The sequence below is a fragment of the Pinus tabuliformis genome, chromosome 4_2 (genome assembly GCF_031772625.1).
Source record: "Pinus tabuliformis cultivar Carrire ecotype Pingquan chromosome 4_2, CPIR1, whole genome shotgun sequence".
NCBI classification, from domain to species: Eukaryota; Viridiplantae; Streptophyta; class Pinopsida; order Pinales; family Pinaceae; genus Pinus; species Pinus tabuliformis.
The window spans coordinates 72,307,724-72,451,902 of NC_142304.1; positions in this window are offsets into that span (position 1 = coordinate 72,307,724).

Here is a 144,179-nt window from a genome sequence, read left to right on the forward strand (position 1 = left end):
TTCCTAGTGAAAAAAGAAGAATTATTCAGGAGAGTTCGAATTATTCATGGATTTCTAATGAATTGTTTAAAACAGGGCTAGATTGTGTGATCAGAAGATGTGTTCGAGAAGATGAAATTCCTGACATCCTCAAGGAATGTCATGATGAACCATGCGGTGGACACTTTGCTGACAAAAGGACGGCCTATAAAATCCTTTCTTTAGGATATTATTGGCCTTGCCTTTTCAAAGATGCAAAGAAGGTGTGACAGCTGCCAAAGAGTTGGGAGACCGACTCTTTCAAATGAAATGCCATTACAACCACAGGTACTCATCGAACCCTTTGAAAAATGGGCTTTAGATTTCATGGGACCCATTAATCCACCATCTAAACAGAAGAAGTATATATTGGTATGCACTGATTATGTCACTAAATGGGTAGAAGCCAAAGCATTGCCTTCTGCCACTGAAAATTTAGTTGTTCAATTTCTTTATGAGGATATTTATACTCGTTTTTGTGTCCCAAGAGAAATTGTGACAGATCAGGGAAGTCAATTTACATCTAATTTGATGGAGAAACTGATGGAAGAATACAAAATCAAGCATAGAAAATCTACTCCTTACCATCCACAAGCAAATGGCCAAGTGGAGTCTACAAACAAATTCCTTGAGAGCATCATCAGCAAAACTGTTCATCTACAGAGAAGAGATTGGGCAGAAAGGCTTCCTGAAGCCTTGTGGGCCTACAAAACTACATGGAGGAATACAACAGGACGTTCTCCCTATGAACTTATTTATGGGAAAGAAGTCCTGCTCCCCATTGAGTTTCAAGTCAAGAATTTCAAGATGGCAGTCCAGTTGGGGATGAATCTATCAGAAGCCCAAAATCACAGAATGGAGCAACTGAATGAGCTAGATGAGATCAAACAAGAAGCAATTTTAAGGACTGATCTAGTTCAACATTAAAGAGCTACGTGGCATGACAGATACATCAAAGAGAAAAAGTTTCAAGAGGGAGATTGGGTGCTACTGTTTGATTCCAAGTTTAAAGACTTCAAAGGTAAATTTCAGATCCATTGGCTTGGGCCATATGAAATTGACAAAGTCTTTAACAATGGAGCGGTAAGAATCAAGACCATTGATGAATTTCAGACTCCTCTTATTGTGAATGGCCACCGATTGAAAATTTATCATAAGCCACTCTCAAAAGAGGAATTTGTCAAGATGTTCCAAGAGAATTTTGCAATAAGGCTGGTGGAGAAGAATCCTTCTTCCCTACCAGCCTAGCCTTTGTTTCTTTCAGTTAATTTTTTTTTTTTTTTTTGTATAAGCCTGAAAACCAATCATAGATTGGCAGTCTTATACAGAAAATATAGAGTGAAAATCAGGGACACTTGACACTCTATATTTTCCAAAAAAAAAAAAATCTCTCCTCTCCTTCTTTTTCCATCTTCACTCCACCTCATTTTCCATTTCACTCCATCTCCATCTCATTCACATTTTCACTTCACTTCACTCTGCTTCACATTCACTCCATTCCACTCATTTCATTTTCATTTCATCAATAAAAGTTCCTTTCAGGACTATTTTTCACTCAATTAGTTCTTTTCTAACTATCTTTGTTCAACTTAGTGGGTGTGGTCCCAGTTTCCGCAGCTGGAAGCAGTTTCTGCAGCCAGAAACAGTTTCCGCAGCCAGAAACGATTTCTGCAGCTACCACCACTCTGTTTTTCAAATTCACAGTCAAAATGTTAGTGCAATAATCATGAAAATGCAGGTGTAATTGAGCAAATGCCATGAAGACATGGAGCATCTCCAAGACATCAAGGAAGAACAGTTGGTTAAAAGCTATGAGCAAGAAATGATAAAGTTTCCAAAGGTATGAGAATTTTTTTTTATCAAATAACAATTAAAGTCATGATTATGCATAGTTATCAAACCATAAAAAGTTCTACTATGTGCAATGATTCGATACGATAGCTCCATTACCCACTCCTATTCCACGATATTACTCCACACACCATGCATTCATTTCTTAACGGTCTCATGATTGATTTTCGGGTTTAAACTCAAGTTGACTGCGCTTTCATTTGCCACTTGCACTCATGAGATGTGACCAATCCCATTACAGCTCCTCTCCACCGCATTTCCCGCAGCCATCCATCAAAACATGTGATATTTCGTACGCAGCCGTTAATTCAAAAAAGATCTCGACTCCACTCCGTTCACTTACCATTTCATTAAAGATCATCCTTTTCATATACACGCATTTCAATTTGTGAACTTATTTGCGGCTGCTCATCCTCTGTTCCGCCTGTAATCTGAAGCATTCCCGTTACCTGCTACCAATTGCAGCCACTGCATTTTACCATAAACCCTGCAACCGAGCTACCTTCCCTCTACTAAATCCTCACACGTAATTGAATCCTCAGTTGAAATTCAAAACAGAGGAAGGAATGGAAAACTACTAAGGGCAGAGCCAGAAGGACCAAAATATTTAGAAGGTTACCCTCAAGTAAAATATTTGTTGAAGAAATCCAAATGGTCATGCTTCATCCAAAATTTTAAAGGCTATAATAAAGAGGTAACCAAGGCTTTTGCACGGTCTTTCGATGGTCAAATGGTGGAGATTGGAGATTTGAAGCTCACGGTGACCGAAACAACAGTAGCAGCTGCCACAGGCTTACCCCAGGAAGGTGAGCGATGGTTCAAAAACAAAAGTGTGGATGAATAGGCATGGAGAATTATGCTAAGAAATCCAGGTATGGACACCACTGTGTTTACTAAAGGAATTCCTGTTCATGCATTGAAGGAAGAATGGGCCAGTCTGCTGTTAGTTATCCAAAAATTTGTCACTTGTGAAGGATGCTTTGGTTCAATGTACATGTACCATGCTAGACTGTTGATGAATTTCTTAGAGAATCAGACTCTTAATTTGCCTTATTTCTTACTGTTGAGTTTGAAGAAGATGAGTATTATAGTCCAAAAACACATAGGCAATATAGAACCTCATCTATATCATCATGGACTTGTAAAAATTCTCATTGAGGACCAACTGAAGAAAAACAAGGATACCTGGGAAAAATTCTTGATAAGAAATTACTTCCAAGAGCCATCTGAGGCAACCATGAACTGTATAATACCTCCTGGTGAACCAAGAAGTACGAGTAGGTAATCTCCCCGAATGCTGGGTTCGGTGTATCACGTTCGCAAGGCGACCGACTCGGCTTCCTAAGGATAAAAGGTTTGCAGCGTAGTGGGGTCTCTTGTTATATACTCGACGGTATGGGGAGCACAAATACGGGCTAGCACTGTCTAATGCCGAAGCTAACGACAAATGCTAGGTTTACAAACGCCGGAACACGTCTCTAGCCTAGACCTTCTGGATATGATCGTTAATGTCAAATGTGCCTTAGGTTTATTGAATTCATTTTAGAGTTGATCTTGAGTTGAGTTTCAATTTTCAGGTCTTAGAGATGCTAGTCAAAAAACATAAAATGAAACTAAATGGGACAAGACCCTTTCAATTCAATGAAATGCCTACACTAGGGAGGGTAGAAACTACTCAATCAAATGCAAACAATCAAGCAACTGAAAACGAAATGATCTTTCACTACACTTTTAAAAAAAAATAAACTAATGAAAAATGCATTCCAATTCCTAATTTCCTGATAAGCACTTATCTATTAGTCCTTTCAAAATGAAAAAATTTCTCTTCCTTTTTCAAATGCTGATGCAATTCTAGTTTTTAAGAGATGCAAATCATAATGATGCAACAAGCTAGAATTTCATACTTTCTCATGAAACAACGAAACAAAATTTTCCCATACAATATTTCAATGAAAAAGTTTTCGAGACTATGAGCTCTTCAAGCAGTTGAAAACATGAAAAGATAAGTTCCTTTAGATCAATGAGACACCGACTTTACCAAACACAAGATCGAAAATGTAATCTATGCTGGAAAAATATGTTCAAACCAGTAAACGACACTTTTTCAAACTTGTGCAAAAATAGGTCAAAGTCATAAAAATGACCAAAAACAAATGCAAGGAGAAAACACACCCACAACTGGACTTGACGGGTCCACAAGCTGCTGAATGGACGATTAGCTAGATGCCCTAGTGTCATTGGCCACTCAATGACTCAATCAATCAAACAGCAAGATGACAAGCCAACAAGCAAGTAAGAACCAAATGAAAAGTAGCCTCCTAATTAGGGAGAAAATACTCAAAAAGGTTCATGGGATCAAAAACAGAAGAGCAGAACACACTGGCCAAGATTGGGGTCTATCCCTAATCTTCACTTGCACGTATCGGCGCGACTGCCTAACTAACAACAAGCACTAGAGGCTGGTTGGTACAACTGTTCCTCTGCAATTCGTGCTGGTTGGTGTGACTATCAGTGGATTAAACGCGTTGTCCGAGGGAACTAAGGAAAAAAAAATCAAAACATGGACCAGATTGGCTACTATGAATTTTAGACTTAGGCCAGTAAGTAGGAGAAAAGAAACAGAACCAAAGGGAAAACGTGAAACTAGCAAATTTCTCACAAAATCATGAAATCCAAAGCAAACAAAATATGGGATCTTCCCAGCGGAGTCGCCAATTTGTGGTGAAGTAAAATTATAAGTGTGAACACGAATGAATTCCTGTAGCCTGATAATGGGCCTAGCCACAACAGATACATTTTATGGAAGATTTCCTTTGGTTAGAATCAATCAAGAGGGCCTACCTCTTGGTCCCTTATCTTGCTTGATGATGTCCTCACTTGCTCACTCCAACAATCTCTCGCTTCCTTCTTCAAGCTCCTGAAACAAGTGTTGAGTCCAAAACCTGCACTTCCCTATATACCCTTTCAACCTTCTTTTTCCATTTACTTCATCCACCAAGCTGTCAAATCATTGCATATTAGTCTAAAAAGAGCTTATGAAATGGTTTCCTAACTATGTTTATGACTGTTGTTTGATTTATATTTTTGATCAAGCAACTGCGGAAACTTGTCACTTTGCGCAGCCAGCTCAAGTTTCCGCAACCATTTTTTTAAAGGCTATGTTACAGGTGTCCAATGGAGAAACCGGCCACATGGGCAAGCTGCAAGTGACATGTACATGGAGCGTGTCCCCTCATTTCATCCAAATCACTCATAAACGGTCATGGTCAACGACGGTCAAAGGAAGGGCCAAACAAGGAGTTTTGCGGTGGCACGACTCTGTTTTGCCCACGTGAAGGTTTGCGTGGCACGATCCTCAATTTCCGAAGGTATTGGCACACCTGTAGATCAACCCGTGAACTGAATCGAGCAACCACCACTCTATGGATTCAACTGTCATGATGACCATAACGCTAGATCTCAGGCCGTGGAGATTTACGTGTCTCTTGGCAGCATAAAATCTAGGAATTAGTTGCAGCATTTTCACTTATAAATAATGCGTTGCTATACACTGGATAGTTAGCTTTCCAGATGTAATTTTGACTGTTGTTATAAGCCCACTGTACTGTGCTTTACTTTGTCTTATTACTGCACTTTAATATATGAGAAGACATCATTCCTGAATTCGATTTGTGACTAAGTATTGACTGGCTGAGGTTGCAGAGGGCCCCTGTACACCAAAGATCTGTATAGTTTCTTACTTGCTTTCATTTACTGTTTTTATAGTCATTGCTTGTATATATATTGCACTGTTCTAATGTTCATTGTTGTCCATATTTCCTTTATGTTTTTTTTCATAACTGTTAGCTGATCAGTGCTTCTCTTACAGGTTTTTTGTAGGCAGTCCGGGAAAATTTACATATTTTCGATAACTACTGACATTAGATCATATTGTCCTTTCTGCTGATTTTCATTTATTGAGTTTAATTCCAGCATTGTCATTTCTTTCAGTTTTGCTTTGCTTATTTACTTTTCTGCCACTTAGACATCATATTACTCATCCATTTATGATTTCCTTTCTATAGCCCAGCGACTCAATTAGTGAGGAATCAGAATATTATTTGTTGTAGTATGATTTAGTTTGCTTTCCTAACTTTATGATGGCTTCAAATAACAATAGTTTAAAGGATCTTCCCTTTAGGCTTCACTCCAAACCAAACACACTTCTCCCTCACACAACTAGGTGGCTACAACCAGTAATAGCTTTCTTGTCTAATCAAAATAGTATACTCACACTCAGCCAAAATTCTAACTAGCTTGTGCTTGGGAAGAAGGGAGGTTTATATAGGAAATATGGATAGGAGATGGAATCTCTTCTCATGGGATAAGGACTTAGCCCTTGAGGTAGTTCCATCATTATAGGGGAAAGGAGCGCAAACTATCATCCTCGACCCCATCTGGACAAACCATTTACCAAACTTTCGTTACGGAGCTTCTAGAGTTGAAAGCTTCTACTCTAATTTAAAAAAATTTCCATAATAGGACCAGTGCGACTGGAACACAGATCAGTCACATCGATCAGTGCAAGGAATAGTGCTAATATCTGCACATCAGTGTGAGGGAGACAAAGGTCATTAGCACCGGCCTTGTAAACTGGGAAAAATAGAAGTTTAAGGGGAAATAGTGCGAAAGGGAAATGATATGTTCATGAAGAGGGACATAATGGGAGTTTCTCCATGAAGGCAAAGCATGTGGGGTTCACTGTAGATTTCCTCCAGGATCAAGGAACCAGGAGTACATGGACAGTGAAAAAATGTTGTGTAACACCACAATTGTTGCCTACATTGACATAACTCTTCCTTACTTCTTATTGAGTTAAATTGCTCAAAAGACAATCCTAACTAGGAGGGTGTTATCTTCCAGTAATCACTTGGACAAAGACATGCCATTTCTTTAAGAACCCATTCAAAATAGTTATCATGAGCTCTTCATCTTCCACTTTTTCTCTGACAACTTCTAACTCGTCTCTGACTTGTCTAACCTTAGTAAGGTAGCTCATAACGCTTTCTCCCTTGGTCTCTCTAGTGCTTCATAGCTTCTCTCTGAGGATCAATTTCCTGTTCACATTTGCATATTGGAAAATATTCAATATGGCATCCCACATATTCTTACATGTATCCATCTCTACAGTATGGGGAATGATATAATATTTGACTCCATCTTAGATAATATGCCTAGCTTTGGCATCCTCCTTGTGATAGTTCATAAATTTTGTTCACTCTATTCATATGATAACATTAGATGTTGCATAGTCCTTCAATCCATGCTCCTCCAGCAACAAAAGTATCTGGATTTATAGATACCAAAATTTGATGCACCATCAAGTCTATCTTGATCCCTCAGAACTATTGAAGCCATTTCTGAAACCATCAAACAATAAACCTCAATAGATCTTAAGAAAATTGACTGTGTGATGAAACCTTTGATTTCTCTTTCAAATCACTAGTGCTCAGATAAAGAAATTCCCAGTGTTATAGTGATATTTGTTACCATGTGAAATTTCCACTACCCAAAAGGTGTTATTAACCCAGTAAATTATTTGAATTACTTATGCACATCAAAATTAATTTTTCATCTAAAAGTAATGACTAAAAAACATGAACAAACCATTCACCAAATTAAAATGCAACAGAATACATGAGAAAGCAATCACATAAATATTTTTGGAGAAATGTCCCTAGAAAAACCCCAATATGCGGAAAACCAATTTTCAAAATGAGGGTTTTATTATTAAATCTTCAACAAATTTTCTAATGAGGAATTACATTTACTGCTTGCCTAACACTAGAAAATCTCCAAAAAAGAATGATCTTCACCTCTACTAATCAAAACAAGTTGATAAACCTCACGCTCTCCCTTTGTAGATCTACTTGGCCGCATACGACCGACACATGTGGCCTCCTAGAACAGACACAACTTGGACATAAATTGGCTTCTCAATCTCCCTTTGCACTAACATGATCTCTTGGATAAGTCTCGGGCTCCACACGTGAGACTTCCTAATCAACTCTACCTTCTCCTAAATCTCACAACCTCCTCTAGAAAAAATCAACCTCTTGCAAAAATTAACTCAGCTAGCAAAACCTTCCTAAGATGGAAGTCTTTCAATGAATAATTTATTGTTGTTGAAACCCTCCTAGTGTATCTTTGAAAACTCACCCAATAACTCAACTCATTGTGCCAATTTATTTCCCTTTATAATCTCTCATTCACAAATGAACGACCAAGATTATAAGTTATCTTGTCCCAATCAATGGGTAAAATCATCTTAAACACTTTCAACAAGCTTCTAGAGTAAAATCGACCTTATCTCAACTAAGGCTAATTAAATAAACACTTTTTCTAAGTTTTAACTTAGGAAATATTTAAAAATCATAAATTAACTTAATTAAGACATTTTCCCTAGGTGAAACTTAGGAAAATTTACATGGGCTTGGAGATAATAAATTTCTCTCTGTTCCTAGCCTTAGTGAAACCTCTCAAGGATAGAAAACATGTCCGAGCTACATTTTTTAAACAAAGAGAGGAACAATATAAATAGAAAAGGAAACAAAATCAAGGTCTAAATGAATGTTGGACTAGTTGTTGCATGAAACATTCCATATACAAGAAGTGTACCATGGGTTTTGATCGTGAATAATAAATTCAAAACCTTGCACTGTAATTTCCCATATAACTGTTCTATTTCATATACCATTCCTTATGGATGCATTACAACCCATGGGAGTTGTACAATTGATATCAATAGATTGTGAAGAGTTGAGGAATCCTTGACCCAATGGACCTATAAATCAACAATTAAATGTATTTATGATCTCAAGGACTTGAAATGAAGTGTCCTAAGAAACCATGGGCTACATAAGGGGCCTAAAGTCTCTAATAGAACCCAAGTAGTAGGAAAAAACACTTGGGTAAGTGCTCCAAAAGGGTCTAGTAGAGTTAAACAAATGGTAAGGGACAAGAAAAGTAAGGGGTTGATACTGGAGCCCCACTTAAGTATTAGACATCAAAAAGTGGTCATGCATCTAAGCTAGGTCAATGTGATTCAAGGGAGAGTGATATAAGATAGAAGTATCTTAAAAAATAATGGTGTGATGTAACCAAGTCATCATTAGTTGGTTCACACATGGGCACAACCCTCCTATAGGAAACTTCGTGACATCTCATAGTGAGTAGGTGGATGTGAGTATTAAAGTGAAAAATATATGCTACATATTTCCTCCCTTGTAGGTGTTTATATCCATGAGATGAAATAGTTGCGAGTTACAAGGAAGGCAAATGGTAAAGCAATGATGTATGGTGGGAAAGTGTTTGTTGAACCAACTTTGTTTTGGACCAACATGATATTTGCAATGTGTACCTTTTAAAATACAATGAGAGAGATGTAATAATCAATGTTTTAAAGATGAATTTTGAATTAGAAGATAGTATGACTGGTTGTTGTCATTGTTTTTCTCATCAAATAATATCAACTAGAAGGAACAATTAGTTGTGTCAAGTGTACAATGGGGTATTAGAGACTAGATCATTATCATTCATCATCATTAATATATCTCAACATGATAGACATTGTAGGTGGTGTTTTGATTTCCCATTGGCTAGGTGGTATGCACCTATCTTAGGCTTGTATTGCTAGTTGAGTTTAAGTGTGACAATTTTTTATTGTGCAACCACTCTACAAGCATGCTCATAACATCCATTAATGTTAGAGTGCCCAATAATATCTTGTTGGCATGTAGTTAGACTTAATATAACTTCTTTTAGCTCATTTTAGATGCCACAGATTTTACCTTTTGGGAAGGTCATCTCCGAGCCAAAACCCTTTCATATAAACAAAGAGTATGTTCAGGTAGATTAGGTCATATTTTGTTTGAAGTAGAAGCAATTTGCAAGATTTTCAACATTGATCCCTTTCACTGGTTAATAGGAACATTCCACTTGAGTCGGGTATTACATATAAAATAAATACATTTTGAGGTATTTAAAAAAAAAAACAATAGTTGTTCCTTGTATTTCTCAATACAATTTTTCCTAAAATTTGTGATATTCCCAATTTCAAATTCTAAAGCCTAGTATATGAGTACAAAATGTGCATCTCCTTGGATACAAATTTTATTTCTATAACTTCAAGGTTTAGATTGTGTTGAACCAAACCAAAAATGAAAATTAATCTAGTGATGGTGCAAGGAATCTTAATTACTTTCCAATAGTATGTAAAATGTTGAATATCAACCCCCAATCATTTAGAAAATCCTTTTGCAAAATCTTATTTAGTTTATGGATGATTGATTGGTGATAGGGGGTCAAAGTTTCAAAGTGTTTTTGTTTGGCACCAAAATAGAGAATTAAAATATCTAGGCTATATCTTAACTCAATAGATTTTTGGTGATATATCAATTACCTCATTTCATGTCCATATGACTTATTTAGAGCCTTTGCAAGTTTTGAAATTGGTTTCACAGATCGCATCCTAGAATTATGCATAATAAAACTTCCAGGTCTATGAATTAGGTCTTCACTATAGTAAATCAAAATTTTGGGTGTTAGCGGTGAAGTAATCAACAACACCTTTTCGAGAATACCACATTTTCTTCCTTTCACTTCTATATCACTAGGTGAAAACCTTAAAAGGCAAGGTGAACATGGGCCTTAGTGTAACCATAGTTTCAAGAGCATTATATGCCAATGGTTGAATGGATTTTGAGAAAATTAAAATTATTGTGTTTTCCAAAAAATATAAGGCTTGGTGGGGTGTTGATCCCTTGGCCTCTTTTCCTTGAACATGTTGGCCTTGATTGGCCAACAAGCCCATGGGATCAAAATTAAAAATGTAAGGAACACTTGGGTTAAGAAAGCCCAACATTCACTCTATGTCCACATGAAGGTAATGCCCCCTCCTTCATTGATTAAATATTGGCACATAAATTGAAGGGAGGAGAATTCATGAATACTTTTTATGCAATTTTTATTTTAGGAAAATATTACCCTCCTCCATACCTTTTTCCTCCCTTGCTTCCTTCACCAAGTGGAAGGAAGTCGAAAAACAAAGTTGAAGGTTTTAATGGAAAGGTTGTAGAGTTGGAACAAGTTCATTGAATGACTAGTGGATGATCTAAGAGGCGTTGGTTCCCATCCATTGCTTTCAATGGTTTATTCTTGGTTATTTACTTGTTCGTTCACTAGTTTCAATTATACTATGTGGATAAAATCATTGGTTAATGGTTGAAATGGGAATTGGTTTAAATATTTATTCAATAGGTTAAATAATTGATGATGGTGTTTCTATGTCATGTTATTGCTAGGATATTTTGATGGTGAAAAATTCTTATTAGGGTGTTGGTTCATATTTTTAGTGCTTGTATGAGTTCATTTTGAAATTTTGGCTAAATCAAATGGGAGGCATTTGAACCCTTAATGAGCCTCCTTCCCCTCCCCACCCACCCCTACCCCTCCACATGGCAGCCCCTAGTCACCTATTTTTCAAACATTCAAAATCCCTCACACTCTCCCTTGTGCCCTCACTTCTAGATCTTATCGTAGCTCTAACCATTTCCCTTAGGCCACCATTATGCTTCCTTCCCCTTCCCTTAGATTCTGATTTCCTCTCCCTCCCCTAACTCCTCCTCCATGTAGTCAATCTGCTACTGGTGTAGGTATTAACACCATATATAAATTACCTGCATACAAATTCTAAAAATAGAAAATAAACAATGGGGAGAGCATCAAACATAAAACATGTATACACAAAGATTTTCCCTTGGATCCCAAAACGGGGCTACCATATTGATTTTTCATTATATTCCTTTCAATGTAACTATATATATATATATATATATATATATATATATATATATATATATGTCGAAGCATCCATAAACCCCAATCAATTAACCCTATATTAGAACATAATCGTAGTTCCCTTGATCAAATTTACAAAATACCATGGGAAAAAAACCATCATGTCCAAAACCATGTGCGAAAACCATGCACAAAACCATAGTTAGGTTCACCCACCTAATATAGGGTCCAAAAAAAAAATCCCTGAGGTGTTGCCCTAGACCTCGTAGAGGGGGGCTAATGCCCCCGTCAAACCCCCCGATAGTGGGGGCTACCAACCCCACCCATTTTGTGCCCAGTACAATGAATAGGGGGGGAATATCGCCCCCCCTATGATCTATCCATGCATGGGGCTAATCATGGAAATAATATAACACACACCCAACATTCTCTCACTTCTTGTTTTCTTTCCACAAGGGGCCATAGGAGAGATTATTCACTGGACCAACCCTAGAACATCCATTGTTTCTCTACACCAAGAGAACTTCTCAGTGCTCATAGACTTTGTCAATGCATCTGCATTATTCTTCAATATGTCCACCTTTTCCAGCAACACCTTTTTGTCCTCAACCATATCCCTTACAAAGTGACACTGAACATCAATGTGCTTTGTCTTTGAATGATAAGAAAGGTTCTTCGCCAATAAAATTTCACTTTGGTTATCATAGTCTATCCTTATAGCTCGTTTTACTAACACCATGCTTGAACACAATCTCTGCAACCAAAATTATTCCTTGCTTCCATGAGTGGCTGCCATGTATTATGCGTCTGTAGTTGAAAGTGCCACTACATGTTGTCTCTTTCTCATCCAACTGACTACACCTGCAAACATGTTAAACACATCCCCACTTGTAGATCTTCTTTGATCCAGATCTCCAGCCCAGTCTGCATCAACAAAGCCACAGATGTCCAAAACTCTGTCCAATCCTGGTCTTCCTTTGTAGTACAAACCATAATCACTAGTGCCACGCAAATACCTGAAAAACCGCTTCATTGCTATCTAATTATCCTTTCTTGGTTTTAACATAAACATGCTTAATACTCCCACTGCATGTGCAATGTTTGGTCTAGTACATACCATTGCATACATTAGGCTATCGACTGCACTTGCATATGGAACATAAGACATGCCCTCTTCCTCCTATTTTTCCTTGGGACACTGTTCAGCAGATAAATTTACACCGACAAGAATAGGAACCTTCTCCAGTTTACTATCCTGCATATTAAACCTCTACAATATTGTCTCGACATACTTCTTCTAGTTTAACCAGAGCTTGTTTTTTGCTCGATCTTGTTTAATTTCCATGCCCAAAATGTAGTTTGCAGGACCAAGATATTTCATGTTGAATTTGGAAGACAATTGGGTCTTCAATTCCTGAATAATTGCTTTGTTATTTCCAATCACCAACATATCATCCACATACAAGACCAAATAAATAACACGATCACCAATTAATTTAAAATACACACAATGATCTTATTTTCCTCCTGTGAAGCCAAGTCCTCGTATATATGTATCAAATTTCTAATACCACATCCTTGGTGATTGTTTTAACCCATACAAAGACTTTTTTAACCTACATACCAGTTCTTTCTTGCCCTTCACCGCAAAGCCTTTAGGTTGCTTCATGTAGACCTCTTATTCCAGATCCCCGTGAAGAAGTTTTGTCTTCACATCCATATGTTCTACCTCAATATCAAAAGCAGTGGCAACAGATAAAAGTAATCTAATAGGATCTACCTTCACAACAGGAGAAAAATATCACCAAAATCAATTCCCAACACCTGGGAATAACCTTTTTCTACCAGTCGAGCTTTGTATTTGTCCACATTGCCTTTTGTATTCATGTTCTTCTTAAACACTTATTTTTTGCCAATGGGTTTCCTTCCAACCGACAACTCCACCAGATTCCAATCCTCATTTTTTTGCAAAGATGCCATTTCAACAACCATGGCCTCTTTCTAGAGTTTTCCATCCTTTGAATCTACTGTTTCCCTGAAAGTTCTAGGATCATCATCAATAATAGATAAAGAAAAATTTGAATAGAAAGCAGTTGGACTATACCTTTCTGGTTGCCTTCTTTCTCGAACTAATCTTCTCATAGCTAGAGTTTGTGGCTCTTCATCTTCTGATTCCTCTTCTGTTGTATAGTATGATTTCTCTTCTACTGTAGTGTCTGATTGCTCCTCCTTTAGCTCAAATTATATCTTCTTAGGTTCCTTTGGTAGGACTTCATGTTTAATAACATATTTCACCTCTCTAAACACCACATCGTGGTTGTAAACAACCTTCCTTGTTTATGGGTTCCAAATATTATAACCTTTTAACCTTTCCTTATACCCAATAAAGATGCACCTTTCAGATTTACTATCTAGCTTGGTTCTTTTCTCCTTTGGAACATGTACATATGCATCACATCTAAATACCCTCATATGTGAAAGAGAGGGTTTCTTACCAATCCATACCTCTTGTGGAGTCTTATCCTCCAACGCCGATGAAGGTGATCTGTTGACCAGGTAACATGCAATCTCCACCGCCTCTGCCCATAATTCTTGTCGTAACCCAACACCAATGAGCATGCTTCCTACCTTTTCCATCAACGTCTCGTTCATTCTTTCTACAACTCCATTTTACTGAGGTGTGTATGGAGTAGTATTTTTTCATGCTATTCCACACTTCTTATAGAACTCTTAAAATTCCTTCTTGTAAAACTCTCCATCGTTATCTGTCCTTAACACCTTTAGCTTCTTCTCTGTTTGGTTTTCCACCAGAGCCTTAAATTCTTTAAATATGTAAAAGGATTCAAATTTCCTCCTGAGGAAATATATCCATGTATTCTTTGAGAATTCATCTATGAATGATACATAGTACATAGACTTACCCAGTGATGGAACCAACACAAGTCCAAACATATCACTCTTCAGAAGCTCTAATATTTGTTTCGCCCTCTTACCACCAGAGGGGAAACTCACCCAATTTTGCTTCCCATATACACAATTTTCATAGAAATCAAAATCTAGAGAGAAATTAGCCTTACCTTATACCATACCATTACCATGAAGTATTCGAAGGTGCTTCTCTCCAATATGTCCAATCCTTTGATGCCATAGCATGGTCTTTTCTCCAGAGACCACTAGATTTTCTGCTCGACTTTCACGAACCATAGAACTTTTGTACCCATCAATAACAATGCTACCCTGAAGCTTGTATAGAGTTCCAATTGGAACTCCCCGCATAAATACCAGTGCTCCCTGAACCATCTTGCAGGTATCTTTCTCGAACACTATTTTTAAACATGCATTATCTAACTTGCTTACAAAAATAAGATTTTTGGCCAATGCAGGAATATGTATAACATCCAGAAGTATTCTAATCCTTCCACCTTACAACTTCAACTTGAGTTTTCCGCAACCGACGATTCTAGCCTTCCTGTCATCCCCTATGAATACATCACCACCATCATATTTATCATACTCGCAGAACCACTCCATGTGGGGAGTAAAGTGAAAGGATGCACCCGAGTCAATCAACCATGCATCATGATGTACATGTGTAATTGAAGAAGAAGCCAAGTACACATCCCCACTTTTATCTTAGGTGGTTTTCGCCTCTATAGAAGGAGTATCATCAGATCCCTTTCCTTTCTTAGGAGCTTTAGATCTACAGTCCTTTTTGAAGTTCCCTTCCTTTTCACTTTTCCAACACACCTTTACAGGTCTTCTTGGAGATTTAGATCTCCCTCTAGATTTAGATCTCCCACTGAAGGATTTATTTTTGTTTATGTTTTGGGACTGTCCTCATACAGACAATGCATCACCATTATGGCCCTCTATATTTTTCCGTCTCATCTCTTCTGACATCAAGGATGAGACTATTTCATCAAACTGTAAGGTAGTCACATTGCTACCTATTACAACAACTAGACTATCCCACAAATCTAGTAGAGAACACAACAAACTAATGCACTTATCTTAATTTAAAATTTTTATATCAACAAATAAAAACTGGATTACCATAATATTAAAGGCTTTCAGATGCTCTATCACCCAGTCTCCATCCTTCATCCTCAGGTTATACAACATTTTCGGTAGGAACAATTTATTCACTAGACACTTGGATTGGTACGAAGTTCCTAACTTGTCCCACAAAGCCTTCGTCAAAGCTTCCCCTGATACATTCAACAATACTGAATCTGAGATACATAACTGCGTTGTTTTCTTTTCCTTCTGATCCAACTTCTTCCAGTCTTCATTGGACATTGTCGTTGGATTAGTACCTGGATCTACCGCGATTCACTAATATTTATCCACCAACAAATCCTTCATCTTGAGTTTCCACAAATCAAAACTCTGACCATTAAATTTCTCGATCTTTATATTTCCACTACTCACCATCTTCTTTCACCACAAGAATTGATTTTACATATCTCCCACTGAATCCGGTCTACCACAGGCCCGAACAAAACCCCTCAGCAGTAAAGGCATCCCCTTGAAGTCAAAACATCTCTGATGCCAAATGTAGGTTTTAACCTCGTACATAAATTACTTGCATATGAATTCTAAAAATAGAAAATAATCAATGGTGAGAGCATAAAACATAAAACATATATACACAGAGATTTTCCTCTAGATCTCAAAACCAGGACTACCAGATTGATTTTTAATTATATTCATTTCAATGTTAAATACATATATATACATGCTGAAGCATCCATAAACCCCAATCCATTAACCCTGGATTAGAACATAACCATAGTTCCCTTGGTCGAATATACAAAATACCATGGGTAGAAAACCATCATGCCCAAAACCATATGCAAAAACATGCACAAAAGCATAGGTAGGTTCGCCCACCTAATATAGGGTCCAAAAAAAAAAGAACCTCGAGGTGCTACCCCGGACCTCGTAGAGGGGGCTACCGCCCCCCTGCTACGTCCGATCCAATGAATGGGGGAGCTATCATCTCCCTTGTGACCCCCCCACGCGTGGGGCTAGTCGTGGAAAGAATATAACACACACCCAACAACTAGTGTTGGCTCCTTACCCACTTCCACTTGTAAACCCCTCCTACCTCCCATTTAAAACAACGACACCTTCACCATGGGATGCAACCACCCCAAAGAGAAACTAAATCGACCATATTGGTAGTGGAATCTAGTAGCAACAACAACACAACCACAATTTACAAGGAAAGTAAAAGGAGCCATCAGAGGACCATCAAGGAAACAATATGGCTCTAAGGCTTAAAATTGATATATTAATTTATATATAGTTTTTGATATAATTTCTTTTTTTTTTTGTGTGTGTGATATAAAGCAGGTAATATGGTAAAATTGAACTTAAATTGGGCTTTTAGATGCAAAATAGATTCCAGAAAGAACCTAGATGTCACCAACAAAAAGGGGTATCCATATAAAACAATAGAAATCATTGAAAACACAATATTTTTTAGAGGTAGTGTGAAGAAGAGTTGTAAGGAAATTTTGGAAGGTGAATGTGGGCTAGCAAAGGGTGACGTAGAGCCCCATCTAGGGCCAAATTTTCATTAACAAAAAGAAACCCATTTCAACTGTAACATGGTGTAATCTTAGCAATAGAATATAAAGTAAGCCTAAAATCATGTTTTCACATTATGCCACCTTTAAGTCAAATTTGTGAATAAGTGTCAGCAGTGTATCATTTTAGGTTCAAATATTGCTTACTTAGAGCCTAATTTAAACCAAACAAAACACAACGAGATGACATGCATAAGGTCATGACTAAAACTATTTTAAGATTAGGTTTAGTTTTTACACATACTAATAAATAATCATTTGTAAATATAGCGACATCTCTTTTAGCGGAAGAAGAGGTCAAATTTTGACCATAACTTACTCAAATCAAGATCAATTGAGTGAAATAAAAGGAAATGTGAAACCTACTTAAAAAATAATCCTTAGAAAGTGTTAAAAGGGATAAATTATAGTCATATTTGAGTTATAAATGGTGAAGAATGATTTAGAATAAGGATAACTTCTCCCAATTTTGCACAAACTTTTGTGCCAATTCATGTAACCTTTGAAGAAATGAAGAAAACATTGAATGACAATATTAGTAACCAAGTTGCAACCCCTAATGCCTATTGATTTTACATAAAAGAGAATTAGTCAATGAGGGAAGGTTTATCTCTCTTGCATTATAAATATAATTAATTAACGAATGAAACAACCATTGATAATAAAACCTCACCTTTGGCACTTTTCATAAATGATAATTTTCTCAAAATTTCCCTCTAGAGTTCTAATTTTTCTATAATTGTTTTACCTTTGTTTGAAAATAATTGTTATCAGTAGCACACTAATTTTTTTAGGGGTTAAAGTGACTACGTTTTGCAATGATGACCTCAAAAACCTCATAATATTTTGAACAAAGGACTTAAAATCAACAAACGAACACAAAAATATAGGTTTTGTTAAGAGAAATTTGAGTAAAATGGGCTTCTTAAGGAAAATAATAAAATAATAGTGGGAATAATAAAATGATATTTATGAATTTTTAAGAGAAAAGAAATAAAACTACATTTTTTAATTGTATTTTTGAATTATTTTTATATAGGTTTACTCAAACTTCAGGTCTATGCACTCATCGGATATGGAAATAAATTCTGAGTGTTTTGTTGTAGCGACTACAACCACCCTCCAAAATTTTTCCTTAGCTTCGTTTTGGAGCCTCCCTACCAACCATCCTACCAGCATGTCTTGCACTGTCAAGTACATAGGCTTCATTGGTTTTTCAGTGACTTTCCAACCTGTGCATGTCGGTTTGATTCACTCCTTTCACAGGCTGCCATTCCAAACTTAAGCTAGTTATTGGCTGAGTAGCTCCCTCAGAAAATTGCGCAATTCAGGAGGGGAACCAACCTTCCCTCCAGAAATTACACAAATTTTTTGGGCAGCCTACTGGTCTCAGAAATTGTGTAATGTAGTCAGACATGCTTCCTTGAGAAAATTGCGGAATTTGGCCCAGCACTGTAGCTCAACTCAAAAATTGAGTAATTCTAGGCAGTAGTCACCTGTTGACCCCAAAAAATGCGCAATCCCTCTGGGACAGACAACCCAAATCCTCTTAGAAATTGCGCAAAACCCTCTCTCAATTGTGCAGGTTGTTGCATATGCCTTTTGGTTGACTGGTTCCCTTGGGACCCAACAAAATTGATTTTTATGGATGGGCTACTTTTCTCGAAATAGAAAAAAGAAACATGAAAAAAACATCCCTAGATTTTAGGGATCTATTTTTAGTAGTTGGAGGTTACATGCAAAGACTGTTTTAGAAACTTTCCTCCAAGTGTCGATTTTTCCTAGATTTGTGGCATATGCATCATAAGCCTCAAACTTATTTATTCAACACTTCAGAGCTCATTCTTCACATCGATCTTAGAGCTCTAACATTCCACAACACATCTAGGAGTCTTCGGCACATCCAACTCAACTATTTCCGAGTAAGTCCTCTTTACTTGTCTTTTGCGGTATTTCTGTGATTTTTGTGTTTTGGCTTGTGTGAGTGTTGTCTGCTTGATTTCTATGAACTCTTGTTGTTTTTTGCATGCATGTTATCTTGTACAAGAACCATTTCAGTTTTAGTTTGCATCTCACTGCTATCACATGCATGACAATGTTTTTCATGGACGGTCGCCGATTCGACAACTCATTTCACACACATGCATGTTTTCTCGTTTTATGAATATTTCATTCGTTTTTTGCATGCGTGATCATTTACTCTTGCCTACACTTAGTTTCTCCATGCATTCAGATCTTCATATGTTTTTAGTTTCCCGTCGGTGGGTCCAGGCAACCTTGGCCCAGACTCTGCCTTGCCCGAATAGCATTGTGCATTTCTGAGAGGGAAGGCTCTACCTTCCTCCCAGAAAATGTGAAAATCTGGCCAGACAGTGTCCTCTAGACTTGCTTTGCACAATTCTGATAGGTAGTGTCTACTAGCCCAAAAAATTGCGCAATGCAGTCCCTGGGCCTGCATGACCTGCTGACTGAAATTGTGCATTGCGCAATCTCAGCTCCCAACAGGTCAGTCTGGATTGTGCATTGCACAAATCCAACAGTCAACCAACCTCTCGATAGTCTGGATTTCCTTTTTTGTAGTTTCGGTAGTTAGTCCTGTTAGTGTCAGTCTTTCCAGCCTTCCTCCAGTGATCAAATATGCTCTTACAAAGTGGTCTCAGAGTGTCAAGGCCAAATTTTGTCATTTCAGTGAGTCTTCAAGCAAAATTTGGTCACTAGGCATTAGGTCTAGGGTTTGCTTTCACTCCTTCTAAAGTTGTCCAAATGGCAGTCCATGTCATCATTCAGCTGAGTCTATCATCATTCATAGGGTTTTCATTATCATCTCAGTGTCTAATGAGTCTTTTTACACCTTGTCCATGCTTCAGTTGCGCCTAGGTAAGGTCATTTTCCTCTCCTAGGGTTTTGAGGGAAATTTCTCTTGGACGGTCAAATCATCGGTAAAACTTGTATCCTGATGTTCATACACCTTTCCCTATCCTTAAAGTACCTTACCGAAATGCTTCCCATCACTGAGATCCCCCAAATTCCTCATTTTTGCACAAATCCTAGTTTCTAGCTACAACCTGGCAATTTTCTAGGTTGGGCCTGTGTTTTTCCCTTTTGGACCCCTTCCCCTCACTCAATCCCTGAGATTCCACTTTCCCCTGCTTCCTAACATCCCTCCCTACTTCCAAAAATTTCCCCAAGAATTTAGAAGCCCCCCCTTCATTTCGCTTCATTTCGACAAAATTCCTTGTTTCACACATCGGGGCAAGTTTCACTCAAATGATGTTTCAGAGCAATCAAGGACGAATTTTGCAAAACTGGGAGATGTTTTTGTCCACAACATGCCAAAGAAGAAAAACCTCCTTCACTTTTTGCACAGGTGTCATGGTTTTAGAGAAATGTCAAAATTACAATCGCCGGATCCAAGGAGGTTGGCCAAGGCACTAAAACGACGGAAAAGGCCCGATCCACTCCAAATTTTGGTCAAAGCCTCTTTGAATGAGCATGGTACTTGATTGGGGACACCCAGCCCAAATTTCAAGAAATTTGGAGAAAATTTTTTCATTTGTGAATTTTTTGTGCCATAAACAGGTTTTTCCGCTTGACGGGTCTCAGCCCCCGCGCGACCCTTTCATTTGGCAACTCTGTTCCGGGAAAGCTCAGCATTTCTAGATTTTTCATGAAAATTTACACATGCTCACCCATTTCCAAGAGATTTTATGAAGTTTTGGGCCTCCAGAAAGTAAAAAAAATAAGCAAAAAATGACTTTCTGCCACATTTTTGACACACAGAAAGTAGTCTTGGGAGATTGCAATTTTGGAGGGGCAAATGACAACCAAATTCCGAAATTCCAGTTGGGTTGGAAAGTATTCTCACAGACCTTTCCAACTAGCCTACTCTTGCCTCATTTTGACACCTGGAAGTTCCCAAAAAGTGCTCTCAAAGGTGCGCGACCCGTCAGGATTTGGCGCGCGACCCATCAGGTAATTTTCACAATTTTTCACTTACAGCTCATGGATTCCCCCAGCTTTTACTAGTTTTGACTTTTGATGGGATTTTTCACCCTCTTTGATGTAATTAATGTATTTTTATGTTGACATGACACTTATTTACCTATTCTAGAAAATTCATTCATGAAATAGCAAACATTTAATGAATGAATTGGTTTCCTAGCTTATAGAGGCAAGTTGTTTTGACTGCCTAGATTTTAGTGCTCAGTTTAGAATTGTTTGAAATAGCTCCTAGAAGGATGAGCTCGACCCCTAGAGGCAAGGAAAGATGTTAGATTGCCTATATTATGTACTTTCTTGGTCATTTTCATGGTTGGACTCTTGAGGGAGAAGCTCTTATTGTATTATTCACTGTATCTCTGCAATTTTTGGCAAAGGAAGATTAGGGTTTTGCAGTCCTTTTTGGGATTCTTGTGGTCACATGTATTGATGGTGTGTTTCTCTTTGTACTTGTAAGTGTGTTATGTGAATCATTTCCTTACTTTTCCTTCTGCACATTAGGCAAATGAAGTGTTAAAGTAGAATTCATGACTGTCATGCTCTGCTTTTAAGTTTGCTTAATATCAATGTTTTCAGCTGTTTAAGGGGAATTCAAGGTTATTAATTGCTCTCCTTAACTCCTCACCAGTCATTCCCATCCATCCATCTCTATCAAAGGCATCAATACTGTTTCCTACCTCGCCCCAAAGAAGCCCTGCGAAAACTGTGTCCAATCCCTGCACCCGAAATTGCCATTCCCCAATTTTCCATCAAAACTTTAAAAATCCCAAAATTAAACCTCTTGATTAGTTTACTAGCCGAAAATCAGTGTTTCCTTATTGGTCATCTCGCCCATTGAATATATTTACTGAGATAGACCAGAGAGAGCCCTCTCCTGCCCCGTAGGGCTAGCTACGAGGCTAAGTGGTTTGATGTTGCCTTAGAGTTTACCTTTTTTAGCCTGAGGTGAAATTCCAAGCGCTAACATATTGGCGACCATACTGGGGAGAACAAACTTGTTTGTGGGTTGATGTGTTTGTATTATAAGCTACAGACGGAGCCTGAAGTTATGCCAGGTAGCCTTCGAAACGCTTTTGCTTTACATAAGCGGAAGTAGATAAACGCTGCTTCAGTCAATCTCCGGTCTAGCTTGTAAACGTGACATCTAACTTGTTATTTACCCCAGTACCTGTATCAAGTTCAGATCTGATTGTTGATGGTGGACACCGATCAGACACTTGACAGGTTGAAATCATTCACCTGGCGACTCTAAATCATTTTCGAGATCAGATCCAAAGACTCCACTGGAGGATGATCCCGACCAGCAAAAACATGAAAGGACAACATGGGCAGATCGGGTATTCAAGCTGGAATTTCATCCAAGACATTTTGTTCTTTGTCATAAATTATTTCTTCTCTTTTCCCAAGAATGTCAAGAAGGCTTTGCAAAGTATATTGTATTTGAGAAGAGATCCTCGGCCTGCAGTTGATTCTTTCCCTTTGAAGATTGTGAATACCAAAGATTTGTATACCTTTGAGCTTGATCAAGACCTTTCTTCTAAATTTTGTGATGACCATCTTCAGATTGATGAGCCCCAAGCAACCAAGACCGATTATATACCTGCTGTACATACCCATACACCTTGTAAAATTCCAAATCGGTATAAACCTCTTGTTTTACCTTCTGTTCTTCATGCTTTCCCCAAAAATTATGATCTATACCTGCCGAGGTTTGATGGTGAATGTAAGAATGTCAACGTTGAACAACATGTGCAGAATTTTGAGAATTTTCTAGATCTTTTTGAAGTTGATGAAGAAGATGTTAGTATAAGGCTTTTTGCTCTTTCTTTGCAAGCCAAAGTCAAGAGTTGGTTCAAAACCCTGCCTGATGCGAGCATCTCAGATTTCCAGCAGTTTGTCAAAGTTTTTCTCGATAGGTGGATGATCAGACAGAACCTTTTCTTGATTGTAGAAGAGTATAACCAGCTGAAAAGATTGCTAGGGGAGATAGTACAACAGTTTTCAGCCAGATTTAACCAAGTTTATTATTCGATGCCAGTTGATATAAGACCTTCTCCTAGATCTTCTCTCTTGCACTATCCGGGTGCCTTTGATCCGGAGATGGAGTTTCAGCTGAGAGAAAGGGATATTGCAGCACTTCACGAGATGCAAAACAATGCAGTAAATGTAGAGGCGCATCTGCTGATCCGAAGGGCAAGGTTGAAAGAAGAAGAGATGAAAAACATAGATCTGGCCGAATCAACATCTCTAGAGGTGAAGCTTGACAATTTGGTAAGTGCAGTAGAAGAGATGATGCAAAGGATCACCCCAATGAATGATTATGATGTTCAATCCCATGGCTCGTTGATTGAAGAAGAACAAATGGCCACTCCAAAACATTTTGTTTCTTATCCCAGTTGTCATAGTGATTGTTTTATAGATCATTGTGAAGAAGAAAGAACTGTTGATATGAACTGCATGCTTGATGATGTCTTTTATACTGATGATTTGCCTCAGTTTGATCAGTATGATGATGATTATGTTCTCCAAACAGAAGCTAATCTTGCAGACAAATCAACAGCTAGTTTGTGGGAGGAAAAAGTTCATTTTCAGCAGCTTGAATACAATGTTCAGCCATCACATATCAGCTATGACATTGACGAGGGAAGTGCAACAAATCTTGAAATAAGTGGAGGATCTTTGCCTTTTTGTTTTGATTCGTTTCAGTTCATCAGAGATAACTACCATGCAATCAGAAATCAAATGTCAACAAGTTTTGATTTGAACCATCTTGAGAGCAATGAAAATTTTGTTCAAGACTTCTCATATTCAGATTTGCAACCCCCGAAAGCCATTGATTGTCAAGTTGCAGTTGAAGACTTGGAAATAGACACACATGATTTAATGATTCAAGGTGACTCCGTACCATTCTGTTTTGAATCATTTCAGTTTTTGAAGGGAAGATTGCATAGTAAATCTTCAAATGAACAACCTATCACAAATCAGCAATTTCTCAGTGTTAATGTTGAGGATGAGATAGATAACAAAATTCTTGAGCAGCCTGTAGCATCAAATTTGCAGCCACCAAATGAAATTGAAGGGCAGATTACAGATGAAGTTGTGGAAGACGAATTACATGATTTGATGATGCAGGAAGATTCTATACCCTTTTGTTTCGAAGCATTTCAATTTATAAGGCAGAATATTCATAAAATCTCTCAAGAAAAATATGAACAGCTAGAAGGATGTCATACATTTTCAATGGATACATTGCAACAGTCTTTTCAGGTTTTTCATGATCCAATAGCCGATGTTTTGGATGAGGTTTGCAGTCAAAGTCTTTCTCCATTAACTACATGTGAGCTTGAAACATGTGCTGATATGAATTTGATCCAACAGCCGGTTTTTTTATCATTTTCAGCAGAGGTCTCGTCACAAGGCTCAGATCAAAGTGTGCATTCATGGTATGAGGAGAAGATAAGTAATCCATTGGATGAGCTAAGTCCCAGTGTGCATGAACTTCAAGATCCTTATGCAGTGTTTTTGGAGGCGGATAGAGAATTCATATCATCCAACGGATCTGTTTCCAAGTTGTCATGGGAGTTGCCTTTCAGTAGTTCTCTCTTGTTGTTCATAAGTGAGCACTTGTGGAAAATTCGAACAGCAGATGGGATACTTACTTGGTTACATTAGTTGTTTCATTTCACTTGATCAGGTGATGAATGAAACTGTTAGAGTAGGTTGTGATGAATAAGATCCCCTTTGAGCATCATTTTCAGTTTGTCGGTTGTGTTTAAGTGTTGAGTCAGTTTTTAGTTGAGTGAGAGTCAATTTGTGTTGTCAAGTCATCAGTTTTCAGTCATGCATTTCAGCTTGAGTTTTTGACTCCATTGCCCAATGGTTGAAAACACTGGTCTGCTCTCCCAGAGGTCTACGGTTCTTGGCACCTCCAAGGAGCTACCATCCCCATTGGAGCCTATTAGTGTCAGTCTTTCCAGCCTTCCTCCAGTGATCAAATATGCTCTTACAAAGTGGTCTCAGAGTGTCAAGGCCAAATTTTGTCATTTCAGTGAGTCAAGCAAAATTTGGTCACTAGGCATTAGGTCTATGGTTTGCTTTCACTCCTTCTAAAGTTGTCCAAATGGCGGTCCATGTCATCATTTAGCTGAGTCTATCATCATTCATAGGGTTTTCATTATCATCTCAGTGTCTAATGAGTCTTTTTACACCTTGTCCATGCTTCAGTTGCGCCTAGGTAAGGTCATTTTCCTCTCCTAGGGTTTTGAGGGCAATTTCTCTTGGACGATCAAATCATCGGCAAAACTTCTATCCTGATGTTCATACACCTTTCCCTATCCTTAAAGTACCTTACGAAATGCTTCCCATCACTGAGATCCCCCAAATTCCTCATTTTTGCACAAACCCTAGTTTCTAGCTACAACCTGGCAATTTTCTAGGTTGGGCATGTGTTTTGCCCTTTTGGACCCCTTCCCCTCACTCAATCCCTGAGATTCCACTTTCCCCTGCTTCCTAACATCCCTCCCTACTTCCAAAAATTTCCCCAAGAATTTAGAAGCCCCTTATCCCCTTCATTTCGCTTCATTTCGACAAAATTCCTTGTTTCACACATCGGGGCAAGTTTCACTCAAATGATGTTTCAGAGAAATAAAAGATGAATTTTGCAAAACTGAGAGAGGTTTTTGTTCAAAACATGCCAAAGCAGAAAAACCTCCTTCACTTTTTGCACAGGTGTCATGGTTTTAGAGAAATGTCAAAATTACAATCGCTGGATCCAAGGAGGTTGGCCAAGGCACTAAAACGACGGAAAAGGCCCGATCCAATCCAAATTTTGGTCAAAGCCTATTTGAATGAGCATGGTACTTGATTAGGGACTCCTAGCCCAAATTTCAAGAAATTTGGAGAAAATTTTGTCATTTGTGAATTTTTTGTGCCATAAATAGGTTTTTCCGCTTGACGGGTCTCACCCCCCGCGCGACCCTTTCATTTGGCAACTCCGTTCCGGGAAAACTCAGCATTTCTGGATTTTTCATGAAAATTTACACATGCTCACCCATTTCCAAGAGATTTTATGAAGTTTTGGGCCTCCAGAAAGTCAAAAAAACAAGCAAAAAATGACTTTCTGCCACATTTTTGACACACAGAAAGCAGGCTTGGGAGATTGCAATTTTGGAGGGGAAAATGACAACCAAATTCAGAAATTCCTGTTGGGTTGGAAATTAGACTCACAGACCTTTCCAACAAGCCTACGCTTGCCTCATTTGGACACATGGAAGTGCCCCAAAAGTGCTCTCAAAGGCGCGCGACCCGTCAGGATTTGGCGCGCGACCCATCAGGCAATTTTCACAATTTTTCACTTACAGCTCATGGATTCGCCCAGCTTTTACTAGTTTTGAATTTTGATGGGATTTTTCACCCTCTTTGATGTAATTAATGTATTTTTATGTTGACATGACACTTATTTACCTATTCTAGAATATTCATTCATGAAATAGCAAACATTTAATGAATGAATTGGTTTCCTAGCTTATGGAGGCAAGTTGTTTTGACTACCTAGATTTTAGTGCTCAGTTTAGAATTGGTTGAAACAGCTCCTAGAAGGATGAGCTCGACCCCTAGAGGCAAGGAAAGATGTTAGATTGCCTATATTATGTACTTTCTTGGTCATTTTCATGGTTGGACTCTTGAGGGAGAAGCTCTTATTGTATTATTCACTGTATCTCTGCAATTTTTGGCAAAGGAAGACCAGGGTTTTCCAGTCCTTTTTGGGATTCTTGTGGTCACATGTATTGATGGTGTGTTTCTCTTTGTACTTGTAAGTGTGTTATGTGAATCATTTCCTTACTTTTCCTTCTGCACATTAGGCAAATGAAGTGTTAAAGTAGAATTCATGACTGTCATGCTCTGCTTTTAAGTTTGCTTAATATCAATGTTTTCAGCTGTTTAAGGGGAATTCAAGGTTATTGCTTGCTCTCCTTAACTCCTCACCAGTCATTCTCATCCATCCATCTCTATCAAAGGCATCAATACTGTTTCCTACCTCGCCCCAAAGAACCCCCTGCGAAAATTGTGTCCAATCCCCGCACCCGAAATTGCCATTCCCCAATTTTCCACCAAAACTTTAAAAATCCAAAAATTAAACCTCTTGATCAGTTTACTAGCCTAAAATCAGTGTTTCCTTATTGGTCATCTCGCCCATTGAAGATCTTTACTGAGATAGACCGGAGAGAGCCCTCTCCTGCCCCGTAGGGCTAGCTACGAGGCTAAGTGGTTTGATGTTGCCTTGGAGTTTACCTTTCTTCAGCCTGAGGTGAAATTCTAAGCGCTAACAAGTCCCCCGACCTCCCAGTGAAAATTGTGCAATCCTTGCCATCAGTCTCCCGACTATGTTGCATGTCAGTCCTAAAATTTTTCTTTGTTTCCAACCAATGGATTTCTGGCCATGCATGTCACCATGTATCTAGATATAGCAGGTGTCCGTCCATCTCTCAAAATTTCAGGATCAATGGCCTCCCAGAGAGTAGGGTCAAGGGACACCAACAGAAGTGCAACTGGAGAAGAAATTGAGTGAGTATCTATGCATTTACCGATTTACGAAGACACCAAGTTGATCGTAGAAAAATACATCAAGCTGAAATGGTAGGATACCAATGGTACATTCTCAGACACATTTGAGGAAGACCTTGAAGACCATAAAGTCTATGTGAATGTTCACAAGTTCGGCTTGTAGCAGATTTCATGCAGGTATCCCGTGTTTCCTTGTGCAGACATGATACATTGGATCATCTTGCACACTGATTCTGACACAATGGTGTTAAGCAATGTCAACGGAACAAATATTTATACCTTCAAGGTATAAGACTATCAGTAGATGTACCACTTGCCAAAGCCAGTGATCACAATGGAGACACCCTTCAGCATACCTAGCAGCAGTGCAAACTCTAGGGATATCTTGAAGAGCTAGGTGAAGGAGTCGGCCAAGTTCAGGATGAAACCCAAACATATTTACAAAACGAAGATATTACGGAAGGCATATCAGTACTTGGTCATTTATGCATGCCGCTTGTACGGACAAGAGAGCATTAAGATCTTTCCACAGAGTTGGGTGATTGCGTTGGACCAACTGGACAGTGAAGGAAAAGCATGCAACTGGTCTGACATGTTGGCTCACAAGTTGAAGGAACATGTTACAGGAGCTCTATAGCCACCCAAAGGTTAGCAAGCATAAATCTACATGTCCACATACATCTTGGATGCAATCTGTGCTCGTCAGAAGTTCCCGAGCTTGAAGTGGGCATGGACACCAGCAGAAACCTCTGTGAACACTTATTGCAAACTGTTTTGTGAATGCATCTTACACGGAGTCATCACATAGTTATCAGATCACTTTGTCACCTCGATGTACAAGATGATATTTGAACAGGATCCACCTTGCATGTTGAAGGTAGCAATGGAGGCACTAATCGACATAGCAGATTGGTATGCCTCACCTTTTGGCACCTTCATACAGGTGTACAACACGGAGAAAACTCTGCATGTTCTACTGAAGTTTTCCATGGACAATCTCGTCATGCAAGAAGTGTCGTACCACATCTCAACAGGACTGTCAGCTAGACTAGCCCACTCTTCCATTGCGGATCGGGTTGTACGAGATACAAAATATCAAGCATGTGGATGTTGAGACATAAGAGTTCAAAATATTTACTTTCAGCACTAGAAGCTTCAATCCGTATGACCCGCATTGCTTTGTGAAGGATCACTGCGTGAGAGTGCAATTTCCTTGGATCCACGGGGCATGTCATTGGGCTGAGGAAGACCCATGGAGATATTTTCATAGCTTCTCTAGGCCCAATGAATTGGTCGGCATCGCTGTGTAATGGTTAGCGAAGCAACATCTAGGAGAGCACCGCCAATAGCAGCAGCAGAGGGTAACATATCTACGCGTGAAAATGGTAAGAGAAATATTGTCGACAACGCAGAGGCAGAATAAAGATGCAAGTTCAGAGTAGATCCACTTGTGGAGAAAGAAACTTTGGAAATAGAGGCAAAGAGGCGACAACACGACAAGAGGAACGCACAAAGGCAGAGAGATAAACAGAGACTGGAGGAAACAATGAAGGAGTTGCAAGAGTTGAAGGAGCAACTGCGGAAAGAATAGGAGCTGCAGCTATAGGGGAAGGAAGTGTAGCAAGGACATACATAGCAGGGGGCACAACATGCATAGATTGATGAAATTTCACCCATACAGATAGTAGAATCATCTGAGTAGCTGAAACAAAGTAGATAGGGTGAGCAGTCGCAGGAGCAGGACTTTGCTCAAGAGATTGAACGAGTACGTGAGCATATGGATACGGAGATGGAGCAGCCAGAGTTAGAACAAGACATCGACCTCATGCCTTACCACCAAATGGTCGACCCACTAGCTTCACCAAATCCGGAAGCAAAGCAAGTCCTGAGTGATCAAGGAGTTACTAAGAGCCTTGGAGACAATTTGGAAGAAGAGATGTGCAACATATCATTCGACGAGTCAAAACATAGAGTTGTGAAATCACGTAGAGTGTCTACTCCGGATGTCCACACATCTCCTGCACAGTTTGAGGAATGAGTGATTGTATCTGATGTGCACAAGCATCCAGTAGCATTGGTCGATGCTACCATAGCATATGTCAAAGCCATTAGGTCAAGTGTTTGCTTCTTGATAGTAGAGAATGAGCAAATGGCTAAGGATTTACAGACAGCCAAGCAGGGAGGATAGATGGATACAACATCCACCAGAACAGAGTTGAAGAAGGAAATACTGGATGAAGTATAGTCCCTTGAGACAATCATGTGAATGTTGTATTCCAGATTTCGAACCATGCATAATGCAGTTGTCCATCGCAACGATTGGCAGCAACACTGTGCTAAGAGAGCACATATATTGTTAAACTTGCATAATGTTGTCGACCGCATGCAAACATGGACAATGAAATACAAGGGAGCCCCATTACACTTTCCCAAGATGATGAAGCCCATGGCGGTTAAGTTTAAGGCACACATCTGGAGTTAGATCCGGAACTATGAGAAACTCCTGCAGCTCATCACTTGTTTGCAGGCTTCCCATGCACGGATGTTTAGAAGCATGGATGTTGTTGTGTGTGCACATGCAATCCCATCTATTGGGACACTCACTGAGGCAATGACAAAGGGTCAAGTCTGAAGGGAGTTGGACTCGTACTTTGAAGAGTTAATGCACATAGCCACCAACTCAAACTTGGCGATTAGTGCAGACACTATACATCAGTATGCTGTTGGTCCGGTCGCACTCAATACAATGATGTGCATGTTATCAGATGAGATGGATAGAGGAGACAATTCAGTGTACCCAGATGCAACAGAGGCAAGAGTTCATTTCCATAAAGATGTCACCGTAGAGTACATGGACACCATCGCGGACTACCAAGATTGGAATCAGTTTGCCACTGTCGAACATCATGAGGATGTCAAAGAGTTGGTATTCCCATAGTTGTTCGAGTCATAGCGATCTCTTGCATGGCTTGTTCAAGCCTATTTTTTCTCACATGGGTACATGTGCAGATTGTATGTAACATCTTCTAAATTTGATCTGAAAATGGATACTAAATCAAGAAGAAAAGGTATTACAGACTTGTGTGCAGGAATGCCTATATTATTTAGTGCAATGGATCGAAAAGATTGCGAACAATATAGACAATGAACAATTATAAAACATAATGACACACATCAACACAGTCAAAATAATAAAGGAGTTCACCAGACCCCCTGCTACATCTCCTGGTCCAACTCTCAGTGTTGACCTCTATATTAATTCTTCAAGAACAGATTATTACAAGAGTGAGCTCAAAAATAGAGTCTCAACCAACAATGACATCAAAGAGGGATCTGCTCAAAAACTTAGAGCCTAAAAGAGTGCACAGACTCTCCCTCTGTCATGTTCCTCTATTCAATCTGCCTCGATCTGACTGACTGACTGTCTTTCTGTGGCTGTCTTCAATTGACTTCTCTCTTTCTGTTCTGTCATGGGATGGCCTTTTAAGCTTAACAACGCTTATCTGTTCAGTTCCCTTTTCAAGCTCTTTTGCTCCTGGCGCTGTCCCTTCATCTCTCTCTTGAGCGTTTAAACAATCATTGCAAAATTCTTAAGGCATTGAGGCCACCTGTTTACAAACGGAAGGATCTTTGGGCGTGGGTTAAAATCCTTGAGAACACATTTTTCTGTTTACACAGGGCATACACGTGAATACACTGAAACAATGGAAAATCTGATCGAAGCGCGAAAGTCAGAATTCAAATGATATAAAGTCCACCCTATAATCCTCTTGGGCCCGCAAGTCGCATTGGCTACGGGTCATAATCCCTTTGTATTCCACACCGTTGATCTACCTTCAATCCGACGGTTCGCATCCAACTCAAAACATCAAGTAGTCCGCTCAATCTCCACCATTGATCCACGATATCCAATCCAACGACTGACCGCCATTTCAGGTGGCCCACTTGCACAGAGATTACCCACCCAAAAAAGAAGTTTTCTCTCTCCTGTGGCATGCTACGTGTCGGTCAGTGTATGGAATTGGGCAGAGCCTCTCCAATACTGCTTACTGCCCGAAGCCCGCCTGAAATACCATTTACCACATAACTCAAATTATATAAAGCCACATCTATGAACCCTTTCGGGTCTGCTGAAAGCCTTCCACCTGTGTTAAGTCCTCCCCTTTGGCATTATTGTGATGCGATATAGAACTTGCAAGCTCCACCATTGATCTGTGCACTCGATCCACGGTCCATAAATCATTGCTGATCACAATTCGCTTGAGGCAGAGGTCGATACGCCGCTAGATTTCTCCGATGCCATTCAGTATTGCCTGTTGATCTCGTAGATCCAACGGATCTGGGGCATTAAGGCTGTGCTTCTTCGCTTCTCGTTGCATTTGGGTTTTCCACCATTTTATCATTATTTCTCTGCCATACTCTATTTGTGTTTTTTTTTAACATATTTGAAGACTTAGACTTAGAGGTTCTATTCAAGATCCATTTTGGATCAAAAGTGGAAGTTCAAATGTCGATAGTTGAATGTAACAATCATAGAGTAGTTGAAGAGTCATGTGGGTAGGTGAACAGTCATAAAGGGGAGTGTCAAGGATCACCCCACTCTTTGCTATTTATAGTACCTCATAACTCATTGTAGAGACTTTTGGTCAGCTAATCTTCCAATAGGAGTATCTTAGAGAAAGCTTGGAGAGTATTGTAATGGGCCTTGGATTCTCCACAGTGCAGAGATAGTAAATCTATTTGGAGGATTAGGTGGAAGTGACTGTAACATTCCATTATCGGGACTAATAGTTGGTCATGGTTGTAATGTATGATTGAAACTTTCAATTCTTAATATAAGAGAGCCAACACGTTTCATGCATATGTTGTTATTGTATTTCAATTAACTTGGTTACTCTAATGATATATGTATCTGTTTGCTTACACGTGTACCCATATACTCTTTCTGTATATGTATGTATAAATCCTCGTGAAATGTGTTGTTGGTTTAACCATCACTTTGGATTGTTGGTTCACCTTCCTTCCAGTTTGTGATGCATCTTTTCTCATGTGTTCCCTTCCAAGTTGCATGTTTACACAAGTTTCTAAGGGGTGCACTTATTCCACCTTCCATGTGTTAGAACCATTCATGCACCTTACTTGGATTGTTGTGAATGTCACACCCTTTCTACCAATAAGGACATCTTACTTACCTCTGTGCGCAATGGTGGTCAAGGCGGTACCGTACGACCCATTTTTGGGACTCCTACACCAAACGGTTTGAGGTCTAGTTGGGACTTGTCACCTGGGATATCCCCTGACATGTTGGAGGTTCCAGCACCATAAAAATTTCTGACACTAGAAGGAGGGCCATATGACAAGTTGTATCTTCTCATCCTATTTTGAATATTCACACATCTATCATGGATATTGTCACACTCATCCCTTCACGATGTTTTTCGCATGTCGAACTCTCGACATCTTGAGGGAGTTTTCTGATTGCTTTTCTGAATTCACGTATGATGGTGAAGGCGAAGTGGCTAGACCTGCGTTCTTACAGGACTTCTTTGCAATTATTGATAATGCAGATGAATGCTCCGATGAAGAGGCCATCTTGCTGCTTGCATACACACTTCGCGAATCCCCACAATGATGGTGCTAGAGTCTTCCACTCGACAGTGTGCACTCACTTGATCAGTTCTGTGATCAATTGAATCTACTTTCCATAATTTTGATCTAGAACATCTTGACCATAAATTGTTACAACAATAGAAGACCCTGCAAGAATTGCCTATGGAATTTTGGGACCGCTTCTGTGTGTTGCAGTTTCAAGCTCCGAAAAGTCAAATGAAATTCCAGCATCTCATGGACAGATTTGAATATTGTCTTACCAAATTTTTCAATCCGAAGAAGAAGTTTAAGCTCAAACCCCTCTTATCATACTTCGATGATGGAGTTGCGCAATCACAGATGAACACGGTTGCTGTCACAAGTGATTTTCGGCCGTCCCCTCATCAAACAGCTCCACTACTGCAGGGTGATGTGGGAGAACATGCTCACACATCCGTTCAACTGTAAAATTATCCCAACATCACTTATCTCAATTTTTGCGTTGATTTGGCTATGAATCCCATGCGTTGTCACTTGCACGCCTTACCTCAACCTCCATCTTTGTGTTCTGCTGATCCTCTGGATTGTACTGTCTTGTGTTCTTCCATTCTGGACTCTACACCTATTGTGAATGAGGATCAAGCTATTGACAGAGTTGATGTTGCACAACCAACCTGCGCTGTCATATGTGAAGAGTATGACCTGGATCTTGAGCATCAACCCACGATGAAGGATGATTCCCTTATGTCCGCGCCTCCTCCGTTTTTCATCTTTGGTGATTCTGCCATCCCTAATTTTGCATGTCTATCTCTGTCTACGGATGCACCCATTATTGATCATTCATAGAACACACTGGATTTCAGTCCATCATCTGACAATGGAGAGGAAAAATCATTCGTTGAAGATCCACTTGGCTTTTCATCTCCCTTTTCCGCAAACATAGAGGGTAAAATTTTCCTCTTCTCATCTACCCCTCTATTTGATTCATCAGATCATGAGGATGTTGATGAAATCATTAATTTTTTTTATCGTAGTTGTTGTGATCTATTTACCCTTGTATTCAATCACGATGATGTTTTATCGTTGTTGATTTTTCAAAGCCACGAAGTCGAAACCCCACATACTGTCGAGGCACTTCAGTCCGAGCTGATGGTTATGTCAGGACCTCACTATCCTAAGGTTGGTTTCACTTCCGATCAGGAAATTTTTGAAACACCCGAGGCTCCTCAACACTCATCTGTATGCATTGAATATCAATCTCACACACAGATCATGCATCCTCCACTCAAACTACAGGATCCCATCGCTCATGCATTGGAGGAATCTTACATAGCAAGTACACGTGCATGATGCAAGTTGTCTTTGTTTATTTCATTTTCTTACATGTCATAGTCAAGAGTATGTGTATGCTTAACAACTGCACACAATGTCACACAACATCATGGTAAGTCCACAGATTGCATTTCATGCACTTGCACTCACTTATGTTTTGTGGACGCATTTAAACTCGAAGTGTGTTTGTCTTTATTGTTATATCTTTCTGTTTTGCTGGTTCACACAGCTGTGTTGCTTGCGAACCATGCCTTCACCAGCATGGGTCGACCAATGTGCCAGTGGTTGCATTGGAAGTATCACTTCACATGATCAGACCCATGCACTGTTAGCTTAGGAGTAGGAGTAGTGTTTGCTTTTGGTTTGTTTGCTTGCATGCATGGTTGCTTCATACTTTGCATGTTTGTTTGTTTGCCTTCTTGTTTTCTTACTCACTTTTCTTATGCATTTTACTTCTGCTTTTGCTTTGGTTTGTTGTTTGTTTTATTGTTTACGTTCGTAGGTTAGTTTCGCATGAAACCACGCACGAATCTTGAAACAAGTTGGGTAAAGTACAAGAGGACTTGTGCAGTTATAAATACTTGGTTATCTGTCATCCTGCCTCTGTAGGAAGAACTTGTTGTCTTCAATCCATTATACATCAATGAAAAATACGTACTGTTCGAAGTGAACCTTGTTGAAAACACAACGCTTGCACAGTAACTAGTATCACCTACTCTAGTCGGTTGTTTTTGGGTTAATCATTGTCAGCTCAGTCAAGTAGAGTAAGGTGAGGGGGAAAACCTTAACAAGCACGTCAGAGGTAAATATAAACTACTTCTCTGAAGGAACAACCTCTTCTGCACTTAACAAGTTGGGATCCCTCTTTCGCCTTTGAAATGAATAAGTGTTATGCATAGTTATGAAAATGAAAAATGAAAAAAAGAAAATGAATTTTTTTTTGAAAAAATGCAAAAAGGATAAGGCAAAAGAAGAGAAAGGCTTCCTGCATAGAGAGGTGATTCAAGTAACTCTGTTGGGGTACTGACCAGGCTCATTGGCATCGAAGCGATGCTTGTATTCCTGTGTGACTCCGTCGAGGTACTGTCCAGGCCTGCTAGTAGCGGAGCAACACCAAAGATGAAACTAAAACTTTGAAGATCATATGGCTTGTGCTCCAATATACCCCTCATCTCAATCAAAACAACTATATTGGCTTGGCTTGGAATGTGTGCTGACCGACCAAGAGCTTGGAAGATGCTACATCTTACATTCAAGCAAGTGTGGAAACCAAGATGAACAGAGAACTAAACAATACTTCCAGAGGTGTTAGACTTTATTTTCACGAACAAGGTCCATTCAGAGAGTTGGAGTTCTACCAGTGTGTTTCCAAGTGTTGTAGCAGCTACAACCACCTTCCAAAAATTTGCCTTAGCTTCATTTTGGAGCCTCCCTACCAACCATCCTAGTAGCACGTATTTCACTGTCAAGTACATAGTCTTCATTGGTCTTTCAGTGACTTGCCAGCCTGTGCATGTCGGTTTTCTTCACTCCTTTCACAGATTTCCATTCCGGACTTAAGCTAGTTGTTGGCTGAGCATCTACCATAGAAAATTGTGCAATTCTAGAGGGGAACCAACATTCACTCCATAAATTGTGCAAATCCGTTGGGCAGCCTACTGGTCTCAGAAATTGCGCAATGTAGTCAGACAAACTTGAGAAAACCGTGTAATCTGGCCCAACACTATAGTTTAGCCCATAAATTGCGCAATTATGGGCAGAGTCACCTGCTGATCCCAGAAATTGTGTAATCCCTCTGGGACAACCAACCCATCTCCTCTCATAAATTGCGCAAAACCATCTCTCAGTCTTGCAGGCTGTTGCATGTGCCTTCTAGTTGACCAGTTCCCTTTGGGACCCAACAAACCTGATTTGCATGCATGGGCTTCTTTTCTCGAAATAGAAAAAAGAAACATGAAAAAAGCATCCCTAGATTTTAGGGATCTATTTTTAGCAGCTGGAGGTTACATGCAAAGATCGTTTTAGAAACTTTCCTCCAAGTGTCGCTTTTTCTTAGATTTGTGGCATGCGCATCATAAGCCTCAAACTTATTTATTCGACGCTTCAAAGCTCATTCTTCACATCGATCTTGGAGCTCTCACATCCCACATCACATCTTGGAGTCTTCGGCACATCCATGTCAACTATTTCTAGGTAAGTCCGCGTTACTTGTATTTTGCAATATTTTTGTCGCTTTTTGTGTTTTGGCTTGTTTGAGTCCTGTATGCTTGATTTCTGTGAATGATTGTTGTTTTTTGCATGCATGTTAGCCTGTACAAGCACCATTTTAGTTTTTGCTTTCATCTCACTGTTCTCGCATGCATGACACTGTTTTGCATAGACGGTCATCAATTCAGCGACTCGTTTCACACACATGCATGTCTTCCTATTTTCTGAATCTTGCATTCATTGTTTGCATGCATGATCATTCACTCTTTCCTACACTCGATTGTGCCATGCATTCAGATCTTCATATGTTTTCAGTCACCCGTCGGCGGGTTTGGGCAACCTTGGCCCGGACTCTGCCTTGCACAGACAACATTGCACATTTATGAGAGGGAAGGATCTACCTTCTTCCCAAAAAATGTGCAAATCTATCTTGACAGGTCCTCTAGACTTGCTTTGTGCAATTCTAAGAGGTAGTGTCTGCTGGCCCAAAAAATTGCGCAATGCAGCCGCTGGGCCTACATGATCTGTTGCATGAAATTGCACATTTCACAATCTTAGCACCTGTCAGGTCAGTCTAGATTGTGCATTATGAAATTCCAACAGTCAACCAGCCTCCCAACATTCTAGACTGCCTTTTGCGTAGTTCCGGTAGTCAATCCCTTGACCTCCTAGTAAAAATTGCACAATCCTTGCCATTAGTCTCCCAGGTATGTTGCATGTCAGTCCTAAAAGTTTTCTTTTTTTTCCAGCTGATAGATTTCTTGCCATGCATGTCACCATGTCTCTAGATATAGCAAGTGTTCGTTCGCCTCTCAGCAGTTCAGGATCAATGGCCTCCCAAAGAGCAGGGTCAAAGGAAACTGACAAAATCGCAACTGGAGAAGCAGTTGAGTGAGTGTCTATGAGTGTGTCGATTTACGAAGACACCAAGTTGATCATAGAGAAAGAAATCAAGCTGAAATGGCAGGATATAAATGATGCATTCTCAAGCACATTTGACGAAGATCTTGAAAACCACAGAGTTTATGTGAACGTTTACAAGTTTGGCTTGTACTGGATTTCATGTAGATATCCCACGTTTCCTTGCACAGACATGATATATTGGATTGTCTCGAACACTGATCCTGAGACGATGGTGTTAAGCAGTGTCATTGGGACAGAGATTTCTACCTTCAGGGCACAAGACCATCAACAGATGTACCACTTGCCGAAGCCAATGATCACAATGGAGACACCCTTCAGCATACCCAACAACAATGCAAACTCTACGGATATGTTGAAGAGCTGGGTGAAGGAGCTAGCCAAGTTTAGGATGACACCAAACTAGATTTACAAGAAGAAGATACTACGGAAGAAATATCAGTACTTGGTCATTTTTGCATGCCACTTGTATGGCCAAGAGAGCACGTAGACCTTCCCACAAATTTGGGTGATAGCATTGGACCAATTGGACAGTGAAGGCAAAGCATGCAACTGGTTTGATATGTTGTCTCATAGGCTGAAGGAACAGGTAGCAGGAGCTCAGCAGCTGCCCAAAGGTTAGCAAGAAGAAATCTACATGTCTGCATACATCTTGGATGCAATTTGTGCTCGTCAGAAGTTCTCAGGCTTGAAGTGTGCATGGACATCAGCAGAAACCTCTGTGAACACTTATTGCATATTGTTTTCCGAATACAACTTCTGTGGAGTCATCACACAGTTGTCAGACCATTTTGTTGCCCCGGTGTACAAGATGATATTTGAGCAGGATCCACCTTGTATGTCGAAGGAAAAAATGGAGGAACTGATTGACATAGTGGATTGGTATGCCTCACCTTTTGGCACCTTCATACAGATGTACAACGCGGAAAATCCTCCGCATGTTCTACCGAAGTTTTCCATAGACAAGCTTGCCATGCAAGAAGTGTCGTACCACATCTTGGCAGGACTGTGAGATAGATTGCATCGAAAGGAGAAGGCACCCTAGCCCACTCTTCCATTGTGAATCAGGTTGTATGAGATACTGAATCTCAAGCATACGGATGTCGAGACACAAGAGTTCAAAGATTTACTTTCGGCACCAGAAGCTTCAATCCGTACGATCTACATTGCTTTGTGAAGGATTGTTGCACGAGAGTGAAATTTCCTTGGATCCACGTGGCGTGTCATTGGGCTGAGGAAGACCCATGGAGATATTGTTACAACTTCTCCATGCCCAATGAATTGGTCGACATTGCTATGGAATGGTTAGCGAAGCAACACAAAGATGCATCTAGGAGAGCATCAGCAGCAACAGTAGCAGCACAGGGTAACATACCTATGCATAACAAAGGCAAGAGAAAGATTTTCGATAGCACAGAGGTAGAACAAAGCTTCAATTTCATAGCAAACCCACTTGTGGAGAAAGAAACTTTGGAAATAGAGGCAAATAGGTGACAAAACGAAAAGAGGAATGCGAAAAGGCAGAGAGATAAACAAAGACTAGAGGAAACAGTGAAGGAGTTGTAAGAGTTGAAGGAGAAACTCCAGAAAGAACAGGAGTTGTTCAGATAGGAGAAGGAAGCATAACAAGGAAAAACACAGCACGGGGTGCAACATGCAAATATTGATGAAACTACACCCATATAGGTAGTAGACTCATCCGAGCAGCTGGCACAAAGCAGGTAGGGTGAGCAGTCACAGGAGCAGGAATTCGCTAAAGAGATTGAACGAGTACTTGAGAAGATGGATACGAAGATGGAGTAGCTAGAGTTAGAAAAGGACATCGACCTCATGCCTTACCACCAAAAGGTCGACCCACCAGCTTCACCAGATCCAGAAGCAGAGCAAGTCCTGAGCAACTAAGGATATACTAAGATCCTTGAAGACAATCTAGAAGAAGGGATGTGCAACATATCATTCGACGAGTCACAACATAGAGTCATGCAATCACACAGAGTGTCTACTCTGGATTTCCACACAGCTCTTGCACAGTTTTGAGGAATGAGTGATCATATCTGATGTGCGCAAGCATCCAACAACATTGACAGATGCTACCAGATCATATGCCGAAGCCACTAGCTCAAGTGTTCACTTCTTGATAGCAGAGAATGAGCAAATGGCTAAGGAGTTACAGATGGCCAAGTAGGGAGGAGAAATGGTTACAACATCTGCCAGAATGCAGTTGAAGAAGGTGATAATGGATGAAGTATAGTCCCTTGAGACACTCATGCAGATGTTGTATTCCTGATTTGGTACCATGCATAAGGCAGTTGTCCATCTCAACGGTCAGCAGCAACGCTGTGCTAGGAGAGCACGTACCTTGTCAAACTTGCATAATGTTGTCGACCACATGCAAAAATGGACAAGGGAGACTCACTACACTCTCCCAAGATGATGAAGCCCATGGCAGTTGAGTTGAAGGCACACATCCAAAGTTAGATCCAGAACTATGAGGAACTCTCGCAACTCATCACTAATTTGCAGTCTTCCCATGCAGGAGTGTTCATAAGCATGGATTTTTTTGTGCACGCACATATGATCCAATCTATTAGGACACTCATTGAGGCAAATAAAAAGGGTAAAGTCTGACGGGAGTTGGACTCGTACTTTGATGAGTTGATGCACATAGTCGTCAGCGCAGACTTGGCGATCAATGCAGACACTATGCATTCAGTATGTCATTGGTCCACCCGCACTCAAGAAAATGATGTGCATGTTATCAGACGATTTGGACAGAGGAGCCAAATTAGAGTACCCAGATGCAACAGAGGCAAGAGTTCGTTTCCAGAAAGATGTCAACATAGAGTACACGGACACCATCGTGGACTACCAAGATTGGAATTAGTTCACCACCGTCGACCATCGTGAGGACATCAAAGAGTTGGTCTTCCCATAGTTGTCCAAGTCATAGTGTTGTCTTGCATGGCTTGCTCAAGCCTATTTAGTCTCACATGGGTACATGTGCAGATTGTATGTAACATCTTGTAAAGTGGAAGTTCAAGTGTCGATAGTTGAATGTAACAATCATAGAGTAGTTGAAGAATCATGAGGGTAGGTGAATAGTCACAAAGGGGAATGTCAAGGGTCACCCCACCCTTTTCTATTTAGAGTACCTCATAACTCATTGCAGAGGCTTTTTGTGAGCCAAGCTTCCAATAGGAGTATATTAGAGAAAGCTTGGAGAGTATTGTAACGAGCCTTGGCTTCTCCACAGTGCAGAGCTAGTACATCTTGTTACACTAAAATTTGTCACCATGACTATTTGCAGTTAGTATGGCTCCATGAACTGTCATGCTATCCTCCTTGGCAAGCCTCATACCTCTACTCTCCATGTCAAACTTCAAGAAAGAGAGAAAGTCATTAAAAATATATATATCTCTGGGTACGCAGTTTCTCTTAGCCTTACCTACGTGTACGCACTCCAAGTTCACAATAGTTGCGTACTTGTACGCTCTGTATGTAAAGCAATGGGTGCGTACTCCTGTAAAGGTCAAAAGGCGCAATTTTCACTCCAAAAAAGTTACTTGTGGTCATTTCTAGAGCCTTCTAGAAGCTTGTTTGACGTGTATGGAGCGCCTCCAGATGGTTCATGTATCCCTACCAAAGAGGAACTTATCCCATCAAGAGAGGGGCTTATCCCATTGATGGTGGACCTGAATAACTTCCTCTAGAGTACTATAAATACAGGCATTGGGCCAAAGGGAGGGAGGTTGAAAGCTGAACATTCCTAAGGGTAGATGCTGCTGGAATTAGGACTCGCTTGTAAAGCTTGAGAGGAGAGATTCCCATCCTTTCCTAGCCTTATTTGAGAGTGGATGAGCTGATCAAAGTAAAGGAAAACTCTTGCTGGACCCTAGGAGGGACTTGCACAACACCAAGGCTCAGGTTGTAATGGTTCATTTTGTTACCTTTTAATGCAAATGGACTTATTTTTCTCAACAGATTGTTATTCATGGTTTGTTTCATATACTCCTTGGTCTATATGATAGATATGTATTGTTTTATGAGTTTATCAAGTGCTATTTAATCTTTTGGCTTGTTAGTGAATGCAGGTTTCAAAGAGAAGGAGGAGCTCATCCGGATCGGCGAGGCTGGACTACTACAAAGCGTTGGATTAGAGGTATGTTAAAGATCCCCTGATTACTTGTAATTGCAATGCATGTTTAGAGAAAAGTAGCTTTATTTGTCTTGTTTGTCACTAGAAAGCTTTTGCTTCTAGGGAGGTCGGTTGTGTCTGCACTAACGACTCTTTCTGCATGACAAAATGGTGACTCCACTGGGGAATCCATTAATGAGAATGTTTTTTCCTTTGTATGAACTTTTGATCTGAGAAAAGTTATTTGTTTTCTGATTTTTGGCTGTCTGACTGTGTATTTGGGTGGGCTAGCTTAGGGTTAAATTAGATTTTAGTTTTTCTTTGTTTTACTCGAAGTACACAGCCTCTGAGTGTAGCACATTGCGTACCTGTACGCACTGTCGCTTTGTGCACAGAGCGTACCCGCACCTGTGCAAACAGGTCACCTGCGTACCCCTGTCAAAACTAAGAAAATTTCATTTTCCTTCTTTTTGCCTTTTACATTTTGTTTTTAATTTGTTTTTCTGCCCAGATCCATTAGTTTTTTGCCATAAATCTTCACTTCAGCTTGTTCCGTTAGTGTCGAGGGTTTTAGTAAAATTCATAGGGATTTTTCCTTAGGGTTTGATTTTTAACTGGTCCTGTAGTGACTTTGGCGTTAGAGGTTGTCAAACTTTGGATCTCCTTGGTTTTGTTCAATCCTCTTAGGAGTCGGGCCTGTCATAGCATTCACCCTTGTGAGAGACCTGTCTTTGTGTCTTCTCTTTGCAAATCTCAAAAAGTTTGTTATTTGAACTTTGAATTTTATTCTTGAGAAAAGAACAAAAAGATTTTGATTTTTGTTTTGACTAGTTTTTGGTTCTGCATTCACTAGTCCTTAGTTACATTTTGACTGAGTAAAACATACAGGAATCATCTTTAGTAAGCTTTTGACTCGTTAGATTTACTTTTATATTTATTTCTCTTAGATTTTCTTTTGAGTGAAATTGAGTTGATTTGATTGCCATAGCTTTTTTAACTTTGATTTTTGTTAAAGTAAGTTTTACATGCTTTATTAATTAGGAAAAAATACAAAAATATCTTTTGAAGGAAAGTTTGCTTTGGTAGCATTTGTGTCTTTGAAAGAAAAGGAATTTTCGTGAAGTGAATAGTGGTCATGGGTCGTATGTTTTGAAAAGAAAAAGAGTTTGTTTCTTTGTTTTCCATTGCCAAGAAAGTTGTTTTTATTTCGAATTTGCATTCTCCAACTCTCTTAGCTAGGAAATTCATTGAAAAAGGAAAAATTAGTGTAAATCATCCTAAGTGCATCTTTTTAGTGGATTTCGGTCGAGTCTACACACCACCAGTTTCATCTCCACTACCTTTTGTCTTAAAAAAGCCATAAAATTAACGCTTAAAGTAAAATCAACTTAGTAACTTTTATTTACTAGGGCTATGAAACACCAATATAGATCAGGCTAGTGTCTTGGAGTAGGAGAGTAATTAACTCTCCAAGACAGCAAAACCAAACAAGTAGCTCATCTTTTGGTAGGATAAATCCAATTGTTTCATTTGTACTCTAGGAAAGCTCCTCTTAAAGGAGAAGCACGAGCTCGTGTCCGAACCAGTGAGGGGATCAATCCTCCCTCGTTGGGAATGACGTCAGACACACACGTATTAGAAACGGTAAACCTCGGATTAACCATTGTCGAGGAGCCAGGGGTCACTTGTCGGTAAACCTTGGATTATTGTCAAGGAGCCGACAAGGGGATTGAGCTTGATACTCTACCCTTGCGTGCTGTTGGAGTGTAGACTGTTCCCCCAGGTGCATTTGTTGCTGTTGGTAACCTTAGTGACCATTATCTTTAGGATTCTATCGAGGTGACGGTGGAGGGAAGATCCCACTATACCTAGAGCAGACGTCGGCTAGACTCACTTGGATTTTCCGGGGGGTTCACTTCACTCGAGAAGGTTAAAGTGGAGGAACTTGTGCCGGTCTATTCATTAAGTAGGTTGCCGGGGTAACTATTCCACCCTCCACTTCTGTACTGAATTCGGCGATGTTGGGTTTCATCTCCAACTAGTGTTTTTGGTCCGGAAGGCTACTGTTTGTGCATGGTTTGACGCCCTAGATTCTTTAGGCGTGTGATTCAAATTTTGTTTGGTTCTTTAGAGACTTTAGGTGGTTTGCTTTGATATTTTACTTTGTTTGTGTGTGCAGTAGTTAAAAAGTTTTTAACTGTGGCGGAATTACAGAGACAATCCCGTCGACTTCGGGGCAAGTCTCCTGAGATTGTTTCCGTGGCCGAATTGTTGAGGAAGTCCCGTAGACTTCGGGGTGAACCTCCTCAAGACGTCCCAAGTCATTATGAAGGTTTAAAGGTCCTTGTAACTCCTAGTGGCAGTAAAGTAGGTTCACCTAAAGAAGGAGAATCGTCGTTGGTAGTCCATCCAGATTACCAAGGTCTAGAAACAGGTTATAATTCTGAAGCAGTTGCAGTTTCCGAGCTTGCTGGTATTTTTTCATCTACTAGTGATATAGGCGAAGAACCTAAAGTATCTGAACCTGTTACTCCAACTTCTAGTGCACCAGATTCACCTAGGGTAGAAAGAGTCATCACCGAAAATCTTCCTGTTGGTTTGATAGCTATTGAAGAGCTTGCTCCAGAGGAAGAATTAGGCATATCTATCCTTGAAGATCAACCTACTATTGATCTAAGGGAGCGTGAATCTATCTTTTACAGTCCTCCTAGAAGTACTACTTGGTACCTTTCGTTAACCAATTATTTAGACAACTCAGGGATAAGTTTTTCTCCACCTCGAACTCCTTTTCCACCCGGAGGTATTTATACTCCTGTAAATATGTCTGGTCAGTCATCCGTGTTCACTCAATCTCCTGAATCTTTCTTGTATGGCGGTCCTTCTGTTCCCTCCGGGTATCAGTCACTTTCTGGTACCTTTGCGGGGGCATCTCTTCAACCCATTGATCATGGGTTATTAGCTGGAAACAATGGTAATAAACCTTGGGTGTAGGGGACATTTACATGATATCAGGTTCTGTTCCCGTTTCTCAACCTCAAGGTGGCCAATTACCACCTGCGGGGCAGCCTCAATTAACGCTTGGGGGGCAACCTCAAGGTACACAACTTGTGTCTGGGGGGCAACCTCAAGGACAGTATGTACCCATACTACAATACATTCCTCAAGGTCAACCCCAACCTCAATATGTACCCCAGGGTCAACCTCAATATCAATATTTACCTCAAGGGTATCAACCTCAGGGTCAAGGTCCACCCCAGTATTAGTATTTACCTCAAAATTATCAACCTCAAGGTCAATACTCGAGTCAAGGTTATCAACCACCTCAAGGTCAGTCATATGTTCAAGGTACGGGAACTGTGCCTTTCAGTTATCAATCCTATCCTCAATCCGGTTATGGATCTCAATATCCTCAACCTGTCATGGGTCAATACCCCAGAATGAACATAGTGTGGGATCCATCGTAAGTTCAACAGGTATTGCAGCCAAGTATACAATTGTCATCTCAAGCTGGACAACCTTTAGTTGCTGGTCCATCCCAGCAACCAGTCCAGTCTAATGTTCAAACTTTTGTAACTTCGGTAGTTACTCAGCTGCCAATTGCGCCTAGTACTCCATCTCAAACAACGGCTGCTGCAACTACCGCAACATCTGCTCCTTCCACCACACTTGCTTCTGGAGTATCGACAGCTCTGGTTTCTACTGTCTCTGAAACTACTCCTTAGACGTCTTTACCATTGTCTGGATCTACGATTCAAACTACGGTTCAGATGCCTGTAGGACAATCTGGTTTAAGTACGGTTGTCACTAGTCAACCACAATTCGCTTATCAACCGTACCAGGGACAGTACCAATACGGGCCTGCTGTCCAACAGCCGGTTTACCAGTATCAACCGTATCCTGGGTACACTTATCAACAACCTCAGCAACCCCAGTACGGTCCGGTTAATCCTGGTTTTCCAAGAGGATATAATATCCCGAATGTGATTCCTGTTCCAAGTTATCCTGGATATCCTCCTCCTGGGACTGGTCTTGTGACCCAAAGTTTTAGGGATCCTAATCGGCAATTACCGTTTATCGCAACTTTTGATTTACCAGACTTGACGCGCCTAACGAACGATCCAATACAATATCTTCCGTTCTGGCCGCCAATGCCAAATAAGTTGCCCAGTGATATACCCAAGTTCGAAGGTAAGTCTGGAGAGGACCCGTCCAATCATGTGATGACTTACCACCTTTGGTGTGCTTCAAATTCCATCTCGGATGATTCGATCCGCTTACGTCTTTTCCAGTGTACGCTCATTGGTCTCGCGGCCAAGTGGTACATTGAGTTACCACAGGCCTCTTTTTACAATTTTAGTCAGTTAGCTACCTCGTTCTTGACTCATTTTCAGTTGCCGGTCAGATATGATAATGGCACGGAGCTATTAACTTCATTAAAACAGTCGACCTCCACTTATATTTCTGATCATATACATGAATGGAGACGTCGATGGCGATTAGTGAAAGTTTTTATTCCGGACCAAATCTTAGCTGAATGGTTTGTTAAATCATTATTACCGAAGATTACTGAAGATATAGCTAAGGCCGGAGTAGTTACTGAGGAGCAAGTCAATGCTCAAGCGCAGTACCTTGACTTAGTTTACACTCAGTCAGGTACGTTACATGAAAAGATCCCAGATCTTCCAAAGTTAAATCAAATCGCTGCTGCTCCTTTGGGATCTCATACTGCTGATGGCATGATTGATTCGGTAAATACTAAAAGCAAGAAGAAATCTTCAAAGAATTCTTCGCCCATTATAACCTTACTAGATTCCCCGACAAGAGAGTCTTCTCCTGAAATTTCCGCCGATATTCACGCTGTAGAGTCATCTATGGCTAAATCAAAAAACGGTGGGAAGAAAAAGGGTAAGAAGAAGGGTAAAGCAGACAAGACTCCAAAGGAGAAAACAGAAAAGTCGGAATCCAATGACGAAAAACACAAACCTCGATATCCTTGTCTTATTTGTGAAGAGGATCATTTTACAAGAGATTGCCCCCATCGGGCCGAGGTTGTGAAAATTGTCAAAGGTTCCTCAACTCCTGCTGTTTTGAAAGATCCATTTCCAAATCAGGAGAGTAAGATGATAGGTTCTTCCTTGAGTGCTACTGAAGAACCCATATTGATGATGTCTCATGTAAGGATTGCGACTCGATCTCACGATTATGGTAGTAAAAGTCCTGTTGATGGATCGAAAGAAGCAGAATCTTCTCGTTCAAATCCATCAACCTCAGCTCCCGGTTCCGATCCACTACAGATCGAGAAACCTAACCCTGACTTAGTAATAAAACCACCCGCCAAGGGTGTACTTCGAAGGTCTGCTTTCAATCCACATGCGAGAGCGGCCCAGAATTACAACATTGTTGAGGATTTAGCTGTTTCACCCTGAGCAATGTCAGCTTTAGAAGTGCTGCAATCATGCCCAGCACAGAGAAAATTAATTTTGTCGGCTATAGGAGCTGTTGATGTTCAGGACCCGAACCTGATAATCTTTGATCTAGAAAATAGTACACTGCGTCTCCCTCATCAGATGGCTTTCGAGATTCCATTGATAGTCAAAAATAGGCCTATTCATCGGACTGTAATTGATGAGGGAGCTTCCACGTGTATTATGTCGATTCAGTGTTGGAGATCGCTTGGTTCTCCTTCGCTGAACCAATCCCCGACTATTCTTAAGGCCTTTGATGGTCGTGGGTTTCATCCGTTTGGAATTTTACAGGATTTGCCTATAGGGGTTGAAGGAAAAACCGTTAGTCTAGATGTGGAGGTGGTTGATGCCCCTCTAGACTACAACCTTCTGTTGGGTCGAAGTTGGTCTTACGCTATGACAGCGGTCGTTTCATCGGTCTTCAGAGTCATAAAGTTTCCACATAATGGCAAGATCATGAAAATAGACCATCTGGCTTATTTTTCATCCGACCCAGCCTCTTCAGAGAGTATCCAGCATGTCGGTAAAACAACTATCCCTTATAAGGATGTTGGCGTAGGATTAGTTAAAGATTCCGGTTTACTGGGAAATTTTCCTTTTCCTCCGATCAACTCAGACCCTTCATTCGCAACCATTCATATTATTACTTCAGACACTATTATCTATGATTATCCTTGGATTGTCCCATCTGAATCTGAGATAGAATCATTCTGTAATGCAATGCCTTTGAGTCCATATGAAATTTCTTATGAGGCCGTGCAGTCTTTTTCCGACTCAAGTTCAACCCAAATTGACCAAATGAATGTGGTCCGTGAGGAATCCCTTTTCGTGTCATCCTCGGAGTTAATAACATTTCCCGAAGTTATGTCATCTGACGAGAGACTTTGTGAAGTCATGTGCGTAGACGATTTACCATGGGAAGATCTCCATCATAAGTCTTCGTTTTTACCTGAGGATGATCATTTTGAAAACGATTTCTCATCAATTTTTACAGCTGAATATGTCAAAGACGCTCAGAGTCCAATGAAACATCCTGATTCAGATCTGAATTTGGGAAATGTTTCTCGCACTATTCCCATTGACGTTTTAGTGAAGCCTGGAATTGTTGAACACATTCATATAGGTGCCTCGTGTTCAGATGACGAAATTCAAACATACAAGGCCCTATTTCAAGAATTCCGCGACGTGTTTTCCTGGTCCTATGAGGAAATTCTAGGAATTGATCCCTCCATTGTTGTTCATGAGATCAAGACTTACCCGAACGCTAAACCTGTTCGGCAACGTCTGCGTCAGATCCACCCTCGGAAAGCGGCTGCAATTAAAGCAGAAGTTGAGAAGCTGTTGAAAGCAGGTTTCATTTATCCGATCCCGTTAACGGATTGGGTATCGAATATTGTTCCAGTTAACAAGAAGCAGGGAACAATAAGAATATGTATCGACTATAGGATATCAATCATGCTTGTCCCAAGGACAACTATCCAACGCCCTATATCGATCAAATAATTGATGATTGTGCCGACAGTGAAATATTTTCCTTTATGGACGGTTTTTCCGGTTACAACCAAATCAATATTCTACCTGCCGATCAACCAAAAACGACTTTCATTTATCCATGGGGGACATTTGCTTATTGAAAACTACCTTTTGAGCTTAAGAATGCCGGAGCCACTTTTCAAAGGGCGATGTCTTATGCATTTCATGACATCAAGCACATTGTGCAACCGTATCTCGATGACTTGCCCGCTCACTCTTTACGTCGAGCTGATCACCTTGTCCATTTACGCGCAATTTTTATGAGGTGTAGGCATTATCGTATACGGTTGAACCCACACAAATGTTTATTCTGCATAGAAGTGGGACGATTGCTGGGATTTGTAGTTTCAAAAGCCGGCATTCGCGTCGATCCCTCGAAGGTCGAATCTATCATCAAATTGCCTCCTCCTTCGAGTTTGCGCCAACTCCAAAGTTTGCAAGGGAAAGCAAACTTTTTACGCCAATTCATTCCTAACTACGCCGAGATTACCAAGGGTTTTACCCAGTTGTTGAAACAAAATGCTCAATTCTCTTGGGATGAGATAGCTCAGAAATCTTTTGATGCGCTAAAGCATGTGTTGACCCATGCACCGTTGCTACATCCTCCCAACTACAACCAAGATTACTTTTTGTACCTCGCCACCGCTCATTCCACTATTGGAATGGTCTTAGTACAGGAAGATGAATTCAACACGGAACATGTGATATATTATCTTAGTAGGACGTTAAATCCCACTGAGCTAAAATATTCGCATGTGGAGAAATTCACCCTGACAGCTGTTCAGGCTGTCTAGCGTTTTTGTCATTACATTCTTCTCCGTAAAAATACAGTTATTTCGGATTGCAACCCTATGATTTAAATTTTGACTAAACAATTGCTAGGGGGAAAGTACTCTAAATGGATTGTTATCTTGCAAGAGTTCGACTTGGAGTTTGAAAAATCTAAGTTTAAGAAATCTTTAGTTTTTGCGGAATTGATGTGTGACTTCCCGCGTGCTGACACGGAAACTGTGGTAGAGGAACCCATTGCGGACGAATCTCTGTTTCTCATCAGCACTTTAGATCCATGGTATGGGGATATAATAGTCTATCTCCAAACCCAATCCTTTTGGCCTGAAGCTTCAAAGTCGGAACGCCGAAAAATTCGATTCCAGTCCCAACAGTACAAAATTATTGGAGATACTCTTTATCGTCGTGGGGCAGACTTGGTTTTTCGTCGTTGCTTAACTCATGAAGAGGCAGAAAGGGTTATGAATGACTATCATTCTGGAGCATGTGGCGGTCATATGTCTGGGTATGCCACAACCCAGAAGGTGTTGCGTGCTGGCTACTTCTGGCCGTCCATGTTTAAAGATTGTATCATTGCGGTCCGAAAATGCCACAACTGTCAAGTGTTTGATCGCAAGATGCACGCACCACCTGCTCCTCTCCACTCTATAATTACCATTGGTCCTTTTGCTAAATGGGGTATCGACTTTATTACATGTAACCCTCACTCGGCCGGGGGGCATGCGTATATCATTCTTGCGGTTGATTATTTTACTAAGTGGGCCGAGGCGATGCCTACATTCGAGGCTGACGGCAAGACAACTACGATTTTAGTATTCAATCATATTATTGCTAGGTTCGGTGTCCCACAAGCGACAATCACTGACCATGGGCGCCATTTTCGAAACATTATGATGACAGAACTTACAAGCCAGCTTGGTTTGCGTCATGATAGTTCTACTCCTTATTATCCCCAAGCAAACGGTTTGGTTGAGTCCATCAACAAAGTTCTTGTTATCATGATCCGACGAATCATTGGTATTCATCGGTCGAATTGGTACAACACGTTATTTTCAGCGCTTTGGGCGTACAGAACCTCAGTGAAAACATCAACAGGGTTCACTCCTTTCCAACTAGTTTATGGTTTGGAAGCAGTGTTGCCCATTGAATGCGAAATCCCATCACTTCAAATGGCTATCGAATTACTTCCAGCTACTTCCGAAGAGGAGAAGCGTCTATTATACTTAGCTAAATTAGATGAGACTCGACGTGACGCTGCATTGGCAATCGAGACTCACGCAAAAAGGATGAAAGCTCAGTATGATCGTAACGTGACCCCTCGTAATTTTTCGGAAGGAGACCTAGTGCTATTATATGATCAAGCTAACGATAAATTGGGTGCTGGTAAATTCGTTCCTATGTGGCATGGGTCCTACATTGTCAAGCGAAAGCTAGCAAAAGGGGCCTATGAGCTGGTAGATTTTGATGGGGACTCTTTGGGTAAGCCTAGAAATGGACTTTACCTAAAGAGGTATTATGCTTAAATGATGGGTATGGAGATTTAGTTAGGTTAGTTTTTTCTTTCTAGCTGGTGTGCTTGTTAGTATAGACAGTGTGCTTAGTTTAGAGAGTGTGTTTTTCGTCGTTATTCTGGCTTATCTTGGTTTTACTCTTGATATTGCATATGTCGACACCTCTCCAAACGTACATTGGATTTGCTGATGGTGCTTGTCGTAGTACACGGAATATCTCTTCCGCAGCTTGGGTTATCTATTCGCCCTCTGACAAGTTAGTCTCTATGCCTGGGGTGAGCCTCGGTCAAACAACAAACAACATTGCAGAATACAGTGCAGTGATTGAGTTATTATCTGAATCTATTTCGTTTGGGATTCGGAGTTTGATAGTGAGGTTAGATTCTGAACTCGTTGTATTACAACTTAATAGAGTATATGCCATTAGAAATCCAGTGTTATTAAGGTTATTTTTGAGAGTGCGCCTCTTGGAACGTGAATTTGATTACATTGAATATCAGCATATTCCAAGGTCACTAAATACATTAGCAGATGCAATTGCTTCTCGAATGTTAGACAGCCATTTGCAATAATCATAAATGTAAATTTAATAACATTTCATCATACATGTTTAACAAGATAAGCCGGTAATAATGATATATATATATATATATCTATATATATATATATATATATATATATATATATAGGAGTGTGTCAAAAATACACATCGTCTTCGATCATAGGTTGAAAAACACCTTATGATCGGCAAAAATGATAAGTACAAAAAACCAAAAATGTCATATGTGTCTACAAAAAGTGACTAGCCAATCACTGGTGGTGCTCTCTATACGAGACCACTGCTCGCGCTACCCTACATAGGAACCCCTTGAAAGGTCCTAGGACTGCGACCACATAGCGTTGAAGTCGGATAGGAATATCGTCTATAGTCGTCTCTGGTATGTCCGCCGTGAGACGCTCTAGGTCCTGTTCCAGCTCGGCTAAGGTCTCTGCGGCCGCATCCTGTTGGGCCGGTGCTGGTGCAACTGGTACTCTCCTCTCGAATGGCCGGAGATTGGCCAGACGGTGTGGACCTACATCTGCAATTTGAAAATTGTCACTGTCAGTTTTGAGACGATATAAAAACAAATAAAAAGTAAATAATTTAAAAACTTGTGAAAATGAAATACCTCTGTTGTCCCATTATTCTCCCTGTGGAAGAACCATGTCCAGATCACCACGAAAATCTACTTCGGCATAAGGAAAGTCCTGAATCGCAAAGACCTGGTCCTCCAACCAGTGAAAGTAACCCGCAGGAAATCGAACAACTCCCGCTCCCTCATCAGGATGACGGGCCATCACCGTAACCCATCGCATCAACTTTGGCTCCCGAGGAGGCCCAGCTGGAACAGTGAGATGATGTGGGATCAGCATCAGAACCCTCTCTAGGGCAAAGCTCACAAATAAAGGCCCATACCCAAAGGTATTTAATTGTCCATTCTTTGCCCTAGTCAGTTGGCCCTTCATATTGGCCAACACAGCGTCAAACCAATTGAAAATGGTGCCTCGGTAGCAATCTATCGCCAGCCGCATTTGGGACCCGGTGGAAATGTGAAAGGCGGCTGCGCTGTAGAGTCTGGTAACTGTAAAGGCAATTACCATAAGTTCGGGCAGGGATATGTATTTGATTTCTATCCCTTTCTCCTGGTTTTGATTGTTGCACCACTCTAGCTGGAGGCTAGCAAGGGATTGGCCACCTGGCCTAGTCCTGGACAGAGTCAGTTGCTCGCCCCTATTAGGCAAACCAGTGAGAAAATATATGTCAGAGGGCTCTATCTCGAGCTGGTGCCCTCCGATGTAGAAGCATTGATCCTGGACGTTCCACCTTTCAACCAGCCATTCTAAGAATCGCACCTGGGCCCTCATGCCAGGTGTGGCCCAGTATTTGTAGAGACCGCATGCCTTCAAAGCATCAATGGAGGGTTGATGATCTATTGCGGCCAAATCGACATCTTCGTGTTCTCTTTCGCGCCAATCAAGCATGGTGGGCAATCTACACACCAGAAAACATTCATTAGAATTCATTAAATCAAAATTTGATGGTTAGGTTTTGAGATTTGGGGTTTTGAAATTGATTTGCGCGGAGTACGCACCCCGCGTTAAGAAACAGAGCGTATGGACGCAGCTTTTCTGAAGGCAGGCTGCGTAGTCCCGCCATTTTCCCGTAAACGAAAATGTCGGGGTACGCAGGTCGCCCATGGGGCACCTGCGTACCCCGAAAGGCGGATCGTAAAACCCCAAAGCCCTCAAAAAATCAAAATAAGGCTTAAAATGAAATTCTAAACGGATGAAAACAAAGAGGAGGATGTTTTGAAATACCTGAAAGAGACGGCACTCGATTCCGACGGTCGGATTCTCCGCAAAGTCCACGGGAAGTTTCTTGCCAAGAGCTCTTTTCTCTCCTTCAACAGTAAAATGGTAAAAATGACATGCTAAAAGGTCTTGTTATAGGTTTTTTGGATAAATGAATGTAAAATTTTTTTATTTTTCACCATGGAAGGATATTTCTCAATGCATTTTTGCTTATCTTAAACAGGTATGAGTAATGTGTCATTTTTGTGCAGGACAATAGGACTTTCAAGGAAAATTATCATTTTTCACGAACCAAAACATCAGAGTCATCTTTTAAGCCCTTTTCTGACTCCTAAAACATGAAAAGATTACCGAGCGTTTCTTTTACACTCGTTAAAACGGAATTAAAAGATGGTCCCCTTATAGCTCTTTTCTGACCGTAAAAACAGGAAAAGATTGCCGGGCTTTTGTCGTTTCAAACTCGATACGGAAATAAAACAACGTGTCCTTGATCTCTTTTTACTTTTCAGGTCAGAGGCACTAATCATGAAAGTACTCCTTGGTCGCAAGACTAAGTGGTTCTCTCAAGTATTATTTTATACTTTTTCGGGCTTGGGAGACACAACTTTACGAAAAATTTCAACCTGGAGTCTTCTTTATTTTTTTTCAGACTCTCTAAAAATGAAAAACGCCGAGTTTCTCCTATATTGGACTCGTTAAAATTTCACAGTAAAGGACTTGTCCGATTACAAACAGGAACGGACCACTCCTTCTTAGTGTTCGAATCAAAACTAAGTTGGACTCATCCGAAGGATGAGATTATAATCAAGCATATGTTATCCTCCTCAAGCTTGTAAAAAATAAAGAGGTACTTGCCAAAAATGGTGGGGGAAAAGAGAGAAAAATGAGCCCATTTGTTATCCTTTATCTCAAAAGAAGCCTTATTACCACTCTTGAACACGACACTTTCATTCACCTGGGTTGGGAAATCCTTTGCCTCACAGTTGATCAAACCACATTGAAAGTCTTTAGCCGGGTATTAACTTTGGGTCAAATGTCACCAAGCCATCTGTCGTGTCGTTATGTGTTCAAGAGGTCTCTGCAATAAAAATTCATCTGCAAAATACTCGTCATCCATTTTGACCATCCCTGAGTCAGTCCTTACAGCTATATTTCTTCAACTTGATCTATGATTTCGTGTTGTGGGATTTCCTGCAACGGGTCACTTTCTATCGACATCAGCACATTATCTAGAAAGATGACCTAGGAATCGTCAGTACCTTGAAGTCTGCATGCATCAATGGCAGGTTTCTCGCCTTTGACGACAGTTTACATCATTGACTTTCGATCGAAGGATTCTGTGAAATGTTCGACTTCAACTCATTCATTCACATCTCATGGATTGTACTGGGTACTTTGAGAACCATTGACATCACTGGTGGTCTCTCTCACGCTTGTTAACAGTTTACATCATTGACTGGTAATCAAGTGGTTTCTACCATGTTCGATATCAACTCATTTATTCGCATGGATAGAATCGTACCTGTTCGGGAAGTAAAAATGAAGACCCTGGATCTAGTTTCCACCATCCAGGATGCGAGGAGTTTTGTATTCATTATATAGTAGACCAACTATAAACAGATGGCTGCATCCATACTGTGTCTACAAAAGTCTATGATTATGATGTACTACAGAATCATTCCTGTATCAGAGCAGTAGATAGTCAATTAGTTAAAGTTTTCAATCTGAGTATGGGAATGCCTACCTCAGCGATGATATGATCATATATATGTATTTTGTGTTGAATAATTGCAGGTTCCGACTGGGCTCTCCACAAGATAATCCTTGAAATGATAAAGTACTTCACCCTTCCTAGAAAATATGAAACCCTTATCTACTATAGGCTTCGCACTTTAGGGGGCAATCTGTTACACTAAAATTTGTCACCATGACTATTTGTAGTTAGTATGGCTCCATCAACTGTCATACTATCCTCCTTGGCAAGCCTCATACCTCTGCTCTCCATGTCAAACTTCAAGAAAGAGAGAAAGTCATTAAAAATATATATATCTCTGGGTACGTAGTTTCTCTTAGCCTTACTTGCGTGTACGCACTCCAAGTTCACAATACCTGCGTACTTGTACGCTCTGTATGTAAAGCAATGGGTGCGTACTCCTGTAAAGGTCAAAAGGCATAAATTTCACTCCAAAAAAGTTACTTGTGGTCATTTCTAGAGCCTTCTAGAAGCTTGTTTGACGTGTATGGAGCGCCTCCATATGGTTCATGTATCCCTACCAAACAGGAACTTATCCCATCAAGAGAGGGGCTTATCCCATTGATGGTGGACCTGAATAACTTCCTCTAGAGTACTATAAATACAGGCATTGGGCCAAAGGGAGGGAGGTTGAAAGCTGAACATTCCTAAGGGTAGATGCTGCTGGAATTAGGACTCCCTTGTAAAGCTTGAGAGGAGAGATTCCCATCCTTTCCTAGCCTTATTTGAGAGTGGGTGAGCTGATCAAAGTAAAGGAAAACTCTTGCTGGACCCTTGGAGGGACTTGCACAACACCAAGGCTCAGGTTGTAATGGTTCCTTTTGTTACCTTTTAATGCAAATGAACTTATTTTTCTCAACAGATTGTTATTCATGGTTTGTTTCATATACTCCTTGGTCTATATGATAGATATGTATTGTTTTATGAGTTTATCAGGTGCTATTTAATCTTTTGGATTGTTAGTGAATGCAGGTTTCGAAGAGAAGGAGGAGCTCATCCGGATCGGCGAGGCTGGACTACTACAAAGCGTTGGATTAGAGGTATGTTAAAGATCCCCTGATTACTTGTAATTGCAATGCATGTTTAGAGAAAAGTAGCTTTATTTGTCTTGTTTGTTACTAGAAAGCTTTTGCTTCTAGGGAGGTCGGTTGTGTCCGCACTAACGACTCTTTCCGCATGACACATCTCTTTGGAGGAGCAAGCGGCGGTGACTATAATGTTCTGTTATAAGGACTACTTATTGGTCATGGTTGTAATGTATGATTGGAACTTTCACTTCTTAATATTTCAATTAAATTGGTTACTCTAATGATATATGTAAATGTTTGCTTACGCATGTATGTAGTATATGTATGTATGAATCCTATTGAAATGTGTTGTTGGTTTAACCATCACTTTGGATTGTTGGTTCATCTTCCTTCTAGTTTGTGATGCATCTTTGCTTGTGTGTTCCCTTCCAAGCTGCATGTTTACACAAGTTTCCAAGGGGCGCACTCATTCCACCTTCCATGTGTTAGAACCATTCATGCACCTTCCTTGGCTTGTTGCCCATGTCACACCCTTGGTAGCAACAAGGACATCGTACTTACCTCTACGCGCAATTGTGGTCAAGGCGATATCATATGACCCAATGTTGGGACTCCTACACCAAATGGTCTGAGGTCTAGTTGGGAATTCTTACTGGGGAGATCCCTTGACATATTGCCGGGTCCAACACCGTCAACATATTTCTATCGATATCATTCTTTTTTCAAGGGTAAAAAATATATCTTTCTATAACCGTGGCTTTAAAAATTGGTCCATGATCTTTCCAACATAAAACTTAAAATGAACTCCTGAATTAAAAAGTGACACAATAATAACATCCATTTTTTTAGGGGTCAAAATATTTACTTAACAAAAATGTACTATTGCAATGGAAATCATATTAATACTAATAAAAATAATAATAATAAATCGTCTTGGATGGATGGTGGGATTCTAGGGTTTACTTATCAAATTTTGTTTCACTTCTTAGCTTGAAGGGTTGCTCTCAAGATCTTTGGGCCTTATCAGAACTATAACCTGCTCTTCCTTTTGTTTGGTTTTGTTCTGAGCATATTTGTTGTAAGTGCCTTCCTGCTTATTAGGGGACTTTTTCGATGGTTAGTAGGAATTTCATTGTTACATGTCTTTTTTATTGGGGGCCATGGTTGGTTGAGGCCTCTCGAGGGTTGAATGGATCTCCTAGATAATGTTATAGAGGTGTACTTTCTCAACTTCAAGACTCTCAAGAGGGTGTGGCGAAGATGCCTCCCTAGCATGACAGGGCTCATTAAGAAATGGGCGAAAGGAGAATTCAAGGTTAGCAACAACACCACGAACAAAGCCATGGAGAAACAATTGACCCTCATACACTGAAATATTGTGGTAGTGTGATTCATCAAATAGGTGACGCATTGGATCAGTTCAACCGGGACTGACAATATGATCACAATGATACCATGGATTTTATGAACCATATACAACACAACATGTGAGAGATTCATGATCAACTAGTTAGCCTTTGGAGAGGGAAATGAAGCATCCAAGATCAACTTGAACATATGGAAATTTGCTTGGCTTGCATGAAGCGGCATGTGCAGTATGGTTTTACACCTTCACCACCCCCTGGATATGGTCCAGATCATTTGGCTCGATAACCTCTAATGATGTATGACGTATGTTGGTTGTCTCTTTGTTTTTTGGGTGTTTTGGTATTTCTTGCCTATAAACCTATGTTTCCATTTTGGAAATTTGCAATGTATTTTGAGCAATAAATATAGTAAGAGTGAGGCCAATAGAATTTTGAGGAGCACCACAACACAATGTAATCTCTTGAACTAATAAAAAAACTTGATTCACAAAAAAAATAAAATAATAAATCATATTATTCACCCTAGAATTGAAATATGGCATGCCTAGTAGCACACCTCATTTTTTTCAAAGTTAAAATTGCAACTTCTTTGGGTCCACGACCTTCATAGCTAGTGACCCTATAACTAAAATCTTAAAATCAACCCTTAAATTAGAAAGAGGTGCTACCAATAGTAACCCTTGTTTTTTTGTATGCTTAAAATTGCAAAAATATTTAAATAGTGGTCTAAAACCCATATGTTGTTGCAAGCAAATTCATTAAAAAAAATCCCCCAAATAGGAAAAAAAATGATAAAAGTAGAAAAACTTAGAAAAAGACAAAATAAAAAAGGAAGACATTTTTTTAAATGAAGTATTCAATGTGTTTCTTAAAATACATTTTATTTTAAAACCATAATTAAATAAAATTATGCTCCTTAACCCTATTTTAACCTTTAAAAAATGCTCATTAAAAAATTGCTAAAAATAATTATTAATAATTAATTCAAATATATATATTTTTAATAAGAAACCCATTCAAAATGTCTCATTTAAAAAAAAGGAAGGGAAAAAAAACTAGATTAAAAAAATCTATTAAAAAGACCAAAATAATCAATCTAAGCAATGGGACTCCCAACCCTCACGTCCTCACACTTCCACCTTATTGATGATGCTAGACCCGCCAACATTCAGGGGATCTCCCCGATATGAAGTCCCAATTAGACCTTGCACCATTTGGTGTAGGAGTCTCATCTGGTATAATGGCCCAATTGAAAAATACTTAAAGATTTTCCTTGGCTCTAGCTGTCAGCACAAGAGAGTGATGAAATGATATCTTCGAAAAGCAAGCCGAGTGTGCCTAGTGAGTGTGCATCACAACTGTGTCTAGGTTCTCTTACTGCAAAAGGGGAGAAAATAAAACCTCTAAGTGAGAGGTAATAGTACCACCCAGGAAGAGACACACATGAACTAGAAGGACATGTCCAAAATCCATCAGAATAATCTACAACGAATGCGACAATTGTTACAACCAATGAAAAAGGGAAGATTTGTCTAACATCTAGCAGAATAGTCCAAAGAGGAGGTGACAATCATTATAACTGATAGGAAAAGAAAGGTTTGTCTAGTATCCCGCAGAATAGTCCACAAGGACGAGACAACATTAACAACATTACAACACATTCCCAACAAGATAAGCACTAAAATAACTAAAATAGTTCAACTATTATAGCACGTGTGAAAGAAAACATGAAATACAAACGTTCACAGAATAGTCTTACAAACATTCATAAGTCATGCATGAAGAACGTCCTGGCCTTAAAAGGCTTCTGTAATTAAGCAAAAGACACATATTTACATTGTACATCATTAGCCAAGTAGTGGGGAATTGGAGCCACTCCTTGCTCCTCAAAGAACTCGCTGATCTCTCTAATGCCTTGCGGGAGGAGCCAAGGTGAAAATTCCTTTGCTCATACTATGAGGGGGTACATATAACCAAGGGATGATGCTTACCCCTTGTGACTCTTTGACTACCCTCATGATTGTTCAACTTCCTATGACTTTTCAACTTACATGACTCTTCATATTCATGTGTGTCCATTGGAATTCCATTTTACAATACATTTGATTTACAATACACATGGCCCGCAATAGTGATGTGGCATATGAAAACTAATGACACGACTTCACATGACACTGCTGACATAGATTGGCTTGAGGATGTGGAAATGTTAAGTTGTTATTGCTGCTGAGTGGTAGATGTGTTCTTGGATATTCTTTCTCTTCTCCTTTGCATAGCTTGATGATGTGGTGTTTTCAATGATCTTCAATATTGGAAGGTGGTTGCACACTTGTTTCCCTTACTTTCTCTTGGTAGGTCGATTCATCCGTTTAGCTACAACTGAGTCTTTAGGAAGGCTTCCCTCCTTATTCTCCTTTTTCATCATCTCGCCATGACTTGTCAGTGAATGTGTTCCTGCAATTCACTCATGACGAGACGACATGAATCCAAAAACCCCCTATCCTAAGATGATGCATTATTATCCATGAACTGAACCTAGAACAAACGACAGGATAGTAGAGAGGGCCATGTAACTATGCATTGCATAGTTCTAGGTTACAGGGAGAGAGGTTCATCATTGAGACTACGCAGAGCACATCTCAGGCTTGTTTGAGGAACCTTTCAGCACAATCCCTGCTGGGGAAATAAATTTTGCAGTGGCCACTTGGAGTCACGATTGCACAGTTCAATCCAACAATGGGTGATGTGGGATGAGGCCCTCGGGTCAGTTCTGCACATTTTTCAGAGGCAAAGGGGACTAGGCAACAGAGAGATCTAGATGACAAATTTGCCTAGTTCTTGAGGTCAATGAGCTCTGTTTTAGGGAGGAAACTGGAGGATATCTCTGCACAGTTATGGAGACCAAGGGAGGTTGGGTTATCTATGCATTGTGGGGTTCCAGCAGGCGAGGGGAAAAGCTTGAGGACTGAAAGTGCGAAGTGCACAGTTCAAGTCAGAATAGGAGGAACTGCAGCACAATTCTTGGGGACAAGGAAGGTTGTTGGGCTTTGGAATTGCGCAGTACAACTTCCCTGGAGGATAGTGACTGCATATTGTGTAGTTCCATGCAACAAGGTCACATCACTGAGGACTGAGACTGCACAGAGCGCAGTTCAGTCGGGGCTCGGTGAAGTTGAGTTGCCCAATCAGGAATATTTTCGGAAAAAAAAATGGCTAAGTGCAAGAGGAAGATAGAATTGTGGTGAACTTTAACTATGATCACACACTTAGCATACTTCGACGACATGACAACATATACCACCAGACAACAAGACAAAGAATTACCCTATATGTGACTATCTCATGACAAGAAGTGACAAGTGCAACGCTCAAGATAGACTTTAGGACGATCGTGATGACACTTGTGCGGTAGTGATTAAAATTTTGTGTATGAGTGTGACAGGTGTTTACATGGATAGGCCAACTCGTATACACAAAACCAACCTTCGAAACCACTAGAAAAGCTCTGCAAGCATGGAAAAATAGTCAAACATGCGAAAATATGACAATTCATCCAAAAAGAAAAAGGGTTCAAAGAATTTTAGGAAATATCATGAAATGATCTTAAGTGTTTGCAAAAATCAAGGGAAAGACCAAGGAAGGCTCCAAAATTTGAGTGAAAGCCAAAGTTTTGGAGGGTGTTGCAGTCGCTACAATACTTAGTGACACACTAGTTGAATTCCAGCTTCTCTGTCTTGGTTAGTTTCTTTTGTGCAGGCCTTGGTCCTTCAAGGAGCATTGATTCATTGTGCATATCACTTTGGCTTCCCCACTTACCCCGTGGGCAAACGTGGGCCCCTCTATACCTTCTCATTTGAACACAACATAGGATTCAACATAATCACAATGTGAAGGGTAGTTTAGCTCACGAGCTTAAGATTTTCAGAGTATTTTGTCATCTCTGGAGTTACTTCAATGCTAGTAGGCCTAGACAATACCTTGGTTGAGTCACGCAAGAACACAAACATTGCTCCACTACCAGCAAGCCTGGAAAGTACCCCGATGAAGTTGCTTGCTTCACCTCTCTATGCAAGAAGCCTTTCTCTTCTTTTGCCTTTATTTACTTATTTAAAGACAATTGTGCATCAACACTTATTTATTTTGGGGTGGAAGAGGGGTCCTGAATTATTGAGAGCATGAGAGGTTTTTCCTTCAAAGAAGCATATAAATACCTCTGATTTAGGTTTTTCCCCTTCTCCATTTCTACTAGTTGGATAGGCTTGAAAACACCGAAGTAGAAAACTGAGTATAGGCATGAAGTTTCCAGATTGGACACAGGTTCATGGTTGGACCAAAACTCCCCATACGGATGGATCATATTTTCTGTCAAAACTTCATCAGCCAAAATATGCAACCAACACAAGGAAGATGGACATAAAACTAGCCAAGTGTTGCAGTGTCACAAGACTCTTTGAACTTCATTGACACACAAACTTGGAAGTCACAATGCAGTAAGGAACAACACTTATTTACATGACAAAAAAACACAAAACTAAAGAAAAACATAAAAATCAAACAACAAAAGACTATGTACATAGTGTAGGACGTGGCCCCAAATCTTAATTGAAAATATTGTTTTAAGTATTGGCCATTAACAGAGAGAGAATCAATCTTCTTGTCAAGTGATTGAAGATGATACATGTGTTGGCCAAGCTTTTCGTGGACTGTGTAAGGACCAATCCACGGGGACTGAAACTTAGTGTGTTTTCCTTTGTCCTCATGGGTTTTGTCCCACTTCAAGACTAATTCACGCACACTAAATTTATTCTTCCCTACAAACTTTCTATCAAACCATCTCTTGATACGACTCTGGTGAAGTGAATTTTTTTTGTTTTCTTTTGTCCTTTCTTCCTGTAGCTTGCACAAAGTGTACATCCTACGCTGAACTATAAGACATGGCTTGCCTTGGGATTCTTAATACAATTGGAGAGCAGGCAAGTAGATTTTCGGTAGGAGGATGGTTTATTTTCCATACACCATGAAGTAAGGGGAGGTGTTCAGAGAAGGCTTAGGCGTGACTTAGTCATCCTATAAGGCATTCACCAAAGCGGAGTGCTAGTTTCGTTGTTCAGAGAATATGGTCTTTTTGGTTATACGAATGAGGTTCTTGTTCATGGATTCAGCAAGACCATTTCCCTACAAATAATAATTAGTATAATGTTTCAAAATAATACCATTTTCCAATGCAAAATCTTAAAGCTTTAATGAGGAAAATTATGTTTCATTGTCAAAAACAAGTGGCATAGGAACTTCGAACTTGGAGATGATATTATACTACAGAAAGTTGATGACTTCCTAATCTTTCACATGTTTTAGCAGAACTTCCTCTATCGACCGCGTGAAATAATTTGTAGTAGTTAAGATATAGCGATGTTGCTTCAATGAGTGTGGTAAAATATCCCCAATGATATACAAGCCCCACTGTTGAAACGACTCCTCCATAACAACGAAATGCAGTGGGGCTGCTGACTTGTTATTTCTATTGGCACACCTTGGACAAATCGGACACTTGCGGGCATAGGCATGAGCATCCTTGAATAATGTAGGCCACTAAAATATGCCCCACATAACCTTATGTGTTGTTATGTTACCTACGAAGTGTCCCTCGGCTGGTCTGTCATGGAGATCACATAAAACCTTGCCTAAATTGTGTGCCTCCAAACACCTAAGAAATGTTCCATTGTGGTGTCTCCTGAATAGCACCTCATGCACCAACTGATATGACTGTGCTTTGATTCAGAGTGCCCTCTTCTGCCACATAGAGGAGTGAGAGGTCACGGTGCCATGCTCAAGGTATTGGTGCACATCCGCATACCAAGAGTTTATGTTTGAAGTGGGGGAGGCTTGCTTAATGTTGTACATCTTGATCTCTTGCTCCCACCCTGCGAGCTCTTCTTCTTCCTATTTTGTGTTGACTACTTCTGCTGCCAATTTTCGAAGACCATTACCCTTGATAGCGTGAACTGCATTGATGTCAAGATCGTATTCCTATAATTCGGTCATCCAGTTCACCCTTATTTCACCCAGCTCTTTTTGAACAAGCCGTGACCTAACTACTGGTTGTGGAACAAAGATAATACATGTTACAGGGAAAAGTGTCTACACAGAATTGCTTATCCCACTAAGGTGTGATAGCTACCTTAGAAACAAACAAAGCAAAGCTACTTTCGTTTTTCCTTTATGAAGTATAGATGAGAGAAGAACAAAGAAGACCAACCTCTGTCTTGCGCTAATCTCCTAGTCCAATTCCTCTCTCTCTTGATAGTCTTTCGCTACTTGTTCCCTTGCACGCCCAGCTTCACAAAGTACCTGTAAGATCACAGTAGCATAGCACTATACAAGAACATGGATCTATAATCATAAAAAATCTAGGATCAGATGTAAATTGACCATACAAATGAAGCAAAGATGAATGACACAAGAGTATGGAGGAAAACTTGAATAGCTTTTATTGATAAACAAGAAAGAGCCAAGGGGAGTTACAACCTGATGTTCTGACCTAGCATCATCCTCTCAGCAAGGAAGCCCCTCTTCACCTCATACAAAGCTTAGATCACCCAACAATATGATGTTGTCTCAAGAAACCAATAGCAATTCCTTACAATATGCAAAATTCCAGCCTCTGGATCTCTGGGATGAGGGATCCATATATAGATATCTGTAAGGGAGATGAGTCAGCTTGTGATTTGATTAGTGTCTTCCCTCTGATAGTTCTTGCTTCCACTTGGAGATTGATGATCTCTTACTCATCCTTGGTCGAATTCAGAGAGGCAAGTGTCACAGAAGAAGTTTATGGAAGCTTCCATTGCCTCTCCACCTCGCGGAATGACACTGCCATTTGCCACTTCTCGCCCATCGCACCCCATAGAAGGGTTTTTTGAAATGCAACGCACCCACACAATGTGTTTAGGTGAGATGCAACACACTTTGCCTATGGAGCAGCTGAAATGATCCTGTTTTGACCAATTCTGAGCAGTTTTTCATGGAGAACTTCTGGGAGAAGTTGTGATCAGTTGACCTTGTTCCTTTAGGGGTTATAACAACACTTTTAGGGACTTAGGAGCCCTTGGTTTATGGACATTTCATGCTTGGGATTTGTAGTGCCCAAAAATGTCTATAACAATACAACTATTTTTCAACAGATAGGGTCTGAAGTGTTTTACTGCCTTGTACATTGCATAAGCATGTTTTTCCATGGAAGGATAATTGAGATCTAGTCCTTGAAGGCTTGCACTCATGAAGGATATTGGTCGTTCATTGTTTAACTCATCCTTTTGAGTGATCACAACAACAAGAGAGGTTTTGGAAGCGAAATTGTAGAGCAATAAGTCTTTGTTGAAGTCTAAGTTGTACAATGCGGGTGCTTCTACTATAACTTGCTTAATACGAGAAAACACGTCCTTTTCCCTTTTATCCCATTTATATACTACGTCTTTCTTAATCATCTCTTGTATTGTTTTAAAAATCTGAGCATTGTCAAAGATGAAATTTCGGAGGAAGTTGATCTTCCCCAAGAAATACTGCATGGCTTTCTTGTTCACTAGGTGGGAAATTTGTGTAATGGTTCTAACCTTGTTTGGGACCACCTTGATCCCACTTTTCTCAATGATGTGTACTAGGAGATTACCTTTGGACATTACAAAGATAATCTTCTTGGGATTCAAGGATATCCCTTATTTACGGCATCACTCAAAAATATTCTTCAAATGACATAGGTGGTCTGACCTCTGTTTGGAAAATATTGCCACGTCATCGAGGTAGACCACTATGCTCCGCAAAAGGCAATGTCCATTGCACGTTGGAATGTCACGCCAACGTTGACCAACCCAAATGACATTCGTCAGAATGTGAATGTGCCCCATTTTGTTCAGAATGAAGTTTTTAATCTATTAGGCTTTGCTACCAGAACCCAGTTGTAACCCGAAAACCCATCAAGCAAAGAAAACATTCCGACCCCAGATATTGTTTGCAGTATTTTCTCCATGGACATCACTGGGTAATTATTCTGGTCCAAGGTGCGATTGAGATTGTGAAAATCTATGCACAAGTGGATCTCCCCAGAATTCTTTTTCATAGGGACTAAGTTTGATACCCATGTTGAATGTAACACCTTGTAAATGATCCAAGCATCCAACAGTTTTCTCAATTCCTTTTGTATGAGGGGCTCAAGTGTTGGGTGTACTTTCCTCAGTTTATGCTAAAATGGCTTGGCCCCTTCCTTGATTGGTATTACGTGCTGGATTATTCGTGTGTCATATGTCTTGAGATCATCATACTTCCATGCAAAGACATCATGGTACTGCTTGATTAAGAGGATGAAGGCTTGCCTCTCTTGTGGTGTGCAACAAGTATCGAGATTAAAATACTTTGGATATTTCTTAGTTCCTAAGTTGATTCTCTCATGCGACAATGTAGAATTGTGGGTCTTGGCATTCATAGGTCACTAGAAGTAGTTTTTCAAATCATACATCATTTCCAGTGATACCACACCCTTAGGGATGAGGTTTCCTTTACTTGCATTGGTTGTGTCCTACAATGTCTGCTCATGCTTATCCTCATCAATCGTTGCGTCTTTGAATACGTCAGTGTTGGCCATAAAGTACAGTATATGTTGGTCTTCATCAAAAAATGCATAAGTTAGTTATGTTATCTAGGATGGATGGTTTATACATAATTTTAATAGAAAAGTCACCCCTTAAAGGTAACATCCTAGAAGTTGTGTTTTCCAAGGCATTTGATACTGCATTACGCGTTCTTGGTACTGAAATAAATTTAAAATCTTGGAAGTGAGAGATGAGTCACCATACCTCTTGTTGATAACTCTTAAGATGAGGTGACACACAATGTATAGTGTTGCGTACATGACAGGCCATGATTTCAAAGTCAACTACCACTTTCAGAACAACAATGTTGAGTTCAGTGGCCTTTTGTAAGCCCAAGACGAGTGCTTCATACTCTGCAGTGTTGTTTGCACTTGAATTCCACACGATTAGAGATTGTGTTTTCCTTGTAGCGGGTCTATTAAAACACAACTAACTACAGAGCCCTCCTGTGTCTTGGATCCATCAAAGTACATTTTCCACATATCATATTTACAAGGACTGCTTACTACACTAGTACTACTACTGCTACTAGTACTACTAATTGTACAAAGTTCATTATCACTAGTTGGACATGGAAGGAGATTTGACTATGTCTGGTGGAACTGGAGATGGCTCTACAAGATAACACCCCAACTGTGTTTCCAGAAAATAATTGCCAAAAAAAAGTTATGTGAAAGCCATTGGCTCGTTATGCTCTACCCGAATCTTATTATTCCTGCATCTGTACAGAAGCCATAAGCATGACCAGTCTGTGGAAAAGTATACTTGTAGCTTACTTGACTAGTCTCTACTCAGTAATACACCATATGCTTCCAGAATGTCCCTAATTACATTGTTGATTCATTAGTGAACTCGTCCGTCAGTTGATAACTGGATAATGACATCCCTGTGTTCACTAATTATTGTGACACAAGTTCTATCTAGCTGAATGATTTGTGCATCTTTTTTGTCCCATTTAGCATTGATCTTCTTGGCCATGGATAGTGACATGAAATTTATCGATGCATCAGAATCAACCAAGCAATTGTGTACATTGAAATTGAATATTGCAAACGTTAACAAGAACGGTGGCCAGAGTTTGTTTACCTTCAAGTGGAGTGCATTAAGTATAGATGAGAAAGCATCATGAGACTTACTAGATCCCTTGTATGAAGAGGTAGCATTACTGGTAGATTTTTGTCCAAGTGCTTGTAGAAGGATGTCCCACTGGCTCATGATCTTTGTAAGTTCAATCAGGGAGATGTCTGCATGAACCTTCTTCATATCTTCTACAATGTTGTAGTATATAGCGGGAATATTGACCGAGGTGTCCAGGGATGGAACTAGGTTTATGGTTTCCGGCAGAATGGTTATGTCTTTGTTATTGACGGAAACACTTTTTGTTGGAACTGTTTTCGGAGACTTTCTCTAAGTGTTTTCCCTGAGTTAATCGGAGGACTTAGTTTTCTTAACAAATTTTCTTTGAATTTCTGTTTCAATAGCTCAATCATAGTAGTCGGCCCTTGACTTCTCAAGTTGTATCGGTTACTTTGATTTTGGGCCAGACCATCACTCGGAGGTTCCTTATTGGTAGTAGTTTTCTGGGTTGGAAGAACACAATGATACATGTTTATTACTTGCCTATTTCTTGGAGCTTCATCAACTGCAGCAACTTCTTCCTCCTCTTCAATGGGCTTAGCATGTTCCTCAACCATGGCTAATTCCACAAACTATGTATTTATTCTTCTTGTGAGTTGGTTCCACTGTGGGCATGTCTTTTCCGAATGATGCTCATTATTTAATGTGTTGTACGAATCCGTGCCAATTTTTTCAATGTTCAACACCACCTTGGAACTCTACATAGATTTCGCTGATTGATTGTTGTTGCTGTTGGAAGTTGCATTCCTTCTCATCACGAAATTGGGGGGCCTTCTACGCATGGTAGTCTCACTTGTCCTTTGTTTAAGTTCATCCATTTTAGTGGTTCAGGACTTGACAAGACAAGTAAGGATTTCAATATCATTCAGTTCCTTTTCCTTATCCTTTCTCATAGAGGCCTGAGACCTCTTACCTGTGTCCTTGGAGTCCTTTGTGGGTTCATCATCTATGATGACTCCAATAATGCACAGGTCCTTCTCAATGGAAATAGCCTCTTCATAGTTTTATTTTAATGTTGGTCTCACAGTTCACTTTAAAAACTGCACAATACTTGTTGGCAAGGCAGATGTGTAGAAGTTGATGGTGATGGAGTCATGAGGTTTTGTGTCATTCGAAAACTTGTTGAAAATGCAATTGAACCTCTAATTGAAATACTTAACCTTTTCCTTTCTGCTCCATCTTAAGACTACCCAACTCCTTCAATAACATGGAAGGGGTCTTATCTTCAGAAAATTTCTCAAGAAATATTCTTTTGAATGCCCTCCAATTCTGGATGGAGTTTAGAGGAAGGTTTTGGTACCATAAAATTGCTTTACCATCCAAGGCACATGGAAAAAGTCTGCATGCAACATCATCGTAACATACCTCAAGTGTTTGTAGATGTAAGTAAAAGTTGTCTAAGTAATCTTCATCCTTCACTATATTTTCAGGGTCATATTTCGTTAAGAGCTTCTCCATGTGCCTCGACATCTTGTGCATGAAACCTAGAAGTGCCAATGGGCCCTGAGTCATCCAATATAGATTTTGCTCTACTATATATTGTTCTTCATTTTCCTTCTCTTCCTCTTCTAAATCTTGTAGTTCCTCCTCTTCTTCTTCTTCTTTTTATTCCTCTCCTCCTGCCCCGCCAGAATTTTAACCCAAGAGTAATGGGTTGCCTCCTTCTCCTCCTTGAAATAGTGGAGGTTCTTCTTCCCTTTCCACAAATTCTGCTAGTTCTTCAAGAGTGGTGAGAACTGTTTCTTCAACTGATGAGACCACTACTCATGTGGGGGTGGTCTTGCTATTCTTTTGAGAATATGGAAGAGTTATTACTCCCGGAATTGGTCCAACAACTTTTGCAAACTCACGGGTGATGGGACTGACAACCTGAATTTGATGGTACAAGATTTCACGTTTAGGCCTAGGTGGTGAAGAGTTACCAACTTCAGAATTACGAGTAGGGGAGATGGATTGAATGTTACTGCCTTGATCATAATATGGGTTAATGGGGTCAGTGGGACAACCAGCCATAAAATATTGGTTGCCCTCCTTCTAGCACCAGAAATGTTGACGGTGTCAGACCTGCCAACATTCAGGGGATCTCCCCAATATGAAGTCCCAATCAGACCTCACATCATTTGGTGTAGGAGTCCCATCCGGTATAATGTCCCAGTTGCCAAATACTTAAATATTTTTCTTGGCTCTAGCTGTCATCAAAAGAGAGTGATGCAATGTTATCTTCAAAAAGTAAGGCGAGTGTTCCTGGTGAGTGTGCAACGTAATTGTGTATAGCTTCTTTTACTACAAAAGGGGAGAAAGTGAGCCTCTAAGTGAGAAGTAATAGTACCACCCAAGAAGAGACACACATGCACCAATATGGCTCGTCCAACATCTAGTGGAATAGTCCACAACGGATGTGAAGGCTGTTACAACCAATGAACAAGGGAAGATCTGTCTAACGTCTAGTGAAATAGTCCACATCGGAGGTGACCGTCGTTATAGTTGATAAACAAAGAAAGTTCTGTATAGTATCTTAAGGATAGTCCACAAGGATGAGACAATAGTAACAACCATTACAACACATTCCCAACAAGATAAGCACTAAAATAAACGAAATAGTTCAACTACCTTAGTACATGTGAAATCAAATATGAAATACAAATGTTCACAGAATAGTCTTACAAACATTCATAAGTCATGCATGAAGAACGTGTTGTCCTTAAAAGGATTATGTAATTATGAAAAAGTTCCAAGACACATATTTACACTCTACATCACTAGCCCTAGTAGTGGGGCATTGGAGCCACTCCTTGCTCCTCAAAGAACTAGCTGATCTCTCTAATGCCTTGCAAGAGGAGCCAAGGTGAAAAGTCATTTTATCATATAATGAGGGGGTATATATAACCAAGGGTTGATGCTTACCCCTTGTGACTCTTTGACTACCCTCATGATTGTTCAACTTCCTATGACTTTTCAACTTACATGACTCTTCATATTCATGTACGTCCATTGGACTTCCACTTTACAATACCTTTGATTTACAATATACATGGCCCACAATAGTGATATGGAAGATGACAATTCATGACATAACTTGACATGAAATTTTTGACATGGACTGGCTTGATGATATGGCAATGTCAAGTCGTTATTGCTACTGAGTGATAGATGTGTTCTTGGATATGCTTTCTTGTCTCCTCCGCATAGCTTGATGATGCAGGGTTTTCAATGATCTTCGGTCTTGGAAGGTGGTTGCACACTTTTGTTCTTTTTACTTGGTCTTGGTAGGTCCATTCTTCCATTTAGCTACAAGTGAGCCTTTAGGCATGCTTCCCTCCTTATTCTCCTTCTTCATCATCTCACCATGACTTGACAGTGTACCTGTTCCTGCAATTCACTCATGATGGGACGACATCAATTCGAAAACATATTATCCTAAGATGATGCAAAATTATCCATGAATTTAACCTGGGAAAGGTGACAGGCTGGGAGAGAGGGCCTAGGAACTATGTATTGCCTAATTCCAGGTGACAGGGAGAGAGGTTGATCATTCAAACTGCGTAGAGCACAAATCAGGATTGACTAAGGAACCTTTTAGCATAGTCCCTACTGGGGAAATAAATTGCACAGTGGCCACTGGGAGTCAAGATTGCGCAGTTCAAGTGGGTGATGTGGGATGAGGCCCTAGAGTCATTTCTGCACATTTTTCAGAGGCAAGGGGGAACTTGGCAGCAGAGAGACTTGGATGAAAAATCTACCTAGTTCTTGAGTTCAACGAGCTCTGGCTGAGGGAGGACACCTCTGTGAAGTGTTGAAGGCCAAGGGATGTTGGGTTATCTACGCATTGTGGGGTTCTAGCAGGCAAGGGGAAAAGTTGGAGGACTGGAATTGTGAAGTGCAAAATTCAAGTCAGACTGGGAGGATCTGTTGAGAAATTCTGGGGGTCAAGGAAGATTGTTCGACTCTGGAATTTCATAGTACAACTTCCCTGGACGACAGTGTTTGCACACTACGCAGTTCCAGGGAGCAAGGTCACATCACTGAGGGCTGAGACTGCCCAATTCAGTCCGGGCCCAGTGAAGTTGAGTTGCCTGGTTAGGAATATTTTTAGAAAAAATGGCTAAGTGTGGGAGGAAGATAAACCTATGATGAACTTGAACTATGATCACACACTTAGCATACTTCAATGACCCGATCACATAGACCACAGGGTGACAAGACAAAACATTAGCCTCTGTGTGACTGTATCATGACAAGAAGCGACAAGTGTGACACTCGAGTTAGACTTTAGGACAACCGTGACAACACTTGTGCGATAATGCTCAAAATTTTGTGTATGAGTGTGATAGGTGTTTGCATGGCTAGGACAACTCATATACAAACAAAAAGCCTTTGAAACCACTATAAAAGGTCTGCAAGAATGGAAAAATAGTCAAACATGCCAAAAGAAGACAGTTGATCCAAAAAGCGAAACGGTTCAACGAACTTTAGGAAAGCTCATTGAATGAGCTTAAGTGTTTGCAATAATGAAGGGAAATACCAAGGAAGGCTCCAAAATTTGAGTGAAAGCCAAAATTTTAGAGGGTTCTACAGCCGTTACAACACACCCCTACATGGTGCAACCTAACCTTACTTCTCAAATAAGTAATCATGTTATGTAGTAGGAAGGGGCGGTTGGTGCTCCCCCTTGCTTGCCTCTTAATAGAGCTACCAACCACGTTGTTAAGGGCTAGGGAGAGTGTGAGGATGGGGGGTGGCGAGGGGAGTAGGCGCCGCAAGGGTAGTGAGACGAGGGGTAATTTGGTATTTTTTTGTAGTTCTATTTTTTTGTTTTCTTATTTATTTATTTATTAATTACATTTTTTAGTTTAGGTTTTTTCTAAATTTATTTTTAATAAATATTATGTGTGTGTTAAAATGATAGTAGGAGCAAGTTGTGTGTGTGTGTGTTTTCTAAGTATTATTATTATTTTTAAATTAAAATGAGATTATAAAAAACTCAATAATTTACTAATAAAGGAGAAAAAACATGTTGCCCCATGCTTTGGGTTTTTCTTTTTTTTAATCGATTTAATTTTATTTCTTGTTCCATTTTTTTAATCTTTTGTCCCACTTTTAAATATTTTATTTAGTAAAAATGTTTGCAACGCTCTAATCTCCTGCTCGAATGAGGATTTCTATAGTATATAGTGGGCCTTTCGATACCCAGTGGAAACCAACCTGGGTGGCCCTGCATTTCCACCACCTCCTCCTCCAGAGCTAGACATTGTGACATTTAATTCCTTGGTAGTGAATGGACCCCAATTTCAGAAGTCGAAGCCTTCTTGCTTTTTTAAAAAGCTCAAGGAAATTCCTAAGGTATATATCAACTCATCTTAACCTAGAATAAGGGCCTTACAACTTTCTAAGCATGGGTTACTGGTCCAATTCATGGGGATATGGCCCTCCCTGTTGAGCGATAAAAATGTGTCTTTTTAACTTTGAATTATCTTCACATTAATTGTCAACCCAGGAACGATTTTCTATTTCAAGAGTGTACTCAGTCTGAGGCGGCTATTACTCAAGAGTAATGTTTTGTAGTATAGTGCTTTAAATGAAAAAGTAAATGAATGTTGGAAACAAAATATAATCGGAACAACAAGAAACTGAAATGTTCTAAACTAAATCATTTACTCAAACAATCATCAGTCGATGACTCAGTAATGATAACTCTCTCCCTTGTAAACTGATGCAAATGAAAATCAATCATAGGCAGGATCCACAATCTGAGAACTTAAGCAGCGATAGCCAATGTCCTTTACAGTTGTTGATCTTTCAATCCACACTAAAGAAAATTACTGGAAATGGCAATTCAATTGGAAATGATCACTAAAACACACTTGCTGCAATAACTTTTAAAAGGCGAAATCAAATCCTTGCAGAAAAGGAAAAACAACTAAATCTATTGGAAAACTGAACATAAAAGCTAATTAAATAGAAATACACAGTAACTACAAATGTAACTGAATCAACAATATTAATCTAGCAACATGAATATTAATCACAGGTATTAAAGCAACGACAATCGCAGTTATAATTGAACAGTAACCTAATTGAACAACAATTTCAATTACAAAAGAGCAACAATTAAATGAACCACAGTCTGATTAGACAACGTAGTATTAGATCAAAATTAACAGTAGGACATTTCAAGTTATAATTAATAATTTTGTCACTAACGCAATCCAATTATGATTTCAATATAACCGAGAAATTATGCGAAATGTTCATAAACAAAAGATTATTGAATAAAACAAATGAAAAGGAAATCAAACCATCACACGGCAGAAATCGTAAAGGTATGATATAGAGCAGCAACTTAATCCACCAGAGGCTGGGCCCTTAGCCGCCAGTGGATGATACTGGGATACTTCAGGGGATGCAAGGGACTGCAACTATTTTTATATATTAATCAGTGCATAAACATTACAGTAGTTTCGTTTTCTGCTTCAGCAATGAGAGTCAACAATAACAGATACAATTTCTCAATAGTAATTCTCCCATTCCTCCTATCCTACTCTTTCTATCTCTAATCTAACAATCCATATAATTATCTTTCTAATCATCCATCATGAATCGTGAATCCATCATCATTCTTGAATCTCCTTCTCTGATCTGTGTTTTCATTTAAATAGAGAAAGGGCATAGAGCAGTTACAATAGAGATGATTACAATATGATTCTCATTACAAAATTGGATTATTCTCAACAAATTGATAAGCAAGATCATCTATAAGATATTTTTCCATCAGAATTAAATAGGAACAGGTTGAATTTGGCATTGCAACTGGCATAATTTGGAAAACGGCCACATAGCGAATCTGAGAAAAAAGTCTTCATAGAACCTTTTGTTTCTATTAGTATGGGCCGAATTTGGGAGAACTGCTCATCACAAAACTAATTTGGTCCGTTTTGGACAAAACCCATGTTTCAGATTTTCTAGATTCTTCTCCATTTGCCCAAAAAGTTCAATACAAAATCATAACTTTTTATTCTAGCGAATTTCTGAGTTGGCACATTTACTAATCAAATCTTCAATCTGGAAATTATCTTGGAGGCTAAAAATGGTGAGTAATGTTACAACTAATTTATTAATAAACCATTATTGATAAAATCATGCATAGTCATCAATTTATTAAAAATAAAGGAGAATACATAATATTTTTCCATAAGAGCATAAATCATTATAAGATGGAATTATATGATAAACTATGATAAATGACATGATAAAGAAGAGTAGAAATGAGTGGAATAGGCGTTCAAAAGTGATAATAATAATGACATATTAATGGCCCAACACACCCCCACACTGAATATATTGCATGTCCTCATGCAACATGACAAAACCCATGTGTTAACCAAGCAATAAAAAATCTGTTCATCCCAGTGCATGAAATGGATAGAACAAATGAATTCTTCCTTAATTAATGAATATTCAATTTTAGCAATCTTGATGAAGGCATAAAAAATTTTACATTGACGTTCAAGTTACGTGTATATGAAGTTGCAACAAAATATGATATAAGTAATAACAAACTTCATTAACCATTTTCTCAAAAACTACAAACCAGCTTTTGCTGAATTTTGGCAAGTAGATTTCTACTATATTAATGCTTCTATGTTCCAAAAATCAGATCATTTTGATGCACGGATTATGAGATATAAGAAAAATGGTTGTAGGTGACAGTGCATGATTTTCGAAATTTTACGAACTAATTTAACTTGAAATTATCTGGGTTTGTTCTGTGTTTTCCAGAGATCACAAGAATTGAGTTCATAGTTTTTTTAAAAATATGTGGAAATCAGTTTCTGCACTGAAATTGTATGCCTTAAATGGGAAAGAAAATAGAAAACATCTATTATGCGTAGCAATTCCTCCCCCTCTCTGAAGAATTAGCATGCCCTCATGCGATGCTAAAAAACAAATTGGGGTGGTTGCCACAATCTGTTTAAATTTATGCTTGGTGTAAAACAACATGGAATAAGGGGGTGTTGAGAATGAATAAGAAGATTAATGAATGATAAAGACATGGTCATAAGAAAGAAATGAATGAAAGCAACACTCCCCCAAACTAAAAGATGATATGTCGCTGAAAAAAATGGGAAGTGGTAAAGATGTGGAATAAATGATGATAAATAATGCTCAAAATGGATTTTCATGAAATTCTCCTAAATTCCTAATAAATCAGAAAATTATGCTATTTTACCTCAACTTTTACCTCCAAAAATAAAAATGTGGAATGACATATATGTATTGGCATTTGTTGAAGCTGATGTAGGTAGAGTTGGTGTTGAAAGTGATGCAAAAGGTGGAATCTAGGCAAGCACATCATGTCTGAATAATTGTTCATGTTCACGAGTTGCATGCTACGAATAGAGTTTCCCCCCCATACTTGTTCTCCTGTAAACAAATCACTATTTTGCATACAATGTTCTTGAATCCACAATATTAGTTTTGAATAGCGACAAATAAGATGCATGCAAAAATTTCAATCAGAAAAACATTTGTTTATATGCAATACTAATATTTTGTCAAATCTACAAGTTATGGCAGAGTGCAGTAATTATATCGCATGATATACCATAATGTATACATTCCCCCTCCAATTGGAAAAGAGATTCCATGACCATAAAGCATATGAAAGGTGTTCTGTTGATGGCAAGGCAAGGGAATGAACAATACAACAATAAATGAAGCAAAGTACACATATCAATGATAGGACGGCGATAGTTATGGTTATAATGAGAGCAGAGTGTATAAAGATAGTTATGAATAAAAGATATGACGCTTTGGATTGATGATAAGTTATGCGAAAAAAGAAAAAGGATAGAAATATGCCAAAAAGATGCTTTGTTGACGGTATTCTAGCTGAAAAATGATGTGATTGATCAGAAAATAATTTCTCATGCATAAAGGTTCAAAATAGGGAAAAAATTAAGGAAATAACTTCTCCAATAAAAATAGAGAATAAGAAAAGGGTATTATAGTAATAATTGACGATAAGATATAACCTCAATACCATAAGCAGAGCCTCTGCTGCCAACAGACGTCCATAGCCTCGACAGGGTTGCTTTTTAACCCATATGAGCCAGGATCTTCAATTTATAAATGGAAAGTTCCAGTGTTGTTCTACAGAAGAGATCAGTGTGCTGGCGTGGTAAATAGATAACCACACTGCCATTATTTGGGATGTAGCAAAAGTCATCAGGCCAGCTCGTGATGAGACCTCCTGTTCCAAGGATAATTTGGCTATCCAATGGATCATAACCCTGGTGTGGTGGCCATAATGGGAATGTCACTTTGTTACAACCTTATGAACATGGTAGGATGGCTCGTAATGAGACCCCCTATCTTCCATCTGTAAACAAAATTTTGCTGTTATTACACATTTTTATGATAAAAAGAGGGAGGCTCAGTACTCCTTAAGAGTAGGGATGGTAGAAGAAGTTGAACATGTCAATAGAAAAAAATATACCCATAATCTCATTTATTATAGACAAAGAAGATTATAACCAGGAAGGGTGGAACCAGCATGGTATTAAGATGATCATTCAATATCATGTTCAACATAAAACAATACAGTAAAGTAGTATATAAATAATTGTATATCTTTTGAAAAGAATCTATCATCAAGGAGTTATCATGTTAAATATCATAACGTGAATGCTATTAACTCGCTTCAATAGAATCCATAATTCTTGTCCTCATAAAATTAGTGTACTTCATGCCATGAAAGGGAATCAGTGAAATGTGGTTGAGATGAACTAGGAATAATCCTATAAGAGAAAGGAAGGGTTGTTCTCGAAAATACTCCCAAAGTGTTTCTCATTTGAAGGAACAACAAAAATACTCAAAAAAATGTTGTTTCTTGTAGGGAACAACAAAGAAAATGCGTACCAAAAAGCAAAAATACGCACGAAAAGGTGGTGTTCCTTGTAGGGAACAACAAAAAAATGCATGTGAAAAAGTGTTGTTCCCTAAGAGGAACAACAAAAAATGCGAAAATGTTGTTCCTTTAAAAAAGGAACATAAAAAATGAAAAAACGTTGTTCCTTCGGAAAGGAACAACAAAAATGCAGAAGTGCAGAAGTGTTGTTCTTTCGGAAAGGTATAACAAAAATGTGAAAATGTTGTTTCTTCGGAAAGGGAGAACAAAAAATGTGCAAGTGCAGAAGTGCTGTTCCTTCGGAAAGGAACAACAAAAATGTGAAAGTCCATAAGTGTTGTTCCTTCGGAAAGGAACAACAAAAATGTGAAAGTGCAGAAGTGTTGTTCCTTTGAAAAGGAACAACAAAAATTTGAAAGTGCAGAAGTGTTGTTCCTTCGGAAAGGAACAACAAAAATGTAAAAGTGCATAAGTGTTGTTCCTTCGGAAAGGAACAGCAAAAATGCAGAAGTGCAGAAGTGCTATTTCTTCAGAAAGGAACAGCGAAAATGTGAAAGTGCAGAAGTGCTATTCCTTCGGAAATGAATAACAAAAATGTAGAAGTGTTGTTCCTTCGGAAAGGAACAACAAAAGTGTGAAAGTGTTATTCCTTCGAAAAGGAACAACAAAAATGCACAATCATAAAATACAAACACGCAAAAAACGAATTAGTTGTTCACTGCATTGATGCTGAGGATGGGCCACAATTTGAAAGAAGCAACACCTGAAACACAAAATATAAGAAAAATCAGAAAAGAAACAACATTTTATTAAAAACAGTATGTAATTAAGTTACAATAGCTATGATATTAAGTAAAAAAAATGATCTCTTTGAAAAATGTTTTGGCAGTAGTGATAAGACATGAATCTTCAAATTGAAATCAATTCTTCATTTCTTCTGTTATGAATTCGTTGGGTAATGAGTTGGATGAAATTCCCTTGTTTCATTAAAATTTCTTTCAAGAATAACTTGTCCATAAATCGACCTTCTTTATTCTCCTAAGGCCTGTAAAAAACGAGTGTCTACCTGCAATAAAACATTAAACCATGGAGAAAGAGAGATGATCGGGTTCCCCTAATCCAAGAATTATGCAAAAAAACAACAAGTAGTTACTCTATATAACAAATCCACTGAGAAAATAACAAAGTAAAATTTATTTGTCACCTGTGGGAGAGTAGTGGTCGACCATAGTAACCAGCAGTGTTTTAATCACAACTTCTTTTTTTTTCATCCAAATTTAGCGATTCCAAAGCTAGATGAGAGCTAATTCAAAGGTTTATCTCCAATAGAAACAAACTTTAAAAATTCAATGATATGATATGTCAATTTTAGTTAGAACAACCTGCATAACAGAGTCATTTTTTATCACCCCATTTAGAACAACAGTGAATGTTTTAAGCATAGATTCTTCATTTGATGTCGGATTCGAATGATTCAAATTGGAAATGAAAGTATATTAATTTATTTATCTCAAATAGAAACATGTTTTGAAGACAAGAAGAATTGATAGGTAAAATACTCTAAGGAACAACCAGAAAGACAAAGTTTTAAGAGTGCTGATTTACGATAGACAGTCAGTATTTTGATCATAACATCCCCATAAGATATAAAAAATGAGTGATTCCAATTTCCTTGTAAACTATATTCATAGGGGAATCTACCATAGAAATAGGTTTTAAAAATATTGTCATTTAGGCCTCCAAAAACCGACTGTCCCAACTCTGTTTCTGAGTTGCCCGCTAGACACCCTGTCAATGTTTTGGTTCTAACATTTCTGTTTCAAATCCAAATTGAGTGATTCAAATTAGGTTGGAAAGTATAAATCAAGATATAGTTAGGATGGAAACAGGTTTTAAAAATATTGTCATTTGGTCCCTCAAAACATGACTGTCCCAACTGTGTTTTCAGAAAATTCATCAAGCCCACAAGCCAACAAAATATGATATTCAAACATTTTTTCAAATTGGTGATAAAAGTGAATATAAGTGTATTTAGAACTATTATTTCCATTATAATTCATCTACATACACAAATGAATTAAAAAAAATAATCACTGATGTCGATTTCCATAGCATGTTGCAGCAAAAAACAACTAGTTTTACATTAAAACAAAATGTATTTATTTATGTCCTTATTTTTTTTTTCTTTTTTTACACTAACCTACTTTGATTTGAAAAATGAATATGACTACGTATATGAGTACTTCCAGTGGAACCATTTTCAAAATAAGGCTTCATGTATGCACATACCCAAATTTGAAAAATGCATATTAATGAATATTAGGGTATGAGAAGCCAACTTCCCTTGAAAAGATGGTGTCAAAAATTGTTGAAGTATGGAGTGATGCTGCAAACAAATGATGGAGTGAAACCAATATTCAATATATCATTTACTTTTTTGATTTCCCATATCCATCATATCATGAAGTTCTTGAGCTTTTAAAATGACTTGTTGATGCATACTAAAAGAAACCTCATTTTCTTCCATAGCTTCTACAATTTTTGAATTTGAAACATTTTGAATCTCATTGTAAGTTTTCTCCAATGGTGCATCTGAGATAGAATGGGTAGGAAGGGTGGGTAAATTTTGCAGTTCAACACTGTAAGCATGTTGTACTTGTTTATTGTGGTGAGAGTGTGGAATTAGTTGAGCAGGAAATTGTGTACGGAATGAAGCATTTTGATGATGTGGTTGATTGGGTTGTGTGGATGGTTTTGATGGGCAAGCAAGATGTTGTGGAAGAGCTGGTGAAGAATATGGATGATGTGTTTGGGCTACAAGATGAGGGAGAGTAGTCATGCAATCATAAGGTGAACCATGCCAAACTTGTATACAAGATTGGTGGTGGTTATATTGAGATTGACATGACTGCCCTAACACATTAGTATTCCATAATGGATTATGCAAGTAAGAGAATGGAAAGGAAATGTTTTGAACCATACCTGTAGGTTATGATTTCCATGGTTTTGACCTTGCTGCAGCTTCCTCGTCTCTTTGAAATGATACTTCCATCATAGGCAAGGAAGAACAACTATCTATGGGATGCTCCTTTAGGTAATGAGGGAAAAACACTTCTTCAATTTCTTGATTTTTCTGAACTTGCAAAACATTCAATTTTGAATTTAAAGAGCTAATAAAATCAACTTTAAAATTTTCAAATAAAACACTGATTTCAACACTTATGTCTTTTGTTCTTATAGAGGATTTGGAAAAGAAAGAACAAATATCTTTAGAATTCTTACCATCCTTGGAGATTCCTCTTGAATACCTTATGCACAATTCACAACATCATCATATGAAAACTGAAAAACATCACCTTGTTGGAAATAATACTGAGAGGGGGGGTGAATCAGTATTATCAAGTTCTTTTTAATAAATCTTCCTTATTTATACTTTGAATTATTCTTGTATGTCAGTACCATAAAACAATGAGCATGAACAAGAAAAACAGATAGTCACATCAAGGAACACCAGATATAAGGTGGAAACCCAATGTGGGTGAAAACCACCTGCTGCAATATGTTTCTATCTTCTTTCAATTAGAAATTCCTTTTACAATGATTTTGTACTTGTGCAGTCCTTTACCAGTACGCAGGCTGCAACCTGCAGAGAGCTACAACTCTCTCTCGTTTTCCAGTCTCTCCTGGAAGGGAGCTACAACCCCCTACTTCTTTTCTTTCAAGGACCACTTTTCATTAATTTTCAGACTGGATCCAAGAATATCAAATAAACATCAAGTACATGCAAATTGCCCAAACTCCAAGAATTACCCAACTTATCAGAATGCTGTAAATAGAAAGATAGTACCAGAAATATAAACCCAGAACTCTGTAGCAATAAATAGAAGATGATCAACAAATGTTTTAGGACAGATACGCAATTTTTCTTTATCTAGACTGCGTGGCTTCGCACTTCACCTTCTGCATCTCTGCGTATCCCTGTAGAGAGCCTTCCACTGCACCGCGTACCCACGCACTGTTTCTTCAATCACGCCGCGTACTACTACTGTGGCCACGCACCCTCAGATGTTATCGCGCCGCGTATCTACGCACCTGCGGCTTCTGTAGCGCCGCGTACTTTCACTGTGCCTCCGCACCTGAACCTCTGCCACGCCGCGTACCTTTACTGTTCTTCTGCACCTGAACCTCTATCGTGCTGCGTACCCATGCACTGCGCCTTCTTCTGCTGTGCGTAACCACGCACTGCGCCTTCTTCTGCTCTGCGTACCCCCGCACTTGCACAGTTAATTACCTGCGAACCTCTGATTAGGGCCAATTTGGCAGTCCACCAGCGTACCACAGATAGTCAGATGCCCAGATCTGATCATGCGCCCAAGAGATCACACTTCATAGATTCACTTTCAACTTCACTTTTATATAGATCAAGCTTTTAAACCGATAACCCAATGGTTCAGATCTTAAGATATTCAATTTGCAAAAGATACATTAGCCAAGAGATCTCCTTCCCTATTTATAGTCAAGCCCTTATTCACACCATGGGACAAAACCATCAATAACCAATACAAGGGATCCAAACCGGGGCTAAATTAGATCCTATACCACGGGCCAAAACCATAGAATTAAGAATGGCGGGCTAAATACCACGGGCCAAACATGAGAAATCCCACATGAGCGTGCTTCTCTGCCTTGAAGTGAGTGAACTGGGGGTCCGCACCTCATGAACGAGTAACCTGCGGGTATGTACGCACTTTATCTATGATATTCCTGTGGGTCCGCAGCTTTTGTACGGTGTACCTACGTACCTCTTATTTTCCAACATTTTGAGAGCCTGAACAGAGCATTGCCACTTAAGAGAGTTGCCATCAAGTACAACACCTGTAACATAGAGCCATACCAGAATCATAATGCCAACAATCTCGCCCTTTGGACTTGATGGCAACTTCAAGATCTTCAACTTCATTCTCCCCCTTTGACATCAAGGGCAAAGGGTTATGCTCCCCTTGACTATAAACTAGATCTGCAAAGAAGAACCATAATCCACCGAACACCATAAATGGCCATGAAAGAGATAGAGACATATTGCAGCAATATTCAGACCAGCATCCATGATCTCCTTCTGTACTTCCTCCATAATGCCAACAATGCATTATATGCTCCCCCTGAACCTGTGCCATTCGATCTTCGATCAACCCGCAACCCAGCACATGTACGCATATACCCCAGATGAGCCTTGCGTACAACCAACCATCAGAAGAGATTCAACAACAAGATGATGCATCAACAACCCCCAGCTTTTTCCTGAGGTATTCAAAGGTCTCCCTGGGCAATGGTTTGGTGAGTATATCAGCAACTTGTTCCTTAGAAGGAACATACTCCAACTTGACCTTTTGTTCAAGTACTTGTTCCCAGAGAAAATGATACTTGATCGGTATGTGCTTGGTCTTTGAATGCATGAATGGGTTCTTTGAAATGTTGATTGCACTTGTATTATCACATAAGATGGAGATGGGTGGTATACAAGTGATTTGAAAATCCTGCAAGGTCTGCATCATCCAAAGGAGTTGAGTGCAGCAAGATGCAGCAGCAACATATTCCACTTCAGTTGTAGACAAGGCAATCGAACTCTGTTTCTTGCTGAACCAAGATACTAATCTGGAACCCATAATGAATGCACCACCACTTGTGCTCTTCCTGTCATCCACGCTTCCGGCCCAATCTGCATCTGTATAAGCATGAAGTGTGAGATCTGTATCTCTAGGATACCATAAGCCATAGTTTTGAGTTCGTTGAAGATATTTGAAGATTCTCTTTACTGCCTGAAGATGAGTTTCCTTTGGATTTTCCTGAAATCTTCCAACTATTCCTACTGCATGCATTATGTCTGGTCGGGTACCTGTCAAATAAAGTAGACTTCCAATCATAGATCTGTAGGTTGGTTGATGCACTGCTGCTGATTCATCATTTGCACTGAGGCTACATCCTGTGACCATGGGTGTACATACTGGTTTTGCATCTTCCATGCTATATTTCTTCAAAATCTACTTGAGATACTTGGTTTGAGACAAAAAGATCCCTCCTTTTTGTTGGATTTGCAAACCAAGAAAATATGTCAGTTCTCCCAGCAAGGACATTTCAAATTCTTTCTGCATTACCAAGGCAAAGCTTTGACTCATAGCTTCTTCATTACTGCCAAAGATAATGTCATCTACATACACAACAAGTATTAGCAATTTGTCGTTTTCAACTTTTATATAAAGATTGCTATCTGTTGATCCTTTTGAAAAACCTTGTTGATGAAGATATTTGTCCAAACGATAGTACCAAGCCCTTGGAGCTTGTTTGAGACCATAGAGAGCCTTTTTCAATCTGCATACAAGATTTGGATCATTTCCAAGAATGAAACCATCTGGCTGCTCAATGTATACTTCTTCTTCCAAGTCTCCATTCAGAAAGGCTGATTTCACGTCCATTTGAAATACTTTGAAGTTTTGAAATCTTGAGAGAGCAAGGAACATTCGGATGGCCTCAAGTCTTGCAACAGGAGCAAAATTTTCTTCAAAATCTATTCCTTCTTGCTGCACATACCCTTTACAAACAAGTCTGGCCTTGTTTCTAATTACTTCTCCATTTTCATTCAATTTATTTTTGAAGACCCATTTTGTCCCTATAACATTCTTATCCTTTGGTCTAGGAACCAACTCCCAAGTGTTGTTCTTTTCGATCTGCTCAAGTTCTTCATCCATTGCTTTGACCCAACATTCATCTTTGCATGCCTCTTTCACATTTTGTGGTTCAGTGGAAGAGAGTAATGCCAAATAGCTTGAAGCTTCTGCAATTGTTCTTCTTGTTTGTACACCTGCTTCTTTCTGCCCCAAAATCTAAGATTCTAGATGATTCTTCTGAACATACCTGGATGGGGTCTTCTCTTCTATCCTTATCTGCTCCTCTGGTTCTTCTTGAGGTTCTTCTTCTTCATCATTCTGTCTTTGAGGGTAGTCTTCATCTTCTTCGATATCTTCATGATTTACTTGCCTAGGAATGTATCCCTTCTCATCAACCACTACATCAATGCTGTCAACAATTCTTCCAAGTCTTTTATTGTAGCACTTGTATGCTTTGCTGTGTGGAGAATAACCAAGAAGAATGCCTTCATCTGCTCTAGGTTCAAGTTTTCCAAGTTTCTCATCAATATTCTTAATATAGCATTTGCTCCCAAAGATTTTGAAGTGCTTTACCGAAGGAGTCTCACCATACCAGAGCTCATGAGGGGTTTGAGTGCTGTTCACCCGGACATTTGTTTTGTTGAGAATAACAACCGCAGCATATGCAGCTTCACCCCAGAAGGTTGCGGGAGTTCCAGACTCATCAAGCATAGCACGAGCCATTTTTTGGAATGTTCTGTTCATTCTTTCCACCACTCCATTTTGCTGAGGAGTTCTGGCTGTATAGAATTCTCTTCTTATCCCATGTTCTTCACATAAATCGAAAAATTCATTTGAGGTAAACTCCCCACCTCTGTCGGATCTGAGGCACTTAATTTTGTATCTTGATTCATTTTCAACCAAGGCTTTAAAGGATTTGAATTTTTCGAATGCTTCATCTTTGTGCTTCATAAGTCCTAACCAGAAAAACCTGGAGAAATCGTCAATGAATAATATCAAGTATTCTTCTCCTCGAGGTGTCCTTTTCCTGAATGGACCACATACATTTGTATGTACTAGCTCAAGAGGTATGCTAGCTGATCCTTCCTTCTCCGGAAAGTTAGTTCTGGTTTGCTTTCCAAATTGACATGATTTGCATATGGTGTTGTCTGGAATTTTGATATCTGGAAGACCGCGAACTGCCTGATATTTGCATGCTTTCCTTATTTGTGAAAAGCTTAGATGCCCCAACCTCCGGTGCCATAACCAGTGTTCATCATCCTTGCTTAGATAGCATTGTTGTTGTCCTTCTTCAAATATGTATAGATTATTTGGAGTTATTTCACCTTTGATCACTGTTTTACCTGTATCAAGATCACGAACAAGACATCCATTTGATCTAAATATCACCTTGGTTCCTTGATCACACATCTGGCTGACACTCAGAAGATTATGCTTCAATCCATCAACATACAAAACATTTCCAGTTTTGACCTTTTCTTTTAACTGAGCAGTGCCTTTTCCTTTTATAGCTGCAGGAGTATCATTTCCAAAAGAAACTTTCTTTCCCTTTTCTAAAGCAGAATATGATTCGAGTTTTTCTTTATCACCTGTCATATGCTTCGAACATCCACTGTCAATGTACCATAGATTTTCCTATCCCTCTGCATAAAATGCTATCCCACATCTTTCTGTTTGTGGTTCCTTTATTCTCCATGTTTTGGTGCTTGAGGCTTGTTCCTTTGTCTGCTGAAACCTGCTCCTGCATTCAAAATCTTCATGACCAAAGTTATTGCAAATAGAACATTCAACTTCATTTTCAAGAGCCGAAAAGTTGTTATAGGTCCCTTTTGTAGTCCCGGTCATACTTCTTTGTTTTTGAGCTTCTCTAGTCATGATTGTTTTATATGCAACACATTGAGCTGCTCTGTGACCAAAGTTATGGCAAGAGAAGCATTGTCCATTGAAGAAACTTCTGCGGTTATCAAATCTTCCAGCCAAATGATTGTAATTTCTATTGTCATCCATTCTTGAAGCAAATTGAGAGGATTTTACCTGTGGCTGGTTGTAGCTTTTGTTCATCCTTAGGATGGATTGCCCCTGGTTTACCTGATAGTCTTTGTTTGTTCTTGATGTAATTCGTCCCTGCTTTACCTGGTGATCTCCATTGTGCTTTTGCTCATTCCTTCTTGCTGCATCAAGATAAATCCTTGAGGTGGATGCTTGAGAAGTTTCTCCATTATACCCCAGACGTGTCTTGTTTAGTGGAGAACGTTGTACATTGATGATCTCATCCAGAGTTTCAGATCCTTTGACAAACTTAAGATTAATAGCCTTTGTTTTCTCAATCTCTTTTCTAAGACCAACAATTTCACCTTCTAATTTTTCAAGATATTTTTCCTTTTCATCAATTTGAAATTGTAGAGTATCAATGATCATATTCTTTTCTTCTATACATCTCTTGAGTCTAGAAATTTTTTCATAAAGGCTATCCACATCTATAGCATCCATGTAATCATCATCTTCAAATGCCATTAAAAGTTTATAGTCATTACCTCGTTCATCTTCATCACTATTTGATAGACCATCACTATCTTCATGAGTGTAGTAGCTTTTTGCATTCTGTTTCTTGTTCCATCTAGCAGGTTCCTTTCCTTTGTCAATCTTATCCTTATGAGGACATTTCGCAGCATAATGACCTACTCTTCCACAAGAAAAACATTTAAAAGGTAACTTACCTCTGAACCTTCCAGTACCCCGTTGAAGATTTCTGACAAAATTTGATTCTTCTTCTTCTTCTGGCGCATGACTTGCTTCATAGTAGTCTCCTTTTCCAGAAGCCTTGAAAGTAGCTTCTCTCCTATCTGATGGACCTCCTTTTCTCATTTCATAAGCAGTTAGAATTCCGTGTAGCTGAGACATAGTAAGAGTTCGTAGATTTTCCTTTTCTTCTATTGCAGACACTTTAGATTCAAACTTGGGGGGACAATGATCTTAAAACTTTTTCAACCACAATAGCCTCTTTTATTTCTTCACCCAAGTTTTTCATGCAATTAACAATCTCGTCTACCCGAAGGAAATAGTTAGCCACACTTTCATCATTATACATTCTGAGATTCTCATACTGAATCATGAGGGTTTGAAGTTTAGCACACTTTACCTGTTCATCTCCTTCGTAGCTCAAGACAATCTTGTCCCATATTTCCCTTGCGGATTTATATTGCATAACCTTCACGAATTCTGTTTTAGATAAGCATCCCAGCAGAGTATTGACTGCTTTAGCATTTGTTTCATAATTCTTCTTCTCGTCCGGATCTATAGGAGTAGCTGAAGGAAAAGTGTAGCCTGTATCTATGATATCCCAAACTTTTGTACCAAGAGATTGAAGATAGGCAGTAACTCTTACCTTCCAATAATTGAAGTTTGTCCCATCAAAAATTGGTGGCCTGATTGATGCTTCCCTCTCGTAGTTGCTCATGATGAATGATCTTCCTTCAAGCGATCAAGCTTCTCTGAAGGACCTGCTCTGATACCAATTGTTGGAAATAATACTGAGAGGGGGGGTGAATCAGTATTATCAAGTTCTTTTTAATAAATCTTCCTTATTTATACTTTGAATTATTCTTGTATGTCAGTACCATAAAACAATGAGCATGAACAAGAAAAACAGATAGTCACATCAAGGAACACCAGATATAAGGTGGAAACCCAATGTGGGTGAAAACCGCCTGCTGCAATATGTTTCTATCTTATTTCAATTAGAACTTCCTTTTACAATGATTTTGTACTTGTGCAGTCCTTTACCAGTACGCAGGCTGCAACCTGCAGAGAGCTACAACTCTCTCTCGTTTTCCAGTCTCTCCTGGAAGGGAGCTACAACCCCCTACTTATTTTCTTTCAAGGACCACTTTTCATTAATTTTCACACTGGATCCAAGAATATCAAATAAAAATCAAGTACATGCAAATTACCCAAACTCCAAGAATTACCCAACTTCTCAGAATGCTGTAAACAGAAAGATAGTACCAGAAATATAAACCCAGAACTCTGCAGCAATAAATAGAAGATGATCAACAAATGTTTTAGGACAAATACACAATTTTTCTTTATCTGGACTACGTGGCTTCACACTTCACCTTCTGTGTCTCTGCGTATCCCCGTAGAGAGCCTTCCACTACACCGCATACCCACGCACTGTTTCTTCAATCACGCCGCGTACTACTACTATGGCCACGCACCCTCAGATGCTATTGCGCCGCGTATCTACGCACCTGCGGCTTCTGTAGCGCCGCGTACTTTCACTGTGCCTCCGCACCTGAACATCTACCACGCCGCGTACCTTTACTGTTCTTTCGCACCTAAACCTCTATCGCGCTGCATACCCACGCACTGCGCCTTCTTCTGTTGTGCGTACCCACGCACTGCGCCTTCTTCTGCTCTGCATACCCCCGCACTTGCACAGTTAATTACCTGCGAACCTCTGATTAGGGCCAATTTGGCAGTCCACCAGTGTACCACAGATAGTCAGATGCCTAGATCTGATCATGCGCCCGAGAGATCACACTTCATAGATTCACTTTCAACTTCACTTTATATAGATCAAGCTTTTAAACCGATAACCCAATGGTTCAGATCTTAAGATATTCAATTTGCAAAAGATACATTAGCCAAGAGATCTCCTTCCCTATTTATAGTCAAGCCCTTATTCACACCATGGGACAAAACCATCAATAACCAATACAAGGGATCCAAACCGGGGCTAAATTAGATCCTATACCACGGGCCAAAACCATAGAATTAAGAATGGCGGGCTAAATACCACGGGAAAAACATGAGAAACCCCACGTGAGCGCGCTTCTCTGCCTTGAAGTGAGTGAACTGGGGGTCCGCACCTCATGAACGGGTAACCTGTGGGTATGTACACACTTTATCTATGATATTCCTGCGGGTCCACAGCTTTTGTACAGTGTACCTGCGTACCTCTTATTTTCCAACATTTTGAGAGCCTGAACAGAGCATTGCCACTTAAGAGAGTTGCCATCAAGTACAACACCTGTAACATAGAGCCATACCAGAATCATAATGCCAACACACCTTTTCCTATCAGATTTAAGAGTTCTAAAAATTCATCTGTGATTCCTTTGAGTAGGAGTGTTTCTAAGGTCTCTTTTTCCAAATTCTTATATTTTGATTTTTGAAGGTTGTATTGAAATCGACTTACATAGTCCTCCAAGTTTTCATCTTCCCCTTGTATCATATTGAAAATATCTTCATTGGATTTGCAATGGTCTTGGTATTTCTTCAAGAATATGTTTTTCATGTCCTCCCATGTTTGGATGCAGTTCCCACCTAGGCTCATGAACCATTGGAGAGCTGCTCCTTTTAGAGTAAGAGGAAACACTTTCAACCTTTGATCATTAGTACAATAATCATATCCTTTACAAATTATTTCAAACTCAAATAAGAATGTATCTGAATCTTCATTTGTCAAGCCATGAAAATTTGGTAGAGAAGATGGGGGAATTATGTGCATTTGTGTCACTCCTCCTAGATCTTTGACAAGAAATTCAAAAGTAGAAATGTGAGCCATTTCTTGCCATAATAGAATATGTTCTTCATGTGTTTCATTGAGGCTCCTTCTTCAAATGTTCCTGTCAATTGGTTAGTGAAATGGGTGGTGCTTACATCATCACTTGAGTGAAATCATGAGATTTGTTTTTCAAAATTTCTATATTTTTTTCTTAGTCATTCACACAAAAATTCAAACATTTATTTCTACCCTAAGTTCTTTAACAATCCTGTTGGAAAGTGGACAGGGGAGAAGGGCTTTTACATACTTCGTACTTAGGTTCTTACCTTTCGTTTTTAATACCCAATTCTTTCCTAACAGGCACTCATCAGATGCACACTACTCTTTAGAAATGGCTACACTCTCCCCAACAACGGTGCCAAAATGTTGAGCGATAAAAGTGTATCTGTTTAACTCCGAATTATCTTCACATTAATTGTTAGCACAGGGACGATTTTCTATTTCAAGAGTGTACTCAATTTGAGGCGGCTATTTACTCAAGAGTAATGTTTTACAGTATGGTGCTTTAAATGCAAAAGTAAATGAATGCTAGAAACAAAATATAATTGGAACAACAAGAAACTGAAATGTTCTAAACTAAATCATTTACTCAAACAATCATCAGTCGAGGACTCAGTAATGATAACTCTCTCCTCTGTAAACTGATGCAAATGAAAATCAATCATAGGCAGGATCCACAATCAGAGGACTTAGGTAGCGATAGCCAATGTCTTTTACAATTGTTGATCTTTCAATCCACACTAAAGAAAGTTACTGGAAATGGAAATTCAATTGGAAATGATTACTAAAACACACTTGTTGCAATAAATTTTAAAAGGCGAAATCAAATCCTTGCAGAAAAGGAACAACAACTAAATCTATTGGAAAATTGAACAACAAAGCTAATTAAATAGAAATACACAGCAACTGTAAAGGTAACTGAATCAACAATCATAATCCAACAACATGAACATTAATCACAGGTATTAAAGCAACGACAATCGCAGTTATAATTGAACAGTAACTTAATTGAATAGCAATTGCAATTACAAATGAGCAACAACTAAATGAGCCACAGTATTGATTAGACAACGCAGTATTAGATCAGAATTAACAGCGGGACATTTCAAGTTATAATTAATAATTTTGTCACTAATGCAATCCAATTATGATTTCAATATAATAGAGCAATTCTGCGAAATGTTCATAAACAAAAGATCACTGAATAAAACAAACGAAAAGGAAATGAAACCATCACACGACAGAAATCATAAAGGTATAATACAGAGCAGCAACTTAATCCACCAGAGGCTGGGCCCTTAGCCACCAACGGATGCTGTTGGGCTACTTCAGTAGATGCAAGGGACTACAACTGTTTTTATATATTAATCATTGCATAAACATTACAATAGTTTCATTCTCTGCTTCGGTAATGAGATTCAACAATAACAGTTACAATTTCTCAATAGTAATTCTCCCATTCCTCCTATCCTACCCTTTCTATCTATAATCTAACAATCCATATAATTCTCTTTCTAATTATCCATCATGAATCATGAATCCATCATCATTCTTGAATCTCCTTCTTTGATCTTTGTTTTCATTTAAATAGAGAAAGAGCATAGAGCAGTTACAACAGAGATGATTACAATATGATTATCATTACAAAATTGAATTGTTCTCAACAAATTGATAAGCAAGATCATCTCTAAGATATTTTTTCATCAACATTCAACAGGAATAGGTCAAATTTGGCATTGCAACTGGCATAATTTGGAAAACGGTCACATGGCGAATCTGAGAAAAACGTCTTCAGAGAACCTTCCGTTTATCTTAGTAAAGGCCGAATTTGGGAGAACAACTCATTTCAAAAACTAATTTGGTCTGTTCTAGACAAAACCCATGTTTCGGATTTTCCATATTCTTCTCCATTTGCCAAAAACGTTCAATACAAAATCATCACTTTTTATTCCAGCGAATTTCTGAGTTGGCACATTTAATGATCAAATCTTCAATCTGGAAATTATCTTGGAGGCTAAAAATGGTGAGTAATGTTACAACCAATTTATTAATAAACCATAATTTATAAAATCATGCATAATCATCAATTTATTAAAAATAAAGGAGAATAAATAATATTTTTCCATAAGAGCATAAATCATTATAAGATAAAATTATATGATAAACCATGATAAATGACATGATAAATAAGAGTATAAATGGGTGGAATAGGCATTCAAAAGTGATAATAATAATGACATATTAACGGCCCAACACTTCCCACACTCTTTCTAGTAGTGGGTAATCAAAACTTGGAATTCGTTGATCAAGGGCTAGGTTTTCTCTTCCTTTTCTGAAAGGGGGATTTTTATTTTTTCCTTTGAAAACAAGGAATATCAGGACTTAATCTTTAGAAGAGGCCCATATGTTGTGGGATCCTAGGGTATTTATCTCGATCCATGGAGGTTGGATTTTAATCCAGAATGTGATGTCCCTTAAGAAATTCTCTTATGATTTAATCTCTCCTTTCTCCCTTTACACTGTTGGAATGATGCCACCTTCAAGAGCATTGACAATTCTTTGGGTAAGTATATTGATTGTGTTGAACGACAAGAGGTTTTGTTTTCTTTTTCAAGCATATGTGTGGAATTGGATCTAAATAAAGGGATTCCAGCCACAATAAATCTAAAACTTAATGATTAGTCACACATCCAAGAAGTAGTCTATGATTAGCTTTTGTTCAAATACAAGGTTTATCATGAATCTAAACATTTTGCAAGGAGTTGTAAGAAGGAATTGGAGGAGGAGCAACAACAACTAGAATAAGGGTAACAATGGTAGTAGCCAAAGAGAATAAGGGACCCATCTAAACAACCCAGAAATCAGCCAAGTCAAAATGACCCATCTAGAGGAAAAGGAAAGGATCCAAACTATCCATCCAAATCAAAGCCCTAAGGGGAGGGCACTAGTAATCCAATATCAAAAAAGGTTAATAGTAACGTTTTTGAAGCTCTAAATCTAGTTGAAGAAGAAGGAGAAATCCCTGCAAGTATAGTTCCAAACTCTCCAGGTAAAGTCTCTTAAGTTCCTCCAAGCCCTGTCGAGGATGACATTCCACCTCTTAAAGATGCATTGGTTCTTAAGATTGGTGAGCTTGTTTCCTCATATGAAAAGTGTAACACCCTCCTCCCACATCTACCCAAGCAACTAGCCAGTCAGGGTAAACATGCGACGAGAGGCCACTATGATATGATTCGACATCCTAAGTCATGTTAAGGAAGTGGAACTGACGGAAACACACTATAAATACATTCAACATTAGCAATAGGACCCTCAGGAACCAATCCAACATTTCTGCCAACCAACCTCTGGGTCCCACTGAATTTTTGGACCACTTGACCTCTAAACACTCCCATGATATGGGCATGCCAGCATCCAGGGACATATGGACGCTCTCACAGCCCTACAAGCCAGCGTCCAGGGACCTTTTTGCACAGTGTTGTGCTAGTGTCCCCAGGATTTGAGCCACTTTTTTAGGCCCAGAGCCCAAGTCACTGCCCATAATAGAATGACATCTTAAAAATAGTAAGATAACAGATAAATGACAACACAAAAGAAATTACTTGAATAATACCTTGACTAGACCACTACTACCATGATAGGCATTTTGTCAAACATACCATAAATATGTAATATACAAGTGTAAATAAAATATCTGAGCATAGGGGTCTCATACTTAGTTGAGAATCGCTAAGAGACATTGATGTTGCAACACGTTGACTACCATTTCACCCATTAGGTCATAGATACATTTTTCATTCATTTACAAGTAATCTAATAGAAGCCACCATGGAAATAGGAGAAACAATATCACCAAAATCGATTCCCGACACTTAGGAATAACATTTTTCTACAAACCAAGCTTTGTATTTCTCCACCTTGCCTTCTTCATTCATCTTCTTCTTAAACACCCATTTGTTGCCAAAGGATTTCCTTCCATCCAGTAACTCCACCAGATCCCAAGCGTCATTTTTGTGCAAAGATGCAATTTCATCAACCATGGCCTCTTTCCAGATTTTTCCATCCTCTGAATTTATTGCTTCCTTGACAGTTATGGGATCATCATCAGTAATAGATAAAGCAAAATTTGAATAGAAAACAGATGGACTATACCTTTTTGGTTGCCTTCTTTCTCAAACCGATCTTCTCATAGCTGGAGTTTGTGGTTCTTCATATTTTGATTCCTCTTATGCTATAAAGTTAGATTCTTCCTCCTTTATCTCAAACTCTATCTTCTCAGGTTCCTTTGGTAGGAATTCATGTTTAATAACACCTTTCACCTCTCTAAACACCACTCTCAGTTGTACACAACTTTCCTTGTTTCTGGGTTCCAAATCTTATAACCTTTTAAACCATCCTTATACCCAATAAGATGCACCTTTCAGATTTACTATCCAACTTGGTTCTTTTCTCCTTTGGAACATGTACATATTCACCACAACCAAATACCCTCATATGTGAAAGAGAGGATTTCTTACCATTCCATACTATTTTGGAGACTTATCCTCCAACGCTGATGAAAGTGATCTATTAACCATGTAACATGCAATCTCCACCACCTCTGCCCAAAATTCCTGTCTTAACCTGGCACCACTGAGCATGCTTCTTGCCTTTTCCATCAATGTTCTGTTCATTATTTCTGCAACTCAATTTTTCTGAGGTGTGTATGGAGTAGTCTTATGTCGTGCTATACCACACTTCTTACAGAACTCTTTAAATTCCTTCTTGTAAAACTCTCCACCATTAGCTGTCTTCGACACCTTTATCTTCTTCTCTGTCTGGTTTTCCACCAGAGCCTTAAATTCTTTAAACCTTTTAAAGACTTCAGATTTCTTCATGGGGAAATATATCCATGTATTCCTTGAGAAGTCATCTATAAATGATACATATTACACAAACTTACACAATTATGGAACTGACACAGGTCCAAACAAATGACTGTGCACAAGGTATAGTATCCCTTTCGCCCTCTTAGCACCAAAGAGGAAACTCACCTGATTCTTCTTCCCATATACACAATGTTCACAAAAATCAAAATCCATAGGGAAATTATACATACCTTCTACCATACCATTACCATGAAGTATCTGAAGATCCTTCTCTCCAATATGTCAAAGTCTTTGATGCCATAGCATGGTCTTTTCTCCATGGACCACTATATTTTGTGCTCCATTTTCAAGAACCACATAACTATTGCACCCATCAGTAATAGTATTACCCATAAGCTTGTACAGAGTTTGAATCCAAACTCCCTGCATCAATATCATTGCTCCTCATTCCATCTTACATGTATATTTCTCGAACACTATTTTTACATGTGCATCATCCATCTTGCTTACCGAAATCAGATTTCTGTCCAATGCAGGAATATGGAGAACACCCGGAAGTGTTCTAATCCTTCCACCTTGCAACTTCAGATTGAATTTTTTGCGTCTGACGATTCTAGACTTCCTGTCATCCCCTAAGAAGACGTCACCACCATCATATTTCTGATACTCGCAGAACCACTCCCTGTGGGGAGTGAAGTGAAAGGATGCTCCTAATTTAATCAACCATGCCTCATGATCTACATGTGTGCTTGAAGAAGAATCTGAGTACACATCCCCACATTCATCTGAGGTGTTTTTCACCTCTATAGAAGTAGCATCATTAGATTCCTTTCCTTTCTCAAGAGCTTTATATCTACAATACCTTTTTAAGTGCCTTTCCTTTCTACATTTCTAACACACCTTTACAGGTTTTCCTAGAGATTTAGATCTCCCTCTAGATTTAGATATCCCACTCGAGGGCTTATTTTTGTTTTTGTTCTGGGACTGTCCTTGTACAGAAAAGGCAACACCATTGTGGCCCTCCATATTTTTCTGTATCATCTCCTCTAACAGCAAGGACAAGACTATTTCATCAAACTGCAAAGTAGTTGTATTGCTACCTATTGCAACAACCAGACTATTTCACGAATCTGGTAGAGAACACAACAAATTTCTGCACTTATCTTCATTTGAAATTTTAATATCAACAGATAACAATTGGCTTACCATAGTATTAAAGGCATTCAAATTCTCTATCACCGATTCTCCATCCTTCATCGTCAGGTTATACAACTTTTTTTGTAGGAACGATTTATTCACCAAAGACTTAGATTGGTACAAAGTCCCTAACTTGTCCCACAAAGCCTTTACGGAAGCTTCCCCCTGATACATTTAACAATACAGAATCTAAGATACACAACTGTATTGTGATCTTTTTTTATGATCCAACTTATTTCACTATTCATCGGACATTGTCATTGGTTTAGTACCGAGATCTACTATGATCCACTGATCTTTATCCAACAATAGATCCTCCATATTGAGTTTCCACAACTCAAAATTTTGACCATTAAATTTCTCGATCTCTATCTTTCCACTACTCGCCATTTTCTTTCACCGCAAGAATCGATCCTGCAGATCTCCCACTGAACAGGGTCTACCATAGGCCTGAGCGAAACCCCTCAGTAGTAATGGTGTACCCTTGAAACTAAAATAACTCTGATAACAAATGTAGGCTTTAACCTTGTATAGAAATTACCTGCATACAAATTCTAAAAATAGAAAATAAACAGTGGTGAGAGCATAAAACATAAAAAAATATATACATAGAGATTTTCCCCTGGATCCCAGAACTCGGACTACCATATTGATTTTTCATTATATTCATTTCAATGTTACAATACATATATATACATGTTGAAGCATCCATAAACCCCAATCCATTAACCCTAGATTAGAACATAATCGTAGTTCCCTTGACCATATCTATAAAATACCATGGGGAGAAAACCATCATGCCCAAAACCATGTGTGAAATCCATGCACAAAATGATAGGTAGGTTCACCCACCTAATATAGGGTCCAAAAAATAATTTCCCCCTCGCAAACCCCCTGACAGGGGGGATTTCACCCCCCCGTGACCCTCTCACTATGCCCGACAAAATGAAGGGGGACTTGGCTGCCCTGCCTCTAACCCCCTAGCTTCACACATGGGACTAGTTGTGTAAAGAATATAACACACACCCAACACCACTGTCAATCCAGGAAATCCTCCATGCCAATGACAAATCATGACCAAAAATCCACATGCATGCCAAAACTAGTGAGGAAAACATACATGCAACTCGGTACCTGCAAGAAAATCCTAATGTAGCTGTTGATCATGATGTCCTATTGCGCTTTCTTGCTCTTCCTTTGTCTTCTTTCTCCAAAAATCCAAGTATGCCACACCCTCCAAGAGTTCTCTAAGAAAACTCTAAGTATCCAAGAGTGTGAGAGAGAGAAAAATAATGAGAGACCTCCAACATGGAACTGAGAAAAGGTTACCAACTGATCCTCATAATCCTTTTTATGAATGAGGCCTTTATTTTCTTCATTTTCCATTATTTTCCTTTATTTTCCTCCTCACATGCAACATATGACATTTCACCTCCCTTTTCTCCTAATTTCCATTATTTTCATAAATAAAATGCCAATTGATACCATTTTTCCTTTCCAAAGCCTTTGCCAATTTCCTTAGCCATTAATCAACCACAAGTGACCCCATCGCTAGGATGTCTTGCCCAACATTCAGCTTGGAATAAGTGTCCCATCAACCGTGGTTATTATTTTTCCTTTTAAACTTTTATTATATGTAATTTTCACCAGGGCTATTACAAAAAGGAAGGTTATCACTTCCCAAGGGTGGCTTGAACTAGTCCTTCCCTTGCTAGTTTAGCTGATGAAAAATCATAAACAGAGAAGGAAAAAAGACAAAGATCATATCCATTTTAAGGATGGTTGTAAATGAAATATATTAGTTTGAGCCAAAAAAAATAGAAAAGGATAAAGAATTGGTTTGACGAAGGATTTTGGATAAACACACTATAATTGGGAAAATGAATACAAGAAAAAGAGGTTACTCAAGCCCTCAACAAGGGGCTACCAAATCAAATAGTAAATGATGAGAATAATCTCTTGGAATTTTAGGGGGTTAGGGATGAAAAAACGAATGTCAAAAGTTAAATATTTAGTTAAAAGAGAAAAATCCTTTATTCTCCTAGTCTAAGAGACAAAAATGTGGGATCAAGAGAACACAAACACAATACAAGTTATCGCATGGCAGTGGTATTATGGAAGTTAGCTCAAGAGGAGCTTCAGGTGGCCTTTTCACTATTTGGGATTCTTCAATTCTTTAAATTTTGGATCATTGAACTTCTCTCTTCTGGTTGGCTACTCGATTCTTGCATCTCCCCACCCAAAAGGTGTGCTCTGCGATTAAACTTTATATGTCAGTACACTTTTAAGAAAAAGCAGATTGTTGGGCTTCTCTTTTATCTCTAGGAGACTCGGATTTTGGCTTGAACTACATAATTGGTGGATATTTTAATACCACCTTATATTCTTTGGAAAAAAATTGGTCTCTTTAGTCAAAGATCCATTTCAAGGGAATATGGAAAATGTGAACAACAAATTCGATCTTCTTGAAATAAAGCCTTCTTCCAACAATTTTACTTGGAGTAATTGAATATTGGGCCCTAGTCATATTGTTGCTTTGTTGGATCATTTTCTAGTGGCATAATCTCTCTTGGCTCATGAATTTCTATGTTTCTCTAAAATACTGCCTCAGCGTAGCTCAAGTCACAAACCCATCTCCCTTAAAATCGGGGAAAGTCATGATTACAACCTTATTCCCTTATGTTTATGTCCATTATAGATCATATTAGAAGGTTTGAATGATTTAGTTAAATCAATGTGGAGACAATGGATTTAAAAAACCCTATCTTCATTTGGGAGAAGAAAATTAAGCTTCTTAAAGAGGCCATGAAAAATTGGGGCAAGGCGCAAAAGGAGAGTCCTTCCTCCAAGATCCCCCTACTCCAAAAATAAGCTTGAAGCCACTAAGTCAAAGCTTGAGCATGGGCCAGTGACCCCTCCTCCTAAGCGAAAAATTAGAGTTCAAGTTATTCCATAACGCACTGGAGGAAGAAGAGTGGTCACTACAAACAGGTGATGAGAACTCTAAATTTTTCCATAATCTACCTCAAAATTGGGTCTAGAAGAGTAACATAAAAGAAATCAATGTTTACAAAGAGGATTTTAAGAAAATACATGCTAAAGTAATTCATCATTATAAGGATTTATACAACGATGTGGTCCCTACTAACAAGGATAGAAAAAGATACATGCTAGAACATGTTTAAAAATTAATATCATAGAAGGTAATATTTTTCTTATGAAATCAAGCAAGGAAGAAGAAATCATAGCTATTGTCTTTTCATTTAACCCAGATAAGGCCCTAGGTTTAGATGGATTCTTAACTCATTTTTATTAGTAATATTGGAAAGTCATGAAGATTGATTCTTGTCATATTGGGATTACTCATTTAAACATAATTGCATTAGGGGCAGAATTAATTCAGCCTTCTTAGCCCTTGTCCCAAAGGACACAAATAAATCCTCTTTTGAATGATTGGGGCATATTTCTAAAGTGATATCCAAGGTTTTGGCATCTAGATTAAAGCTTCCTCTTCCAAAAATTGTCTTTGAAAATTAAGGAAGTTTTTCTCATCAAAGATAGATATTTGATAACATTATCTTGGTACAGGAAGTAATTAATTCAAGTTAGGCAAGGAGTAACAAAGGAATTGTAATAAAACTTGACATGGCATACGCTTTTGTTCGAGTTTGACATGGACTTGTTTTCAAGGTATTGGCCAAGTTGGGATTTGATAGTAAAATTATGCAATGGGTGTCTCTTTGCATTACAGGGCCATATATTTCACCCCTGGTAAATGAGTGTTCTTTGAGATTTTTTAAAGCTTCAAGAGGTCTACACCAAGGATGTCCTCTCTCCCCCTTCATGTACATCATTATGCCTAACTCTCTCAACAGTGCCTTGCTTTTGAAAGGTAGATTGGTAGTCTTCTTGGAATTCATTTTTCAAGAGGTATCAAGAATATACTCTTCTTGGAAAATACTCTTATTTTCAGGGTTTCCTCATCCATGATTTATATGAGATTTAAATCTATTCTTGATTTTTTCCTAGAGCCATTTGGGGTTCTAATTAACTCTATAATATCCCAGATTTATTCTTGGAATATTAGTTTGAGGAAGAAAAATCAAATTATGAGGATTTTAACAACCCTGGTGAAAATTCCATGTATTAAAAGTTAATAAAGGAAAAATAATACCACGATTAAGGGACACTTATTCCAAGATGAATGTTGGGCAAGACATCCTGGTGTGGGTGTTCATTTCGGTTTATTATGGCTAAGGAAATTGGAAAAGTTATTAAAAAGGAAAAAGGGTATTTTTGGCACATTTATTAATGAAAATAAAGGAATCTAGGAGAAAATTAAGGTGAAAGGTCACAGGTTGCATGTGAGGAGGAAAATGAAGGAAAATAATGGAAATTCAAGAAAATAGAGGCCTCATTGATAAAAAGGCTTCTGAGGATTAGTTTACAAGCTTTGTCAGTGTAAGCTTGATTAGTTCAACTTTGGAGCTCTCTCATTATTCTCTCTCGCTCTAACTCTTATACACTTAGAGTTTTCTTGGAGCACTCTAGCCTTGGAGCAAGGAAGGAAAAACAAGCAAGGGAAGGGAAGGAAAGCAAGGATCAAGCAAGGAAGAGCGGGATCAAGTAGCTTTAGCAGGAATACTTGTAGGTAACATATTGCATGTGTGATTTCCTAACTCATTTTGGCATGCATGGCTTTGCATGTTGGTGTATGGTTCTGTTGTTGTCAGTGGCATGGTTTTGTCTGGTTATGACAATGGTTTTTAGCCTAGCCTTGTCTTTTCTGAATGCCATGGTGTGTTGGGATTTTGATCTCAGTTTTGAGATTTGGAATTACTAGGTGGATTTTGGAATCTAGGTAGAGGTGGTCTCAAGGTTCATTCCCAAAGGCCTAGGAATCCCTCGACCGGTTTCGGCAAGATACATGGTAAAGCCTAAGGGAGGTGTCTCAATTTAGGGCCTAGTGATCCAGGATTGGATTGCGGTAAATCCTGAGAGACTGGTGTCTTTGTTTAGGGCCTATTGATATGGGATTGGATTGCAGTAAATACTGAGAGATTGATGTCTTTGTTTAGGGCCTATTGATATGGGATTGGATTGTGGTAAAGACTGAGAGACAAGGAGATGGAAATTTCCTCAAGGATAGTGATGGATTCTGGATGGAATTCCAAGTTCAATCTGGTTTTGTGATTGGAGCACCGGTTTTGGTGTGATCATGGTTTGGTGAGGGTGGAGGTGGTTTAACCTCTGGATTCCCTTGGTTTTTTTTGGATTGGTTTATCCATGAGATCCCACATTCATGCTTGGAATACGGAACGGGGGTGAATGGTTGAAGAAATACTTGGTTCAACCATGTCTACGGCCGAGTGGTATGTGGAAGTCCCAAACCTGGTCAGATTTGCCTATGTTTAACAAAAGATAAGTTCTATTGATTTTGTAGTTATTAATATGTGGATTTAATGGCTGATATCTCACTATTATTTTCATGGCTTTATGCTGGTTATAAGCATGGTTAAGTGACTAGTTCATGTCATGGTTATTTCATGTATTTACTTGTAACTAAAAGGATAATGGATGCAAGATCTAATTGATGCCATAATAGTTCAAGGGAGAAGGTGGTGATCCTTCTTGTCATGTATCGTAAGAGTTTTCAGTCATTCATGCTTTGTCTTGTATCCTAAACCTGTAGATTGCATTGATGTCAAGTGTTTGACAGAATGTTAGTCCCAGTTGGGGATGGTTAGGCCTAGTTATGGAGTCATTTTTTGGTTTATTAGTCTCTTCATCATGTGTTTAATGGATTCCGGAAGTTACAGTAAATTATGGGCAATGCCCGAAATTCTGGGCTTCAAAAGTGCCCTAAATACCGTGGACTCTGGCATAGGTCTGCTAGAAATAGTCCCTTGACGTAGGCACACAGGCTTGTGGGAGCGTCCAGAGCTCTCTGGATGCTGACATGCCCATAGCATGGGAGCGTCCAAAGGTTTAATATCTTAAAAACTCATTGGGACCTAGGGGCATATACTTGTGTGGTTGGGATGCCTCTTGGGAGTGTTGTTGTTGATGTGGAAGGTATGCTTGATGGTTTTTTGTCGATTCCACTTCCTTAAGGATATCTAGGAGATTGAATCATATCATAGTAGCCTCTCATCACATTTTTAACCCATTTGTCTGATTACTTGGGTAGATATGGGAGGATGGTGTTACAGAGTGGTATCAGAGCGGGTTGTACTCTCTTTGGGTCATATCTGATACTATAGAGTGGTATCAAAGTGGGCTAGGCTCTCTTTGGGTCATATCTGATACCACATAGTGGTATTAGAGCATGGTTCACCCATCATACTAGATGGGTGGTGTGTTGGTCATGCATTCATGTTTGTTGCATATGTGTTCCTTATGCTTGTATTCCATGCGCTTCTTGCATTTGCATGGTGTTGATCATGGTTGTAATGATGTTTCCATGTGAAGGTTGATGGTGTTGTTGTGGGATGTGTCATCATGAGTTTATGGTTTTATATGCATTTTTTATGCATGTCAATATCTATATGTCATTATGCATGAATTTTCATGGTTATATTTATGCATGTATAGTAGGTCAAACACGCATTGTGAGGTCATTGTATGCAATTAGGTCATCATGATGATATGTGTATGCTATGATGCTAATGTGTTGGGTGAGATAGAGGAGGAGAATAGCAGCACCCAAAAGGAGGAGGTATGAAAGAACCTCTCAATAGCAGGTAAAGAAACATGTTAAGCAGATTTGGAGGAAGAAGATGTATTGCAGTCGTTGCAACAGAGGTGGCCATCAAAGATCCACTTGTTGGATGCTTCATCCAGAGCAGCGCCTTAAAGACAAAGCGTAGGTGCATGAACCAGATGAAACGATCGTTCAACCAGTGAATGTGCCACCAGGAGGTGACCCATTCACCTTGATAAGTGAAAAATGGTTTCTAAAAATGTTAGCTTGTCATGGTCGTGCTTTTGTAAATCATTTGTTGCATTTTAAAATGTAAAAGTGATGATGTGTTTTCCATCACTTGTTAAGCAGCAATGATGTTTGGTCTTATTTTGAGTTGCATGATAAACTGTGAAAGTGATGTCGTGTTTCCATCACTTGTCAAAAAACAATAGTGTTTGGCCCTATTTTTGTAAATCATGTGTTGCAGTGATGATATGTTTTCCATCACTTGTTGAAGCAACAATGATATGTTGGCTTTGTTCTCATAGCTGGGGTATTGTTTCCATTTTGATGTAAACTTGACCATTGAGTATGTGTTATAAACTCGTGGAAGGTATAGGATGCTTGGGTCATTATTTGGTCATGAAAGTCAAGCATGTAATTTGCAAAAACAATGTACTATAGGTTGCAAAGGTTGCAGGTGTCGACTCATCGCTTAAGGCTCTGAATAACAAAGGTGAAGGAGATGGAAGCGAGACCTTTTCAAGACGCATGTGATGCAGACAAGGTACAAAATAGTTGCAGATTATTTTTCATGCTTTTGGAGGACCAAAAGCTCCTTAGTGGGAGGATTGATCTAGGAGGCTCCAGGGACACACACAGGACAAAGAGGGCTTATGGAAGCTCAAAAATCAAAGTGATCAGAATGCTTTCGAACTAAGACTAGAGCATAGATCTTGTTGTCCTAATCACAATGGTGCAAACAGTTCATCAATCCGAGCTCATATGAGGGAGAACAATCTAGTCAAAGTTTTGGTCAAAGTTGGGTTGTGGGCCAGTTTTAAGTGTCCTACAATTTGACCGACCCTGGGGCATGAAACATAGCTCCCGAAAATGGGCGAATTTGTTGGATCATTAATTTGTCTAATATTTTCTATATTAGAGAAATTTGAAAAATATGGTTGTTGTTAAATAAAAATAAAATATATATATATATTATGAGGTGGCGGGCCATGACCCCGCCACCTCCCTTCCCAACCGCATATACGAAAACATTATAAATAAAAATTTTGGGCTGACAGGCTATGACCCCAGTCGGCCCACCCAACCCACATAACCAAATTTTATATTTAAATATGGGTCGGCGGTCATGACCCCGCCGAACCCTCCGGACACCACCATATACGTTCCACATTAAATGTAATACCTTGTGGGCTGTGCCCGGTCCATGCCCCACCACACTATAACATATGTTGTATATAACAATGGGCTGGCGGGAATCGAACCCGCTTGACCACGTGGTCAGCCTGCACCATGAGCGGCCCAACAAACCAAACAATACGCCCCATCTTAACACAAAAAAAAACTAATGTGCTGTGGAGGTTACGGGGCGGGCCACCCAATGCGGACCTGACCCCCAAAATAAATACTAATGTGGGGTTTTGTAAAAAAAACTTGGTATTAATATGGAGGGGTTAGGGTTTTACCACCCAACCTCCTCCTTATAATTCGCCTTCTTTACCACAATGCCAAATGACATTCCTTGGTAAGTCTGCCTAGGAAACGTCATATAGACCTTAATTTTTCTTAGTGCAGCCAGCATGGAGGATGTAAGAACGCGGCACAATTTTTGACACCGTATTTTTTTAATTGTTTTGCAGGTGGAACCATGATTCTGGAAAAACACAGGCAGAACCATGATTGAGCCAAATTGGCAGGAGGGCAAAAGTTTTCTAGTGTCCAAATTGGACAAACTTTATGTCGATCCTACACCTCTCGTGACATGAACTTGACGACGCAGTCAGAATTTTGATCTGAGTATCAGATCTTCAGACGACCCGGAGGAGGGAATCTTTAAGGAACCTAGGGGGAATCTAAAAGATTCCTGTAGCCCCAGATTTCCACTTTCTCAAAATTTAGAAATTGGACAGTCGATTTTACACTATTCAACACCACAAATCTGATGGTGTATTCAGATTTTCCATTTGATCATTTCGTTTTTCGGCCACTTTTCAAAGTGGATTGCAGGTGTCAACATTCAATGTGTGAGCAGTCATTCCATGAGATTCAACACCACAATATTGATGGTATGGCCAGCTTCAGTAGTTTGACATCCTTTTCTTCATATGGCCCCAGGATGTGAGGTATATGCAGTGTGTTAACGTACTTCTTTTTGCTATGAGATGCACTGTGCTACATAGATCCCTGTTTGATGTTTGATGTGGGATCTTGTTTCCTTAGTTGTTTCATGATTCCTACTTGATGTGATGTAGAATCATTTGTGGGAGGTACTTGTTGTCATGATTCGTCATGTTTTGTTTGGGATCCCTTTGTTGTTATGTTGATGGGATACTCATGTGTTGCCATGTATGTTTGCATTGAGATCCATTTTATGCCATGTTGGCGGGATGCTCATTATCATCATGCATGAGTTTAGGTCATATTGATAGGAGTCCTTTTTGAATGAGTCCCTGTAGCGGAACATCTCTTGGAGCCACTCCTGCGTGAGGACATTTTCCTTGTATGATAATGACTTCACCACATATGTACATCCTCACTATTGACAACACTTAATGCAGCGGCCTACACCATCTTGACACCGGGGCTCGGAGACATAGTCCCTCGTGGACAAACTCCGTTATCAACATCTTTTTATTTTATGTTGCTGATGATTGTCATGTTCCTTCTTCTTTACAACATGCATATATGTTCAATTATGCAATTTTAAATGCAATTCTGATCACATCATGAAAAAAAAGATCTTGGTTAAATATGAGAGTTAAGTCAACTCGGATCAAGTTTGGTATCAAAGCGGTCTTTGCGTGGATGTGAATTGCAAGCGTGAACAATGGAGCGTGTAGCAACAGAGGATGAAAAAGCGATGTACGAGACCATGATCAAAATTTCAAAAGGGGTGGCAATAATATATGAAGCTCTACAAAAAGAGACAAAAGAAAAGGAGCAATTGCAACTTCAGTTGCGAGCCATAGAAGAGGCCCTGGAAGAACTAAAGCACAGAAACCAAAATCTTCAAACAGAGAATGTTGAATTGAAGATGCTTCTACATGAAGAGAAAGAAGAGAGACATATTTTGCTACGCCAGCTGCAAGCTAAGGACGAGGCCTTAGAAAAGTTGCAGCGTGACCCATGTGAGGTAAAAAGTAGTTCTCCATCTTCATGTATGTTTCCTGATGATGATTTCGCTATTTTTGAAAATCATACCACAGGAATTGGCTCCAAATTGTTGAATAAAATGGGGTATGAAGGAAAAGGCTTAGGAATTAATGGCCAAGGCATTGTCAACCCCATCAAAGTGGAGGAATTACCCTGTCAGATATGACTTGGGTATGTCAGAAAATAAGTTGGGGAATGCACCGAGACAGTTATCGAACCACCAAAAATACATCATGAGAAGCCCTCATCAGTTATTTCCAAATTGATAGAGGAGGTAAAAGATGTTGATTTCCTTTTAGTTTCATGTTCACATAGTATGATTTCTGTTGGAGATGTGGAGATACCAATTACAGGGACAAACATGAGGCTCCTTACTAGGATGAGGTGCAAGGAGGAAAAAGAACTTGGTGTTAATAACCAAGGCATAACTCAACCATTAGAGGTTGTGCAGAGACCTCAATTTGCAGGCTTGAGATACACCGAGGGAGAACGCTCGAAGGTGTCAGATACTTTTGAGACATATTTGAAATCGTCGAGGAAAGAGAATGATGGGAACACATCCCCATCATCCCATGGTAGTGGTCATTGCAGGGAGAGAGCTGAGGCAAGCTCTTATCACCATAATGACACCAGAGATGGCAAGGAAAGGTATAAGTAGTTTTGATATTCGAATGTTCATTTCGATTACAATCATGTTTTTAATGATGAACGTAAAACATGGCAGCGAAAAACATGTATCTTTTGTGGATTACATAACCATACATTTTCCAAGTGTTGGAAAAGAATAACAACACCCAAAAAGAGGAGGCATGAAAGACCCTCTCAAAATCAGGTAAAGAAACATGTTAAGCAGATCTAGAGGAAGAAGCTGTATTGCAGTCATTGCAACAAAGGTGGCCATCAAAGAGCCACTTGTTGGAGCCTCCATCCAGAGCAGCGTCTTAAAGACAAAGCGTCGATGCATGAACCAGATGAGATGATTGTTCGACCAGTGAATGCACCACCAGGAGGCAACCCATTCACCTTGATAAGTGAAAAGTGGTTTATAAAATTGTTAGCTTGTCATGGCTGTGCTTTTGTAAATCATTTGTTGCATTTTAAAATGTAAAAGTGATGATGTGTTTTCCATCACTTGTTAAGCAGCAATGATGTTTGGTCTTATTTTGAGTTGTATAATAAACTATGAAAGTGATGTCATGTTTCCATCACTTGTCAAAGAAACAATAGTGTTTGGACCTATTTTTGTAAATCATGTGTTGCAGTGATGATGTGTTTTCCATCACTTGTTGAAGCAACAATGATATGTTGGCCTTGTTCTCATAGCAGGGGTATTGTTTCCATTTTGATGTAAACTTCACCATTGAGTCTGTGTTATAAACTTGTGGAAAGTATGGGATGCTTGGGTCATTAGTTGGTCATGAAAGTCAAGCATGTAATTTGAAAAAACAATGTACTACAGGTTGCAGAGGTTGCAAGTGTCGGCTCATCGCTTAAGGCTCTGAAGAAAAAAGGTGAAGGAGACGGAAGCGAGACCTTTTAAGGACGCTTGTGATGCAAACAAGGTACAAAGAAGTTGTATATTATTTTTCATGCTTTTGGAGGACCAAAAGCTACTCAGTGGGGAGGATTGATCTAGGAGGCTCCAGGAACACACACAGGACAAAGAGGGCTTATGGAAGCTCAAAAATCAAAGTGATCAAAATGCTTTGGCGGGCCATGACCCCCGCCACCTCCCTTCCCAACCGAATATACAAAAACATTATAAATCAAAAATTTTGGGCCAACAGGCCATGATCCCTGCTGACCCACCCAACCCACATAACCAAATTTCATATTTAAATATGAGATGGCGGCCATGACCCCGTCGAACCCTCCGGACACCACCATATACGTTCCACATTAAATGTAATACCTTGTGGGTTGTGGTTGGGCCACCTCTGGTGGACCCAGCCCACACCCCACCACACTATAACATATGTTGTCTATAACAATGGGTCGGCGGGAATCGAACCCGCTCGGCCACGTGGCTGGCCCGCACCACGGGCGGCCCAACGAACCAAACAATACACCCCATTTTAACACAAAAACAAACCAATGTACTATGGAGGTTACGGGGCGGGCCACCCAATGCGGAACCAACCCCCAAAAAAATACAAATGCGGATTTTTATAAAACAAAATTGGTACTAATATGGAGGGGTCGTGGTTTGACCACCCGACCTCCTCCTTATAATTTGCCTCTTTACCACAACACCAAACAACATTCCTTGGTAAGTTTGCCCGGGAAACATCATATAAACCTTCATTTTTCTTAGTGCACCTAGCATGGAGGAAGGAAGAATATGACACGGTTTTCGAGACTATATTTTTTTAATTGTTTTGCAGGTGGAACCATGATTCTGGAAAAACACAGGCGGAACCATGATTGAGCCAAATTCCCAAGAGGGAGAAATTTTTCCAGTGTCCAAATTGGAAAAACTTTATGTCTCTCCTAAACCTCTCAGTGACACGAACCTGATGATGCAGCCATAATTTTGATCTAAGAAACAGATCTTCAAATGACCCAGAGGAGGGAATCTTTGAGGAATCTAGGGGAATCTAAAAGATTCTTGTAGCCCCAGATTTCCACTTTCTCAGAATTCAGAAATTGGATAGTCGATTTTACACTATTCGATGCCACAAATATGATTGTGCATTTAGATTTTCCATTTGATCATTTCATTTTTCGGCCACTTTTCAAAGTGGAGTGCAGGTGTCAGCATTCAATGTGCGAGCAATCATTCCATGATATTTGACGCTGCGAGATTGATGGTACAACTAGCTTCAACAGTTTGACATCCTTTTCTTCAAATGGCCCCAGGATGTGAGGTATATGCAGCGTGTTCATGTACTTCTTTTTTCTATGAGATGCATTATGCTGCATAGATCCTTGTTTGATGTTTGATGTGGGATCTTGTTTTCTTACTTGTTTCATGATTCCTGCTTGATGTGATGCGGAATCATCTGTGGGAGGTACTTGTTGTCATGATTCATCGTGTTTTGTTAACAGGAAACTCGATGAACAAACATTATAGAATAACACCTTTTGAAGAAAAATACGAGTGAGAAGCTTCGAGGCAAAGGCTGACCAAGCCTTGTAACACTATAGTGACTCACTCATGTACAGCTCTGTGAGAAGGGGTGCTTGCAGTAATCTTACTGGTGTGCCTCCTGCCCAATTCTGTTCGCTTGACCTAAACTTTCAAACAAATTAACTGAAAGACAACAATCAAATTTATATTTGATTCATCAAATGTTCACTATCTCCGTCGAGATCCCTTTGTTGTTATGTTGATGGTATACTCATGTGTCACCATGTATGTGTGCATTGAGATACCTTTTATGCCATGTTGGCGGGATGCTCATTATCATCATGCATGAGTTTAGGTCATCCTGATAGGAGTCCTTTTTGAATGAGAGTTCCTGCAGCAGAACATCTCTTGGAGCCACTCCTGTGTGAGGGCATTTTTATTGTATGATAGTGACACAACCACATATGTACATCATCACTATTGACAACACGTAATGCAATGGCCTACACCATCTTGACACTGGGGCCCGGAGACGTAGTCTCTCCTGGACGAACTCCGTTATCAATGTCTTGTTATTTTATGTTGCTGATGATTGTCATGTTCCTTCTTCTTTATAGAATGCATATATGTTCAATTATGTTATTTTAAATGCAATTCTAATCACATCACGAAAGTAAAAGATCTTGGTTAAATCTGGGAGTTGAGTCAACTTGGATCAATTGATGTTATGGTTACACACATGATATATGCTAGTTGATTAGTGTAGTCATCTGCACATTGTCAGATAGTCGTGAGTGGTAGTAACTTGTGGTTGTATGCATTGCTCTTGTTGTTTTATGTTAGATAACTTGATGATTAGGGTTACTATATTAATATCTTGATGTTATATGTATCGTACTAGATTGGATTGGCCTGTACAGACGGTTAGGGTTATGACATTTAGGTATGAATTAACTTGTTTGTGACATTGTGTTTTACTAATCTAGACTGGTTGTACATATGTGATTGTTATGCATGAAATACAAATTTTTATGAGTTTATGTTGTGAACATGCTAGTTAGTTATTGTTATGGATATCATGATCTTATTGTGCTTGAGTTGATGTGTTGTAAAGTTATATCGTGCTAACTAGATTGATTGTGCAGACAAGATAGTCTCCCCAGAGATACATTAAGGTATGAGTTTTCTTATGTCATATATTTGGTGCTTGATTGTTTGAATATGTCATCTATTTGGTGTTTGAGTGTTTGGTGTCATTATGTTTTCTAGTTGATTTATCTAACATGGTGCATTTATAGTTTGCTTGAATGTTTGATTACTTGCTTGATATGAATATGTATTTGTAAGATTGCTTGAATGAACGATATTGTTTTAAGATGAACACATATGTGTTGAGATAGTTGACATGTACTTGAGTGTAATAGGTGACAGTTGTAGTATTATGTCTAATGACAATGAGTTGACTATGAATTATGACATGATTGATAGTATTGGTAAAGGTTGATTTCAAATTGATAGATATGATTTCCTTGATATTTGGAACATGTGTTTGACATGTGTAAACAATGCAAAAAACATGCTTGGTATTAGAATTATAAGGTAATAGTTGATGTGTTTATATAAACTAATAGTTGGGTGATGTGGCAATGCATAGTAACACTCAATTGCATCAAGGAAAAGGTCAAAGAAGGGAATTGGGCAAGAATTCTTTTGGCTATGTTTAGAAACCCTAATTCCAAACGAATGAGTGCTTTGCATACAGGAAGTCTTATTAACATTAATCTTATCTGACATTATGTGGATATGTGCTAGATTCATGAACTTGTATTTGACAAGAATATTAGCTAGTCTCTAGTTATAGATGGATATGTCAAGGGAATTGGAGTCCCTTGAGAGATGGTGTGGATGTGTTCAGTTGCAAGCAACGTGCTTGGCACATCAAGGTAAGGTAACCAATGTATTATCATGTTTATTTAAACACTAACAATTATGTGTTGATGGTGGTATGATGCAAGGGATTGCATGGAAAATAAATTTCCATGGAATCTTGAGGAAGGCTCAAGTTGAGCTTTCCCTTGGAAGCACTAGGAAACATGGGGATTGAGTCATGGTGTATGTTGTTAGTCTTTTGTTTTTTGTATTTTGGTGATTTTTTGTGCTTGATTGTGGTTTTGTTTGTTTGTTGTGCTTGGTCATGCCACTTTGGTTGTGGTGTCGTATTGTTGTTGGTTTGACATGGTTTTCTTGTGTGTTTCTTGTCTTGCCTTTTATGTTTGGGGTCTGGGGAATTGGTTGGGAAAGAGGAAAGTTAATGGAGCCCAGGGAGAGATGAATGAGACCAAATAGGTGATGTAAGGCCTGGATGAATCTCAATGCACGTATAAGGGCAGCTGAAGGCAAGCATATAACATCTAGTTGGATTGGTTGGGTCCACTAGTGTAAATGGACGATGTCAGGACAATCATGAGAAAAGTAATCAAGAAAGGTAAAGTAAATAAACTTGAGCCATCAGATGCCTTAGCTACGTTGGGAATTGTTGTTATCAATGGTGTACATGTGTTGCATGGATAAAGGAAGTTCTCTTAACCTTGACCTTATGATATCTGGTAACTATGTTGTGATCATGATTGTCTTAGGTCCCTATAATACTAGTGATTCCCTCATTACTATTGTCATTATATCCCCTTATTGTTATTGTTGTTCCCCTGTTGTCCCTGTATTGTTATTATTGTGCCCCATAAAAGCCGATTATTGTTATTGTTGTGCCCTTATATTATTATTGTTATGTCGGCTCTGATTATATTATGACCCCTTAGACTCCTATATATAGAAAGGAGGTTTGTCATTTGAATCATCCAAGAATTTTTCATTTGTGTAATGTAAAGGAGGTTTCCCCCTCGAAGAGGCTTATTTTGAAGTCGTTGATCTATCATTTCTTCTATTTTGTGAGTTGGTTGTATAACATTTTATATCAGAGCCTTTGGATTCGAGGGTTTCACTGCTTCAAATAGGTTTTCGTGGCATTTTCGCATAAACTTTTTCCTACGAAGCTTAAGAAGTTGTAAAAACCCATTTGAGACAAAATCGCGATAAACATCATGGCCGAATTTAAGACCGTTCCTCGCTATATTTTTTAGAGATATGAACCGAGGAAGTTAGGGTTTTTCAAGATCCAGAATTCCATCTTAAATAGGTGGCCTTGGGAAAATCGTCATAAATTTCTATCTGAGCATCAAATTCAAATTTTGTAAAAAGTCACATAAAGAGGACGGATTGTAGATTTTTGGGTATCATTTTCAGGGCCTAAGTTAGTAACAGTGACACGTGGCACATTGTACAAGTTCGATCTACTGAACCAATATATAATTAGGTCATTGTGGGAGATTGGGCATAACTCTTTCTTGGAAAATACAATCTTGATCAGACTTGTGGTGTTGGAAAGAGGACTCAGAGGGATACCACAGGATAAAATTTTAGACCTCGGAAATATGAAATTACAAATATATAATAGATTCAATATCAAGCTCCTATAAAGACAAAACAAGGTGTGTAGTCTTTTTAAAAATTTGCATAATTTTTGTTTGAAAAATTAGTTTGAAGTGATTAAAAGGGCATAGTTTATTATTATTTGATGCCCCAAAGAAAGAAAATGGAAAAACCCAGTAAGAAACCTGAAATATCTACTATGACACATGAAGAAGAGGAAGAAATGCAACATGATATATCAAAATTACGAGACCAAGTGCAACAAATTTTTCTCTCACAAAAAGTAATTGAAGCTAAGATGGATTGTTTGAAGAATGGCATCAATGGTATGAAAGGCAACATTGAATATTTGAAGAAAGACATGGAAGGTTGGAAAGAAGGTTTGACAAAGTTGCTACAAGAAAGGCTTCCTAAAGGCGAAAAGGTAGTAGAGGAAACTCATAACGAGAGCAAAAGAAATGTTAATCATGATTTGAAGAATGAAAACATTGAATATTTGAAGAAAGACGTGGAAGGTTTGAAAAATTTTCTACAAGAAAGGATTTTTAATGACGAAAAGGTAATAGAGGAAGGTCATGATGAGAACAAAATAAATGTTAGTATTGGTTTCATAGACTCTAATGTTGGAATGAAGACCCACCACGTTCCAAAGATCGATATGAGGAAGTTTGATGTAAAGGATCCTGCAACATGGATACTATAGATGGAACAATATTTTGATCTCCATAATGTGCAAAACACACAAAAGGTACGCATTGCAACTTTATATTTGGAACCCAATCAGTTTGTATGGTATAGATGGCTTTGCTCTCGTAAACAAATTGTCACTTGGTTAATTTTTACGGAGGAAATGATAGCACATTATGAGGATACAAAGAGAAACACCTTCTTTAGCCAATTGATAAATCTCAAACAAAAGGTTCAATGGTGGAGCACATTAAGGACATAAAAAAATTGAATATAAGGGTAAATGATATTCCAGAGGAGCATAGGATTGATGTGTTCATAGGGACTTTGAAGGATAACATCCAACATGAGGCCCACCTTTGGGAACCTGATTCATTGGAGAAGGCATTCAGGTTGGAAATAAAAATTGAAAGAAAAATTATGGCAGCAAAGAAGCCTACCACTCACAACTATAAAGATGGAAGTGTTACTGTCCCTAGCATTCCACTACCTACAAGGTTGACATCACAACAATTGGAAGAAAAAAGAGAAAAAGAGATTTGTTATAATTGTGATAGAAAATACACTAAAGGTCATAAGTGTGCTAAGAAGAAATTATTTTACATAGATTGTGAAGAGGAGGAAGAAAAGGAACAAGAAACATCAAAAGAAGAGGATATACACCAGGAATCAACCCTATAGAAAGAAGAAATGAATCTGAGCATATATTGTAATGCATTGGAAAGAATCACCACTCCTCAAAATCTCAAGATAGAAGGACATATCAAGAATAAAAAGGTAATAGTGTTGATTGATTCGGGTAGTACCCATAATTTTATTCATTGTAAGATAGCCAAGGAATTGAATTTCTTCTTATATCCAGCACTAGAGTGCCAAGTGATGGTTGCAAATGGAGGAACCATATATTGCTTTGGAAAGTGCCATAATATCAAGTTATCCATGGGAGAATATGTATTGAATAGTCCTATGCTTTCTATTCCAATGGGTGGTGTTGATGTTGTACTAGGAGTCCAATGGCTAGAATATCTGGCTACGATAGCTTTTAATTTTCAAGAAATTTTCTTGAAATTTTTTTGGGAAGGAAAGGAAAGGAAGCTGAATTAAGGGGTATCACAAGGAAATCGGAAAAGATAATCAGCTCTAACATCATGACAAATCTGCTAAAGAAATAACAAAGGGGCGTAATTGCACAATTATGTTCACTAGAAGTTCCCACATTGAAATCATCAATTTCTCCAGATCTCCAAAAATTCTTGGACAATCATTCCAAGGTGTTTGAGACTCCCAAAGGCCTCCCACCTATTTTTGATCATGATCATGCTATTCATTTGATTCCAAGAAGTGTTCCTCCAAACATGAGGCCTTACAGATATCCCTATGCCCAAAAAAGTGAAATTGAACGTATAGTTGCAGAAATGCTAGAGGTTGGTATAATTCAACTTAGTCAAAGTTATTTCTCTGCTCTAGTAGTATTGGTGCACAAGAAGGATGGATCATGGCACATCTGTCTGGATTATAGGGAGCTCAACAAGCTCACTATTAAGATAAATTTCCCATTCCTTTCATTGATGAATTATTGGATGAATTACATGGAGCAATTTACTTCACCAAGTTGGATCTTCGTTTAGGGTATCATCAAATAATAATGAAGACTGAAGATATTCTGAAACAACATTTAGAACTCATGAGGGTCATTATGAATTTTTGGTCATGCCTTTTGGACTTAACAATGCACCTTCTACATTTCAAGGTTTGATGAATTCCATTTTCAAACCCTTCCTTAGAAAATTTGTGTTAGTATTTTTTGATGATGTACTAATTGTTAACGGGAAAAGTGTCTATTTAGAACGACCCTATCCCACTAAGGTGTGATAGTGACCTTAGAAACAAATAGAGAAAACTACCTTCATATTCTTCTTTATGAACTATAAACGAAGAGGAATAGGATGAACCAACCTGTGTCTTGCGCTAGTCCTTTGATCCAATCTCTCTCCTCTTTGACAGCTTCCAACTATCTGCTCCCTTACTTGCCCAACTTCATCAAGTTCCTGTAAGATCACAGAAGAAGAAAACTACACAAAGACATGGATTTATATTCATAAATAGCTTAGGATCAGATTTAAGCTAAACATACAAATGTAACAAACATCAATGATACACAAGCATGTAGGAGAAACTCAAATAGTTTTATTGATATAACAAGAAGATCCAGGAGGAGTTACAACCGATGATTCCTGATCCAGCATCAACCTCCCAGCAAAGAAACCCCTCTTCACCTCCAACAAATCATAAATCACCCAATACTCTTATATGTATCTCAAAACCAACAACAATTCTCTGCAATGTACAAAATTCCAGCCTCTAGATCTCTGGGATGAGGGATCCATATATAGATGTATGCAAAGAGGATGAGTCAGCTTATGATTTGACTAGTGGCTTCTCTCTGTCAGTTCTTGCTTCCACTTGGAGACTGAGAGCCTCTTACTCATCCTTGGTCGAACTCAGTGAGGCAAGTGTCATTGGGGAAGATTCTGGAAGCTTCCATTGTCTTTCCACCTCGTGGAATGGCACTGCCATTTGTCATTTCCCGCTCAATGCACCCTGGTAGTGCATTTAGGTGCATTGCAACGCACCTAGCTAGTGTATTTGGGTGCTATGCAACGCAGCTAGCCAGTGGAGCAGCTGAAATGATCCTGATTTGACTGATTATGAGCAGTTTCTGGTGGAGAACTTCTGGGAGAAGCTGTAATTTGTTGACCTTGTTCCTTTAGGGGTCGGAACAACACTTTTAGGGACTTAGGATCCCTTGGTTTATGGACATTTCATGCTTAGAGCTGTAAGGCACAAAAATGTCTATAACAGTTGCCCCCTAAAGTATGAGGCCGTTTATCGGGTGAAATGCTTTATTAGGAGGATCCGAAGTTCTTTCAATGTTGGGAGGAGACTTGTAATAAGATACAATACAATACATTATCTTCCTACTATTTTTAATGATCTAGTTGAGGCGGGCATTCCCATGCTCAGCTTTATAAATTCATTTTCATGTACATAGGACAGACAATTGTCTGATGGTAGACTGATGATTCTGATAGAGCCATCATCCTTTTGGTAGGATGATTATTTGTGCTGCAATGCTCTACATTTCAATGTCTTTATTTTTCCTGAATATATATCGCAGCCCAGATGGATGAAACTAGATCCGGAGTCTTCAATCTCGTCCGATCTTCACTCAAAGTACAAGTCGATCCATGTGAGAAATGTTTTGAAGTCGAACATGGAAAGACATCGCTTGATTACCAGTCAATGATGTAAACCGTTAACAAGCGCGAGAGGAATCACCGATAATGATGATGACCCTCAAGGTACTGCAGTACAATTCACGTGGTGTGAATAAAGGACTTGGTGTCGAACACCACGCAAAATCTTTCGGTCGAAGGTCATTGATGTATACCTGTCGCCGGAAGTGAGAAACTTGCCATTGAGGCATGCAAGCTTCAAAGTACTGAATGGGGTGTTCCTAGATTAGCTTCTCGGATAATGAGCTGATGTCGACAAGAAGCGATCCGTCAAAGGAGGGCCTTAATGAATCCCACATCAATGACACAGAATGGAGAAAATGATTTTGATGGAGGTGAAAACAATCTGATGATATATGGTTCAGGATGGCGGTCATGAAAGAATGAAGTATAATGTATGGTAGTGGATGGGACACAGGTGACTTCTCTGGATGACTTCTCTTGAACATGTCGGCGACACTTATGTGATGGATTGGTAGCATTTACCCCAAATGTGGATGGTATGGCGTGACCATGGTGATGTGACCGGTGAATGAAACAACCCAACCCGACTCGGACACGGAGTGGAAGTGTCATGTTCAAGAGCGACTTGCTACCAATAAAGACTCTTTGAGTTTTCTTCCCAATTTTTCCCCAGTCATTGCTGACCAGTATCTCTTTATTTTGTTCAAGCTTGAGGAGGATAACATATGCTTGTTCTATAATTTTCCCTTCGGGCAAACCCATCGCTATGTTTTAACAAGCCTAGCGATAGTGAAACTCGTTCTCGTCTAAAGACAAGTTTGTCGCTATTAATATTTTTAACGAGTTTAACGACAAAGATAACTCGGTCCTTTTCATTTTTAGAGAGTCTGAAAAGGTACGTAAAGATAACTCCAAAATTCGTTTTTCGTCATCTAATCCCTTAAGTCCGAAAAAGTATAAAACAATACAAAAGGGATGAATTTTCGATAGTTTTAACGAGCCGAACAAACAAGCGCTCGATCTTTTTGTGCAATAATCCCTCAGGTCCAAAAAGATTAAAATCTAGAGGAGGGATAGCACTTCCGGTCGCTTTAACGAGATGGAAGGCCAAAACTCGGCAATCTTTTCATATTTTACGAGTTAGTTGAAAAGAGCTTAAAGAAGACTCGTCTTTTGAGGAACGAGTGATAAAATGGGTAGCAGCTGATTCCAGGTAAGGTTTGGAATTTTCAAATCACGACAGTGTCACAAGGATGGCTAGTGAATCACTCTTCGCAGCTATTCCTCAAATGGGTAAGCAATCAAATGGAGGTGAACGATCGGCCAATGGAAAAGTGGAGGTGACGGTGCAAACACGACCAAGGTTTTAATGGCTGAAATGCTACATTCACGGTGCTTATTTACCGGGGAATAGTTCATTTTTTAACGAGCTTAAACGCGGGTGGAAACATTTGCTCATGTCTTATGTTTATTTTTTAACGAGCTTGAACTATGTGCTAAAACTGCTCGATTAGATGGTCTTGTTTTGATTTTTTACCATAAATAGCTTTGTCCTTCCAAAGATAGTACTGTATTTTTCAACTCTCATTTTACCATTTCATTTGAACTTGGTTTGTTGGAGCTTTGGAGGTGCTATTGGTAAAATCTCTGACCATATTGCTGTTTATTGTTTTTGTTTATAATGTCCTTTTGCTTTATTCTATCAAGACTTTATTCAAACTCATGTGTACATGCAGATGTTGGTCCTGTTCGTCCAGTAGTTCGCCTGAGAGTACCAGCTGTTGCCCCAGCAGGAGAGGCCGCCGGAAGAGCTATTCTTAGCGACCTCGATGTGGCCGAGACTCTCTCAGCGTTACAGGAGCAGATTGAGGGCCTCACTCTCGGTATACCAGATGTGAGGACTGACGAGCTACCTTTGCAGTTACAACGGCATACTACTGGTGTGCCCAGACGATGGACTCGTCTCTTACGCATGATTGCACAGGCTGTGACTTGCTATCACGAGCACCATTAGACTAGGGTGCCCCCTAGCATTTTGAGTTTTTGGGTCGTGTGACTGATTTGTCTTGGTTACAGAACATTATGTGTAAACCATAAACAGCTATATATATTTTTGATTTTCGGGGTTTTATTTTGGTTGAGCTATATGATCCATATGTAAAACATTGATGATGTGTTTCTTTTTATAAATGTTGCAAATGTCTATCTAACACATAGTTTGCTAATGAGTCGGTTAATGTGTTTAAGTTTATGGAAATATGTTGGTATTGAACAAGACCAGATTGTCTTTCCAAAATCTTAACCCTTAGGAACATGCGATAAATAGCTGGGTTTCGGATGGAATATATACCATAGAGTTGTAGTATTACGAGTTGTGAGTCTAACCTGACAATTAGTCGGCGTATACCATGGGTGATGGCATCAGAGAGAAGTTCTATCAACGCGCTATACTCAGTGATGTTATTCGTTGATTGACCAATACATACACCTCTGAAACTTACTAACTCTCCGCTTGGATCAAAAATGGCCCAGGCTGCGGAGGACAGGTTCCGCGAACTACGACTCGCTCCGTCGGCATATCCAACACATGGCTCCAATAGGTTTGACATCTGCAATAAGTGTAAAAAGTGGATTACTCGACCAAAACAAACCCTTTAGCGAAAACAAAAATATAACAAAAGCATATTGGTTACTATTTATGCATAGTAACGCTTGAGGTACAACCCATTATGAGGTTGTGCCAGTGGAATTATGTCATAATCCATCAACTCGTAGGCTCCTTTCGCTAATACTCGTTTAACAATATAGGGGCCCATCCATAAAGACTTAAATTTACCTGCTCCCAATTTATCGGATTCTTGATCGTAAAGCAGGATCAAGTCACCTTCCGAGAAGACACGGGGTTTGACATTTTTTTCGAACTGCGCCTTGACTCATTTCTTATGGGCTTCGTTAGCCAAAGCGACGTCACGATGGGTTTCATCCAATTGGATTAATTCCAAGAAACGAGCCTCTTCTTCTGAAGTTCCGGGGAGGAGATCAATTGCGAGTTTGAGAGACGAGATTTCACACTGGACTGGTAAGACTGCTTCCAGGTCATATACCAGTTGGAAGGGTGTGAACCCGGTTGCATTCCTTACCGATGTTCGGTAAGCCCACAAGGCTGAGTACAGGATTAGGTGCCACCTTCTTTTGTGAACTCCGATCATCCTTTGCAACATGCGCTTCAGGACCTTGTTGATTGCTTCAACTTGTCCGTTGGCTTGCGGATAATACGGAGTAGAGCTGTCGTGAGACAATCCTAGTTTGGCAGCTAATTCGACCATCATGTGATTGTGAAAATGCGATCCATGATCTATGACTATAGCCTGTGGTACGTCGAATCTGGCGACTACATGATTGAAAAAGAAAATGGCAGCTGTTTCACCAGTATTATCTAATGTAGGCATCGCCTCGGCCCATTTGGTAAAATAGTCAACTGCGACTATGATATACCCATGCCCCTCGGTCGAGGTGGGGTTACATGTCATGAAATCGATGCCCCATTTGGCGAAAGGCCCAACAACAACTATTGGCTGCAAAGGTGCGGGTGGTCTTCTGGTTTTGCTATCAAAAATTTGACAAGCATGGCAACTTCTGACTGCGGTTATGCAATCTTTGAACATTGTTGGCCAAAAGTATCCTGCTCGTAAGATTTTTTGTGTTGTAGCATATCCAGATTGATGCCCCCCACAGGCACCTAAATGACACTCATTCAGGGATTTTTCGGCCTCCTCTTGGGTGAGGCACCTTCTCAGAACTGTATCGATACCATGACGGTAAAGTGTATCACCGACGATCATGTAGTCTTTTGCTTGGTATCGAATACGTTTTTGTTCAGAGTGTGAGGTGTCTGGCCTAAATTTTTGGGTTTGGAGATAAATGATTATATCTCCATACCATTCATTGCTTGTAGATATCAGAAACAAATTCTTATCCACAATTGATTCTTCGGATGTTTCATCGTTGGACGACGATGGGAGATCGCATAATAGTTCTGCAAAAACTAGAGCTTTCTTTGACTTGGATTTTACAAATTCCAGATAAAACTCTTGAAGGATCGCTATCCATTTTGAATATTTTCCCCCCAGCAACTGTCGCGACAATATATAAGTCATGGGGTTGCAATCTGACAGAATGGTAGTTTTCCGAAAAAAGGACATAGTGTCGAAATCTTTGTATCACTTGAACAGCTGCAAGCGCTAGTTTTTCAACATAAGAATATTTGCTTTCTGTATCATTTAAGTTCTTACTTAAATAATATATAGGATGTTCAATTCCATTGACTTCTTGAACTAAAACCATTGCGATGGTCGTATCTGCTGCAGCCATATACAGGTTAAAATCTCTTTGATAATCAGGGGCGTACATTAATGATGCTTTCATTAGGGAATATTTTAAAGCATCAAAGGAAGCTTGCGCAACCTGATCCCAGACAAAGGGTACCTCCTTTTTCAAAAGACGTGTATAACCTTTAGCAAGTTCGGCGTAATTTGGAATGAACCTCCTCAGAAAGTTTTCTTTCCCTTGGAGTTTCTGAATCTGAAGCAAATTTGAAGGTGGAGGCAAATTTATGATTGCCTGGACCTTGCATGGGTCGAGACGAATCCCATCCTTGGAGACTACAAAGCCAAGTAAACGACCAAAACTGACGCAAAATACACATTTGTGCGGATTGAGTCGTATCTTTTAGTTTCGGCAACGTAGAAATATCGCTCTTAAATGCTGCGGATGATCAGTCCGCTTTCGCGAATGAGCCGGAAGGTCGTCGAGGTATGGTTGAACGATGTTTTTGATGTCATGGAAGGCATAATTCATTGCCCTCTGAAACGTCGCCCCTGCGTTCTTTAAGCCAAAGGGTAATTTTCGATATGCGAATGTGCCCCACGGACAAATGAATGCAGTCTTTGCCTGGTCCTGTGGGCGGATATTTATTTGATTATACCCGGAGAATCCATCCATGAATGAAAAGATTTCGCATCCGGCGCATTCATCAATTATCTGGTCGATGAAGGGTGTAGGGTAGTTGTCTTTTGGACAAGCTTGATTTACATCCCTATAATCGACACACACTCTAATTGTCCCCTGTTTCTTCATAACAGGGACAATATTCGATACCCAATCGGTTAGAGGAACCGGGTAGATGAAACCAGCATGGAGAAGTTTTTCAACTTCTGCCTTAATGGCATCGGCTTTCTTGGGGTGCACCTGCCTTAGTCGTTGTCGTACTGGTTTGACATCTGGATACATCTTAATTTCGTGTTCAACGATACTCAAGTCGATGCCTGGCATTTCACTGTATGACCAAGCAAAGACATCTCTGAATTCGCGAAAAAGAGCGTTATATATTTCTAGTTCTGAAGGAGAACAACATTTGCCAACATAAATATTCTCTACAACATCTGTTTTGGTCGAGATATTTATGGCTATAGTCTCCTCAATGTTGGATAAGTTTCGCTCGAAATCCACCGTATTTACAGTATTTGATAGAAAATCAACTACAGAAGGATGGTAAAGGTGATTTTGAGTATCTTCTTCACAATCCGGAAGAAGTGAACGATGGTGGGAATCATTCCATGGTGCTCCTTCAATTACCATAGATTGGACAATTCCTTCGTCGGTGACATGCACTCGCGACCAAGGATCTAAAGGAGTACCATATTCTCTAGACCTATCTATCCAAACGCTTGATGAGCGTTGATTTTGGTTTGCCCCCCATGCTAGAAACATTGATTGCTATAATATTTCTATTGGGCTTGGGGGCAAAACCATTGCATGATCCATGTCGATATCGTTTTCTGATATCTTTGTAGAAGATATCATGTTGCAGGTTCCTATTGACGCTACCTCCGCTAGGTTGATTGGAGGTGGAAGAGCGAAAGTTCCCATTAGTATAGGATCTTTTAGTAGGCCTACTCCGATATTCTGAAGCGAATGGGGGCTTCCATGGATCATGGGAATGCTTCCTGTAACTTGAGAACCATTGGGGAGGAAGTTTTGTTGATCGACGATTGTAATCCCTCCTTGAAAGGGAAATGCAATCTTTCTAAAATAGGTCGACACAATAGCTGCCATGGCATATATCCATGGTCTTCCTAGTAGGATGTTGTAATCAAGATTCCCATTGATGACTTCAACATCTATTTCTACCGTTTTTCCCCCTAGTTCAACTTTCAAGTTATTTAGGATATCATATGGGGTATATGTCCTTCCGTCGAATGCTTTTAACGTCGTCGTAGACCGCGACAAGGTTGGAGATCCTAAAGTTTTCCAGCAACTCATCGACATAATGCATGTAGATGCCCCCTCATCAATAATCGTTCGATGAACAGTTTTATTGAGGGCTTTCACTTGAATAAGGAAAGCTAGTTGAGCTGGTAACTGAGGATCATATCCTTTGTGGTCGAAGGATACAAGATTGGAATCCTTTGGATCAATCCCACCAATGGCCGATAATAAAGCCTGCCTTTGGGATGGGCAATTTTGTAGTACTTCAAGAGTCGACATAGCGGATGGCGATTGGGCCAAATCTTCCACTATGTTATAATGCTGCACCGCTTTAGCACGGGGATTAAATGTCGACTTGTGTACTACTCCCTTCGGCGGTTTTATTGTCAATTCAGGAATGGTGGGTGGTACAACTTCTGTCGAAGTTGTTGTCGAACTACTTGGTTGATCTTTATCCTTGTTGTTCGACAGCTGCAGATTCCCGTAATATTTGTTCCTTGTCGATATCAAAGCATCATTTTGCTGTTTTGAAACCGACAACATTAGCACTTGAGACGGGGAAGCATTTCCACTTTCAACCAGATTTGTTCCTGGATTTGGAAACGGATCAGTTAACACTGCTGAGGTTTTCGAACTCTTAAAGAATTTTTTAAGCTCAGCTCTGTGTGGACAATCTAAAGTCCGATGATCCTCATCGCATATCATGCATGGATATTTTTGTTTCCTATTTCCAGGAGGGTTTGAAGAAGATTTTTCAGGTGATGATTCATCATGTTTCTTCTTCTTCCCTTTTCCTTTCTTCTTGTTTCCTGGTTGTTTGGTTTCTTTGCCCTTATCTGTCGATATGGCATTTACTTCTGAAGCAAGAAGTTCGTCTTTTGCATTTTGACCTGAAATCTTACGGGCCTTCTTGGATGTAGCCTTTGTCGATTTTGTGTTTGTTGTGCCAATCACGCCATCGCCGACATGAGAGTCATTGTTTGATTTAGGAGGAGGAGGAATTGAGAATTCCAGTCTAGGGGCGTCAGGTATTTTGTCGTAGAATGTGCCGGACTGAGTATAGATCAAGTCCAGATATTGTGCACGAGCGATAACTTGCTCTTCTGTTACGACTCCCCCCTTTGCCACATCTTCCGTGATGGAAGGTAGTAATGACTTGATAAACCATTCAACTAATAGCTGATCGGGAACATACGTTTTTACCATCCTACGACGACGTCGCCACTCATGTATATGATCAGATATGTGAGTGGTCGTTTTCTGTTTGAAGTTGGTAAGAAGTTCCATTCTCGTTTCATACCTTATTGGTAATTGAAAATGGGTTAAAAAAGTTGTGGCTAAGGTACTGAAGTTGTCGAACGAAGCTCTAGGCAATTCAATGTACCATTTTGCCGTTGGACCCGTTAACGTCCTCTGAAAGAGGTGAAGCCTTATCGAATCATCATTTAGGGTGTTTGATGAACACCATAGATGAAATGTCATCACGTGATTCGATCGATCTTCGCCCGGATTTCCATTAAATTTAGGAATATCTGATGGAAGTTTATGTGGAATCGCTGGCCACCAAGGGGCGTAAGCAATTGGATCGTTTGTTAACCGATTTAAATCAGGTAACTCTAAAGTTGCCACGAATGGTAACTGTTGATTTAGATTAGGTGAAGCATACCCAGGGTAAGATGGGATTGCCTGAGCAGTTGGTCTTTGCATGCTAGCATAATGCATTTGATGTTGGTATGACTGATAAGGTTGGTGGACATGACCATTGTAAAATGGTTGATTTTGACTGTTTTGAATGTACAACTGTCCACTGTTCGCAAAGATTTGTTGTTCAGAACCTTGGTATACTTGTTGGAATTGTGGTTGTTGGTATTGCACCAGCCATGGTTGTGAAGCCATGTGCTGTTGTGCTATACTAACCGTTGGACCAAGGTGTGGGGTAATTGTATCCGTCTGGACCTGTGTCGCCCCACTAGTTGGTGATTGTGGTTGAGTCACAGGGTCAAGGTGTTGTTGCATTACAACTGAGAAACCTGAGGTTGGCATACAACAGGCAGCGTTTGAACTTGTGACACCGTCACAATAGCTGGTGTAGTCGGGATATTTGACATAGGTACACATTGTTGCATCGAATACACAACTCTTGGTTGTTGAGGTAGTATAGGTACCCAACCACTTGAGGTAATTCCAGTATAACCTGAATATTGTTGTGAACTCCCGTATGGATATCCTCCCGGAGGGGATAATGAAAGGGCATACTGCCCCCCATACAGTGGTAATCCAGAACTCAAGGGAATTGTTTGCCCTTGGGGATCGGACTGCCCAAATTGACCTCCAAACGGATCAATTTGTTGAGACTCAACATAAGATTTTCCGGATATTATTCCGGATGAAAAAAAAGGAACGGACCAGACTGTCGAAATAGCCCCTGAGTGGGCTCCTTCTAGCGGTTGAGAGCTAGTCGGGACAGATGGTATGTCGGCGAACATTGTCGGGGTGACAGCAAGGAGTTCTGTTGTCGCTGTGTCAGATGACACAGTCTTAGATGTTGACGGTTGTTCAGACATTTGTAGTCTATCCAAAAGATTACCTAGCGATTCTACAGGAGCTTCCGTTGGTGGTAGACTAACTTCTGATGAAGAAGGATATAGAGTGGTCCCGACTCCAAAGTGCGTTGGAGTACTTGTTTGAGGATCTTCTACAATTTCTTCAATTGTAATCAGACCAGGTGGAAGGGGAAGACCGTCAGGTCCGTAAAATATTTCTAGTGCCGAAGAAGGTGTGGAATCGACAGCGACAGATGTTTGAAGAGCAAGACTCTCCGAACCGGTTGTATATGGAACTGGTTCGGTAACACAAGTGTTTACTCTCAGACTAGGATCAATATCACTGTCCTTCTGTGGCTGTTGAACTTCTTCTATAGAGGCAGGGATTCCAGAAATGTTTGGAGTAACCGGAGTCTCTGATGTCGTTGGAACACTTGTTCTAACTTTAATAGGAGATTTGGAACCGGTTAAACGAGTTCGCTTTGTCCGTACTGGTTTCGATTCTGGAGACAAAGACGGTTGACTCGTAAGCCTCCGCGAACGATGGGGTTTCAATTGACTTTCTTCCACGATTGCGGATTACTTGATCAACTAAAATAAAAAGGGGAAGTATGTTTCCGAATTAAATGAATTTTAGACGCTTTTGACACAACTTGTTTTTTCAGTTTTTAAGAGTCGAGAAAAAACAAAAGATGACTCTAGTCTCCTTCGATTTTTAATGAGCCTGAAGTGACAAGTGCTCAGATGGACCTTTTCCGTTAAGGAGTCTGAAAAGGAACGAAAGGGACTGCTCTGGAGATCTAGGTAGAGGGAGTGCCAAACCAATCGCAAAACTGCAGAATACTTTTTACGGTACGGCAGTCAATCTTCCTGAATGCTGTGTTCGATGCATTGCGATCAGTAGGGCGGCCGACACGGCTTCCTATGGATAAAAGGTTTTAAGCCTATAGGGGTCTCCCAATATATACTCGATGGTACGTGGGAGCACAAGTCTGTACTAGCGCTTATCGTATCAAAGTGGAGGAATCACCCAACCATCAGTGAGGACAACAGTTACCAGGCTTTACGACGCCGGAATACGTCTCTAGCCTAGACCTCTAAATGTTGTGCGTTAAGTTCCAAAGAATTGTTAGATTAATTCAATTTATTTTAAGTTGATCTTTCTTATGAAGTTTGCCTTTTGGGTTCACCACGAGATTTAGATGTAATTCCTAAAATGCAATCTAAAGATGATAAGCAAACTTTTATTTCTTTTCAGCAATGAAAATCCTAGCTACAAGGGGAAAAGAAAGACACAATCTTTTCACAAAGAGCAAAGAGCACACTGTAAATGCACTTTCCTAAATCAAGCCAAACAGACTGTCAATATGCAAATGCACATGTGCATGTGTTTGTTTTTCACTTTCTTAATATTGATGCCTAAAAAGAAAGTTGATGTACAAATCTGAATTTGCTTTCAAGTGACAAACACAAACAAGCTTCTTTTCGAAATCAAAAGGTAGAGATGATTACGACACTTTATGATTTTGAAATAAATGATCGTTTCGACACTAGAAAGTCACAAATTCAAACCAAAGGCAAAAGTAAAAGCATAATCGACTGTCAACAGCTAAGAAACTTTCTCCTAAGATCAAAATCGACAGTTGTGATAGATCTAAATCAAAGGACGACAGTATGACTATTCAACTTTTGCAATGGAAAACTGTAAATGACGCCACAAACACACAAAAACATCTACAATATTTTTGTACAAAGGAGGCGTAATTACGGAAAATAAAAGGGGTTTTTAAACAGACATATACACTGATCACAGGCTGTAAAAATTAGAGACAAAACTGAAAAAAAAAAAAATGAAGCAAAGAACCTCAACTGCACAAAGCTAGGCTGATCAGTGCACCTGTTACACAAAGAAACTGGATTGCAGCGCAGGTAGCCCTCTCGGGAACTGCGTTGAAATGCAGAACCTCTTCACAGAGCCTGCGCTGGGGCAGAAACGAGAATTCTATCCGGGTTCTGGGTCACGGTTTGCAATTTAATCTATGGTTTTTGGCCGAGTAAAAGCAATCAGTAATGCACAATCAGAGGGTAGATTTAAAGGAGATGTAAGAGCTATCACAAAGGGTAATCAGATCATTTGTGAATCAGCTGTTCAAATCATAAACAGATCCAGTGAATGGATTGAAGTAGCGGATGTCTACTTTGCATTTGTTAATGGCAAATGTAGTTCGATTGCTACTTCTAAGTTTATGAAACAAACAACAAAAGAAACAAAAACAAACTAATTAGACACGATCCCCAGCGGAGTCGCCATTTTGTTAACGGGAAAAGTGTCTATTCAGAACGACCCTATCCCACTAAGGTGTGACAGTGACCTTAGAAACAAACAGAGAAAACTACTTTCGTATTCTTATTTATGAACTATAAACGAAGAGGAATAGGATGAACCAACCTGTGTCTTGCGCTAGTCCTTTGATCCAATCTCTCTCCTCTTTGACAGCTTCCAGCTACCTGCTCCCTTACTTGCCCAGCTTCACCAAGTTCTTGTAAGATCACAGAAGAAGAAAAGTACACAAAGACATGGATTTATATTCATAAATAGCTTAGGATCAGATTTAAGCTAAACATACAAATGTAACAAGCATCAATGATACACAAGCATGTAGGAGAAACTCAAATAGTTTTATTGATATAACAAGAAGATCCAGGAGGAGTTACAACCAATGATTCCTGATCCAGCATCAACCTCCCAGCAAAGAAACCCCTCTTCACCTCCAACAAAGCATAAATCACCCAATACTCTGATATCTATCTCAAAACCAACAGCAATTCTCTGCAATGTACAAAATTCCAGCCTCCGGATCTCTGGGATGAGGGATCCATATATAGATGTATGCAAAGAGGATGAGTCAACTTATGATTTGACTAGTGGCTTCTCTCTGTCAGTTCTTGCTTCCACTTGGAGACTGAGAGCCTCGTACTCATCCTTGGTCAAACTCAGTGAGGCAAGTGTCATTGGGGAAGATTCTAGAAGCTTCCATTTTCTTTCCACCTCGCGGAATGGCATTGTCATTTGTCATTTCCCGCTCAACGCACCCTAGTAGTGCATTTAGGTGCGTTGCAACACACCTATCTAGTGTATTTGGGTGCTATGCAACGCAGCTAGCCAGTGGAGCAGCTGAAATGATCCTGATTTGACTGATTCTGAGCAGTTTCTGGTGGAGAACTTCTGGGAGAAGCTGTAATTTGTTGACCTTGTTCCTTTAGGGGTCGGAACAACAATTTTAGGGACTTAGGATCCCTTGGTTTATGTACATTTCATGCTTAGAGCTGTAAGGCACAAAAATGTCTATAACACTAATCTACAACATGTCTTGGAAGGATTGTGCTCAACATGTTGACAGGATGCTCAAATTATTGGAGGAGAAACAATTATATGCAAAAAACCTCCAAATATTTCTTTGGAGTATAAGAGGTGGAATATATGGGCCATATTTTATCTCATGAAGGTGTTAAGGTAGACCCTAGAAAATATAAATCCATTAAGGAATGGAAAATCCCCACATCCATAAAGCATCTGTGAGAATTTCTTAGGTTGACTGGGTATTATCACAAGTTTGTTAAGAATTAAGGGAAAATAGCAACACCTATAACAACATCACTGAAAAAGATGCATTTTCTTGGACTCTAGAAGCAACGAAGGCATTTGAACATCTTAAAGAGGCAATGTGTGAAGCACTAGTCTTAGCTACGCCAGACTTCACAAAAACCTTTATTGTGGAATGTGATGCCTCGGGAAATGGAATTGGTGTTGTTTTAATGCAAGAAGGAAGACACATTGCTTTTGAAAGTTGTCCAATCAAAGGAAAGTATTTACACAAAGCTATTTATGAGAAGGAAATGTTGGCAATACTACCTGAACTTAATCAATGGCGACCTTACCTAATGGCAATAACTTCAAGGTAAAAATAGATCATGATAGTCTTAAATACTTTTTAGAACAAATATTATCTTCAGAAGAGAAGAAAAAATGGGTCACAAAGATGTTGGGTTATGACTTTGAAATCATTTATAAAAAAGGGAAGCAAAATGTTGTTGTGGGTGCACTCTCAAGAAAGGATGGGGACGTGAAAGCATTGCTTTATGCCATCTCTATCATCCAACCATATTGGATAAATGAAGCAAGGGATGAATGGAAGAATAACGAAGAAGTATGTGCACTCATTCAAAAGTTACAACAAGATCCCAGTATATCTGATACATTTAGATGGAAAAATGATTCGTTATGGTACAAAGATCGCTTATACCTATGTAAGAATTCTCAACTCAAATATTCTGGAATTGCACACCTCTCCCTTAGGAGGCCACTCAAGATTTTTAAAAACTTACCATAGAGTTAAGAAGGATTTTTTTTGATATGGCCTTAAATCTTATATTCAAAAGTTTGTGGCGAAATTTTTGGTTTGCCAACAAAATAAAGTTGAGACAATTAAAACCCCATGTTTGTTACAACCTTTATCCATTCCAAGTCAACGTTGGGAGGAGGTTTCAATGGATTTTATCATAGGTTTACCCAAGTCTTAAGGAAAGAGTGTCATCATGGTGGTAGTTGATAGACTTACCAAGTATGCACACTTTTGTGCATTATATCATCCATTTAAAGTTAGTACAGTTGCTACTGCATTTATGAAAACAATTCAAAAGCTACATGGAAACCCAAAGATTATTGTAAGCGACAGAGATCCCATTTTCACTGAAATTTTTTGGACCGAAATATTTTCTTGTTTGGGTACTCAGTTAGCTCATAACTCATCTTATCATCCTCAATCTAATGGGCAAACATAGTGAACAAATGTTTGGAAGGATATCTTTGTTGCTTTGTATATGATAAACAAGAACAATGGGTCAAGTGGATTCCTCTGGCTGAATGGTGGTATAACACTTCCTTCCATACTGCAGCAAAAATGACCCCATTTATGGCACTTTATGGATATCATCCACTATCCATCACAACATCTTTAAGAGAAAAGTCTAAGGTTCAAGCAATGGAAGATCACATTGAGAATCAACAACAAGTTCTCCAACTCTTAAAGGATAACCTCACTTTGGTGCAGAATAGAATGAAACAACTGACAGATCAAAATCGCAACGAAAGAAGTTTTGGTGTAGGTGACTGGGTATTTCTACGACTACAACCATACAAACAAATGTCCATCAAGCAAGCTAAGAAGGATAATAAATTATAACCAAAGTATTATGGTCCATACAAGGTGTTGCAAAAGATTGGTACTATGGCATACAAATTGGAGCTTCTTGCATCTTCCCGAGTGCACTTAGTTTTCCATGTTTCATGCTTTAAGAAACTTATAGGTGACAAGCTCCCAGTTAAAACAATATTACCAGAAATTGACGAGGAAGGAAAAATTATATTGGAACCTGAAGCAGTCACAGAAACAACAACTCGGAAGCTACGAAATCGATCAATTTCAGAGTATCTCATCAAGTGGAATAACTTACCCACTGAAGATTCCACCTGGGAGGATGAGAATTTTATACAGAAGCATCTAGAACTACTCGAGCATTGAGGACAACACTTTTTTGAAGGAGAGGGGCATGTTAGGTCCCTATAATACTAGTGATTCCCCCATTACTATTGTCATTGTAGCCTCTTATTGTTATTGTTGTGCCCCTGTTGTCCCCATATTTTTATTATTGTGCCCCATAGAAGCCCATTATTTTTATTTTTGTGCCCTTATATTATTATTGTTATGTCGGCTCTGATTACATTGTGACCCCTTAGACTCCTATATATAGAAAGGAGGTTTTGTCATTTGAATCATCCAAGAATTGTTCATTTGTGTAATGTAAAGGAGGTTTCCCCCTCGAAGAGGCTTAATTTGAAGTCGTTGATCTATCTTTTCTTCTATTTTGTGAGTTGGTTGCATAACAGATTGTGTCAATGTATATATAAGTATAAATGTATGTATGTAGGTATCTCATTTCCTGACGAGATCATGATTGTTTTGTGTTAATGTATATATATATATATATATATATATATATATATATATATATGTATCTATCTATCTATGTCATTTTCTGACAGTGTCATCAGGAATCGTTCTTGTGGAGGAATGATTGCTTATGTAAGTGAATGACATGAAGAGATTCCTATTTCATGAGGAATCAAGTGGAAAGAGTAGCCTGGAAGATCTTTGAGGTAAGTATCATGTGGATATGAATTGATATTATGTGATTATACTATGTCTATGTTTATGTTATGGACAATCTAATGCTAAGAGATACATCAGCGAAATGAAAACAATGTGATGCATGACATACTAGGATAAGCATGGATGACAGAGAGACACTGGAAACAAGGTTGCTTGGTAGAGACAGTGTGGTTTTAGATGTGTGGTACCACTGTTTTGCATATATTGTATATGTTCTACATGTTACATCTGTGATGTTTTGCGCATGTGGTGTTGTGTATATATAGTGTGTCTACATGTTGTTATGCAATGTTATGTACAAGGTGGTACATATAGTGTTGTGGAATATTGCATATGTAGTGTTGTGCATAGATGGTGCTATGTACATGTTGGATATGTGGTGGTGTGTACATATTGTACTGTGCACATGATGGATATGCGGAATTGTGTGCATATGGTGTTGTGCGCATGTTGGATATGCAGTGTTGTGCACAGATGATGCAATGTACATGTTGGATATGCAGTGCTATGTACATGTGGTGTTGCATGCATGTTGTACATGTGGTGCTATGTACATATGGAGTTGTGTGCATGATTGTATGAGTGGTGATGTGAGCATGTGGTATTATGTACATGTTGTCCATATGGTGTTGTGTGCAGGTGGCGTTGTGTACATGCCATGCATATGGTACTGTGTGCATGTCCTTCATGTGGTGTTATGTATGTCTAGCATTATGTACACATTTTACAGGTGATACAATGTACATGTGGTGTCGTGTACACTTTGTACAGGTGGTACAATGTACATGTGGCGTTGTGTAAACATTGTACAGGTGGTTTCGTGTACATGTTATGCAGGTGGTGCTATGTATAGGTGGTACTGTGTACATGTTGTGCATGCGATACTATTGTACAAGTGGTACTGGTGTACATGTGGTACTAGTGTACATGCGGTATTATGTATGTGCATGGTGTAGTCATGGTATCATGACATGTGTATTCATTGTGTTGTACAATGTGTACATATATGTATTGTGTTTTACATCAGGTGTAGGTGTATGTATTGTATTGTGGTGTACACCGGATGTAGGTGTATGTATTGTGTTGTGTTGTACATTGGGTGTAGGTGTATGCGTTGTATGTCGGGTATAGGTGCATGTATTGCATGGCATTGTATGTCGTGTGTGGTTGTATATGTGGGATGCACACTATGTGTATGTGCACATGGTTGAGGAGAAGGCACTGGGTGTTTTTCGGGTGTGGAAATCGATCCAGAGTGCATATAGAATAAAGACAAATGTAGAAGTTAAAAATTGATTAAAGGATAAGTATTGGTATTTTATTTCAGTTTTATTATGTGTGTGAATTATGATTCTGGTTTATGATGGTTACATGTGATTTATGATTTTGAGCTAACCTAATGTGATATGTTTATACATGATGATTTCTTCAAAGATTGTAATTTGACTTGTTGTGACAGGAAGTAAATAGGATTGCAAGTGTACCTTATTGATGAGCTACCAATGAGGTACGATTTGAAGTTATTTCAATTTATTTTAATCTAATGGAAGTTATGTTCTTGGTATAGGAAGCACAGAATTGTCTGATTGGGTGATTGAAATTGACTATAATAATTAGCAGCAACGACAAAAGGAATTGGAACATGTAGTAATATGTTGGTATAGCACTTCAGGAGTAGGGCCATTGTAGGACACGGGTACGCAATAGTGTCCATTGATTTCCATGAGCATGTTATGACTAGTATGATGGTTTGAGGTAGGTATATGCCTTGGTTGTTTGACTTTCCAATGCGAGGAAGCCTTGCCAAGGGATGAATTACCCGATATAGGGGATGTCGGGGAACTTGGAAGGTGAGTGACTGCACAGAAGGGGTGATCAGATTGCCCGAAGGACTGTGTCGCAGAGAAGGAAAGGTCGGGGATATATTTTTTGGTCATTAACAATGCTAGATGGAATCAAATGCACATTGGGAGTGCACCCTAGAACAATGATCTGGTAATTTTTCACTGAGAAGACAAGTGGCACATGATTATAGTGCTCGACATTGGATGCAGTTTAACTGTGGCAGTGGATTCATGACTTCCTGGGAAGGAGGTGAATCATGGTACTACTTTTGAGGGTGGAGGTGTGAGCCTCTGTATTCCCTTGTTGATTGATACAGGCATCATATCCTTTTATTTTCTAGTTTAGAAAATGTGCATATGTGTATATGTGGTTATTGTAAATATCATAATGGGTTATGCTATAAAGCTCCAGTAAATGATATGTTTGTCATGTTGTCATGATGTTTTTATTTTGAGCAGGTCATTCATTGTAAATATTGCAACGAGATAAGTTATAAAGCTCCATGGGCATTATGTTTTCTTTTTAGTGGTTTTGCTGAGGTACATGTGTGGTTGAACGTCGAGGATGGTGTTCCCCCAAGGGGGAGGGTTCTATAACAGCCTTGGTGAAAATTCCATGTAATATAAGTTAATAAAGGAAAAATATGACCACGATTAAGGGACACTTATTCCAAGTTAAATGTTGGGCAGGACATCCTGGTGTGGGTGTTCATTTCGGTTTATTATGGCTAAGGAAATTGGCAAAGGCAATAGAAAAGGCATTAAAAATGGAAAGAGGTATTTTTGGCACATTTATTTATGAAAATAAAGGAAAATAGGATAAAAGTAAGGTGAAAGGTCACAAGTTGCATGTGATGAGGAAAATGAAGGAAAATAATGGAAATTGAAGAAAATAGAGGCCTCATTGATAAAAATGCTTTCGAGGATCAGTGGGCAACCTTGGTCAGTGTAGGCTTGGTTAGTTCAATTTTGGAGCTCTCTCGTTATTCTCTCTCTCACACTCTTGGACACTTAGAGTTTCCTTGGAGCACTCTAGCCTTGGAGCAAGGAAGGAAAAGAAAGCAAGGGAAGGGCAGGAAATCAGGATTAAGTAAGGAAGAGCATGATCAAGAAACTTTAGCAGGAATACTTGCAAGTAACATATTGCATGTGTGATTTCCTTGCAGGTTTTGACATGCATGGCTTTTCATGTTGTTGTATGGTCCTCTTGTTGTTGTTGGCTTGGTTTCTTTGGGTTATGACAATGATTTTCAGCCTAGCCTTACCTTTTCCAGATGCCATGGTGTGTTGGGATGTTGGTGTTGGTTTTGAGCTTTGGAATTGTCAGATGGATTTTAGAATCCAGGGTGAAGGTGGTCTCAAGGTTCATTCCCAAAGGCTTAGGAATCCCTTGACCAATTTTGGCAGGATACACAGTAAATCCCGAGGGAGGTGTCTCGATTTAGGGCCTAGTGATCTATGATTGGATTGCGGTAAAGCTTGATAGACTCATGTCTCGGTTTAGGGCCTAGTGATCCGGGATTGGATTGCAGTAAAGCCTGAGAGACTTGTGTCTCGGTTTAGGGCCTAGTGATCCAGGATTGGATTGCGGTAAATCCTGAGAGACAAGGAGACAAAAAATTCCTCAAGGATAGTGATGGATTCTGGATGGCATTCCAAGTTTGGTTTGGTTTTGTGATCAGAGCACCGGTTTTGGTGTGATCACAGTTTGGTGAGGGTGGAGGTGGTTTAACCTCTAGATTCCCTTGGTTGTTTTTGGATTGGTTTATCCATGAGATCCCACATTCATGCTTGGAATATGGCACGGGGGTGATTGGTTGAAAGAAATATTTGGTTCAACCATGTCTATGGTCGGGCAGTACATGGAAGTCCCAAACCTGGTTGGATTTTCCTATGTTTAATAAAAACTAAGTTTTATTTCTTTTGTACTTATCAATATGTGGATTTAATGGTTGATATATCACTGTTATTTTCATGGTTTTATGTTGGTTATAAGCATGGTTAAGTGACTGGTTCTTGTCATGTTTATTTCATGTATTTACTTGTAACTGAAAGGATAATGGATGCAAGACCTAATTGATGTCATAACAATTCAAGGGAGAAGGTGGTGATCCTTCTTGTTATGTCTCGTAAGAGTTTTAAGTGATTCATTCTTTGTCTTGTATCCTAGACCTGTAGATTGCATTGATGTCAAGTGTTTGACATAATGTTAGTCCCAATTGGGGATGGTAAGGCCTAGTCCTAGAGTTATTTTTTGGTTTATTAGTCATGTCATCATGTGTTTAATGGGTTCAGGATGTTACAACAAGTTTTGGGAAGTGGCCGGAATTATGGGCTTAAAAAGTGCCTTATATCCCGCGGAATCTAGCTCAAGTCTGTTGGAAATAGTCCCTCGACGCAGGCATGTAGGCTTGTGGGAGCGTCCAGAGCTCTTTGTACATTGGCACACCCATAGCATGGGTTCGTCCATAGGTTAATAGCTTAAAAAATCAGTGGGACCTAGGGGCATGATACCTATGTGGTTGGCATGGGTCCTCGGAGCGTTGTGTCTTATGTGGAAGGTATGTTTGATGGGATACCTAGGAGGTTGAATCATATCATAGTAGCCTCTCGTCGCATGTTTACCTCAGGTGGTCGGTTACTTGGGTAGATATGGGTGGAGGGTGTTACAAGGATCCTTGGCTTTCACTTGGTGGATTCTTGGAAGCAACTTAAGTATCTTGGTATTCCTATTTGGTTAAAAAACCACTTCTCCCAAGCCTGGTTGGGTATTCTCATTGTGTTGAAAGTAAAATTTTCCCATTGTGGTGCTCATTGGAATTTGGCAGGCATGTACTTCTTGATAAGTGTTGTTCTTTAAACTCTTCCCCTCAACCAATTTTTTGCGTTTCTTTCTCCTCAAAGTCTTCTCTCAAGTGTAGGAAAATAAATTTGTAATTTCCTTTAGGAAGGGGCCAAATACAACACAAATAAATTTCATTTGGTTAAATGGGCCATAGTTTGCTTGCCCAAAGTGCATGGAGGCCTCGATATAAGAGATCCACTGCTTATGAATAAAGTAATAGGGTTAAAATTGGTATGGATATTTTTATCCTCTAAAGAGGATTGGTGGAAGGATAAAATTCACTCAAAATATATCTCAGGTTTATCCTACTACTTAGATTCCATCCAAATTCAACAAGAAGACACATTAATCTAGAAGTTTTTTGTGTCCTCTTCTTTTCTCAATAATTCTAACATTTTTTGGAAGGCAGGTAATGGAAAAAGAATTAAGGTTGAACTGATAAAATCATGAATACATTGGCCCTTGAAATAAACGTCGATCTTTGGCCCCTTCAGGAAGTGTTTATAGCTCAAGAGAATGTAAAATTTCCTGATATTTCATGCTTGGATGAGGCAGGCAATTGGGAATGATGGAACCTCAACTTCATACCTTTGCTTCTATGTCATATTTTACCAAATTTGTGCGTTCATCTTGTTGGATGTGCACTTGGAATCAAGAATTTGATGACAAGAGTGGTTGGAAATCCATGATTTACACAATTCCTGATGGATATTCCTTCATTCTTTTCCCTTGGGGCATTATTCCTAAATCACTTTGTTGGTCCAAAGTTTGGTTTCCTAACATTCCTAGAATCTTTTATTTCTTTTGTCCAATGGCTCAAAAGAAAAATTTGACTACTGAGAATATAAAAAAGTGTGGCATTCAAGGTCCCTCTCAGTGCCAACTATGTATGAAAAGTGAAGAGTCAATTCAGTACCTCTTTCTAGAATTTTCATTCACTAGAGTATTTTGGGTCTCAGTGTTGGCTCCCATTTCTAGAAGACTGATATGGTCTGATTGGATTTCAACCTTCTTTTTTTCTAGCCCAGGAATTATGCTAGCATACTTTCAAGGAAACATCTCTTAAAACAAATCTAAGGAGCCTTTCCTAAGTTCATATATTGGAAATTTTGACCTCATAAGAATAACGAAATATTAAGGATTCCAATGTGCTTCCTCACTTAGTTGTGATGAAATCCCTACATCTTTGCTTAGAATTTTGGACTCATATGCTCTCGAAGGATCCACCAAATTATGGGTTGTATCCTCTGAAGATAACATGGCTCTCAAAATTTCCTTTAATTTAGTTCGTTCTCAAATCTCGTGGCCTATTCAGAAGCCTGTCAAAGAGGCTTGGAAGCTTCACCTCTTAGCGTCAACATTTCAAGCATGCAGATAAGCTTCCTCAATTTTCATTATTTTTTTATTAGGGCTTAAAAAATAAATCCAAGGGTGGCATGAGGAGGAGGATTGCTTTTTGGCCTCGGTGAAAACATTTTTTTAGAGCATTCATGGGGCTTGGGGAAGATGAAAAATGTATAGGCTAAAGCCTATGGATTACTCCAAGGTATTACTCTAGCTAAGGAACCTCAAGTGTCTTCTCTCACTATTTTGGGGGATTCTCTCATCCTTATTCAACATTTTATCAAAGGAACCTCTACTAGAGACTCAATTTTGTACAATCTCTTACAATGAGTCAAGAAAGTATCGAAAGGAATCCCTAGTACCATGGTGAGACATATATTGTGGGACAATAATAAGGAAGTAGATTCTTGTGCCAATCAAACTTGTAATTTTGAGTTTGGAGTCTTGGAGGTCAATGGCCAAATCAGGTTTTCCACCATTTCCTAAAGCTTTGATAATGGATATTATTAAGCTTTCATCCCAAAGACTAAAAGTTTTGATTATGGATTTTATTAAGTTTTCAAGTTCTCATGATAGCTTTGGATTACAACTAGGTAAATATGTTTCGTGTATTGAAGTTTTTTGTAATTTTGGTCTCAACCTACTTCAATTATGGATTAAAGGGGAGTTAGTTGTTATTTCCTTCCAGGGGAATTACTCTCATGATCAAGATCTGCATTTAGATCAATTGATTGTTCTACCTCTCACAAGTAATCACAAATTCAAAAATTTGAGTGGTTTATGAGATGTCATTGCATGAATTGGTCTATATGTGAAGTGTTTTGGTATCATGGTGCTTTGTGCAAAGGGTTTATACCTCTTTGTTGTTGGGTTTTGGGTCAAGACTTTGTTTGGTGATCCACCACAACCATCCTCCGTGGAAGAATTGATATGTTTTAAGTTTATCTTTTCATCTAGTGTTAGCAGTATTGCTTCAACTAAGTTCGTCGATGATTTGTATGTGACTCCCCTTACAAGAGCACATGATGTTGGACTATGTGATTTATCAACTCCTATTTCTTGGTGATTAGGATTTTAACTTAAACTTGTTTATGAGGTTGACTATGGTTGGTAGGTTCAATAAGGCCATTGTTCAACTTAATGATAGGCTTGATGACATGCAAGTGGATTTAATGAAATTTCAAATGCAAAGAAATGAGAAATCTAGTGCCACTTCAAATGCAATGGATCTCTAGTATGATATCATAGGAAAAGTGGAAAAAAAAAGAGGAAGAAATTTGCCATCTTCATCAATTGGTTAAGAAGCTTCGCTCCCTGGTTAACAACCTTGGTTTGAATCTTAAGGATGCTACCAACTCAAATGATTCAACTGTATATAATTGCCTAGATCTGAATGAGCCAATTGATATGGGGAAATATATTATCATACAAAATTATATCCTAAAGTAAATTGCATGTTTTGTAAGTTTTTTTCTAATCTTAAGGCTCTTTCGAAAGGTTTTCACCTCCAAATACCTATTCTATATATGCTAGAGTATTTCCCTCTCTAGAGGTTGATTTTAATACAAGAGGTTTTAGATGTTACTGAAACTGAAATCCAATCTGAATTGTAATCCCCGATGTATAGTTGTGATCCAAGCATAGATTTTGAAATTAATATAAATATTCTCATTATTGTTTATATATATATATATATATATATATATATATATATATATATATATAGATATATATATATATATATAACAACATAGAGCTTTGACATTGTTTAAATAAGAATAATATTGCAATTTTAAGCCTGAAAAAGGATGAGGTGCTACTAGTATCCCCTCTTTTTTATTTAGGCGATAATTTTAAGGTTTTTCTTGTAAGGATATTCATTTCTAGGGTTGCGGGTCTTAAAGGAGTAGCATGTTTGATATTGGAAAAAAAAATTGGGGAAGGGGGTGGTGCTACTGTGGGTGTCACTTTTCAATTTTGGGATTTTTTAAGCTTTTTGTTGCAACAACACATGTTGTTAAGGTCACTTTTTCAAAAAACTTGTAATTTGGTCTCCAAAAAAAAGGTGTTGTTGTTGGTGCCACTTTTCAATTTCGTGGTTAATTCTAAAGTTTTTGTTGGAAACATTGTGAGGCTTTTAAGGTGAAAGTTGCAAGAAATGGTGATTTTGACTTAAGAAAGGGTACTAGTAGTAGCACCAACTTTTGCTTTGGAGGTTGATTTTAGTGTTTATGATGTTAGAAATGGTTTTTAGAGGCAAAGTTCTCGTTTTGAAGTCTTGATTGTCATTAGTTGGTGACCATCAAATACAAAATATTTAAACAATTAAAATAAATAAATAAATTGTTAAATACATGTGATCCATTAAAATCGATGTTTTTGAAGGGTGAAATGTTTTTGGCATGTGAATTGTTTTTGAAAATTCAAACTTTCGTTTCAGGATCTTGTCATGCTAGTTATGGCTATGAGAGCTTAGGTCTTTTTTCCAGGTAACAAAGCACCTCACCTTCGACCTACAGGCAAATGTAAGATATTTTTCAGGGTTTGAAGGTTGTTCAACAATAAGGTTCGAAGCCATTATAACAATATGCTCAGTATGAGCTCATCAAGTCATTTGTGAGAATTGAACCAAAGTGGGAGGGATAACAATCATTCCTCCCAATCACTCGACATAAACCGAATTGGCTATATGAAAAATTAGTTATATAGATATTTTTGTTGCTAGTTACTTAATTGGAACATGCTAATAATACATATTAATAATTTGATTATATATTTTTGTGGGTTGCTAGTGTAAGTTTGTTAAGAGAAGAATGAATATTAAGTCCAATCGATGATTAAAATGGTTTAGGAATATCCAATGATGTATTTAAACCATTTTTTTTATTTGTAACGGTTCCATCTCTTTAAATTCATTTTAACGAGTTTGTTTCTTTTTATAAATAAATAATTTCTACCCGAAATAGATATGTCTAATAATGTTTAGATTAGTTAATTAAAAGTAAGAGAATAATATGTGTTAAGTTGGTTGAAGAAATGTTGGTAAGTTAGTTTTCATTGTTTCATTTCATAAATAAACTTTGAAATTGTTCTAACGCTGCTTACGCTTGGTCATCAAAGAGGCGCCAATGGCATCGTGCAATGCTGAGGCAGACGCATCTGAGTGTTTGATTGGTTTTGGAAAGTTATGGCAATGGCTTCCAACCTTATATGTTGGGTATCAGCGAAGGTTTATGAAGCCACGAGAGCAGTCTTGACGGCGATTGGGTGTCTCAATCGTGGAGGGAAAGATTTTAATAGCGTAACCAGATGGTTTTCGACATCGCGTTTTCTTCATTTTTGTGGCTCTCGTTTTGCGCTGGATGATTTTGGTCATTTTTTGCCCACTTTGATTATAGATCTGATCTGCCTCTCTTCTGGACGGATCGGGAGTTTTTCAGGACTTTTTATATTCGGATCTATATATTTTTTGGTCTTCCATTCGTAGATCGCGAAGGTGGCCTCTTGGTATGGAAGGGCAGTCTGCTTTACATTACATGATCTGGATCGATCTACACCATAGTTGCATCGTTCTTTACCATATCTGGATTGGTTTCCTCCAAATCTCTACAAGTCCTGGGAAAAAGACAATCATTTTCAAATTTTTATTAAGAGCCTTAATGGCATGTCATTTGTTCTTTGGGTCTACCTAATAATCTAAAGAAGAGTTTGCGTACACCAGCGCTGGCCCAAGCCTTCGAATATGCAGGAAAGGTATTACAAGACGTTTATTGGTTGAAGTTATTTGTGTTACCAAAGATTCAACAATAATTTTAAATCTGAGGATGCGGGGAGGTTCCAGAAACCCAAATCAAAATGGAACCACATCATTCAAAGATGCGCTCAAAGGGAAGGTTGGCTCACAAGCATAACAAACTCAAAATATGCCAAGTTTGTACATTGTTGAGCAAATGGACAAGGTTCCAGAAATGGACATCAAAACCCCAGAGGTAAAAACATTTCATGATGACCTACAATAATCAGTAGTAATATGTCATTTTAATGGTTTTTTTGGGCCAAAAATAGAAGATCTGTACGAGTCGGTAGACTCACGGAAAACAAAGTGTGATATCTTTTTGTGTTCTAAAGGGTTTTTCATAGTACAATTCGAGAACAAGCAAGATATGGAAAACATTCTAAAAGAAGGCCCATGGTTTTGGGGTAGGGCTGGTTTTTTGTTAGTCCATGGTTTTTAGGGTTTATGCAACGAACATGTTAGGCCCATGGTTCTGGTGTAGGGTTGGTATTTTTGTTAGTCCATGGTTTTTGGGGTTATGCAACGAACATGTTAGTAACAATGATGCTAATGTTACTGAGGCTCCTAAATCTTTCCCTCCATTTTTGATACGTAAGATATCTACAACATTTTGGAAAAGTTTGAAAAAGTAGATATGGTCAGAACTTCAAAAAGTCTATTTACTTTTTCCAGGATATGCATAGAGATCGACCTAAACAAAGGTAAATTTTTAGTGGACACGGGTGTTAGACTATGAGAATATGACATTTTGATGTCAAACTTGCTTCCAAATAGGTCATCTGCAGAATTCTTGTCCACAAGCGAAGAAGGCACCAAAAAAGAAGAGGAGGCAAGCCACCAAGCAGTGCCTAGACAATTTAGAAGATGAAAAAGAAGAGGATGAAGAAAATCATCCAACCTTTGACCCACAACTCATGTTGAAGAAGGGGATAATTCTAGATCAATGGTCACATCTCAGAAGGTCACAGAATCAACATAAATCATGGTGCTAGAACAACAAAAAGATAAGATGTCAATGGAAAAGGATTCATGTGGCATCAAGATATCTCATGCATCTAAAAGCTGAGAATACAAAAAACAGAGTCTCCCAGAGACAAACAACAGTCAGATAGCAAGAGTAACAATGGTTGCAAACCAAGGAGTACGACAGAGGATGGAGAAAAAGAAAGGAAAAGAAGGAAAATTAAGTGATTTCTATCACACTTAATCATGTAAAATTTATGTAATTTTGTTATTTTTCTTTAGCATATCATTTGCAAAGCTGATATTAGAAATGCTTTTGAGTATTTGCATAATGTAATTTTGGAGAAAAATAAAGGAAAAAAAGCAAAATTAAGTGATTTCTATCACACTTAATCATGTAAATTTTATGTAATTTTGTTATTTTTCTTTAGTGTACCATTTGCAAAGCTGATATTAAAAATGCTTTTGAGTATTTGCAGAATGTAATTTTGTTCCTTAATTTTCAGATTAAAAAAATTTATAAATTTTTCTTTAAAAAAGAAAAGAGATTATTGTAAACCTTATTATCATTGTTTCACTACCTAGTTGAGAATCACTAAAGATTTATTTTTGATACACAACAAAAACGCATTAAGAACCATACATAAACATAGAACAATTATATAAAACTCTCATGTATGCTTCATTTTATTTTTTCATAGTTATGAATTCTAGCTTGTTAGCTTGTTAGTGTATGTACTAGTGTCATGATCATCACACAATCATCGATTAGTTGTTTATTGTATGTACTAGTGTCATGATCATCACACAATCAACAATTAGTTGTTTATTACTATTGAAATAATTTAACCACTTTAACAAGGAAATAAGTTAAGAGATTTGACCTTATTTCTATTGGCATTGTAATATAGTTTTATTTTTATTTATATTTTAATGGCATAATCAAAGTCAAAAGAAAATAGGTGTGCTAGAGAAAGATTGGCTGATGGTTTTCCTCTCTGTCACAACTTTTAGGGCTATTTCTAAGTTCAGCAGGGAGGGTTAATTATGACATGTTAGGGGCAATGATTTGGGACTAACAATGCGACAAGGACAAAAGGGAAGAAGAGTTACTTCAAATGAATGGAAAAAGACCTATGATAGAGTAAGCTATTTATTTTTTATCAAATTTATATAGGGAAACTCTATATATTAAAGTTGATAATATAAATTTGATCTCATACAATTCATTTTGAATGCTTGGATACAGTAGCAAATTTAGAAATTACTACTACAATAAATTTGTTCTTTATAACACAAAGATAATGTTACCATGGGCTACATTGTATGAATAGAAATGAAGGAAATAGGGCAATGACTTGAAATAATTTGAATGGTTAAATGGTATAATAATTTCTTATCTTGATCATTTAAAAGAAAATGTGACAAAGATCTATCCCAATAATTGGGTGGCTAACCAGATCATAAAGAAATATAGCATATTCAATTATTACCCACATGGTGAATGTAAGATATCCACTAATATCTCAAATTTTCCCACAAATATTTATGAATTTCATTGAGTTGGTGATTGAGGAGTTTTGTCAAATAGTTTGTATACTATTGGATGTAGGTGTACTTTTGTGTATTTTATTCAAAATAAACACATACAGTTCCCAATAAATACCCAAATATACTTTCCAATAACAAGATATATTTTTTATTATACTCAAAAATAGCATAGGACACTCATAAAGTTTGCAACAACAAAACATCTCCAAGCTTATATAAATATTTTCACAATACAAAAGGACAAGGAACCTAGTTACACTCCAACAGTACAATCTTCCAAGGTAACATAGATTTCCTTTAGTTGTCCTAGAAATATATATTCAAGCAATAAATTGTGGCAGTGACCTCCTTCAGCAGCCATAGGAATGTAGGCAACAATAGATAAGG